Genomic DNA, 144,179 nt, shown 5'->3' with positions numbered 1-144,179 from the left:
AAGAAGAAAAATAACACAATAATATTCAAAAAAGTTTTAAGGTGGGCAATGTCAACGTTTCAGGGTAATAAAACCCTTTCTTCTGGCCCATTTCTACATGTAGAACATGTAGTACTTACCTTAAAAAGATCAGAGTGAGCTAACAAAATAATCTAACCAAGTTCCATCTGGAGCATCAAAGAGATATTGCTCATATTTAAGTTTTTAGAAGAGTCCCATTTTTGGTGCTGCTGTCAGAGGATAGCAAGAATGATAATGCTGCAGTGGCTTAGGCTGCTCGGCCGGGAGATTTGTGGCTGGCTAGGTGTGCATGTGGCGGGGGGGCGTGTTGGGGGGCGTGCCCATGGTGTCACAGAGCTGGTTCGCCCTGATTCGGCGAACCGCACACGTGATGCACCAGCGAGAGGCAAATTCAATTTTGCTTGCTTCAGCAAGCAGCTAAGCACCGAGCATGTCCTGGCGCTCGCTCACACTGGTCACACACATTGCTGCAATGTGTTTAATCGTGGCGGGCGTGAGTGTGAGCGCCCACTCAGCCTCACCCTGGCCGCAGACTAATATGCATAGGAAGGCAGTCTTGCTTATTTTTACAACCAGCAGTTTTATATGGAGCTTTAAAAGGAGAATGCTTAATTCATGTCTTCTTTTAGTCCAAAATCCATCAAACAAACTCATTCATTTGCCTGCACCTTGACAACTATGAATATAAATTAGATTCTACCTGTATTGATTACTGATAGTTATAGATAGTTATTGTAGATAGATAAATATTATTATTGTTTATTTGTAAAGCGCCAACATATTCCACCGCGACATTCCACAGAGCTCCGGTAACTCAGGGCTCATAATACAGCTTTATCTAAAGGTGGCATTGCTCCCGTCCAGACCCTGAAATATGGAGGGGGGAGGGAGTTCTTTTTTTCTTGAGTAGCCAGTGACTTAGAGTATATACCTCCTCAAATGATCCTTTATGCAAAACGTGAGAGATACCTGGGAACAAACTTGAGATACACCTAAAAGGCTAATTTGGAAATGCAAAGTATATTCAAATGTTTGAAATTAGTATATGGTATGACTTAACTAATGTTGCATTAACCTTGACGGAACTTTGTGGTTTGGCCTTGTTAGGGTGAATGACTCTTTTGCATATACTGTATTTCCTCGTTTCTAACACGCACTTTTTTTCACATTTTACCATTTCTGAAATCGGGATTCCTTACAATCGATGTAATTAAAAATGGGTATGGTTCCTGTACCAATATGGTCGCTAATGCGAGTCAACTAATAATCACGTGATCTCCTACGTTGCGGAATGACTTTCCTAGAGCACGTTGCTGCCAACCCTAGAGCACCACCCGTAGTGTTGATCAAGAGGTTTCTTTTGCCCTATGACAGGATGAAGGTGCCTTCATTTAAGTTGTTATTGTGTTAATGCCTGCGCATGTGCGAAATTGCTGTGCATAGAAGGTATCCCTAATTGTCACTTAAAATTTCATTAAAAAGGCTTCAGTATGATGCAGCATTGAAACAAAAAGTCATTATGTACTCAGAAGAGCACGGAAATAGAGCTGTGAGAGGTAAATTTACTACAGAATAAGTGAAGCAAATATTAGTTGCTGGAGCTACAGTATGACCGCACTGCCAGAATTTCTTGTAAAACACCAACCAAGTGCTTTACAGGACCAAAAAAGGGAAGATACCAACATGTAGATAAAGCTGTGCTTCGCTTTGTCATTGAGACACATGCAAAAGGATTGCCTGTCACACACCAGGCAATGCATTTAAAGGCAGTAGAAATTGCCAAATCTCTTGGAATAGATCATATTATTTTCAAAGCTAGGAGAGTTTGGTGTGACCGATTCATACATCGTGAAGGACTATCACTCAGGCGCCGAACATCTATCTATGAAAAACTTCCAGCTGACTTTCAAGAGAATCTGCTCAACTTCCAGTGCTACAGCCGCGGCCCCTTTTATTCTCCAACATCTCCGATTTTTGTCGGGGATTTTTTCCGAATGCCACGTACTTCACTGCGTTCATGCCGCATTCATGTTGCAGTCATGCCGGCGTCACCCGCGGTTGATGTGTTTATTGATGTGTTTATTGATAATGGTTCGGATTTAATTGGGTGCAATTCTTCGCGTATCCGCCAGGTGGCAGATATTCATGAGATGTAATGCGCATGCGCTTCAGTAATGTGTCGACTTGCAGGTGTTTAAAAAAAATACCACAGTGGCCCATTGTAAATTGACCTTGGTACTGAAGAAGTTACAATAATGTATCAATTTAGGAAGTTACAATAATGTATCAATGTAGGCTTTTCATATTAAAAAATACATGCACAGTGTCTGGTGATGTTTTATTGTCCTGCAAGTCCCGACATGAGTGCGCCACTGTGGTCCGTGTTCCAAAAACCCGACATAACGTATGCTTATTTAATATGGACCGCGATTAATGCAACAGATGATAAGATACAACAGTTGGTCAAATTTATCAGTATTTTATCGAAAACTTTGACTTTTACAAATTTTTACCAGATGCTCATGTGTGGAAGCGTGCAATAAGGAAAACGTTATGTATCGATCCGTGATTTTTTTCATATTGATCCCACACACGGTGTTAAAGGAGGGTATTGCTGTGTAGCACCAGATTTTTCCCGTATCTTTGATTATGGAGACTTCAAAAGGTGAAAGGTCATGTTAAAACCAACTAAGAAACGTCAGTCGCAGGCAAGCAATGCCAGCCAGCACCGGCAATGCGCCAGCACCGGCTTCCAATAACCGTCCGACCGTCAGTGAAAACCTGGTGACCGGCAACCCTTGCTGTCTGTCCCCACCTGGATACCTGCAGCCTGAGCAGGATTTCACGTACAGATTCCAGGAAGCTTGCATGTACAAAAGCGATTTCCAGCCTCATCAGCTGACTACAGGTGTAGTAGTCCCGCTGTCACCTGTCAACTACGTGTATAATCAAGAATACGGGACTGGCAGTGGCTCGACGCCAGCTGATTGGCAAAGTCTATGGTGAGTAATGTTGCCGTATTTTATTCTGTTTTTGAAATATCAATATCAATGCACAGTCAAGCGATTCTCCTGTAAGCAATATCATTGGCTGAGCAGCTTCTACAGTAGATACTGAACAATTGGTGGAAAGCTAGGCGCATGCGCATTGGAACCTTCTTGAAACGCATATGCGTGTCATCACATCGAAAGTAGGCGTGTGAACAGGAGACGCCCCCCCGAGAAAATTATTGGTGGGACTGACTGTGGGAACTTCTTTAGGGGACTGACTGACCATTACAGTAAAACTTGTACTTTTGTTTTTCCACAGAAAAGAAAACTTTGTAATCTCATGCGGAAAACGGCAAATGGAGGTATTCGATGGATAATATCGCTTTGTGTAAAACAAACCACATACTGGAGTCAACAGTTTAGTGGCCGTTGTTATTGATTAGGATAGAATACTGTAACTGAGAGCTTCATAGAAAACCTGAAACAGTATGCTGTTGTTTTCAGACCGTATATAATACTTTTTTTATATATATACTGTATAATAAACCTGAAAAATAAAAAGTATGCATTTATTTTACATGTATTCCAGTACATATGTGTATTCTATACCCGTACAGCATGTATTGGTTTTTTTTTTATAACTTAAATTTTTATTAGTTTTCACAATGTTACAATACATGCGTACATACAATATTTGTAATGATTTTCAACATTGAACACTGTGTAACTCCCATTTTCTAGTGGAATAATAATACATCATAACACTCCCTATGTGGGAGGGGGTTGGGGAGGGAGAGGGTTGTAGGGGGGGGGGGACACACCTCTTCTGCATGCTTCTTTTCCTTGGGTCACCGCCTCACCTTGTATCTCACCTTGTATACGACTCTCTGTATTCCTACTCGGGTCGCTTAGATTAACTACAATCTAACCCAAGCCCTCCTACATCAAAGGAGAACGCACTTGCCACTATTAGAGCCAGATTGTGGACCTGTCCACCCATGTGATGTCTGTTTGGTCTAGCCACGGTGTCCAGACTTTTAGGTAATTTTTGCCAGTATCGTCTAGGAGACTTGTCAATTCCTCCATCTGGTAGGTATGCCAAATTCTGTTCCGAATTTTGGGGATTACTGGGATTTCATTTTGTTTCCATAATGCTGCGATCTCTGCCCTCGTGGCCAATGCGAAATGTGCAATCAGTTTCATATCTGTTTTAGCTATCCCCGGGGTCTGCCTGTTCAACAGGAATAACAACGGGTCTAGTGGAATTGTGAGGTTAAGGATACTCTGTAGCCAATCTCTAATTTGCTCCCACAAGGGAGTTACCCGAGGGCAAGACCACAGCATATGTAACAGGTCGGCCGGGTCTCCACATTGTTTAGGGCACAATGGGGAGTATCCTGGGACAAATTTTGATAATCTAACTGGGGTGTGGTACCATCTCATTAATACTTTATATGCGTTCTCCTTTAATGTGGTGCACAATGAACTCTTGGAGGCTGCTGTAACCATCTGCGTCCACTCCTCCTCCTCCAATGTCTCTCCCAGGTCCTTTTCCCACATCAACATATATCCTATCTTTTTTTGTGACCGTGGGACTAGAACCGATCACTTCCTTATACATCTGCGATGTAAGTCCCTTCGTGTCCGTCTCAACCAGACTGAGCTTTTCAAAGTTTGTCAATGGGGGACGGGATTTGAATTTGTTGTAAAATGCTCTGATCTGGAGGTATCTAAAGAATTCTGATTGGGGGATCTCTTTTTCCGATTTAATTTGTTCAAATGTTTTAATTTTGTTATTGTCCTCCAAATCCCTAAGTCTATGTATACCTTTAGCTCGCCAAATCAAGGCGTCCGCCCTATTCAGACCCGGAGCGAAGTCTGAATTTCCCCATAATGGGGTCATTATGGATCCCCTACTAGTTAGGTTACATGACAGCTTGGTGGACTTCCAGATCATGAGTGAGTTGGTCATCGAGGAGAGCAGCTCGGATCCAGCTTTCTTTGCCGTGTTTGGGGACCAGATTAGGTTGTTTAACTCCAATGGGAAGCAACACTCTTTCTCCAATGCTACCCATCTTATCAATTCTGGGTTTGTTTGCCATTGGGAAATTTGACATAATTGTGCTGCCTTATAGTAGGATAACAAACAAGGTACTGCTAGTCCCCCCTCCAATTTTTGTTTTATTAGGGTTTGTTTTTTTACTCTCGCTTTTTTGCCTCCCCATATAAACTTAGAGATCGCGGATTGAAGGGAGAGTATTTCCTTCAATCCCAGTGGCACTGGGAGGGTCTGAAATAGGTACAAAATCCTTGGGAGGAGGTTCATTTTAACGCTGTATATTTTCCCTATCCATGATATTTTAAATTTGTCCCATTTTCTCATGTCTTCCTTTAATTCTTTGAATAATCTAGGATAATTTGCCTTATATATTGATTGATAGTCTTTGGTGATATTGACTCCTAGGTACTTAATCGCTGATTTTTGCCAATTGAAATTGAAATGAATTGAAAGTAATTTTTCCAGATTTTTCGGGAGATTAATGTTTAATGCTTTTGATTTGGCCTGGTTTATTTTGAACCCCGAAATCCTTTTAAATTTCCCTAGCAAGTCAAAGAGATTTGGGAGCGAGGTCAATGGCTTAGAGATGGTCAAAAAGACATCGTCGGCATATACAGCCACTTTATGGGATTGGTTGTTCACGTTTATTCTTGTGATGTCCGGGCTCTCACGAATCTGGGCCGCCAGAGGTTCCAGACAGAGAGCGAAAAGTAGAGGCGAGAGCGGGCAGCCCTGCCTCGTACCACTCCTGATCTTAAATAGATTGGATGGGAAACCTTGGTGTTGCACCCTAGCGGTTGGGTTGGTATAGAGGGTCAGTATTGCCCCTATCAGTTTGTCTACAAAGCTAAAGGCTCCAAGCGCAGCTCTTAGGTATGCCAGTCAATCCTGTCAAACGCCTTTTCCGCACCATAGTTTTTATCTGTTTATTATTGGCTATTTCTATCAGATCAATAATTCGTCGGGTATTGTGTGCCGCTTGACGATCTTTAATGAAGCCGACTTGATCTGGATGTATTACTCTCGGCAGGATATGACTCAATCTGTTGGCAATTAGTTTGGCGTATATTATGATGTCTGTGTTTATAAGGGAGATTGGTCGATAACTCTTACAATCGAGCGGATCTTTACCTGATTTATATATAAGGGATATGGACGATTGGAGCATTTGGTCCGGGAATGGTCTGCCCTCCAACACCTCATTGAACATGTTAAGCATGTATGGGGCAAGGGTTTTTACATTTTTTTTGTAGTAAAGGTTAGAGAAACCATCCGGGCCCGGAGCTTTTGCTGGCTTTAGTTCTTTAATCACCTGGGTAAGTTCCTCCAGGGTAAACTCCGTTCCTAAAGACTCTCGCTCCCCAACCTCCATCCTCGGCAGGTTGGAGCCCGCCAGGAAATCCCGCAGAGCTCTTTTTATGTTCAGATTGTGTGCCACTTTCTCTCCATTGTAGAGGTTTTCATAAAATTTCTTGAATTCCTCAACTATCCCCTTGGGGTTGGACGTGGATGCCCCCGTCTGTAAGCGGATGGCTTGGATATTATAATTTGGGGCCTTGTCCTTTAATTTGTTTGCTAGCATAGTATCTGGTTTGTTTGCTTTTGTAAAAAAACCTCCTCTTAGACCAGCTCAACGAGTTCTCCACCTGGGCAGTCAGTACTGCACCGACACACTTTATTCGAGCAAATACCCGGTATGTACCTGGCAGATACCTGGAATGCGCCGCTCCTCACCTCTGACAAGCCCCGTTGCGTTTGCCTTCCCAGCCTGGGTTCATGCCTGGCTGACGGGCGGCTGATTTGTTAAATGATAATGATTAGGATTTAATAGGCTGCAATGCTTCGCGTGTATACCAGATGGCATAAATTCATGAATTGTAATGCAGTATATATATATATATACTGTGCAGTATTGCAGCCAGCGGGAATAAAATGCTTCAATCCCTGCCTGGAAAATACCTCAATGCACTCGGGCAGAAAACAGTCACAAACCGCAGTGGTGGGGGGGAAAGGGGGCAGCGGTGGAGGGGGGAGGGGGGGCGGTGGAGGGGGGGAGGGGGCAGTGGAGGGGGATAGAGGGGGGGCAGTAGAGGGGGGAGGGGGGGCAGTGGAGGGGGGAGGGGGGGCAGTGGAGGGGGGGATAGAGAGGGGGGGAGTGGAGGGGGGAAATAGGGGGGCAGTAGAGGGGGGTAAGAGGGGGGGCAGTGGAGGGGGGGCAGTGGAGGGGGGAGAGGGGGCAGTGGGGCAGTGGAGGGGTGGGCAGTGGAGGGGGGGGCAGTGGAGGGGGGTAGAGGGGGCAGTGGGGCAGTGGAGGGGGGCAGTGGAGGGGGGAGGGTGGGGCAGTGGAGGGGGGGAGGGGGCAGTGGAGGGGGGGAGGGGGGCAGTGGAGGAGGGGAAAGAGGGAGGGGGGGTGGAGGGGGGGAAATAGGGGGGGCAGTGGAGGGGGGTAAGAGGGGGGCAGTGGAGGGGGGGCAGTGGAGGGGGAGAGGGGGCAGTGGGGCAGTGGAGTGGGGGCAGTGTAGGGGGGGGCAGTGGAGGGGGGGAGAGGGGGCAGTGGGGCAGTGGAGGGGGGAAGTTGAGGGGGGCAGTGGAGGGGGGGAGAGGGGGCAGTGGGGCAGTGGAGGGGGGAGAGGGGGCAGTGGAGGGGGGAGAGATGGGGCAGTGGAGGGGTGGAGAGGGGGCAGTGGAGGGGGGGAGAGGGAGCAGTGGAGGGGGGGGAGAGAAGGCAGTGGAGGGGGGAGAGGGGGCAATGGAGGGGGAGAGGGGGCAGTGGAGGGGGGGGAGAGGGGGCAGTGGGGCAGAGGAGGGGGGGAGGGGGGGCAGTGGGGGGGGGGGTTGAGAGGGGGCAGCGGAGGGGGGGGTGCAGTGGAGAGGAGGGGGGGCCTGTCAGGAGGACACACGGCAGAGCGAACCAACGGGGAGACAGAGGGACCGCATCTGGGATCCGATGGTGGATGGGAGGCCGCCCGTGGGAGGGCACCTGCCCGTGTTCGCTATCCGGCCAATCAATTTTTCTACCTTGGGTTCCTGCGCTGTGCTCGCCCCCTGCCGGTCCCCCGTGGCCTGTGACTCATGACCCGCAACGTGTCCCACTGCTGCTGGTGTTGCGGCGATGCAACCATGACCGGGGCTCTAACGAGACACCGCATCCGCCGCTCCTTTTTTCCCCCTCCATCTAGGGCTGTTTCAGTACCGTCAGGAGAGCGCCACCCCGGGCACACCAGGCACACCATCGCCGTTGCTTCTCTGGCCCTCCAGATGCTGATGCTACCCCTCCTGCCCAACAGCCCCAGGTCCGGCAACACAGCGTCACCCCAGTTGGGCAGCGCCATCCCACACTGGGCAGCGCCATCCCAGGTCGGGCAGCACCAACCCAGGACGGGCCGCGCTATCCCATGTCGGGCAGCGCCAACACAGGCCAGGCCGCGCCATCTCAGGTTGGGCATCTCCAACCCAGGCCGGGCAGTGCCATCCCAGGCCGGGCAGCGCCATCCCAGGCCAGGCAGCACCATCCCAGGCTGGGCAGCGCCATCCAGGCCGGGCAGCGCCATCCCAAGCTGACTTCACTTTTGCCGGCTTGTGGCAGGGACATGATCCTGCTGTTTCATCTGCCGGAGCCGGCGTGTGGATCTCGTGGGGCTGCTTCGTCTCGCCGGGCGCCATCCTCCATGATGGTCAGGTCCGGAACTGCAACTGGTGAACACAAAACGTCAGTGTAAGGACTTCAACTTTAAACACAACTGGCAGGGCTCCTTTAAAACTTTAATTGGTTCTCTAATGGTTCGAACTGTTGCCATTTGCAACCGTTGCTTTCGGAGAGCTGGAGGACGCCCGCACTTCTCTCCAGACGGGCTCAGGAGCGGGTTCTTCTCCAGCTGGCAGGTGAGTGGGATCTTCTGCTTCTTTGCGTATCCCTATTTTCTTCAGGAACCGGTCCCCGTCGTCTGGATGCTTTAGGGTGTGTGCCACTCCGTTCTTTAAGACTGACAGGTTGAATGGGAACACCCAGCGGTACCGCACTCCCCTCTCTCTTAATAGTTTGGTGATGGGGGCCATATCTTTCTTTTTATTAGAGTTGTGGGGGTTATATCTTGAAACACTAGGAGTACTGTACAGTATGCCTGGACAGTACTGTACTGTATGTTCTAGAAACATTGTATTTTGTTACAGTATAAAAGGAGACAATGGAACAATTTAAAACAAATCAACATTTTATTTTATTGGTGGAGTAAGTACAAAAACATTTAGGGAGTAAGTAAAACATTTATTTACAAATACAATTGAAAAACATTTAAAGTGTACAGCAATTCAAAACATTTACAGGTGTATGGTGTACTGCTAGTAAAAACATTTATGTACATAAAGTCAAAACATTTACAGTAGGATGGTGTACAGTACAGTAAATCAGGACTGCACAACTCCAGTCCTCGAGGGCCACAAACAGGCCCGGTTTTCAGGATATCCTGAAAACCGGGCCTGTTTGCGGCCCTCGAGGACTGGAGTTGTGCAGGTCTTGTGTAAGTAAAAAAAATTCTTTATTAATAAAATTTAAAACACGCAACATCTCCTTTATTAAAGTACAGAAAGTCAAAACTTTTACAGCACAACAGTTAGTAAAAAATTTTTTTTTGAACAATCACGCAAATTTGATCCCCACCAGATTGTCCTTCCAGGGCCGATGCCTTGTATGACGCAAAATGCCATTAACGGCGTCTCTCACGATTTTCATTACAGGATCTGTAATTGAAAAATAGCGCCGTAATTCCTCCACAATAGTCCTCCTTAAATTTTCAGGAAGCGCCCTTTTTTCACGATTTCCTTCGTAGTTTACTTTGTTGGCCCACCCGCAGTACACCAAGTAGGACACGTGCTGCTTCAAAATTAACATGGCATACTTCTGGGGTAAACCAGCACTCATCCCCCTATACTTCTCCCTGAGTGGATTGGGCAGCTCGCGCAGGATGATGTCGGGCACCGTATCGATGCAAGCGTATGTGGGTTGGATTCTGGGAGCGGGTGTTCTTCTGGGAGCCGGTGTGCTTGTGGCGGCGGGCGGGGGTAGGTTGTCTGGGAGGATGCTTTCCTCCTGTCTTGGTAACCGTGTTGTCTCCTGGCGTGGACTTGATGGGGTTGTCATGTCACCCTCGTCAACGGCATACATGTACACATATTCTTCTGGTGGAGGGGGTGCGCTTGGTGATGGAAGGCAGTCGAAGGTCCCATTCATCCCATACATGCCACCCTCCTGCTCCGGCATCGGAGATACAGGGGTATGAACTCTGAGCAAATTATGTATCCCCACTATCAGTCTCTATCTTCTCCATCCATTGATCTATCTTCTCTATCCGTTAATCCATCTTCTCCATCCGTTGATCCACCTTCTCCATCCGTTGATCCATATTTAGCATGGTCTCTAAAAGAAGATCTATATTTACCAGCATAGTAAAGTTCCTGGGGATATCGACACTTAACCCATTCAGCATGCGGTCTAACAAGCTGGATCTTGTGCATGGGGTGCTGTGGACATCTGGGTGGATGGGTGCTATGGAGGATGAGATGGGGGTTCCCTGGAGAGAAGCGTCAGCGTTGTCGAAGAAGGATGGAGGAGGTGACCTTTGGATTTCCGGGAGAGAAGTGGCAGCGTCGTCGAAGAGGGATGGAGAAATTGACCTGTGGATTTCCAGGAGACCAGCGGCAGCGGCGTCGTGGACGAGTAGTGGAGAAGATGGACTGTGGGTTTCCGGGAGAGCAGCTGCAGCGTCGTAGACGAGTAGTGGAGAAGATGGGCTGTGGATTTCCGGGAGAGCAGCGGCAGAGTTGTCGAAGCGTAATCGAGGAAGTGGCCTGCGGGTTCGATGGATGGCTGCCATTTGTTTTGCTTTGAGTGTACATCATCGAATTTCTTCTTGACATAATAAGGCTTACGTGTATTTAAACCCTTAGCCTTTGGGGTCAGCAGAAGGTTTTCTTTATTAGCCTTAGCCTTTCGCTTTGGCGTTGGCTTGGAAATGGCTCCCGCCTTTCACTTTTTCTGCATGACAGGCACGGCAGAAGAGAGTGGGTTCCTGAGTCCATAGAATCGGGGTTTATCCATGGAAGCAGATGGCACAATGCGTATCTGGACAAGGGAAAGTTCAGATACAGATCATCGAGTGGTGGGCTATGCAAAGTGTGTAACCTTTTATGCATGGCAACGAGGTGCAGGTGTTAAATGTGTTTGTACTCTAATGTGAGTCATTAATGTATAAATACACCGTGTACACTGTAGGGAGACAACTCTTCTGGTCGACAAAATGAGTGAAGAGAATGATGAGAAGAGTGCTTTAAGGGTCAAATATACTCTGCTGCAAAATCACAATCTCACTGTATCCGAGACTAGCATAAAGAAGATGAGATGCAGACTTGGATGGAAATATGGACGTGTGAGGTTAGTACTGGACAGTACAGGAGGTTAAAGTGTTGTTTAAGAAACTGTACGGTACCTATAAAATTATTCCTTGTCATTACAGAGCATACCCTATGATAAGGGACGTAAACAAGATCAAGAGAGTGGTCCAGGCACAGGCATGGATCGACAGTGGAGAAACTTTCCAGGATTGCATCTTCACTGACGAGTCTACTGTATCGCTGGAGTGATTTGCCACCTTTGCATTCCACAAAAACGGTCGCATATCTATGAAGCCACGTCCAAAACACCCAGTGAAGATGCATGTGTGGGGTGCCATCTCTAGGCGTGGACCAGGATGCATCATCATCTTTGAAGGTACAGTAAAATGTATGTCACACGCTTTTGCCTTATGCACTGTACTGTACTAGTGTGTAGTTTTTTGAGCACTTTTCTTTTCTTGTTATAGGAATCATGAATAAAGCTTTTTTTCCAAGAGTTCCCAGATGGTCACCGTTTCTACCAGGACAACGATCCGAAGCACACTGCTTCAACAGCGCATATTCTTGAGCGCGGTATCAACTGGGTGAAGACGCCAGCGGAGTAAGTGCGGTAACCGTGTCTCATTTTTTCCCACTGTTTTTACTGTGTATCTCTTTAACTAATTGTCCTTTTTTCCCCCCTCCAATGACAGATCGTCAGACTTCAATCCTATCGAAATGGTCTGGCATCAGCTGAAGGATCATATCCGAAAAGTCGTGAAACCCTCCAAAAAGGATGAGTTGGCGCAAGGCATAATGAGTTTTTTGGAACGATGTACTCACCGTGGAACGATGCAATAAATATATTGACCATATTGCGACTGTCTTGTCCATTGTGATCGAGCGTAATGGGCAAGCATCAGGAAGGTAGTATGGTATAGTACTGTACTATAGTATGGTAAGTACAGGCACACCAAGCACAGTATGATACAGGTAAGTATGGCACAGATTTTTTCTTTCCTGAGAGAGCATCACTAGCCACCTGGTTACAAAGTATTTAACAGTAGTTACAGTATACAGTAGTTCCAGTATAGACTAGTTTGACAGTATTATCTGCATACTGTAGTCCAATATTGAGTAGCTATACATTACACAATGCCATAATACAGTATGCACATAACTGCACTCATTTTTCCTTTTCTTGTCTTTTCAGAGAAAAAAGGATGGACATGGGCAGGGGGGTATCATGTGTAAATTTTGTGAACTGTGTGTACAGTAAAGTGTATCTAAAGTGCAGTCATGATTTACACAAAACCTCCCCTCTCAATGAACTACACAGAATGAGGAAGAAGATAAAGACGGAAAATTTGTATTACTGTTTTTATTATTATCAATGTACATTATTCATGATTATCCACCGGCCCTCAATTTTTAACTGTGCTGTACTATTTTGTTATTTCTCTTCTGCATACTTCAATAGTGTATCTACAGTCATGATTCCAACAAACCCCCCCCCTCTCTCAATGATTATTTGTATTTTTCTTTCCTGATAAAATAAAATACATATTTAATTACATCGAGATTTTATTTCTTTGAACTTTAAATTCACTGTGAATGTGTGCGGGGGGGATTCTTCAAGAAGACATACAGTTTTAATAATTGGTTACCTTTTTAATAATTGGTTACATAATCAGATTAACATAAGGGAAAGCCAACAATAGGAAAATTAACGAATGGTCTGAGAGAGGTTGAAAAGCACCAAGACAAGCTTTTGAAAATGAATGGTTTTGGAGAGGTGTCGATAAGAGGTTGAAATCCTTGAGCGAGCCTTGTGTGTGTCTGTGGGGGGGACGGGGGTAAAGCTGCATGAAGGATTAGCTGTACTGTAGTTCAAAGACATGACATATTTTCCACAGGCAGGTCATCATAATAATTTGATCCCCACACCCCCAAATACTGCACCGACACACTTTATTCGAGCAAATACCCAGTATGTACCTGGCAGATACCTGGAATGCGCCGCTCCTCACCTCTGACAAGCCCCGTTGCGTTTGCCTTCCCAGCCTGGGTTCATGCCTGGCTGACGGGCGGCTAATCTGTTAAATGATAATGATAAGGATTTAATAGGCTGCAATGCTTCGCGTGTCTACCAGATGGCATAAATTCATGAATTGTAATGCAGTATATATATATATACTGTGCAGTATTGCAGCCAGTGGGAATAAAATGCTTAAATCCCTGCATGGAAAATACCTCAATGCACTCGGGCAGAAAACAGTCACAAACCTCAATACACCCGGGTATACCCGAATTCGTGAGACTAGCCAAGCTCGAATAAAGTGTGTCGCCAGTGTACATAAAAATCATACAAGCTACAGAACCGATTGAATATCGTAATATCAAGATGATTTAGGCAGGCACATGTTGAGAAAATAAAAATAAAAAATGACGAGAAGGAAAAAAAAAAACATTTGGGGGTCAGTCTTGAACTTTTTTTTCCAACAATGAGCATTAATAATCAACACAGAAGAATAAATCAAACCAGGCTCTGCACTGCACTGCACTGCACGTTATACACGCAGGAATGTGATGACAGGAATGTGATTGAAGACAGAAATCCATCCATTCAAAGGAATGAGGTGTACTGTAGATAAGAAGTTGAAATACCCTGCAGTGCAGTAAATTATCATGTGTGTGTGTGGGGGCAAGCGAGGGGAGAGCGCTGCATACGCCGTAATGTGATACTGTTACAGTACACGCCTATACGTTTCAACAATGTTCAAATGAGACATACAGCACTGCACATGCATGTATAAATATGCAAATTTACAACTACTGCGCGCACACGCAGACTGTGTACTGACGTAGGTTGAACTGCTACAGTATTAGACTTTGAAGACAACAGCTCGCGAACGCCCACCTGAGTTTTTAGACGATATTGCAGTATTACAGACAGCGCTAATAATATGCTAATATTACGAGCGCCAAAATACCGGAACATATTCCGGAAAAAAAAATATATACTGCATATGCCCACGGTTATCAGAGTTGCGCCGCTACAGCCGCATTAGGATAAAGGCGGACGCAGCTTTACGTCATTCAATTAAGAAAAAAACAAAACTACGAGTTTAAGCAATTAGGAAAAGCAGACGAAACCCCGGTATACTTCGATATACCTCGAAATTATACTGTCAATCCTGAAGGTGCTAAAGAGGTCCAGATCACAAGCACCGGGTATGAAAAGCAGACATTGATGCTATGTATAACTGCTGATGGACGAAAGTTACCATCTTATATACTGTAATTTTAAAGCGCAAAATGATACTGTCACGGGAGACCAGGCATTTACACCTTTATACCGGTATCATATCGCTGAACAAAACCAAACAGTAAAACAAATTGTCATTTATTCCATTGAAACAGACGTACACAGAGTGAATTACAAAACACATGAGAAAACACTCTTACTGGGGGTCTGGGCTGCAAAACTAGCCTTTCCTAGGTGAAACAGTCCATAAAACAAAGTCTTTAGGTTGACCGGGACTTAGCCCGAAAAGTCCTGAAACTGAAATCGGCGTGAAGTTCCTGAAGCCACCGCTGTATCTCTTCCAGAGATGCCAAAATCCCTTGACTGGGAGATAGTACATTACCAAACGTCCTGGTACTCATTTCGGCTTGTAATTCCAGCCGCGACCGCTGCGTTCTCTTCTCAGAACTTGGCCACGAAAAGTGGGACTTAAAAAAATTCTCGCCTTGAAATTTCTGAAGCCGGCTTGCATCTATTTCTCCAAGAGTATCTTTTGGTGATTTCAAATTTGCCATTGCTGTCTAGGCGCTTAGAATCTCACGACTGGATTAGCTGCGTGCTTTCTTATAGTATGTCAGATTAATTCATGAAATACTCCAGCCAATTCGAGCCTGGGAAAAATCATACCAGCCAATCACAGCGTTGCCTGTCTATCTAAGCCGGGAAAGCACGGATTTGGATTCTGACAAAGGCATGCGCCAACTTGGCACCTCTTCCACTTGTCAGTCAGAAGCCCCCCGCTGAGGTAGGCTCCTCAAAGTCTGGCTTGGGGTAAATGGTGGTCCGGGACCACCATTCATCCCAGGACGTGTGTACTTGAGCTTAACTCTGGTGCCCAAATGGCTTTCACACCGTGGCAACCACTGAGGCTTTCATGTCCGGGACCTGAGAAGACTAACTGGCACCAAACTTAGTAGCCACGTGGTCTCTCGGCTTCCCAGGCTTGGAAGTCCCCAGATCATATTTTACAGCGCATAAGCATAATAGATTTTAACCATACCTGTTTAATAAAATATATTTTACACTTTTATTCTTTCTAAGTATTTTGGTTATGATTGGTAGAATGGGACTCTTTACTTTTATTCCCACTAGCCATATCCCTCATACACTGCAAACCTGACATACACTTTAAAATCCTCATTGCCCTATGGGCTATTAAACATTATGAAACATAAATATTCTCCCCATATTTCTTCTAAGTCCCAAAGTGGAATAAAAAGATGCTTAGGTTCATTCCCAGAGCTGTAGCTCACTCCCTTATGAAAAACCAAACTTAGTTAGAATGAAAAAATGCATAGGCTCATTCTCAGGGCTGTATCTCATTCCCTTTCTAAAAACAGGACTTAGGTTTCATAAAAACTCTCACAACCTCATATATGGTTGGAGTACCCCCAGAACCTTTATACTGGTTCTGGGGAATCGGCCATTGAACTGGGGAACCATTTGTTACTGGAGGGACCCTGGTACCATTCTGGGGATACCTTATACCCCTATGCCCTGCTAACCTTTCTGGTCTGTGCTGAAGCAGGGAGTCCTAGCGGTGAGTCGCGAAAGCATTTTCAAGGGGAGATTTTGCCAGAGCAATGTGTCTCAATGTATCCGAGAATCCGTCCTGATTCCCGGGTAAATTTTTGGGGTATCCTGCAATTACAGAGCCCCGCTACCTAGACACATGTGACAAAACTTCTCCGTACCCCCTCCCCCTTGAAACTCATAGCCTAGCAATCTCTGCTTGCTAGCACGCTAGGAAATGTAAAACATACATACATTCTTTATTGTTGCACAATCACATACATGGCATATACAACAGACAGGTTCAAGAGCTGACACTCTAAAACCCCAAATATGGATCAGAGGTAACCAGCCAGGCATAATACATTTATGAATGGCCTGGTTACCCCCTCACTGTCACAAATACCTAAGCATTAGATATTTCCCAAAGATGTAATTGTGCATGCACAAAAAAATGGATGGATGACGGCTGAGCTGACTGGGTAAAAATCGTCTGGAATACACGTCAAAGAGCTCTACGTAACACACAATGTATGTTAGTTCTTGATGTGATTCGTGGACATTTATCAGAACAGCTAAAGAATAAGTTCGCCAGAATGTGTTGTGACTTGGTTGTTATTCCTGGTGGCATGACTAGCCAACTTCAACCCCTCAATATTTCAGTGAACAAACCATTTAAAGAACATATAAGGAAACAATTTGAGGCATGGTTGCAAGAAAACCTTCCTTTGACCCTTCTGGTAAGATTAAGAGGGCATCTGCATCAAAACTTTCAGAATGGGTGTCAGCTGCTTGGAAGAAAATACCTGAAACAATAGTGTTCCAGCACTTCCTGGTTCTGCTGTTGCCCTGGAAACCTCCTCTTTTTTCTGAGTTGGGATGCACATCCTCCCCTTGCCTTTTGGTGCAGTCCTACCTCCTATTGCCTCTTTGTCTATGTAATGTCCTGTCCTTCTGGAGGGTGCCTCTCTGCAGCAAGGTTCTCCCACTGTTTCCTTTTGAGAAGCCTTTGTTTTTACCTATCCTTATCTCTAGTGCCATCACCCTTCCCATCATATGTTACCATCCTCTAGTGTGTATATCCTGAGTATTATTTTCAGCTTGTGTTGTTCCCCCAAATAATATTTCAGAATACTATAATCCTCCCTTTGTATTGTGTGGGGATTGAGTAGAGCTGTCTGGCTCTACTCACTAGCCACAGTGTGCATGAGTCAGAACAAATAGTAAAACACTCATTTAAGAAATGCTGCATTACAAATGCACTTGATGGTACAAAGGATGATCTTTGTGGGAAAACACTGACCTAAGCGGCACCAAAAGTGATTCAGAAGAATCTTTAGACTCAAACTTTGAATGTGATACTGAAGAAAAAAGTGATATGTAATTATATGGATAAATGTATGCAATGGTCTGCTAGTAAAAACATTTTTTTCTGTACATTCAATGTAGTGTTTCTATTTTTCCTGAAAATTGTTATTAAATCAATGGTGCGTCTTACAACCATGGTGTCTTAGAATCGAGGAAATATGGCAATGATCACTTACGTCCGTTATAGTTAACACAATGCCCTTTCCGGCCAAATAGAATAATTAACATTACGTTATTCAGCTTTGAAGATGCATGTCAAGGCATAATGGGACGTTAACTTAGATTAATTTCAAGTTAAATCACCTAACAGAGCTATGTGGATCTGGCCATATGTTTTCTCATTTAACAGGGTATCCTCAAAGCTTACTTTATGCAAAAGCAGTGGCTTGTTAGCATAGGATTAACATCACATTATTGTTGCGTTAACCAATAATGTGACATTAAGTACGTCTTACCATTGATGTCTCTCTCTCCCATTGCAGCGTCAGCAACCTACCTAGCTCCTCCTTTTGTTTTGAATTATGAAGTATGAGAACAGTATACATATGTATGTGAGGAAGCTTGCGCTGGAATTCAAAGCAATGGCAATTAAACTGGGCACGAGTACTGGAACGAGTTCAATTCTGGCAGAAGCAAGATCTGTGGGAATTATTTTTCTCTGCAGAGACTGCTGACGAGAGCCAGGATGCTTCACATGATGGAGCTATTGGTAAGTGCTGGATACAGGAAGTGGCATGAGCCCTGTGAACTATTGTTCCTTGTACAACCTGTTGATGGGAGGTAAAACTCTACAGAGCTGCACATTGGAAGTCAGATGTGGGGATCAGAGAATATCTGTCGTGACATGTAATAGGCATTATGTATTCTTTGTGAAGTGCTGAGTACACTTTTGGCGTTATATAAATAAAGACATACAATACAATGCAATACATTCTGTGATCTACAGTATACAAATCTCTCATACAGATAATAACAAAGATTAATAGGTATCACCCTAGCCTTGCTCTTGATTATGCCTTACTGATTATGCCTTACTGCACATTTGCACACTACCTCAATTTTCCTTATAATTATTTTTCTCATCCTGCACCAGACTGTGGGAGTGATTCAAGAATATACAGTGTAACGGGTATTCCCTGTGAATACAGATGCTACTACCTGCTGTGTATACCTGTGTGGCTCTCAGGAGCCTAAGCCTCCGCTCGGGGCCTGGGGTACATGCATATATACAATCTCGTGGTGCAACGCCTCCACCTGGGAGGGATCCCAACGGAGTAGGAGGAGGCCCTCACAGGAAACAATCACGGTAAGCAAACGGTTGTAAAATAGAACAGGCTTTACTGCATATATGAGCATAACATTTACTAAACACATTAAAGGTTAGCACTGCATAAGGATATCACATAATCCCATATCCACCACCGTGTACCCCCACACCGTGTCCACAGTATAACCCCCCTTGTCCCGTTGTCAGCGCTGCCACTATGTGAGAGTACTCTCGTGTGTGCACGTGCGTAACGTTACCTGCCCAGTGCGACGGCACCTGGGCGTTAAAGATTCTTCGCAAAGGATCAGACGAGCTTTCTGGCGATGTCTGGTTCCTCCGGTGAGACGATCTGTGAGGACGGTCCACCCTTGATACAGTTCCGCTCTCTCTGCTGAGCAGGCTTGATCCCAAGCCTCTGGATGGAAGCACAGCGTCCGCTGTGTCCCTAACTGGCTCTTGATAGTAAGGAGCAGGGTCCCTAACCTAGGGCCTGTCCCTGAAACAACTCAAACTACTGGGTGGCTCAGGGCTAGCTGGGGCCTAGGGGGCTGCTGGCCTAGTGCAGGGAGTCACTGACTCCTGCACCCTACCTCCTTCCCCTAGCTTCTCTTGGTGCCAACTGCCTTGCAGCAAAACCCCGCAAAATTTATCTAATGTCCTCTGCAGGGAGATGCTGCAGCCCTATTGGCTCCCTGGCATCATGTGGGATCCCCTAAGGCTCATGGGACCTGTAGTCCCTGCTGTGAGCCCTCCTCTGATTGGCCCGCATTCGCGCGACCTTCCCTGCTGGCCACCGCACCAATATCTCCACTGTGCATGCGCGCGAAATCCACAATGGCGGCGCCCTTGGCAGGGACCACCGGGCATCCCCGGCAACCGGCCACAAGCGTCCCCGGCAACTGACCGCATCTGCTCCTGACAGTCGCAGGGAGTACCCGGAGGGGGGTCCGCAAACAGAAAGGGGGGACCTGGCTACATCCTCCCCCTGGTAAAAACCCCAACGACCTCGCTTGGGACACATAACTTGATAACTATATACAGCAGTTATATAATGAAAATGGCACAACATCATTATATAATGAAAATGCAACAATCAAATGCGATCTTACACTTATCAGCTCTATATCAGTTTGTACATTTCATTGAACATCACAATGACGGACTGCACTCTGCTGCGAGCCCACTGCTGAGCCTCATAATGGGGTGCCCCAATTTGATCATAGGTTACACGGTTTGGAGGGTACTTCACTCTTTGGCTCCTACGGAGCTGTTCTTCAGCAACTCCCTCTGGGGAGTAATAAGTACAGTCCTGAGTCTCAGCCTCTTCCCTTGAGGGGAGAAATGTCTCTGAACAGTCTCTGTTTGGCACAAAGCACGGGCTCTGTGGATCCAAAGGCTGGCCTGTTGATGCCACCTCAGTAGGCATTGGCCTATGGGGCCCTTTACCCGTAGCACCTCTGGGAGATGCCCCTTCAGTGGAATAGTCCCTTTGAGAGGGTCCTTCCATAGGGTCTTCAAGAGTTTCAGAGTTGGGGTTATTAGTTACAGTCTCTTGACCAATCTCTGATAAATCGGACTCACCATTGAGTGGTGTGGCCAGTATTTCTGCTTCTTCGTCTCCCACTTCTGGGATGGGGAGAAGGTGATTGCGATGCCAAACCTTTACCCGGCCTTCAGTGTCTTTGATGCGATAGACTGGGAGGCCAGGCATATGGGACTCTTCCTCATATACGCCATCTCTCCATCGGTCCGCCAATTTATGTTTTCCGGGGACTCCCAGATTACGGAGCAACACAGCATCCCCAGGACGTAGCTCTCGATACTTGACTTTATTGTCATATCGTCTCTTGTTGCCAGCATTCAGTTTAGCTGTAGAATTCTCAGCCTGTTGGTAAGCTTGCTGCAAACTGTCCTTTAGTCTTTGCACATACTTGAAATGGGTAGCATTGTGTATCCCGTCCGTTGATACTCGAAGACGCACATCTACTGAGAGTCTTGCCTCCCGCCCAAACATGAGGAAGTATGGGGAGAATCCAGTGGACTCATGGCAGGTACAGTTGTACGCATGTACCAAAGCCTCTACGTGTCGACTCCATTCCGTTTTCTGCGCACCCTTCAGGGTTCCGAGCATGTCCAACAAGGTCCTGTTGAATCATTCTGGCAAAGCGTCTCCTTCGGGGTGGTACAGAGTCGTCCGTGATTTGGCAATGTTCAGCATTTTGAGTAATTCTCGGATCAGAGTGCTATCAAAATCTCGCCCTTGGTCTGAGTGAAGTCGGTTTGGTAGACCGTAGTGAACTATCTCCCATAGTATTTTTTCGACTGTGATGGCCTTCTGGTCTTTCGTGGGGAAGGCTTGAGCATACTGGGTGTAATGGTCCGTGATGACCAGCACGTTACAGATTCCTCGGGTATCGGGTTCAATACACAAAAAGTCCATACACACGAGGTCCATTGGGCCAGAACTCTTGAGATGGGCCATGGGTGCGGCTCTGGTAGGCAAAGTCTTGCGTTGTATACACCGGGAACAATGGCGGCAGTGTTGTTCCACCGCTTCCCGCATCTTGGGCCAGAAGAAGCGGTCTCGGACTAACCCAAAAGTCTTCTCTACACCGAGGTGTCCATGTTCATCATGTAGAGACTACAACACCATATATCTCAAGTTTTGGGGTAGAACCAGTTGTCGCCTATCAGGCTGGTTGTGATATTGGACTACCCTGTAGAGCAAGCAATTGTCAATCTCGAACTTGCATTAGCAACGCGATCAGGTTTCTGGGAGCACTTTTCAGTTGAGCTGGATTCTTTTTTTGAACAGCTTGCCGAATGATGCTGATTACTGGATCTCTCATTTGGTAGTCCATTAAGTCTTTCCATCTTATGACCTTGTCTTGGGTTATGTTCATTCCCTTTGGATCGCAGTAGGCGGCTGGGATAGCCTGCGACTGGCATTCTAACGAATCTGCAACTCGTAGTTTGGAGAAGGCCACCTGATCATTGATGATGGCCGCAATGCTACACATTGCTCGCATCCCTGGCCCTGGGATCTCTTCCCATTCATCATCATCGGAAGTAGCACTTAGTCCTGGTCGTCGTGATAGAGTGTCAGCCTCAATGTTCAAAGGCCCCGGCTTGTACTTCAGAGAGAATCTGTAGTTACATAGGGTTGCCAGCCATCGGTGCCCTGCTGCATCCAACTTGGCGGAAGTATTGATGTACGTTAGGGGATTGTTATCCGTCCTTACCTCAAACGTAATACCATAGAGGTAATCATGAAGTTTCTCTATGATCGCCCATTTGAGATCCAGGAACTCTAGCTTGTGTACAGGGTATTTCTGTTCAATGGGTGTCAGACTGCGACTGATGTAGGCTACAGGCCGAAGACCCTCTGGGTGCTTCTGATGTAAGACAGCGCCCAGTCCATTGAGACTGGCATCCACATGCAGAATGTATGGTTGTTCTGGATCAGCATACGCAAGCACTGGTGCTTCGGTCAGGCTTTTCTTCAAGTTCAGGAAGGCCCGTTCACACTCGGACGTCCACTTATCGCCAAACGGTTGACGGGCAGACGTGGCCTTCCTTCCGGTATCTTCGGGGTATATCTTCAAAAGATTATTCAGGGGTTTAGCTCGACTAGAGTACCCTTCCACGAAGCGACGGTAATACCCACAGAACCCCAGGAATGATCGCAGTTCCGTGACATTCTCGGGACGAGGCCAGTTCACTACCGCTTCTACTTTGGCCGGATCGGTAGCAATTCCTTGGGCAGACACGATGTAACCCACGTAAGTCACCGAGGTGTGACAGAACCGACACTTGTTGAGGGACAACTTCAATCCTTCTTTTCCAAGATGGTCTATCACCTTAAGCAGCCTCTCTTCGTGCTCCTCCAGGGTCTTTCCGATGACAATGATGTCGTCCAGGTAGACCAGACACTCCCGAGGATTCATGTCTCCGATGGTTTTCTCCATCAGTCGCTGGAAGGTAGCAAGAGCTCCGCATATACCTTGGGGCATACGCGTAAATTGGTAGAAACCCAGGGGGCAGACGAAGGCTGTCTTTTCCTGGTCCTCTGCACTCATAGGTACCTGGTAGTACCCAGATCGTAAGTTGAGCACACCAAACCATTGGCTCCCAGTTAGAGCATTCAGGATCTCTTCAATGCGAGGAAGGTTGTATTGGTCGGGTACCGTACGATTATTCAGAGTTCGATAATCGACGCACAATCTTACAGCCGTTCTTTTCCTTACCACCACTATGGGTGAGGCATAAGGACTCAGAGACTCCGTCAATATCCCAGCGGTCTCCATTTCTTTCAGGACATTCCTTACATCGTCCACATCCCTGGGGGCGATGCGACGAGAGCGTTCATGGAATGGAGTGGCGTCACTCAACATAATGGTGTGTTGGGCGCTGCGACTGCGGCCCACATCCATTTTGCTGGTGGAAAATACCGTCCTTCTTTCATTCAGCTTGGTCGTCAGTCGATCCTTCAACTCAGTTGGCAGCATCGAGTCTCCGAAGTTGAAATCCAGATCGACTAACTGCTCGTCCACTGCAGCGGCGTTCACCTGGGGCACTGTTTCCACCGGGCTGACGGGATATATGCTGCCCAAACTTTGTCCTGCATCAATGTCCATCGGGAATGGAGAGATATTTTGAACATGCACGTAGGTTCGTTGAGGAATTTTTGTCGTCCACTCTCTCACTTCGGGTATTACCCTATACCCTCTCTGAATCTCTTCCTCAGGAGTACTCTCCAGAGAGAAAACATGATCGGTCTCATCTCGATCGGGATAACAGCACCAGACGGCCATGTGTTGCACTCCCCTGGTAAAATGGTCGTCAGTCCGCGTTGACGATTGTAGAGGTCCCCATGACGCTCTAAGGCATATACTCTGTTGCACTCCTCTCTCAGTACAGGGTCAAGTAGTGGATTGGCCATTGGCAAATCATTGGTCTCCTTCAGGTAGGCTCTGATGATGGCTTGCACTATATCCGTATTTGTTCCCAAGATGACCGGATACTGACACTTGTGGAGGCTTCGGGCATACCATTGCCTCCACATGCATGGGATGTTTCTTGCCGGTATTCAATTGGAGTATCTCCAGTTGAACTCTCACAATTCCATCGATGGGGTAATCTTCATTACTCAACCCCCTCACCTTCATATGTTCCGCTGACCGCAGGGGACAGTGCTTGAGGTGTTGATCATAGAAAGGTTGGTATATTATGGTCACTTGGGACTCGGTGTCCAGTAAAGCAGAGGCATAGACTCCTTCTACTACCACGCGCACAATGGCAGAGGGGCCTACATGACAGTAACCATCCCCGGCCGGGGTTCCATCATCTGGGCTTAGGTTAGTAGGAGCTTCGGGAGGCACAGGGGTGGCCTCGGATGTCTTAGCTTCTGTGGTCTGTATCCTTTACTGGGCGTTTTCTTTTCTTGGGTGACTCCTTCAGGGCACTCTCTGGAGAAATGGCCTTTCTTTCCACAACCATAGCAGACGATATCTTTAGGATCAAGTCGTCTTGGGTAAGTGGGGGAGGATCTCCCCGAAGTTCGGCCTTTCATTGAGGGCGACTTGGGTGGCTCCTCTTCCTCTTTGACAGGTTTCTTGATCCGGCGAGCGGAGGCTCCCGGGATGTCACTCGCCTGTGAATCTTTGACCTTGGTGCCCGTATGCAGCTTGGTATAGGCTTCATGCCCCTTGACGATCCCCAAAATGTCCATGAATGTAGGGGGAGGGCCCTCCATTAGTGAGCACCTTATCATGATCACTATGTGATGCGTGGGAATGGCACCTCGGAGAAACTGCTTGCGCCGGTATTCGTCCATCTCTGAGGCTGGAATGAGGCCGCAAGTTCGCAATTTCCACAGGACCAGCTGAATTCGTTGAAGGAAATCTGACAGGTCTTCCTTCTCCTTCTGTCTGAGACCGTAATATTTGAACCACAGCTCACTCTCCTCTTCATCTTTGCCATAGATCTGGACTAACAAGTCTACCATCTGATGAGCAGAGAGATCAGGGTCTTGGTCGTGCTGTGCACTGACCATGGTGGCTGCCGGGGGTCGGAGGCTTTCCAGGATTCTCTGACGTCTTACCGCTTCAGAGCAGGGCCATTCATCGATCACCTTGAGGGTTTGTTCTTTCCAAGACTCGATGATTTCCTCGCCTGCGGGGACAGGAACCATTCCTGAAAACACCTTCAACTTCCTGTAATTCTGAGCTTGGGCTGACGTAGTTATAGCTTCCACAAGCTGCGGGAATGTCACTCCTAGCATGGAGCTGCCACTGTCTGAGGAACTTGTGATCCCAGCTCCCTGACTGTTAGGGGGTGGTGTGAAGCTGCTCATTAACCTGTTAGGGACCGGTGATGTTGGCGGTCTACCGGCCCAGCTGGTGGCCCCTTGCCTAGCATCAGAAGAGAAAGTCACTCGGGTAGGGATACGTCTTATCTGATTGGTGTACTGGCGGCCATATTTTTGCCTTCGCAACCCGCATGTCTGGTAAGAGAAGTTACGTGACTGGAAACGGTTCCAGGGTAAATGAGAGGGCAACCTTGCGGTAAAGTCTCTGGTAGATACTGCTGCGGCCGAGTTTATTCGAGCATTTGCCCGTTCTCGGCCGCAGCAGTTACCTGGCGTGCGCCGAAGCAGCGGAGGAGAGGCCCGCCGATCGCGGCTTCCCCCTCTCCTTTCCGGGTCCGCCGGGTCCCCCGGAACCCCCTGCCGCCGTCCCCCACATCGCGGGACACCAGGGCTCCCTCGGGGAGCCCTGGACGCGCGTGCAGGGGGCGCAGGCACCCGATGACGCGTGACCGCGCATCGGTGACGCGCGGCACGCCGAGGGGAAGCCACTTGCAAGCCAGGAAATCTCCCGGCTTGCGGAACTGGCCACACTTCAATAAAGTGTGTCGCCAGTGTACACTACTTGTGGGCCTCTATCAGCTTGTTCGGTGGCCAGCAGTAGGGTGTTCTCTTGCTGGTCAATGTTGTAGTGCTTGCTGATGAGGCGGGCTCCTTCCAGATCAGGTAATGTCCTTGCTGCGCTGCAGACAGTAAACATGGCTACATCGGCAGGTACCCCATCTACGGTGACTACGTGTCGCCTGAGCTCTCCTAGTTTTTTGGCCCAGTTGGCCACTTGTTTTTAGGCGTGAGCGCAGGCATGCTGACTGATAGGATACTACGTGAACTACTGAGTAGGGCACCCCAGGGCTGATCTCAGCAGCGCCTCCAAATGTAACGGGTATTTCCTGTGAATACAGTCGCTACTACCTGCTGTATATACCTGTGTGGCTCTCAGGAGCCTAAGACTCCACTCGGGGAGCCTGGGGTACATGCATATATACAATCTCATGGTGCAACGCCTCCACTGGGAGGGATCCCAACAGAGTGGGAGGAGGCCCTCACAGGATACAATCACGGTAAGCAAATGGTTGTAAAACAGAACAGGCTTTACTGCATATATGAGCATAACATTTACTAAACACATTAAATGTTAGCACTGCATAAGGATATCCCATAATCCCATACCCACCACCGTGTACCCCCACACCGTGTCCACAGTATAACCCCCCTTGTCCCGTGGTCAGCGCTGTCACTATGTGAAAGTACTCTCGTGTGTGCACGTGCGTAACGTTACCTGCCCAGTGCGAGGGCACCTGGGCATTAAAGATTCTTCGCAAAGGATCAGACGAGCTTTCTGGCGATGTCTGGTTCCTCCGGTGAGACGATCTGTGAGGGCGGTCCACCCTTGATACAGTTCCGATCTCTCTGCTGAGCAGGCTTTATCCCAAGCGTCTGGATGGAAGCACAGCGTCCGCTGTGTCCCTAACTGGCTGTTGATAGTAAGGGGCAGGGTCCCTAACCTGGGGCCTGTCCCTGAAACAACTCAAACTACTGGGTGGCTCAGGGCTAGCTGGGGCCTAGGGGGCTGCTGGCCTAGTGCAGGGAGTCACTGACTCCTGCACCCTACCTCCTTCCCCTAGCCCCAACTGCCTTGCTGCAAAACCCTGCGAAATGTATCTAATGTCCTCTGCAGGGAGATGCTGCAGCCCTATTGGCTCCCTGGCATCACGTGGGATCCCCTAAGGCTCATGGGACCTGTAGTCCCTGCTGTGAACCCTCCTCTGATTGGCCCGCGTTCGCGCGAACTTCATTGCTGGCCACCGCACTAATATCTCCACTGCACATGCGCACAAAATCCACAATGGCGGCGCCCTCGGCAGGGACCGCCGGACGTCCCCGGCAACCGGCCGCATTTGCTCCTGACCGCCGCAGTGAGTACCCGGAGGGGGGGTGGGGGGTCCGCAAACAGAAAGGGGACCTGGCTACATCAGTAACAACCTCCTACATGTATTTGTAACTAGTATGTATAATTGCAGAGTGATTTGTGCATAATTTGTCAACTTTTTCATAAGAGCTTGGGGCTAAATTGCTCATTTTCAGTTTCATATCTAGGAATTTTGACATTTTTTATGATTCTGAGAATTTACAGCAGGACTCCTTAACTAAGGGGGCTATGCACTAAGCTCTGATAAGTCACTTTTAGAGCGCAAAGTGCTCTTCGGTCGTGATTTTTGTCTCAACCCGATGTGCTAAGTTACGCAAACAGGCACTTTGCGCTCTAAAAATTACTTTTTTCAGGGATTTTTTCTAAGTCCAACTTTGCTCGATCGCAGCCCTGTTTGCGTGAAATTCTGCCCTTAAGCGGGATGCACTAAGCAACGCAACCTTAGCAAACGCGAAAGTTGCGTTGATTAGAACACGTCAGGTCAGAGCATGTGCAAAACCCATACAGCAGCCCGGCGGGTGTCCCCGGCTGACCCCACGGGGGTCCCCGGCTCACCAAGCGGGGGTCCCCGCGAGAGTGCGGGGTCCCTGCGGGAGTCCGGGGGTCCCGGCGGGAGTCCCGGGGTACCCACGGGCCTGCAGTACCAATATTGCACCTCCAAAAATAAAAAACAACCATTCTAACTAAATACACCCCCTAACACATACTATACAGTAATGGCCAAAATGACTACTATCCAAATATGGATAATAATGCATTTGGCCATTTTAAATACATATAAATTACAATAAATACAATAAAAAAAATGAACACTTACGTTTTACAGGCACCAACGATGAAGGCCGTCTTCATCCTCATCTTCATTCTGCCCATACCCTTACGGTGCTGCAAAACATGCACAACAATTACAATAGCCAATGTAATGTCCCCTAACCCCTTAATCACCATAGCGGTTATTAACCGCTACAGTCATTAAGGGGTTAACCCACCCTTACCCACCACTCGGGAGGCCTACATACCCTCCCACTCTAACCCCCCACCCCGTGAGGCCTAACCACCCTCACCCACTACCCACAAGGGAGGCCTACCCACATACCCTTGGGGCCAATACACCCCCCACCCCCAACAGCTACAGTACAATAATGTGCAAAATAACTATTATCCAAATATGAATAATATATTATTTGCCCATTATGAAACACATAAAAAATCCTTAACTCAAAACATGAATTTTTAATCTTAAAACCACCACATTGCATGTTAAAATAAATACAGCAGCCATTGCAAATATAAAAAAACCAAACAGCAGCTACACAAATGTCTATGAAATGTCACACGATTGCACTGTGTGTACATGATGCAATTAATCAGTGCATCTTATAACACTATGCAAAATATATGTAACAATAAAATACACTATCAACAATGTCCCCTAACCATCAATGCCATCCTGAAAATCAATTAGAAACTAACCAACATCAATACAATTAGCATCAGTCAATTAATCCATTTCCTCAAACAATTAAAATACAATACAAATCAATTATACAATTCCCTATTCAATTGCTAAAGCCAAACCATTGCCAAAACAATTCTAATTTAAAGTAACCACCATCATTCTAATCTTACTACCATAAAGAAGCCTTTAGCTAAATACAAACTACATTATTCACAACAATGACAAAATAAAGATGCTAAATACATTATCCATACATGAAAAGAACCTAAACATGAGCCAAACAATCAATTATTATCCCTGTATGTCTATCCATACAGATAGATAAACATAACATACAGTACAGGGGCAATAATACAGCATCAAATACAATGCATTTACATACAATACACCCATTCAGTGTCCGTGAATGTATTATATACATAGATAAATTAACGGGCATTAAATGGGAGTGAAAAAATAAAAGACATGCATGAAAAATCATTAAAACCTGTAAAGGTAAAAATAATAAACTTTTCTTTTGTTTACTCACCATTAGATGTCCACTCTTCGAAATCCAAGCGAGCCGGAAGCACAGGAACCAATCCACAGGTAAGCCATAAAATAAAAAACCATAACAAATCAACGTCTGTGTCTTCTTTCTTCTTTGGGGTCTTCTGGGGTCTTCTTCGATCTTCTTCCATCTTCTTCCATCTTCTTCCGTCTTCTTAGGCCACGCCCTTCTTCTTTTCTTAGGAGGGGAGATGTTCCCTCCTCGGCGACTAGCTTCAAAATGAGGCGACATAGGCTTTTATAGGCCTATGACGTCACATTTTGGTCAAATGTTTCACACGGTCCTGATTGGGCCGTGAAAAACATGTGATTTGGCCGATGGAAAAAAAAATGATGACGTAATTTAAAGGCAATGAAAGCACAGCCAATCAGAATGGCTTTGCTTCAATTGCCTTTAAGATTACGTCATTAAAATAAACATGGCAGGTCTCACATGGTACCGTAGCCAATCAGAGCGTGGGAACTCCATCCCATCTCTGATTGGCTCTAGTAGACCATGTGACAGGCTTTCAAAGACGTCACATCCGTTCTCCCCCAAGCCTCTGTCACAACAATCCCCCAAGCCTCTGTTTTTGATTTTAATTTTGTTTTCCAGAGCTGGCAACTCGCTATGATCTTTAAAAACCTCGAACTGTTCCTTTAAATGATTAATCTCACTATCCAGCGTCTGAAGCAGAATTTTGCGCTTGGATATGAGCAATCGAATAATATTCACTAAAGCACCAAATATAGGCCAAAGGTTGGCCCCTAGTTGTCCACTCAGATCTAACAGTCGATTTCAAACAAATACAAACAAAAAAGTTATAAAAGGGTATTATACATGTAATACATGCACAGCATGTAGATTCAGCTCCAAACAAACTACCTTTACATCTACTCAAACTTCTAAACAATATATCATACAACAACACATCACATGTAATAGCACAAATATTATTTATCTCCTTGAATGTCCTTGCGGTCTGCAGTATGTGGGTATGACCACTAGACCGATTAAACGTCGGTTCTATGAACATATTTACAACATTAGAAGAGGCCTGGATACACATAGCGTATCGAGCCATTTCCTCCAAGTGCATAACAAAAACCCCAAAGGTCTAAAATGTGTAGCGATAGAGGCAGTCACGACAAATTGGCGTGGTGGGAATAAAGGAGGGGCACTAGGTAAAACAGAATCCTTTTGGATTTACGAACTAAAAACACTCACCCCTCTCGGGCTCAATATTGAATTTGACCTGAAACCTTTCCTTCTGGACAGATAAAGTATCCATCTAATAAATAGATTATTCTATCTCCATTATACAGGGCTCTGGTATAGCACACTACTATATTTAAATTTATTGATTATCACAGGAGAACCACTCTATATATATATTTTGTAAATATCACATATAAGTTATATATGTAATAAGTTATATGACTGGTTTCTACTTGAAATCAATATTGTAGTAGTCATATATATTTTCACAGATCACAGCATACACAATTGTAAGCATTTTAATTAACTCACATATTTACTCGGTCACCATTGCACAATTGCTTCTCTTATTATATAAAATAATTTTTACAATAGACATACTTTATTAGGTTTATAATACCTCACACATATCACATATTCTATCCACTTCCATATTTACACAACATTATCACATTCTATTACCCAATGCATGGGAACATATATTTTTATACCACACAGCACCATCACATCTTTCACCCACTACAAGGGTACATATTTTTCTTCATTAATTACATGATCTATTGTTGAGGTTATTTTGAATTCTGCTCAACATGCTTCTTATATATGGTTCACAACTGTTGTTTGATAATATCAATAATGATTCTGAGATTAGGCTATATATTTCTTATGTTTCATTGTTATTATTTAAATTTTTAGACAGTGTAAATTTATTATCATTATTTTATATGTATCACTTGTTATCTTATGTTCCATGTTTGTTTTTGTGTATATGTTTTTGTTCGAGACGCTGAGAGTCCCAAAGTACACATCTGCGCATGAGCAAGTTTATTCTGATGTAGTACACCTTTAATCCGGGACTATATATATCGGGACATACAGGGACTACTTTTTTATACTACATTTACCCCTGAGGAAGAAAGCAAGACTTTCGAAATGCGTAGGGTGTCTCTGAGAGGTCCTCCAGACTCGGTGGTGAATCCTGTCCCCCTTGGAACTTGCTAGCAGATGTCCGTTGGCTGCCGAATCCGGGCGGATATCCATCCGCGTCCACAAACAGCTCCGTTTGGCGCGCTTCCAACAGCCGAGCAGGAAGGAACTACCATTCCCCGGCAGACACGAGAATCTTCCGTGTCTACGGCGCACAGAGGCGATTGCCACAAACAGAGGGAGCAAGCACCATCCACGGTAAACAACACACGTGTGAGCCCAGCAGTCCGGTGCAGCAGCAGCCATCCATAGAGGGGATACTCTTATATATCCACTGCCTGATACCTTCTTACTTTTGGTAAGCAGGTACCCCCACCTGAGTTGGAGTGTCCTAACAGTTTCTATTTTATGTATTTTATGTATTTTTAATGATATGCTTTATTAAATGTGTTTGTAATTGGTCACCTGTTGTTCTCAGCGTCCGTCTTATGTTATATGTTTGTATGTATGCCTAACAGTATTACACTATGTTGTGAATTTTTTTTCCCTTACATGTTTTCCCATCACATGTGGAACATCCATTCCCAGGAGAAACATCCACGCCACTGGTTGTATATTTCCATTACTATATATTATATGTTTACATTTTATTAGTGCAGAGCGCCATTGATATATTTTTTGTACTGCTCAAATACCTGACTGGGGTTCAGGGATATATCACAGGCTGCCTACACATTAGGATATAGCGCTACCTATTTGTTTTTTACCTGTGGATTGGTTCCTGTGCTTCCGGCTCGCTTGGATTTCGGAGAGTGGACATCTAATGGTGAGTAAACAAAAGAAAAGTTTATTATTTTTACTTTTACAGGTTTTTATAATTTTTCATGCATGTCTTTTATTTTTTCACTCCCATTTAATGCCCGTTAATTTATCTATGTATATAATACATTCACGGACACTGAATGGGTGTATTGTATGTAAATGCATTGTATTTGATGCTGTATTATTGCCCCTGTACTGTATGTTATGTTTATCTATCTGTATGGATAGACATACTGTACAGGGATAATAATTGATTGTTTGGCTCATGTTTAGGTTCTTTTCATGTATGGATAATGTATTTAGCATCTTTATTTTGACATTGTTGTGTAATATGTAGTTTGTATTTAGCTAAAGGCTTCTTTATGGTAGTAAGATTAGAATGATGGTGGTTACTTTAAATTAGAATTGTTTTGGCAATGGTTTGGCTTTAGCAATTGAATAGGGAATTGTATAATTGATTTGTATTGTATTTTAATTGTTTGAGGAAATGGATTAATTGACTGATGCTAATTGTATTGATGTTGGTTAGTTTCTAATTGATTTTCAGGATGGCATTGGTGGTTAGGGGACATTGTTGATAGTGTATTTTATTGTTACATATATTTTGCATAGTGTTATATGATGAACTGATTAATTGCAGCATGTACACACAATGCAATCGTGTGACATTTCATAGACATTTGTGTAGCTGCAGTTTTTTTTTTTATATTTGCAATGGCTGCTGTATTTATTTTAACATGCAATGTGGTGGTTTTAAGATTAAAAATTCATGTTTTGATTTGTGGATGTTTTATGTGTTTCATAATGGGCAAATAATATATTATCCATATCTGGATAATAGTTATTTTGCACATTATTGTACTGTAGCTGTTGGGGGTGGGGGGTGTATTGGCCCCAAGGGTATGTGGGTAGGCCTCCCTTGTGGGTAGTGGGTGAGGGTGGTTAGGCCTCACGGGGTGGGGGGTTAGAGTGGGAGGGTATGTAGGCCTCCCGAGTGGTGGGTAAGGGTGGGTTAACCCCTTAATGACTGTAGCGGTTAATAACCGCTATGGTGATTAAGGGGTTAGGGGACATTACATTGGCTATTGTAATTGTTGTGCATGTTTTGCAGCACCGTAGGGGCATGGGCAGAATGAAGATGAGGATGAAGACGGCCTTCATCGTGGGTGCCTGTAAAACGTAAGTGTTAAATTTTTTGTCTGTATTTATTGTAATTTAAATGTATTTAAAATGGGCAAATGCATTATTATCCATATGTGGATAATAGTAATTTTGCCCATTACAGTACTGTATGTGTTAGGGGGCGGGGGATGTGTGTTGTTTATTGGGGGCAATTGTCCCCAATAAACATGCTAATGTACTTAACCCCTTCATTGCCTTAGCGGCTATCCGCTAAGGTAATGAAGCTGCATTAATATATTTTAAATAATAGTGTGCGGGAGCAGGGGGCCCCCTGAGCTGAACCGCATTGATTTCTGCCTCAGAGACCCCCTGCTTCCCGAGTTACAGGCCCCGGTTTGGGGCATCGGTGCCAGTGCGGACGCCATCTTTATAGAGCCCACGTTGCGTCTTGACGCTATAAAGATGGCGGCGGCACTGGCACCCGATGCCCCATACCGGGGCCTGTAACTCGGGAAGCAGGGGGTCTCTGAGGCAGAAATCAATGCGGTTCAGCTCAGGGGACCCCCTGCTCCCGCACACTATTATTTAAAATACATTAATGCTGCTTCATTACCATAGCGGATAGCCGCTACGGTAATGAATTATTGTTTATTGTTATGTATGTTTAAATACTAGTATAGATGTGCAAGGGGTCTCCTGAGCTGAACCGCATTGGTTTCATCCTCGGGGACCGCCTACTTCAGGAGATACAGGCCCCTTTATGGGGTGCCGGTATCCCCTCAGAATGTAAATAACCCGGTCACGTGACGCGGGAGCTTTAAACTGCAGGGGATACCGGCACCCCATAACGGGGCCTGTAACTCCTGAAGTAGGGGGTCCTCAGACCTGAAACCAATGCGGTTCAGCTCGCGAGACCCCCTGCTCATGTACACTATTATTAAAATGTTTTTATTTAGTGTAGGATCGCCTGTAACAGTCTTGCATGGAGATAGCAAATCTCCATGCAAATGTTACAGGCGGCTTTTTTTTCTATCAGCTAGCGAACGGAGAGGTTCAGAACGCTAGCAGGGGGAAAAAAAGCAAACCGTACGCTGTGGCTGTTTTGAGCTATTTTGAGCAGGTACGTTAAAAAATGGCCTCAAGGCCTTAGTACATCGCGTCCCCGGCCTCACTTTTTAACGAACCTGCTTTTTGGCCAAATCAAAACGCAAAGCCATTGAGCTTAGTGCATAGCCCCCTTAGTCTTCAATGGGGCCAGATCACAAAACATTTAGGAGTAGAAGGGCACACGCTTAATTCATTTCAGATACATTTAAAGACTTCAAAATTATTATATTTCAACATTTTGCCAGCTTTTATAACATCTGTACCATATACATTTATATTAGCTTAACTTACAATTGAGTTGCACTGTGAAAAAAACTGCACTTACTGTATCTGCCTACGGAGCTAGTATGAAATTATAAGGAGATAAAAGCACAAGGGCCACATCAAGACCCTTCAAGTGCCACTGTTGTCCCAGAGACCAGCAGTTGAAGAGCATGTTTTAGCATGTTATGGTTTATAGAATCTAAGTCAGTCACTGGGTTTATTCTGAGAATATTATATTTAGTTAGTATATTTGTCTACCCTTTTGGGCATGATTTGTTTTTGAGATATTCATTTTAATATATTTCTATATGTGTATTTTGATTTGTCTACCTTAGATTTTGGTTTAATTAATTCATTTTCTTTAATATTGTACTGGTTGTTATTATAAAATTAGGGAGGTGAAGACTGCCTTTTATGTGGTTTCCTCTATTTTTCTTTATTAGTACGTCTTACCATTACTCTGAACTGGAACCTGTAATGGGTCTTTAGCTTGAGTTAAAAAAAGAAGAGGGAAATAAGGCAAGATATAATGCTATATTCATTCAATCATACCTAATTGTGGCGTTAGACCCATCCAAACCCTGTAAAAGCCTTATTTCATGGTGTGGATGTGAGTTACGCCAACTTTAGATATGACCTAATTAACGTACTGTAACTTTAAGTCCCTACATTAACCTTAAAGGAATATGCAATGGTACAATATCGCTGCAGTTGCATATAATCAGCATCACATCACTCTTATAGTTAACTCTATACTCTCTATGGGGGAAAACATATCTTAACGATATGTTATTGACCTTGGAAGATACACTGTTAGTCTTAAGGTGTCATTGAGGTAGGTTAATTTCCTGTTAAGTGACTTAACACACACACACACACACACACACACACACGATAATGTAACTAAACTTTTTTTAATGAACAGGTTAAGTATCCTCACTGGTATTTACCCGTTTTTAACTGCACTAGGTTATATAAACATATGCTTGGATATATTAACCCCTTTGGGGTTTATTTCACATAACATTAGTATGCATTTAGCATAGGGACTTGCTTTAGAGACTTACCTTGACGTGGTTAGCAGGCTTGGCATTATTTGATCAGAGGATGTAACCAAAAGTCTCCTTTATCTTATACATTTTGACACCATATTGTGACAGAAACCAGGGGTTGGTAATAAACTCCATATACAGGGCTCCCAGGATACTGAACAGTTTCTGTCCTGTCTAAGCTGAACAGGGCAGCCTCGTGGTACAGGCACTCCATTCCACAGTTTGTCTGCTGCCTGTTTTCTGTCACCTGTCATGCTGATTAGAGTTCAGGTATATAAGACCTGTTTCCTGTTTCCTCTGGGCCCCGCCCAAGAGCCTGGAAGGCTGCTGAACTGCAGAGGGGTGAGAAAGCCTCTTTCCCAAATCGCTTCATTCATTCTGTTAGTTTGTCTAAAGACTGCAAAGGTACTTATTTTGTTGGTGGAAGTGGACAAGCCACTTCCAACTCTGAGTCAGGGACATCTAAGTTTAAGTTATCGCTCAGACGAGCAGCTTTTTGTTTGGCTTTGTTTTCTGTTTAAACTGTGGCAGTCTCAGTGCCTGGGACTGAATAAACCAGGCATAGCCTGTTTAAAGGAACAGTACGTGACGTCTCATCATTTAACCTACCCTAAAAGACCGTGTTCTAACAGTCCCGGACAGACGGCGGAGCCCCGGAGTAAGCCGTTTGTCACATATGGTGGAGAATGCGGGCAGAACACTAAAAGGTCTGGGGGTTAAAGAACTTTAAAGAAAAAAAAAAAAAAAAAAAAAAAAAGGTTTTTTTTCTCTCTCTCCAAACAAGATGGAAGACGTGGTGAGTGCGCTGGTACGCAATGTCGCTGTCCAGAGAGACGCGAATGAAGCCCTGCAACAGGCGAATGCAAACCAGCAAGAGACAAACCGCTTGCTGAAAGAGGAGCAACAGCGGTTCGCTCAGGGCTTACAGCAGGAACTCGAGATCCTGAGGGAGACTATCAGTAACCTTCCACTGGCAGCGGCAGCCCCAGTTCCGAAAATGACCAGGGCAAGCCACTACCTTCAGAAGATGGGACCCTCGGATGATGTGGAAGCCTATCTTCTCACGTTTGAACGCACGGCACAGAGAGAGGGATGGCCAGAAGCTGAGTGGGCTGGTCTAATCGCACCCTTCCTAAGCGGCGAACCCCAGAAGGCTTACTTTGATCTAGAGCCAGCCGAAGCTAACGTCTATGCAAAATTGAAGTTCGAGATCCTCGCCCGCCTCGGCGTAACCACGGCTGTTCGCGCCCAAAGGTTTCACGCATGGTCCTTCACGATGGATAAAGCCACCCGAAGCCAGATGTATGACCTCATCCACCTCGCCCGGAAGTGGCTACAACCCGAGATCAACTCAGCAAGCCACATCGTGGAACGGTTGGTCATGGACCAGTTCTTGAGGAAACTTCCCTCTGCCTTACGCCATTGGGTCAGTCGGAGTGACCCCCACAATGCGGATGAGCTTGTGGCCCTCGTAGAAAGGTACAATGCAGCAGGAGAGCACCCGCAACCCACAGTCGTGGAGCAACCCCACTACCCGAGGTTCCAGGACTCTTCCAGAGACGGTAAAAGGGTACCGGGGTTAAGGGGAGCTGAAGAGCGGCGACCACCTTCACGCAGCACCAGCAACAGTGGTTCGCACACTAAGGGCAATAGCCAACATGGGGAGCCGGGAAAAGGCTCTAAGTGGGACACAGACTATGTACCTAAATGTGTAAATTGTCATGAGAGGGGCCACACAGAAAAAATCTGCCCACTAAATGATGAGCCCATGCAATGCAACAGCGTGGAACCTTATTCGCTGTTGTCCCAATGTATGGGCCCTAGCCCAGAGGACCCCTTGAATAACCATCTGTGGGCATTTGTAAAGGTTAATGGTAAGAGGGTTCGGGCACTTCTTGACTCTGGGAGTATGGTCACACTAGTGTCCGAATACCTATTGCCCATTAAGAAGAAACAGGTAAACAGTTCACAAAGAGTGGCAATTTGTTGTATACATGGGGATAATCATGAATATTCCACTGTTGATGTTTTTTTTTAAACAGAATTTGGTTCTTTAGATTTCAAGGTGGGTGTTGTACCCAAACTGGCACATGATGTGTTAATAGGGACCGACTTTCCCCATTTTCTAAAAATGTGGTCCCCAGCTCAGAATAGCGCCCAGAGTTCAATAGCAGACCATAACGAAGTGTTAGAAGAAACAAATCCTTTCCCTTTTTCAGAAATGGAGGTTGACGAGGGCCCAAATAAGAAAGGGGAAAAGGAGGAGTGCTGTGAAATTCCCTTCCCCATCACTACTTTGGTAGGGAATACCCCAAATCAAGATGTTGATCAGGCACTTACCACCCCAGTACAGGATAAGACCCTCGCTGACCTAGAGGTCAGTCCTGGGAGTTTTAAGAAGGCCCAGTGGGAGGACCCCACATTAGCGGTAGCAAGAGGAAATATACGGGACCAGAATAGTACTCATGGCCAACCAGATAGGTCACTTGCTTACCCCTACTTCGAGGTAGAGAACGACCTAGTATATCGGGTTGATAAAAGGAAATCAGTTACAACTAAACAATTGTTGGTACCACGGACATTCCGTAATGTAGTATTACACCTCGCACATAGTCATCCATTGGGGGGACACCTAGGGGTGGAAAAGACAAAAGAAAAGGTTCTCCGAAGCTTTTATTGGCCTGGGGTTCTGGCAGAAATTACAAACTATTGTTCCTCATGCCCAGAATGTCAGATCACCGCCCCGTTCAAAGCATAACGCAGCCCATTGGTACCCCTTCCCATAATAGAGGTACCATTTGACCGGATTGCTATGGATCTAGTAGGACCCCTAATAAAGTCTGCTAGGGGACATCAGCATATATTGGTAATATTAGATTATGCTACCCGATATCCGGAGGCAGTTCCCCTACGTAGCACCTCTGCTAAAAACATAGCAAAAGAGTTAGTACTTCTGTTTTCCCGGGTCGGAATTCCTAAAGAGATCTTATCTGACCAGGGAACACCATTTATGTCCCAAGTAACAAAAGAGCTATGTAAACTCCTAAAAATCAAGCATCTCAGAACCTCAGTCTATCATCCACAAACAGATGGTTTAGTGGAAAGGTTCAATAAAACCTTAAAGAGCATGTTACGCCGGGCGGTCGATAAGGATGGGAAAAACTGGGACTGTTTGTTACCATACCTGTTATTTGCCATTAGGGAAGTTCCCCAGTCACCCACAGGCTTCTCCCCGTTTGAACTATTGTATGGCCGACATCCAAGGGGCTTACTGGATATAGCCAAAGAAACTTGGGAACACGAGGTTACCCCTTACAGAAGTGTAATAGAGCATGTTGCCCAAATGCAGGACCGCATTGCTGCAGTCCTACCCATAGTGAGAGAACACATGGAGAAAGCTCAAGAAGCACAAAGGAATACGTATAATAAGGGTGCTAGGGTCAGAATTTTTTTTCCAGGTGATAGGGTACTAGTTCTGGTTCCCACCGTGGAGAGTAAATTCCTTGCTAAATGGCATGGGCCATATGAGGTCTTGGAAAGAGTGGGAGAAGTAAATTATAGGGTAAGGCAGACAGGTAGGAGGAAACCTGAGCAAATTTACCATATAAACCTACTCAAGCCCTGGAAAGATAGAGAGGTCTTGTTAACCCTAGTACCCCCAGGTCCGTCAGAGAATCAAGAAACTGACCCAGAGGTTAGCATAGCTGAAACACTGTCCGTGCATCAGAAACGAGAGGTCCAGAGTTTAGTGAGAAGGAACAAAGAAATCTTCTCTACACAGCCAGGTAAAACTAACGTAATTAAACATGACATAGTCTCTGAACCGGGGGTCCGAGTTAACCTTAAACCGTACCGAATCCCAGAGGCCAAGAGAGAGGCTATAAGTTTAGAGGTTAAAAAAATGCTAAAACTAGGCGTAATTGAGGAATCCCAAAGTGGGTGGAACAGCCCTATAGTTTTAGTCCCAAAGCCAGACGGTACAACAAGGTTTTGTAATGACTACCGGAAACTAAACGCGGTGTCAAAATTTGATACTTATCCTATGCCCAGGGTGGATGAACTTGTAGAGAGACTGGGAAAAGCCCGATATCTCACAACCCTAGACCTAACAAAAGGGTACTGGCAGGTTCCCCTCACAGAAAGGGCAAAAGAAAAAACAGCCTTCTCAACCCCAGACGGCCTCTTTCAATATAAGGTGCTGCCTTTTGGCTTACATGGAGCTCCCGCCACATTCCAAAGAATGATGGATAAAATTTTAAAACCACATGTTCGGTACGCTGCCGCCTACCTGGATGATGTGGTAATCCATAGTGAAGATTGGCAGTCCCACCTTCCAAAGGTCCAAGCTGTGCTCGACGCAGTTCGGTCTGCTGGACTAACTGCTAACCCCGCTAAATGCACTATTGGTCTGGAGGAGGCCAAGTATCTGGGGTATTCTATTGGTAGAGGGTTACTCAAACCACAAACACTCAAAGTAGAGGCGATACAAAATTGGCCAAGGCCAGTCACAAAAAAACAAGTAAGGACCTTTTTGGGGTTAATTGGCTACTATAGGAGGTTTATTCCCAATTTTGCAACTAAGGCAACCCCACTAACCGACCTCACAAAAGCAAGAGGACCGCTAATGGTAAAGTGGTCCCCCGAAGCCGAACAGGCCTTTAGAAGCCTGAAAGAAGCTCTCTGTGCCCAACCAGTGTTGGTCACACCTGACTTCTCCAAAGAGTTCGTAGTCCAAACCGACGCATCTGAGGTAGGGCTGGGGGCGGTACTCTCCCAGGAGTCTCAAGGGGAGGAGCACCCCATCCTTTATTTAAGTAGGAAACTAAATCCCCAGGAGAAAAATTACTCCATAGTCGAGAAAGAGTGTCTCGCAATAAAGTGGGCTGTAGAGACACTCAAGTATTATCTGTTGGGGAGAAAGTTCCGATTGGTCACAGATCATGCACCCCTTACCTGGATGTGTCAAAATAGGGAGAAGAACGCTAGGGTGACCAGGTGGTTCCTAAGCCTACAGCCCTTTAAATTTTCTGTGGAACACAGGTCGGGGCACAAACATGGCAATGCCGACGGGTTGTCAAGGATGCACTCCCTAATATCCATGGTCGCTCACCCCTCGAGGTCTGAGCTGGGGGGGAGGATATGTGACAGAAACCAGGGGTTGGTAATAAACTCCATATACAGGGCTCCCAGGATACTGAACAGTTTCTGTCCTGTCTAAGCTGAACAGGGCAGCCTCGTGGTACAGGCACTCCATTCCACAGTTTGTCTGCTGCCTGTTTTCTGTCACCTGTCATGCTGATTAGAGTTCAGGTATATAAGACCTGTTTCCTGTTTCCTCTGGGCCCCGCCCAAGAGCCTGGAAGGCTGCTGAACTGCAGAGGGGTGAGAAAGCCTCTTTCCCAAATCGCTTCATTCATTCTGTTAGTTTGTCTAAAGACTGCAAAGGTACTTATTTTGTTGGTGGAAGTGGACAAGCCACTTCCAACTCTGAGTCAGGGACATCTAAGTTTAAGTTATCGCTCAGACGAGCAGCTTTTTGTTTGGCTTTGTTTTCTGTTTAAACTGTGGCAGTCTCAGTGCCTGGGACTGAATAAACCAGGCATAGCCTGTTTAAAGGAACAGTACGTGACGTCTCATCATTTAACCTACCCTAAAAGACCGTGTTCTAACAGTCCCGGACAGACGGCGGAGCCCCGGAGTAAGCCGTTTGTCACAATATATATTTATTCCCCATTTATTGCTATCCCAAAGGGAGAAGCGCAGGGATTCACCTTCTGATTTTCACATTTGTATGGCCAATCCCTTCGCCAGCTGCATGCTCCTTACATGGAGAAGCGCGGTGATTATATATTTGTTATATATATATATTTGCGCCTGAATATATAGCTAAGAATATAGATAAATGTAGATAGACAGAGATAGGGATAGACAGATAGAGATATAAAGATTCTGATGTAGCAGGTGTTAGCACACACCACAGTGTGTACAATGTTACTTGCAGCTTAATATATAGACAATTTAGACAGACGACGCAAAAATAAGTATAATATAAAATAAGAGTACTAATTAGTACAGATATTGCTGATAAAGTCCTAATGTTGAAAATATCTCAATGAAGTATGATCCTGTGAAACAACAGAAAGAGACCACATATGGTGAATTACTGATATAAAAGGTTGTATTGCACAAGAGATGCAGACTCCTTACAGTGTAGCAGATCAAAATTGGCAGTGTGGGTGTTTATCACGGGAGACCAGGCATGTACACCTTTTTACCGGGATCATTACATTGAGCAAAACGAGATAAGTGAAATAAATTGTGACTTATTCGCATGAAAAGGCAAACAAACAGTGGAACACAAAATACATGAGAAAGACACACTTACTGGGGGTCTGGCTACAAAACTAGACTTTCCTATTAGAAATGAACGAAAAACTAAAGTCTTTAGTTGACCAGGATTTGGCTTAAAATGTCCTGGAACTCAAATCTGCATGAAGTTCCTGACACCACTGCATGATTTCCTCCAGAGATGGTGAAATCCCTTGACTGGGAGATAGCTCCAAACATCCTAGAGCTAAATTCGGTTTGCAATCCTAGCGGGGACCACTTCGTTCCTTTTGTAAAACTTGGTCACGAAAAGCTTCACTTAGAAAATATTTCGACACGAAATTTCTGAAGCCGGCTCGCTGTTATTTCTCCGCGAGCATCTTTTGGTACATTTAACTTTGACGCTGATGTTCTGGCACTTAGAATCTGCTCACCAGATTGGCTGAGGGATTTTTGTAGTATTTCAGAGTTCATTCATGAAATACTACAGCCAATCCGAGCATGGGAAATTTCCTACCAGCCAATTAGAGCGATGCCAGTCTTCTGAACCCGGGCAATTGGATCTTCTGAATCAGCCAAGGGCATGCACAAGATTGCCACCTCTGCCACATGGACTTGAGAAGCCACCTGCTGGTTTAGGCTCCTCACAGTCTGGGAAGGCAAATGGTAGTCCTGAGGACCTCCATTCATCCCAGGACGTGGGTGCTCAAGCCTAAACCTCCTGCCCAAATATTCTTCACACCTCTGGCATCCTCTGTGGCTTTCATGTCTGATGTCTGGGTAGACAAATTGGCACCAAGCTGGTAGCCCAGTGGCTCACCCAGAACATCGGTCTGGAAAGAGACATCTTATTATACCGTACACAAGCATATATGCATTTTAAACACACTATTTAATAAAAAAAATACATTTGATACTTTCTAAAGTCTTTTGGTTATGGGGAATAGAATAATGGGTTGTACTTTATTCATTACTAGCCATATTCCCCACACTATAACTAGACTTAGGGCCTCATGCAGTAAGCGCCGAAAAGCCATTTTTCACCATTTTTTTGCCAAAAATGCCACGGCGATTCAGTAAGCCCCAATAAACTGCTGATAACAGCAAAAATCGCTGGGTTTTTTTGCCGGAAATTTTTTTTCGGCAGCCGCGCAGTGAAAAGCAATTTTTCGGCACTGATCGCCAGTTTTTCAAACACGCTCAACTCTAGAAGCCCCGATCAGCTTATCGCCACTCCAGAATTGTGATTTCTGCGCCAATCAGTCCCGGCAAAAAAAGTTGTCAAGAAGGTGGGGAGAAGTATCGGCAAGGGCAGGGGGACAGCATTTAGAAAAAATGAAGGCCTTTCTCCTGCATGGGATTGATGCCGGGGGTCTCCGGAGCTGATATCCATTAATATCAGCATCGGAGACCCCCGGCATGCATCCGATGCCGTAAAAATGCTTTTACAGCCCACTTCATTACCTTAGCGGCTAACCGCTAAGGCAATGAAGGGGTTAACTCCCCATGCCAGGCTTATTGTGGGTAGGTGGGGGTGAGTGAAGGGGGTATTTGGCCCTTGGTAGGTGTTTAGGCCTTGCGGTTAATACCGCTATGGTAATGAGGGGGTTAACCCACCCGCAAGGCCTAAATACCCATCCTTGGTGCTAATACCCCCTTCACCCACCCCCGCTACCCACAGTAATACAAATACACACTACAGCCCCACTACCCACCTCCTAGGCCCTCAATAAACATTACTATATATAATACACTACCCACCCCCTGTGCCCCTAACAACCCCTATACCCGCCTAACATACAGTACATATTTTTTTTTGGATGCACAGGAATGATACTATAGGCTGGCTGTGGCCCTCGGGTGGTCCTCGCGGGTATCCGGGGGTTCCCGCTTGCCTGCAGTACCAATTCAGTGCCCCATAAAAATTATTTAAAAATTATTTAAAATAATTTAAAAATTATTAAAAACACTGCTGCGGTGTATTTTTTGCTACAATACAAGTGTCTCTGGATTACAACATGCAGTGTGCTGTCTGTTTTTTCTGGACTTTGGACTGGTATAAAAAAATATGGGCATGATTAACCAATATACTAAGAAATGGTTGAGGGTGAGGGTGGGTTAATGCCTTAATTACTATAGCGGTTAATAACCGTTAAGGTGATAAATGGGTTAGGGGACATTATATTGGTTCTTTTTATTCTTGTGTATGTTTTGCAGCACCGGAGGGGGACATGGACGGTGATGAGGATGAGGACAGCCTTCATCGTGGCAGCCGGGCAAGGGTGAGTGCGAGATGTATTTATTTTATTTATTCTGCTTAATGTTTTTGAAATGGGCAAATGCACTATTATCCATATTTGGATAATAGTAATTTTGACCATTACTGTACTTCATGTGTTAGGGGGCGGGAGGGAGGTTGTTTTTAATTTAAAGTATTGATGTATTTTTAAATTATTTTGGGGGGGCACAGAATTGGTACTACAGGCAATCAGGGACCCCCGAACACCTATTGGACCACCCGGGGTTCAGCTCCGGAGACACCCTGCACATCTAGACTATAAATAAAAATGTTATAAAAAATAAATAAAAATTCTGCCGAGATTTGCGCAGAGAGAGGCGAATCTCTCTCTGCTGCAGACAGATCTCGGCAGGGGAGCCCTTCTTGGCAGGCAGAGCGCATCGCCACCATCCACTCGCCATGTTTGGAAATGTTGCTGTCGCAGGGATTCGGATCATCCTGCATTCTGCGAGGGCAAAAAGCAAAAAACATGGCAATTTCAAACCCATGTGAAGAGTGCCTTTTCACCCTTTACTGCATGAGGGCCTTAGTCTTTAAAACTCCTCACAACCTTATCTATGGTAGGAGCACTTCTAGAACCCCTATACCGGGTTCTGGGTGAAGTGGACATTAACTGGGCATCACCCTTAACCTAGGGGGTCCCTTGACCATTCCAGGGACACCTCACATCCCTATTCCCATTTACCTTTCTGGTCTGTGCTGAAGCAGGGTATCCTAGCGGTGAGTTGCACAAGCGTTTTCAAGGGGAGATTTTGCCATAGCAATGTGCCTATATGTATCCAGGAATCCAACCTGACTAGCTAGGCACATTTTGACAACACTTTCTCCTAAACACCCCCCTCGAAACTCATAGCCTAGCAATCTCTGCTTGCTGGCCCTCCTGGAAAGGTAAAATCACATACATTCTTTGTCTCATAATTATTCACAATGCATATACAATCACTGGGCTCAAGAGCTGCCAGTCCCAAACCCCAAAACATGGATCAGAGGTAACCAAATGGGCTTAACCTTTATTAGTGAGCCTGGTTACCCCCTCACCATCACAGTGTTTTTCACCACATGGGTAATCAGAAAGACAAACACAGAGACACAGCATGATTCTCTTCTTCTCCGATGTGTTCTGGTGAGTAGTTAGACTCTCCGAGCTGAAATCTCATGATGTTACCTCTCCTTGTCCCGTTTTAATGCTGTCAGGCAGTGGAGGGGGATTAGATCAGTTGTTGAATGTCCATCACTGAATGGCACTATACGTCCAATATAATGCTACCGCAGCACTTGCAATGCTCAATACACATGCTGATCATAGGATTATACCTAAAAGTTTAACCCTACGCGTTTCGTTTCTCTTGGAAACTTCATGAGTGGTGATATCATGTTATGCATATACGCATTAAATAGATACAGATGTCATACTATTGGTTGATTGATCTCAGTGATTCTGCCAATCACATAGTTTCTTCTGAGAAAAACAATGCACACAAGCGCACCACGGATTAGTATAAAAATAAATCAATATTTATTATCTGTCATATAGACCACAGAAGAACAATAAATGACTAAAGCAGCACAGTGCTACACATATAACACAATTTACAAGCCATATAAAAAATACAAGATATGTATGGTTACTCCCATTGACGGGGTACTAACCCAGTAATAGCTTCAATGAAGCACAATAACCACAACAACAACAAATAAATAATAAAACTTTAAACCAGAAAGCCCACTAAACTTACACTGATGAAGTGTCAATAGCTAAAAAATGATCTAAAACCACAGTAAGGGGAGCAAGTACTAACCACAAGCGGCATCAGGTGCCATGTGTGAACGCGAAATGTCCAGACTACACGAACGCATGGCAGATGGTTCTCTCTGCTGGCACTTCCTGGTTGCTTTGCTCCAGCCAATGGGTAAATGCGCCCATAGCTCCCCTTCGTGACCTCTATGCGTTTCGCAACAACGTTCTTCATAAATATCCGTTACACTGGCGACACACTTTATTCGAGCTCGGCTAGTCCCACGAATTCGGGTATACCCGGGTGTATTGAGGTTTGTGACTGTTTTCTGCCCGAGTGCATTGAGTTATTTTCCGGCAGGGATTGAAGCATTTTATTCCCATTGGCTGCAATACTGCACACTACATATATATATACTGCATTACAATTCATGAATTTATGCCATCTGGTAGACACGCGAAGCATTGCAGCCTATTAAATCCTAATCATTATCATTTAACAGATCAGCCGCCCATCAGCCAGGCATGAACCCAGGCTGGGAAGGCAAATGCAACGGGGCTTGTCAGAGGTGAGGAGCGGCGCATTCCAGGTATCTGCCAGGTACATACCGGGTATTTGCTCGAATAAAGTGTGTCGGTGCAGTATGTCCCTCCAGGGAAGACCCATCATCTTGCGGGTCAAATCTATAATATCAAATCTGTCTGCTTATATTGACTTTTTTTTTGCAACGGCCAGTTAAAAAACTAAAATCTTATCTTAGAGAAACCACTCAAATACTCAATCTAATCAATAACATAATATATACAAATAAATACACTCTGGTCACGTGACGTAACGTCACTATATGCTGTCATAGAGCACAAACCAGGGTGTTTAGCAGCAAATTAATTTGTGGATCTTGAAGGCACTTTCATGGAAGCAAAAATTGATTTTTTAATTACCACTATTCAATTTGCACTTTATCACAATTATTTTTGGTTTAATGATGACATTTTTTTTACAAATTAAGAGCATTGCCATTGGCACCAGGTTTGCGCCAAGCTATGCACATCTCCTTATGGGAATGTGGGAACACCAATACATCTGGTTCAGCATGAGTTTGCTGCAAACCTGGTCCTCTGGAAATGTTATATAGACGATATATATTCTTTATTTGGCAGGTTGATCACTGTACACTATTATTATTTATAGATTATTTAAATTCAAACACTTTTAATTTGAAATTCACCCACAAATTTAGCACCACACAATTAGAATTTCTTGATTTGTCCATATATATACACACACAATATTATTTGTACCAAGACCTATATTAAACTGTCAGTTGTTTAAATTATATAGAAGCAGACAGTAACCACCATAACAAATAAAGGTTGTAAAATGTTCCATATGGGGAACAATATCGAATCAAGTAAAATTGTAGCAAAAATAATATATTTGAAGAACAAGCAGAGGAAACTTTAACAAAATTTAACAATAAGAACTATAGGGATCTAATCTCGGAGGAAGCATATACAAAAGTTAAAAATCTAGATAGAAAGGAAATACTATCCTATAATAAGAAGAAAGAATTGGGAGAAATAACATCATATGGACCCATTAGTGTCCCATTTGTAACACAGTTTAACCCATTAGCTCCCAAAATTAAAAAAAAGTAATTTAAAACACTGACATCTGATATTAAAAGATCAGATTCTGAAGCACATATTTCTAAGGTCCCAAAATCATTTTTTTCTAAAGCAGATACTCTCAAGAAGAAAATAGCCCTTAGCTGTATACATAGCTCCAAAAATAAAACAGCTGTACAAATATTTCTGGACATTACAGGTTTCCATAGATGCCTGAAATGCAAAACATGTAAAATTAATATTCTTCAAGTCAAACAGGTTAAAAAATTCTCTTCAACTAAAACTAATACTGAATATGTAATTAAGAAATTCATCAATTGTGATACAACAAATGTAATTTATTTAATTCAGTGTCCCTGTAACAAACTGTAGGTCGTACAACAAGGAAACTCAAATTGAGATTGTCAGGGTTCTGCTTGCCACAAACCAGGGTCGGACCGCGTGGCTGAGGTAGGGTTGTAAAAGCACCGACCTGAGACCGCGCAGGCTGATCCGGATTGCGCAGTTCGTTGTCATACGTAGCAGGATCAGGAAAGGAGAAGACAGCGTCGTCGTTGTACAAGCCAGGGTCAGGACAGGAGACATCAGGATAAACATTGTTCAGGCAAGAGTTCGGCAACAGGTAGTCAGGAGAGCCCCGCTTCAGCTTAGGAGCGCGGGGTTGGCCTCTGCGCGAGCGACGACCATGGCCCATGGTACTGGTCACAGGAGATGGTAGGCAGACCAGAGTAGCACACCGCTTTGCTGCACGGGTGCAACAGTGCTACAGCGCAAGAGTCCTGAGCGGCTGGGGAATCCTCTGTAACAGTGCAGGAACCAGGACACGGCCTCTCTAGATTAGGGAAAGAGTAGGCCCCAGAAACCAGGAAGCTGTAGATACACAGGGAAACCTCTGCTTCAGTGCAGGAAACCAGGAGGCTGAAGGACGCAGGGACGAAACCTCTGCTTCAGCACAGGAGAACAGGAAGCTGAAGGACGCAGGACGGAACCTCCGCTTCAGCACAGTAGAACAAGCGGGAGCTTGAAGGAAGCTGAAGGATGCAGGGCGGAACCTCCGTATCAGCATTGGAGAACAAGCGGCTTGAAGGAAGCTGAAGGATGCAGGGCGGAACCTGGTATCAGCATAGGAGAACAAGCGGCTTGAAGGAAGCTGAAGGACGCAGGGCGGAACCTGGTATCAGCATAGGAGAACAAGCGAGAGCTTGTGGCAAAACAGTAGTGACATCCAGTTAGGACTATGCTCGTCAAGGAGCATTATGGGAAAGCAATACTTAAAGGCCAGCGGGCCAATCCCTGGCGGGGGTGTGAAGGTACTGCTCCAATGAGTGAATGCAAGTATAGGTTGCAGTGATATGCTGCACAGCTGCAGTAGATACCAGAGGGAGTGTGTATTGCATTGGTGAGTGAATCCAGGCTGCAGCAAACATCAGGAGAGCTGTTCCAGAACTGCACCGGTCTGCAAGGTAAGGCAACCAGTAAACCGCGGAGCGGATTCCTTACAGTACCCCCCCCTTCACGCGAGACCTCCGGGCGAACATGAGCACTCATAGAGTTGGAGGACCGGGAATTGTTGCTGAACCGTCTAGGATTGGGGTTAGAGTCGTGCTCCCAAGACTCGTGGTTAGTCCTTAGTGTACCCCCACCCCCCGGTGAGAACTGTGGACAGACAGGACCATCCATGGGCCTTCGGGACATTGAGTTGTTCCTAAAATTCTTTAGGTAGAAAGGGCATCCGTAAACGAGCAGTTCTTTGGTGAGTACAGTTCTAGGATATGAGATTGATGGAAGAAACATCCTTGGTACATGGCTCGCCTCGCAAAATGTCTTGGAAATCCAGGGCTGTGAAGAACCAGAGAGTTCCAGAGCAGAAACGGCAGAAGAACCCCCACTGAAAACCCAGTCTTTAATAAAGGAACCTGAATCTAGGATCAGCAGCCCTGATAGTTGATCGAATACACCAGGAGGAACTTTGTAACAGAAAAACTCTTGGCTGACCACTGCATGTTGGAATCTGCGAGGAATTTTTCCTCTAGAAGGCTCCCAGGTAATGGTTAGTAAGGGTATAGGCTGGTTGGAAGCATCTCCCGGTATTGGTATGGAAGGTGACAAGGCAAGCAATAAACCAGGCATAGGGACCGAATTCTTGGGATACGTACAGAGTATTTCCAACTGAGAGGAAATAACAGGGGCAACCGAAAATTCCGAGGGACAAAACCATGGTTTAGCAGGAGCAGAGAAGCAAACAACAGTAGAGCTCTTCAATACTGGTAAATCTTCATTGGGAGATAGTATTGTCAGTGAATCAGGAATAGTCCTTGGGATTTTCAAATCAGTAGCTTGAGAAAAAGGCAGAGCCAGGGTAGTGGTGGGAGGGAAGCTAACATCAGAAGCTGAAGTCTGTACCTCAGTGACAGGGACCTGAGAATCAACCAGCAGCAAGTATGAACTATGAAAACTCTTAATGACAGGCACCTTAGGAGTACAAGAAGTCCTCTCTAAAACTGCAATGGCCCTAACCACAGGGGTACCTAACCTGAAAAAAACATGAATAGGTGTGTTTTCTAGTGCAAAATCTCTGATCACAGGACTCCTAACCGATAGTGAGGGTGTCTGGGTTTGATTAGAGAAAAAATCAGATGTATTGATAAGTGACTTAGAAACAATTACTGAGGTTCTAGATTTGCTGGACATGTGAGAAAAAATACCATTTAAGACAGGAGCTTTAATTTCTTCCCAGAGTAACCTCATGTTTGCTGGGGCATATTTAGACACAGTACTGAGGGACTGGGTTTCAGCAAAGGCAGGACAGCTAAAAAGCTCAGATTTAAACCCCAGGACTTGTAATATATGCATGGTGACCTCAGACAGTACACTGGCGACAAACTTAATTCGAGCTTGGCTAGTCCCACGAATTCGGGTATACCCGGGTGTATTGAGGTTTGTGACTGTTTTCTGCCCGAGTGCATTGAGTTATTTTCCAAGCAGGGATTGAAGCATTTTATTCCCGCTGGCTGCAATACTGCACAGTATATATATATATACTGCATTACAATTCATAAATTTATGTCATCTGGTAGACACGCGAAGCATTGCAGCCTATTAAATCCTATTCATTATCATTTAACAGATCAGCCGCCCATCAGCCAGGCATGAACCCAGGCTGGGAAGGCAAATGCAACGGGGCTTGTCAGAGGTGAGGAGCGGCGCATTCTAGGTATCTGCCAGGTACATACCGGGTATTTGCTCGAATAAAGTGTGTCGGTGCAGTACTAAGGAAGTGACCACAGATATGCTGATCCCTGGAGGATTAGCCTGGACAGAGAAATCAGGGAGACCCCCAGACAGGATACTCATTGTAGGAAGAGCTTCAGAATCAGAAGGAGAATCATTACCTCTCAGAGTCTCAAAACTAGTAAGACACAATTCAGCGAAAAGGGAAACCGTGTGCAAGCTTTTTACTAATCTATATGAAAAAGCGTCACTTTTGGGAGAAAACCGTGCGTCAGCAAACATTCCTGGGAACACAATATGAACCCCAGGAGGGACATACAGACTACTGTATGCTTTTAACCCTAAGCTTAAAGAGGAGGAGAACTCAGACAGTACACGGGGGTTAATCATAACTGTACTGGTCTCTGAAGTAGGTATTTGGTAAGGAATGTCTGGGAAACCAGAAATTACTGCAGACTCCATAATGTGGGAACTATGCGCTGAAGCAGGGATCACCGCTATGTGGGCGACAGGCTGGTTCAGTGAAATACCCGGGAGAATGAACTCTGCGACCAAGCTTAGGGAAAAACCTGACTCCTGAATACATTTATCAGGAACCAGAACTTTAGCCGAAGTCTCCGGAGACGAAACTGCGGAAACTTGAGCTGAAGCAGGGGATTTATAGCAAAGAATATCTAAGGACTCCGTACGGTTATGGGAATCCCTCAATGCAACCTCTGCTGTCTGACTTGTGGACTCATTCTCTGAGGCTAAAAGGAAGGCATTAACTTGGAGGCAGCAAGAATTTACAGGGGTTAATGCAGACAATGCCTGAGAGTAAAACATAGGTAATCTTCTCTCTGTATTAGGAGAGACCAGGAATCTCTCCTCTGGAGTAAGGGGCGTGACCATGACTGACAGAGAACAGGGATTTACCAAAGGAAACTCAGAGAGCTGCCCCACAGGGGTTAATACAGAAATGACCCTGGGAACAGAACTTAGGGATTCTCTCTCTGAAGGGGAAAGCGCACAGGACTGCCTAGCAGAGGTTAAAGCTGGAAAACCCTCAAGACCTAAAGAGAGAGATTCAGAGCTAGAAATAGGGGGACTAAGGGACTTATTCTCTGATACTAGAACCTTAGTGTTAGTTAGTGAAACATATGTGTTCTCCAGGGGAACCTCACAGGACTGATCGGCAGGGGTTAAAGCTGGAAAACCCTCAAGACCTAGAGAAAGGGCTTCTGAGCTAGAAATAGGAGAACTAAGGAACTTATTCTCTGATACTAGAACCTTAGTGTTGGGTAGAGAAACATATGTATCCTCCAGGGGGACCTCACAGGACTGATCGTCAGGGGTTAACGTAGACATATCATTGGTGTCAGGGAACCCGGGCATACAATCAGAGCTAGGGACTGTGGCAGTTACTACGTTAGGAGATATTGGTAATGGTTCCGTTGGGTCATCTCCTGGAGAGGGAGATACGTCTCCCGGTTTAGCGACAGGACTGGCAGCCGAGGGAAACCGCCAAAGGATGGCGTTAGAGGCCAAAAGACGATCCTGTTTTAACAAGCGATCATCCAATACGCAGGAAAGTATATGCAGCGTTTCGTGAGCGAATGCCACCATGACGGAAGGGTCCGGGAGTACTAAAGGAATGTCCAAAGATAAAGCCAGGGCATTGAGTGTATTACAGGCGTTGACCAGTTCCACAGGGCTCACCTCATCCCCAGCAAAAGGGGAATCAGGGGAGAAAGCACTGTTTGCAATGGCCAAAACACTGGCCAGATACTGTTTTAAGTCTCTGAGGCAGCAAGCCTTACCAACCAGATCATTACGGCATTTCTTTTGCAAGGGAGTTAAGCCCTCCGACATAAACGGATCTTCCATCAGGGGTATTATATCGCACAAAAAATAATCATTCTCAAACTGGGACTGGTCTACAGACCGGGACAGGTTTTCAAGAAAAAACTTACCAACCCACACCTCAGCGGGGTCCGAGTTTGTGAGGCCGAGCATACTGTCAGGGTTCTGCTCGCCACAAACCAGGGTCGGACCGCGTGGCTGAGGTAGGGTTGTAAAAGCACCGACCTGAGACCGCGCAGGCTGATCCGGATTGCGCAGTTCGTTGTCATACGTAGCAGGATCAGGAAAGGAGAAGACAGCGTCGTCGTTGTACAAGCCAGGGTCAGGACAGGTGACATCAGGATAAACATTGTTCAGGCAAGAGTTCGGCAACAGGTAGTCAGGAGAGCCCCGCTTCAGCTTACGAGCGCGGGGTTGGCCTCTGCGCGAGCGACGACCATGGCCCATGGTACTGGTCACAGGAGATGGTAGGCAGACCAGAGTAGCACACCGCTTTGCTGCACGGGTGCACCAGTGCTACAGCGCAAGAGTCCTGAGCGGCTGGGGAATCCTCTGTAACAGTGCAGGAACCAGGACACGGCCTCTCTAGATTAGGGAAAGAGTAGGCCCCAGGAACCAGGAAGCTGTAGATACACAGGGAAACCTCTGCTTCAGTGCAGGAAACCAGGAGGCTGAAGGACGCAGGGACGAAACCTCTGCTTCAGCACAGGAGAACAGGAAGCTGAAGGACGCAGGACGGAACCTCCGCTTCAGCACAGTAGAACAAGCGGGAGCTTGAAGGAAGCTGAAGGACGCAGGGCGGAACCTCCGTATACGCATAGGAGAACAAACGGCTTGAAGGAAGCTGAAGGATGCAGGGCGGAACCTGGTATCAGCATAGGAGAACAAGCGAGAGCTTGTGGCAAAACAGTAGTGACATCCAGTTAGGACTATGCTTGGCAAGGAGCATTATGGGAAAGCAATACTTAAAGGCCAGCGGGCCAATCCCCGGCGGGGGTGTGAAGGTACTGCTCCAATGAGTGAATGCAAGTATAGGTTGCAGTGATATGCTGCACAGCTGCAGTAGATACCAGAGGGAGTGTGTATTGCATTGGTGAGTGAATCCAGGCTGCAGCAAACATCAGGAGAGCTGTTCCAGAACTGCACCGGTCTGCAAGGTAAGGCAACCAGTAAACCGCGGAGCGGATTCCTTACAGAGATTTGCTGAGCATATAACTAATATCCAAAAGGGATTTACTCAACTTAGTCTGTCCAAACATTACAAAGAGTTCCTCAATCAAAATCCAGCAGGAACATTCTCTATAGGTATTGAAATACTTCCAAGTAATTGGAGAGGGGGTGATACTGTGAATGAAATCTCCAGATTAGAAACAAAATGGATACATAAAATGATAACCCTTATTCCATATGGTCTGAATATGGACATAGATCTGGGGGCATTTTTAGTAAATTAAATTTACCACCACCATCCAATATATCTATATAACCCTCTCATCAATTTCAATCATTCTAACAAGTGTAAAACATGTAGAATTTTTCCCTCCATTAAAATTATCATCAATGTTACGATTATTTATGTTATATGATGTTATGAATGTTATGATTTTCTTGATCAGTCTCCATTTTAGATATTTTACGAATATATATGTATGGAGAGATCATTTAAATATTCTCTTTTTTTCTTTATTTATACATATAAAATATTTTTATATTTAATTCAGTATTGTATTATTTGTATTCATTGTCATTTTATTAAAATTGTTTACAATCATGCTTGATTGATTGAACTCAGAAGAAACTATGTGATTGGCATAATCACTGAGATTAATCAACCAATAGTATGTATGTATGTATGTCTTTATTTGTATAGCGCCATAAAATGTACATAGCGCTTCACAGTAGTAATACATGTCATATAAATAACAAATATAAATAACAGATCATGGGAATAAGTGCTTCAGACATACTGTAAAAGTAACATTAAGGAAGGAGTCCCTGCTCCGAGGAGCTTACAATCTAATTGGTAGGTAGGGAGAACGTACAGAGACAGTAGGAGGGAATACTAGTAAGTGCGTCTGCAGGGGGCCAAGCTTTGTGTCATGTGTCCATGATTATCCAGTGCTACTCATATGCTTCTTTAAGCAGATGTGTCTTAAGGTGGGTCTTAAAGGTGGATAGCGAGGGGGCTAGTCGGGTATTGAGGGGAAGGGCATTCCAGAGGTGTGGGGCAGAAAGTGAGAAAGGTTTAAGGCGGGAGAGAGCTTTAGATACAAAGGGGGTAGAAAGAAGACATCCTTGAGAAGAACGCAAGAGTCGTGATGGTGCATAGCGAGAAATTAGGGCTGAGATGTAATGAGGGGCAGAAGAATGTAAAGCTTTAAAAGTGAGCAGTAGAATTGAGTGTGAGATACGCGATTTAATCGGAAGCCAGGAGAGGGATTTCAGCAGGGGAGTATGGCATCTGTATCTATTTAATGAGCATATGCATACCTTATGATATCACCCTGATGAAGTTTCCAAGAGAAACGAAACCCGTAGCGTTAAACTTGTAGGTATTATCTTATAATCAGTATGTGTATTGAGCATTGCTAGTGCTGCGGAGATATAGTGCCATTCAGTGACGGACATTCAACATCTGATATAATACCCTCCACTGCCTGACGTCACCAAAATGGGACAAGGAGAGGTAACATCATGAGATTTCAGCTCGGAGAGTCTAACTACTCACCGGAACACATCAGAGAAGAAGAAAATTACTCTGTGTCTCTGTGTCTGTCCTTCTGATTGCCTATGTGGTGACATACACTCACACTGCTGATTTTACTCTGCTACGCTGTAAGTAGCCTGCATCTCTTGTGCAATACAACCTTTTATATCAGTACTTCACTATATGTGGTGTCTTTTTGTTGTTTCACAGGATCATATTTCTTTGGGATATTTTCAACATCAGGACTTTATTAGCAATATCTGTACTAATTAGTACTCTTATTTTATATTACACTTATGTTTGCACCGTCTTTCTAAATTTGTTCATGTTCTATATTGTGTGGATCTTTGTGTGAGGTCGGAGACATTTGTGCAGCATTCTGAAGTATATTTACTCTGCTGTTTTTTGCGCACCAAAAATCATATATATATATATATATATATACCACCATATATACAGTGGTCAACAAATCACCAAAAAATCTACTCGCCGAACAAAAAAATCTACTCGCCACCTAGTACCACACGTGTGCTGCTTGGGCCAATAGGAGCTCGCCACGATGTTAAATTCACTCACCCGGGGCGTGCAAATGTATAGGTTTGTCAAACACTGTATATATATATTGTGACAAACAGCTTACTCCGGGGCTTCGCCGCTTGTCCGGGACGGTTAGAACACGGTCTTTTGGGGTAGGTTAAATGAGGAGGCGTCACGTACTGTTCTTTTAAATTGGCTGTGCCTGGTTTATTCAGTCCCTGGCACTGAGACTGCCACAGTGCATACAACAAAACACATCAAAACAAAAGCTGCTCACCTGAGCGATAACTTAACTTAGATTTCCCTAACTCAGGGTGGAAGTGGCTTTTCCACTTTCCAACAACAAAACAAGGTACTTTTGCAGACTTAGCCAAATGAATAGAACAATGGAACCTGTGTGGGGAAGGGCTTCTCCCCACTGTGTTCAGCAGCCTTCCAGGCTCTGGAGAAGAGACAAGAGCAAACAGGAAATCAGTCTTACATACCTGATTTCTAATTAGCATGACAGGTGACAGAAATCCCTCAGTTCCAGCGCTTGCCAAACTGTGGGATGGAGTGCATGTATTATAAGGCTGCACTCCCAGGCCAGACAGGATAGAAACTGTTCAGTATCCTTGGAGCCCTATATATGGAATTTATTACCATCCCCTGGTTTCTGTCACATATCCTCCCCCCCAGCTCAGACCCCGAGGGATGAGCGACCATGGATATTAGGGAGTGCATCCTTGACAACCCGTCAGCATTGCCATGTTTGTGCCCTGACCTGTGTTCCACAGAAAATTTAAAGGGTTGTAGGCTTAGGAACCACCTGGTCACTCTAGCATTCTTTTCCCTGTTTTGACACATCCAGGTAAGGGGTGCATGATCTGTGACCAACTGGAATTTTCTCCCCAACAGGTAGTATTTGAGCGTCTCTACAGCCCACTTTATTGCGAGACACTCTTTCTCTACTATGGAGTAATTTTTCTCCTGGGGATTTAGTTTCCTACTTAAATAAAGGATGGGGTGTTCCTCACCTTGAGACTCCTGGGAGAGTACCGCCCCCAGCCCTACCTCAGATGCGTCGGTTTGGACTACGAACTCTTTGGAGAAGTCAGGTGTGACCAACACTGGTTGGGCACAGAGAGCTTCTTTCAGGCTTCTAAAGGCCTGTTCGGTTTCGGGGGACCACTTTACCATAAGCGGTCCTCTTGCTTTTGTGAGGTCGGTTAGTGGGGTTGCCTTAGTCGCAAAATTGGGAATAAACCTTCTATAGTACCCAATTAACCCCAAAAAGGTCCTTACTTGTTTTTTTGTAACTGGCCTTGGCCAACCTTGTATCGCCTCCACTTTGAGTGTTTGGGGTTTGAGTAAACCTCTGCCAATAGAATACCCCAGATACTTGGCCTCCTCCAGACCAATGGTGCATTTAGCGGGGTTAGCAGTTAGTCCAGCAGACCGAACTGCGTCGAGCACAGCTTGGACCTTTGGAAGGTGGGATTGCCAATCTTCACTATGGATTACCACATCATCCAGGTAGGCAGCAGCATACCGAGCATGTGGTTTTAAAATTTTATCCATCATTCTTTGGAATGTGGCGGGAGCTCCATGTAAGCCAAAAGGCAGCACCCTATACTGAAAGAGGCCGTCTGGGGTTGAGAAGGCTGTCTTTTCTTTTGCCCTTTCTGTGAGGGGAACCTGCCAGTACCCTTTTGTTAGGTCTAGGGTTGTGAGATATCGGGCTTTGCCCAGTCTCTCTACAAGTTCATCTACCCTGGGCATAGGGTAAGTATCAAATTTTGACACCGCGTTTAGTTTCCGGTAGTCATTACAAAACCTTGTTGTCCCATCTGGCTTTGGGACTAAGACTATAGGGCTGTTCCACCCACTTTGGGATTCCTCAATTACGCCTAGTTTTAGCATTTTTTTAACCTCTAAACTTATAGCCTCTCTTTTGGCCTCTGGGATTCGGTACGGTTTAAGATTAACTCTGACCCCCGGTTCAGAGACTAGGTCATGTTCAATTACGCTAGTTCTACCTGGCTGTGTAGAGAAGATTTCTTTGTTTCTTCTCACTAAATTCTGAACCTCTTGTTTCTGATGAACGGACAGGGTTTCAGCTATGCTAACCTCTGGGTCAGTTTCTTGACTCTCTGACGGACCTGGGGTTACTAGGGTTGACAAGACTTCTCTATCTTTCCAGGGCTTGAGTAGGTTTATATGGTAAATTTGCTCAGGTTTCCTCCTACCTGGCTGTCTTACCTTATAATTTACTTCTCCCACTCTTTCCAAGACCTCATATGGCCCATGCCATTTAGCAAGGAATTTACTTTCCACGGTGGGAACCAGAACTAGTACCCTATCACCTGGAAAAAAATTCTGACCCTAGCACCCTTATTATACGTATTCCTCTGTGCTTCTTGAGCTTTCTCCATGTGTTCCCTCACTGTGGGTAGGACTGCAGCAATGCGGTCCTGCATCTGGGCAACATGCTCTATTACACTTCTGTAAGGGGTAACCTCCTGTTCCCAAGTCTCTTTGGCTATATCCAGTAAGCCCCTTGGGTGTCGACCATACAATAGTTCAAACGGGGAGAAGCCTGTGGATGATTGGGGAACCTCCCTAATGGCAAATAACAGGTACGGTAACAAACAATCCCAGTTTTTCCCATCTTTATCAACGCCCGCCGTAACATGCTCTTTAAGGTTTTATTGAACCTTTCCACTAAACCATCTGTTTGTGGATGATAGACTGAGGTTCTGAGATGCTTGATTTTTAGGAGTTTACATAGCTCTTTTGTTACTTGGGACATAAATGGTGTTCCCTGGTCAGATAGAATCTCTTTAGGAATTCCAACCCGGGAAAACAGAACTACTAACTCTTTTGCTATATTTTTGGCAGAGGTGCTACATAGGGGAACTGCCTCCGGATATCGGGTGGCATAATCTAATATTACCAATATATGCTGATGTCCCCTAGCAGACTTTATTAGGGGTCCTACTAGATCCATAGCAATCCGGTCAAATGGTACCTCTATTATGGGAAGGGGTACCAATGGGCTGCGGTACGCCTTGAACGGGGCGGTGATCTGACATGCTGGGCATGAGGAACAATAATTCGTAATTTCTGCCAGAACCCCAGGCCAATAGAAGCTTCGGAGAACCTTTTCTTTTGTCTTTTCCACCCCTAGGTGTCCCCCCAATGGATGACTATGTGCGAGGTGTAATACTACATTACGGAATGTCCGTGGTACCAACAATTGTTTAGTTGTAACTGATTTCCTTTTATCAACCCGATATACTAGGTCGTTCTCTACCTCGAAGTAGGGGTAAGCAAGCGACCTATCTGGTTGGCCAGGAGTACTATTCAGGTCCCGTATATTTCCCCTTGCTACCGCTAATGTGGGGTCCTCCCACTGGGCCTTCTTAAAACACCCAGGACTGACCTCTAGGTCAGCGAGGGTCTTATCCGGTTCTGGGGTGGTAAGTGTCTGATCAACATCCTGATTTGGGGTATTCCCTACCAAAGTAGTGATGGGGAAGGGAATTTTACAGCACTCCTCCTTTCCCCCCTTCTTATTTGGGCCCTCGTCAACCTCCATTTCTGAAAACGGGAAAGGATTTATTTCTTCTAATACTTTGTTATGGTCCGTTATTGAACTCTGGGCGCTATTCTGAGCGGGGGACCACATTTGTAGAAAATGGGGAAAGTCGGTCCCTATTAACACATCATGTGCCAGTTTGGGTACAATACCCACCTTGAAATCTAAAGAACCAAACTCTGTTTCAAAAAAAACATCAACAGTGGAATATTCATGATTATCCCCATGTATACAACAAATTGCCATTCTTTGTGACCTGTTTCCCTGTTTCTTCTTAATGGGCAAGAGGTATTCGGACACTAGTGTGACCATGCTCCCAGAGTCCAGAAGTGCCCGAACCCTCTTACCATTAACCTTTACAAATGCCCACAGATGGTTATTCAAGGGGTCCTCTGGGCTAGGGCGCATACATTGGGACAACAGCTAATAAGGTTCCACGCTGTTGCATTGCATGGGCTCATCATTTAGTGGGCAGATTTTTGCCGTGTGGCCCCTCTCATGACAATTTACTACACATTTAGGTACATAGTCTGTGTCCCACTTAGAGCCTTTTCCCGGCTCCCCATGTTGGCTATTGCCCTTAGTGTGCGAACCACTGTTGCTGGTGCTGCGTGAAGGTGGTCGCCGCTCTTCAGCTCCCCTTAACCCCGGTACCCTTTTACCGTCTCTGGAAGAGTCATGGAACCTCGGGTAGTGGGGTTGCTCCACGACTGTGGGTTGCGGGTGCTCTTCTGCTGCATTGTACCTTTCTACGAGGGCCACAAAATCATCCGCATTGTGGGGGTCACTCCGACTGACCCAACGGCGTAAGGCAGAGGGAAGTTTCCTCAAGAACTGGTCCATGACCAACCGTTCCACGATGTGGCTTGCTGAGTTGATCTCGGGTTGTAGCCACTTCCGGGCGAGGTGGATGAGGTCATACATCTGGCTTAGGGTGGCTTTATTCATCGTGAAGGACCATGCGTGAAACCTTTGGGCGCGAACAGCCGTGGTTACGCCGAGGCGGGCGAGGATCTCGAACTTCAATTTTGCATAGACGTTAGCTTCGGCTGGCTCTAGATCAAAGTAAGCCTTCTGGGGTTCGCCGCTTAGGAAGGGTGCGATTAGACCAGCCCACTCAGCTTCTGGCCATCCCTCTCTCTGTGCCGTGCGTTCAAACGTGAGAAGATAGGCTTCCACATCATCCGAGGGTCCCATCTTCTGAAGGTAGTGGCTTGCCCTGGTCATTTTCGGAATTGGGGCTGCCGCTGCCAGTGGAAGGTTACTGATAGTCCCCCTCAGGATCTCGAGTTCCTGCTGTAAGCCCTGAGCGAACCGCTGTTGCTCCTCTCTCAGCAAGCGATTTGTCTCTTGCTGGTTTGCATTCGCCTGTTGCTGGAGTGCATTAGTCTCTTGCTGGTTTGCATTAGTCTCTTGCTGGGCTATTAACAGCTGTCGCTGGGTTTCACTCGCCTGTTGCTGGGCTTCATTCGCGTCTTTCTGGACAGCGACATTGCGTACCAGCGCACTCACCACGTCTTCCATCTTGTTTGGAGAGAGAGAAAAAAAAACTTTTTTTTTTTTTTTTTCTTTAAAGTTCTTTAACCCCCAGACCTTTTAGTGTTCTGCCCGCATTCTCCACCATATGTGACAAACAATACTAATACACAAATTAATCGTTCCTGGCGCTGTGAATAAAGTCCAAAAATACCGTGAACCAACAAGGCAGTCTCTAGTATAGGCTTCCTTAGGCAGGTTGATGGTCTTGATAGTGATATTTCAGACAGGGGAGTTGTAGTCCTTATGAATGATGTTCAGCTGTTTCTGAAATAACAGAAAAGACAACAGGGCACACCAATTGCGTAGTGTGTTTCTTCAATTGTCTCCCTATCTACAATCCTAGAATCCTACTTACAGGATATGGGCTAGCAACATTCAGTTGAGAGAATCTGTGACATCCGTCCCTTTCCTTCAGATCATCTCACGGATCCCACGTGGTCTGGTCTGCTGGAATCTCCCTCACTCAGTGTCGATTTTTCACTCCAACACTCCCACAGGTTCAAGAGTGGGAGGGGGTGGAAATTAAACAATACTAGTGTGATATCGTACAGGATTTAATAGCTCAAGAAAAAATGTTAAAATCACACTTACATAAATACAGGGTATCAAATACCGCACAAACTGCCGTCCGCAACCTGCACTGCTCCTATAGACTGCCGAGGAGAGAATCGCCGCACGCTACACTCGATACCGGAACCTCGAGTGACGTCAGCGATGCCGCAAACCGGAAACTGGAAACCGGAACTCTCCTCGCGTCAGGAACTACGGGTGCTCAGACGTTCCAAATCACTAAGCTCCTCCTCCCTACGCGTTTCGTGACCCGTTGTCACTTTTTCAGGAGTATATGGAGCTTAGTGGATAGGTTATTTATATACAATCCTAAATGGAAGGACCTTCCTATAAAGGGATGGGCTAGGCATTTAAAGCTGTACACTATATGATTCTACAATTGATTGAAAAGTAAAACGGGATCAAATAATGGTGCCTACAACTACTATACCTAAAATTCATCAATAGTATAAACAAAAGGGGGGAGGAATATTAAGGAGGGATACCCTAAATTACTCCTGTGGCCTTAAAATGAATAAATAATTAAAAAGTTACACTTAATTTGGACAAATATATCAACTAAATTAAAACATTACATATATATAGAAAAATTAAAAATTAATTGATAATATTGAATGTAGATATGGAGAATTGTACATTACTGTCAATAACATTTAAACAATTCAAAAACAGTTATATGGAATTGCACACTATTACCTATATACTAAGACATTTATAAAGGTTATTAAAAAAGGTTAAAAAACACCAGTAAATCGCTAAAACATTATTAATGGCCTGTTTTTAGGAATCTTTTAAAAAGGCCGCTAAGTCAAAATCGATATTCAGGCCGTGGGGGGACAATGTTTTAAGGACATAAATCCAATAACTTTCTTTTTTGGATACCAGATTTAGTCTGTCTCCCCCACGCCAGCTACCTTTAGGATTGTCGATTCCTACACATACCAGACCTTCTGGATTCTGACCATGGTGTATTTTAAAATGATTGGAGACACTGTGGGTCTCGAGGCCCCTCTTGATGTTATAGACGTGTTCTGCGAACCGTCTTTTGAGGGGTCTCCCTGTCCGGCCTACATATTGCAGGCCGCATGGACATTCTAATAAATACACACAAAAATTGGTCCTACAATTAATAAATGTTCTAATATCAAAACTGACCCCTGTTACATTGGATTTTAAATTTTTGTTTTTTTTACTATGTTTACATCCAATGCAATTTGTGCACGTGTAATAGCCCTTAAGACCATTCAACCATGTCACATGGCGATCTCTAAGGCCATCAATGGGACAACTAGGAGAAAGGGTGGATTTTAAATTCCTGGCCCTCTTGTAAACAATTTTAGGTTTGCTTGGGAGAATGGTTTTCAAAATGGGATCTCTATGGAGAATACCCCAATGCTTATTTAACGTTTTTGTTATGACCGGGGCCAGGCCACTATATTGAAGCTCTATCTATGACATTAACCTCTGAAATTGCCCTGTCTAATTCCTGATTTTTATATCCTCTTTCTATAAACTTTGTTTTTAACTCCTTGACCTGCTGCTGATACATAACATCTTCTGAGCAGTTTCTCTTTATTCTCAGTGCCTGACCTTTAGGAATATTGCGCAGCCACTGAGAATGGTGGTGACTAAATGCCAAAAGGTATGTGTTGGCATCCACTTCTTTATGGAAAGTCTTAGTATGGACCGTATTATTCACCACATACAGAGATAGGTCAAGGAAATTAATGTTAGTTTTATTATGGTTAAACGTGAATTTTAGATTCCTTGTGTTTGTATTCAGATAGATTTTAAATTGTTCTAATTGATCAATAGACCCTCTCCAGACACACAGCACATCATCGATATATCTCTTCCAGAGCACCAGGCTTGCCCCAAATTGGTTGGAGGACCATATATAGTCCTCCTCCCATGCGGACATGAATATGTTCGCGTAACTAGGGGCAAACCTGGTGCCCATTGCGGTGCCGCATGTCTGGAGAAAAAACTCTTGTTAATAACTAAAAAAGTTATGGGTCAAAATAAAATTGATTCCATCCAGAATGAAATTCCTCAATCTGTCATCTATCCCAACATCACGTTCTAAAACCCTCCTGATAGCGTCTAAACCCATCTTATGGTCAATTATTGTGTACAGGGACACTACGTCACATGTCACCCAACACATATCTTCTGTCCATACCAAATCTTGTATAAGGGTTAGCACCTGAGACGTGTCCCTTAGATAAGATGGGACCTGCACAACATATTTTTGAAGAAGATAATCTAAAAACTGGGACAGGTTAGAGGTGAGGGAACGGATCCCAGATATTATCGGGCGGCCCGAGGGTCTAGTGAGGCTTTTATGTAATTTCGGGATGAAATAAAACATCGGGATTCTGGGCTGTTAAATGGCTATAAATTCCATTTCCCTAGTAGTGATAATCTCATCCCGGATGCCTTGATCCAAAAGCGCCATCAGTTCTTCTCTAAATGGAATGGTCGGATTTGTGTCTAGCTTTAAGTAAGTACTACTATCACCCAGAATTCTGAGTGATTCTTCCTCATAATAAGAAGAGTTCATAACGACCACCCCCCCCCCCCTTTATCTGCCGCCTTGATCACTATGTTAGCATTTGATTCTAGGGATTTAACTGCCTCTTTCTCTTCCTGACTAAGATTTTGTTTTGGGCATTTAAAATCTACACTTGCTGCTTCTAAATCCGAGATCACCATCTCGGCGAATGTGTCAACAAAATTCCCTTCATTCCTTTTGGGTAGAAAGTGGAGGGTTTTTTAAAAGGTGTTAAGGGAGGCTTGTTGGCCACAGGGTTGAGATTGGGTGAAATGACCGCTCTGCTAACTGCATCCCTGATGTAATATTTTTTAAGAGAATTTTTTCTCAAAAAACGATGGACATCCACAAATGTATTAAACATATTGGGTCCACTAACAGGGGCAAAATTTAAACCTCGTGATAAAACATCTAACTCTGCTTTTTTGAGGGGTACATCACTAATGTTGAACACATTGCTTTTTACCAATCTCTCCCTTGGTCTAACCTTCTTCTTTCTCTTTCTCTTCCTTGTCCCTCCTCTTTTTCCTCTGTATCTTCCAATCTCGATCTTTTCTTTTCTACCCTTATTGGATCTTGTCTGGCTGGGTGAGCCCTTTCTCCTCTCCATCTTTCCTGTAATGGTGCTCTGCCCTGGCGCTGGTCCAAAAAAGAAGTTCGGTTAGAATTATCAGTCTCATGACGGCCCCCATAAGACCTATCAACTGGGGATCAACTGGGCCCTTATTACTTTGAGTTCCTTAAAGGACCAATATAAGAGTCATTCCCACAGACATCCCCCTATTCATTAAGGTATGGAACGCCTGAAGTTCACCTAGCGTTCAGATTTTTCGGATTGAATTGTATAATTTGTTTGTTGACATACTACCATCTATGAATAGATTCTATAATTACATGCCCCATTGGAATGTAACACACACTCTATACAGGATGCAAACCATCCATTTTTATTACTACATTTTTATTATCATTGTATGGACATAGCCCTGGATCATTGTACATGACGGAGTATTTGTCATCCAACTCTTAACCCCATTATGGGGGATACAGGATTGTGTTTATAAATTTGGGAGCTGCTCCAGGCTATCAATTGAAATATATATACAGATAATACACCTACCACCACCCATCACTCGTGAGAGTAGATAAACCACCCCTCCTTTAATAAACATTTGTATATATATATACATATATTTTATATATATATTTTTTATATATATTTTTTTTAATAATATACACCTTTTATATCAATTAATTTGTCCATCAAGTGATTAAGACCCCCATCACTGACTTACGACCTTGTACATTCCCCTTTTTCATATATATATATACCCTTCATACACAAAAAAGTTTTTTTATATTGAATAATAACAAACATCCACGTTATCATCTCCTAATCATCCCCTCTGAAACCGGCTGAATGCTCCCTTGTGTATACTGATGGATTCCTCGTTAGTGACAAGTGCAGATCGTGTAGTAACAGATGTTTTAAATTAGATTTCATTATGTGCGCTATATAAGGATGTAGACTAGCAGGGGGCGGTACACTCCTGACAAAGCCACGCACTCTTTGGCGAAACGCGTAGAGTGGTATCCGCCTACTGGGAGAGAGGAGCAGGGACGAAGATCGGGAGCTCACCGCCGGAAGTGACGTATCGGGACTGCACCGGAAGTGACACACTGGAGTCCATTGGACGCGATCTGACGGCGCGCCTCAGAGGGGATACACCGCAACCAACGTGCAGCGCAGGGATTGGAGTCTCCAACGTCTGAGTACCCGGGAGGGGGCTGAGAGGGATTACCCAGCGTAGCAGTATCCCACGCATCGTATGCGCACTGGAGGTGGCGGGTGAGCCCTAAGATCCACAGTCTACCCTCTTCCATCACAATCAATGTGATACATGCCTGATTATATTGTTTTTATTGTAAGTGTGCATTTTAAAGTTTCATAAAGTAAAACCATTTTATATTACTGGTCTGCACTATGTATACTCTTTTTCCCTCCATACATATGCTGTCCTGCTGAGAGTGGGGTCTGCACCACATCTAGAATCTACAGATCCAGTTCACTGGGACCATTGTGTCACACTGCCCGTTTTTTGTCTGAATCCTGTGAGTAGGCAACACTTATGAGCCAAGATACACGATTGCTTTAACCCACTCAGTATCAAACTTTAACCCACTCAGTATCAAACAAACTGAAAGTGATTAGCCATGGCATTTAAAGACTTATATTGTGTTTCTTTTATATTTTCATTTTCCTGCCATTCTTCCCCTGGATCACGTACGAATGTGCACAACTTGAGGGACAAGTGGATCCAGTCCCTAACCAGCTTGGTTGAGCAGGGTTTTTTTATACACTTTTATATATTCATTCACGAATTCATCACGTGTGCACCATTTTTATATGTAAATGAGCACAGAGTGCCACTTTTTGCTTCAAAAACCATTTTTAACATGGTTCCCTGTAGGCTTAAGCTTGCTGCATGGTCACAGCTTTGAGCACAGCCAGGGTTAAGGTGCATACCCAGAAAACCACATAGATAGATAGATAGATAGATAGATAGAAAGATAGATAGATAGATAGATACAGCTTAACCCCACTGTAACGTGGTGCTCGGGGTCCACCCGATGCGATCACGCTATAAACGGATCGCGGGAAAAAAATGGCCACGATCAGAGGTTCCATGTCCGCCAGAGGGGGAAAGCTGTGATAATTCTCCCAGCTGTCCCAGACCCGGTGGTGCGGCAGCACCACCACGCAGGACATACCCAGCATCAGCTCTGTGTGTGTGTGTTTATTTATTTTTTATTATTTATTTTGAAGTAATGACAACACTTCTGAGATCTTGTGGGGTTCTCAGCGATGGGGGGTTCCCTCGTGTGTAAGAGCAGGTCCATCTGCAGAGTTCTGGGTGGTCTTCTTGGGAGTAACCCGTCTTGCAGTCCTGAATGGTGGTGCGTATTGGAGTCCCTGGCAGTCAAGTGCTATCCTGGCTGGTAGGGTCTTTTAAGAGCATGGGCAGGGTCACTCTGTTCCATAACCAAATCCAGAGAGAGATTGTATATATGAATGCACACACAGCTGTCTCTTACACATACACACGTACAATGTAATTCTATCCCCATATACCAATAGGGACCACATAGTATCTTCACACATTAATAGTAATGCAACCCCCTCTTACATTTCTACACCTACCCACATCATTGTTATACACTCCCACACACACCTTCTGTAAAGCGCTGTATACACTGTGGGCACTTTATAAATTTATATTTACACACATACACACACATACATACACATACACATACACACATATACACATACACTCTTACATCACTAACATTCAGGGACCATTTAACATCTTAAGTCATAAATCGCATACTGCACAGGCGGGAGGGATAAGCTTTAGTCAGATACATTCCAAGATGCACTGTTTTTAAGTAAAACCATTTCTTGCTTTATCCATTGTAACATCGTCGGAAGAGATCAGTGTATTTCGAAAGCTCGCACAAATAAAAGCATTTCGTTATCCACAGAATGGTATTGTCTATTTGTTTTTGATTATTAAGCTCGGCCAACATGGTACAGATACCTCTACATACATACACACATATATATGTGTGTGTTTTATGTTATTGCCACAGCCTATAGAGCTTATAACCGTGTGTGGCCGGTGGCCCTTGTTAGATGGAGGGGGATAAGCTGTGTTCAGATGTGTGTAGCGGTGTAGCGGGAGTAGGTGATGGGAATAGGTGTCCCTGGGTCGGGATAGTATGCCCCTGGAGGGAGGTGGGATGCCATAGTGATTTGTAAAACAATGCATGGCAATGACCTACTCGCCTCTATGGTGGGCAATGGGTAGATAGGTATATAGTTAGGATTATTAACTCTTTAGATATCATAATGGACATGAATTTCATGATTTCGATTTGGCCAGGTATATGTCCCAAAAATACATCTGGAACCTTTAATAGTGACGATTTTTAATAAAAGCAAGCCTGTTGACATTTATTAGCATGTTGTTTCAGTTTCAGACATTTCTTTGCTGCCTGTACTTCCTCTCCCCCACCCCCGCATCACATATTTAGCTACTAAATTATTTTTACAGGTTTTTTTATGTAATTAGGGGAAAAGTATAAAAGTATAAAAAGTATAAAAAGTTTGTGCAAAAGCTGCTATGGACAGGAGTCTCTAAAATGTATTTTTAACTCATTGTCAATGTATTGCTTTTAATTCCCTTCATTTATGTATGTTGTGTTCTTTTATACTTGTTCTGTGAGTGCAGGAAGTCTATCCAGCAGAAATCGTATCACTATTGTTGACAAAAGTGTATGCAGACTTATTAGCTGGGCCTTGAATGGCTTAAATATGAAACCCTTAACTCAAGCATTTGCAATACATACAAAGAACATTTACAACAGGATTTTTCTGTGATCAATAATCCCTGAAATGATGTTTTGAACAAACCTCATTTTAAATCTATGTCTAAGGTAGAAAAGTGATTGGATAAAGGACCATTATGACTGATGTAATTTATTCTACAGATAGTTGAAACAACCAATTATCTTGCATGAATGACACCACTTATATTTTACCAGTACAAAGGTGCAGTATCTATTTTCTGAGATCTAATTTAGCCTATCTACCTAAAACTATATAAAGCAACCTGCTGCCTCTCAATAAGAAATTGTAATAATTAGCGATGCGACTGTGTAAAAAGGCAACTTGTAATGTTTGCAGTTAAATGCAGCTTTTTAGATTGCAGGCAAATGTTTAGTTACAGTATAAACAAAACTTTCAACAATGTGTCTGACCATTATAAAAGCCATATCCACCATCAATATGACTTCTTTTGTCCAGGTCTTACATAGTACGTCATTTTTTTTTTGTACGGTTAGGCTAGTCTATACAGAAAAATCTGACCTTACTCACTTAAGTCTCACTTTTCTTTCTATGGGCATTTATGAGCTGAAAGTAATCATGATATTGCAAATGGAAAGCTGCAGAGTACCTGAATATAACACAAACCCACTATTTGTATTTCAATGTTTTTCTCTCTGCACTCTTAGGAACATACTTCAAATAAGATATATAATTCAATGTAAATGTCTCAGTGAATCTGGCAAAATATTTCAAAATAATTAAATGCAATTTTAACATGTACAGATTTCACTAAGCCAGATGCTCGTTATAATTTATCGCTGGTTAGTTTGGAATATATTCTTTATCCTCTTTAGTATTGTGAAGGTTTGCAATGAACTGGTTCGGTTTTAGTCTGTATTGCAGAGTAGATCCCAAGAGGATCAAGAAAGGCTCCCTCATATATTGAGCACTCAATGTTAGGATACTATAGTGAGACTTACAGTAGTCTATTGGTATCAATACCTTTAAGTGGGACAGAGTATGGCCCTTCTCAACCGGATAAGCTCAGAAAAAATAATAAAATTTTATTAAGTAATTACAATTGATCAGGATTAAAAACACATATAAAACATTCAAAAATTAAAAAACCCCATACTGAAGTGGTTAGGTGAGCTAGCAATGAATCAATATGGTTTTAGTCTGACCATATGTCTTCTGGTTATCATGGACAACTTCAGTCAACTTTTCTAACTCACATCCAAACAATTTTTTGGAGGTGAGGAAAAATAATTAGTTCTTGTGAGGATAAAAAAAAATGCAAAACAAGAATCTAGAGTTAGCCAGGATATAGAACAAACATGATTATAGTTTCACCAAGTTATTTTGGATTTGGCTACTGTATCTAGAGCTTGTTTTAATACTACAGTCACTACATAAAATACTAATTCATAAATTCAAACAGTTTTTATTAACTGCCTTAGCTCATTTAATGCAGTTCAGCAAAAGGTTATTATTGCAATAGCACAAGTAAAACAATTCCTGACATATAATTTTATTATTTTGGAGTTGAGGAATTAACAAGAGAACTGAAGCTAGATGTGCTCACTCTCATTCATAACTCCAAAAAACGGATGTTTTGAGATTTCAGGCAAACCATTTTTTAGAGGTGAGACATATGCTGGTGATGATGGATGTCCAAAAACATGACTTCCAGACAGGCCAAAAATGTCCCTTACCCTCCCAAAAATATGTTTCAGACTGATTTAGTATGCCTCAATGTACTGACTGTGACGGTGAGGAGGTAACCAGGCTCTTAATAAAGTTCAAGCCCTGTTTTGGTTACCTCTGATCCAAGTATTAAAATCAAGAGTTTCAGCTCTTGAGCCAAGTAACTGTAAATGCATAATCTGTAAAATGTGTTAACAAAGAATCTATATGTTTTTGCCTTTCCAGGGATGCCAGCAAGCAGGGATTGTCAGAATGTGCCTAGGTAGTTGAGGTTCGGAGTTGTCGGTTCCCCTAAAAATGTACCCGAGAATCATGCTTGGTTCTCGAATACATGTAGGCACATTGTCCTGGCAATATCTCCCCTTGAAAATGCTTGCTCGACTCACCACTTGGGTTCCCTGCTTCAGCGCAGACCATAAAGGTAAATGGGGCAAAGGGATGCAAAGTGTCCCTGTAACTATGAGGGGTCCATAGGTTAAGGGGGATACCCAGTTAATGTCCAGTTAGTCCTGAACCTGTATTGGGGTTCATAGGCACTCCAACCATAAGTATAAGGTTGGGAGGGGACTCTTAGAGTCCAGTCAAAGTCTCTTAGATAGTGTGTGTGGAATAAAGGCTAGAAGAAAATAAAGTGCAACTTTCTGTTCTATTCCCCATACCCATAGACTTAGGATATATAAAAGTATATTTTTATTAACATTGTTTTGAATATGGTATATAATGTTGTGCACAGTAAATCAGCTGGGACTTTCAGAACCAATGTTCCGACAGGCTACCAGGGCATCCAAGTTGGTGCCAGTAAGTCTGCAGGACATCGGAGATGAAAGCCACCAGAGGATTCCTGAGGTGTGAAGACCATTTGGGTAGCAGGGAAGGGCTCAAGTACCCACGTCCTGGGATGAATGACAGTCGTCCAGGCTGCCATTTGTCTCACCAGACTTGGAGGAGCCTGACCCAGCGGGTCGCATCTGAATAGCAAGGGACTAAGGTGGAAAACTTGTGCATGTCCCTTGGCAGATTCAGATTCCCTGCTTACCAAGCTTTCCAGACCGCATCTCTCTGATTGGCTGTTGAAAAAGTTCTCACGCTCTGATTGGCTGTAGTATTTTGTGAAAGAACTCCAACATACTATAAGAAACCCCTAAGCCAATCACCAGGGAGATTCTGAGCGCCGGAAGTCGGGCGTGCTTTTTGAAAGTGCTCTTGCGTGAATAGCAGTGCACCGGCTTCAGAAAAGTCTGCCCGGAAAATATTCTAAGTCCAGCTTTTTGCCACCAAGTTCTTAGAAAGGAACGTAGCAGTCATGGTTGGGATTTCAAGACGATTTTAGTTCCAGGACATTTTGTGCTATAGTAAGTCCCGGTCAAGAAAAAACTCTGTTTTAGAGTGCACAGTAGCTAGGAAAGTCTAGTTTTTGACCGCAGTCCCCAAGTAAGTGTGCCTTTTCGTCTGTATTTTGTGTATCATTTTGTGTATGCCTATTTCTGTGAATAAATCTCAATTTATTTTATTATCTTGTTTTACTCAATATATGATCTTGGTAAAAGGTGTACAATACACCTGGTCTCCCGTGATACTGACCGGGGCCGGCTTGCTGATAGTGCCGTTGGTACATGTGTACCGAGACCTGTGCTTACAGAGGCCCTGCGCTCACAACAATTAAACAGATTGCCAGGGGAGAGCATGAGGACTCTGTAACTCTCTTACCTTCTCTGGCGGCCTCTCCTCATGCAGGGTCCCATAATCATGGCTCAGCAACATCAAATGGTGTTGCAATGCCATGACGACATAACATCACGTTACGTCGTGACACCATGCAACATCACAATGTTATGACAACGGGACACCCTGTGGTGCCACGTTGCCATAACAACGTGATGCCGCATGACAGTGCGATGTCACGTGAAGGAGTAGCACAGTGAGAGAAAACACAGGCAAAAACAATGACATTAAGTGAATCATGCAGTAAAGGCCGAAAAAAATAATCACCAGGATTTTTAAATTGACATTTTTAGCAGTGTTGCTATCACGGTATGCAGAAAGGCTCGAATTCCAGTGATGAGGACATTTTCAGAAATGTCGAGAACCCGCCGGTGATAGGATCTGCCCTCCGAAAAGGCCTTACCCGAATCTGCTGCAGAGAGAGAGAGCTGTCTCTCCCTGTGCAAATCTCGCTGGGAATTTTTAATTTTTTCATTACAATTTTAATTATAGTGTAGATCAGCAGGGGGTCTCAGGTCTGGGACCCCCTGCTTCCCGAGATACAGGCTCCGTTATGGGGTGCCGGTATCTACTATGCTTTGGATTCCCACAGTCACACGACACAGGACATTTAAATGCATAGGAGATACCGGCACCCCATAACAGGGTCTGTATCTCTGTAAGCAGGGGGTCCCCGGACCTCAAATCAATGCGGTTCTGCTCTGGAGACTCCCTGCTCATCTACAATAGTACTAAAACACAAATTTAAACAATTAAAAAATTCATTACCATAGCGGCTATCTGCTATTGTAATGAAGCAGCTTTAATGTAATTTTTATTTTGTGTGGGAGCAGGGGGTCTCTTGAGCTGAACTGCTTTGATTTCATCCTCGGGGAACCCCTGCTTCCCGAGTTACAGGCCCTGGTATTTGAATCCCCTGGTTATTTCTCGTGGACGCTTTAAAAATGGTGGCGGTAGCGGCCCCCGGTGCCCCATACCAGGGCCTGTAACTCGGGAATCAGGGGGTCCCTGAGGCTGAAACATACAGGACACCTGCAAGCTCATATTAAACCCCCCCAAAAAACACAACATATATATATAAGCATATAGGTCCCTGAGGCTGAAATCAAAGTGGTTCAGCTCAGGACCCCCTACTTCCCGAGTTACAGGCCCTGTTATGGGGCATCGGGTGCCGTACTACCGCCATTTTTAAAGGATCCGTGTGACGTAACCAGGTGATTAAAATAACAGGGACAGTAACTCAGGAAGCAAGGGGTCCCTGAGGCTGAAATCAAACCCCCTGCTCCCACACACAATTAATAAAAATGACATTAAAGCAGCTTCATTACCTTAGCAGAAATCAACTCCGTAAAGTGGCTTTAAGAGTGCAAAGTGCTTTTAGAACGTGATATTGCGCTCAGCACGATTCACAGAGCAGGGCTAACAGGCACTTTACGCTCTTAAAGAGGCTTTATTGCAGAAATTTTTCTAAGTCCCACCAAACACGTACGATCAGATAAATACGCTGATTTCTGCCAGTCTGCGGGATTCTCTAAGCTACGCTAAGAGGTCGTTCTTTAAAAACGCGCTGAAAAAAACACGCCAGCTCAAGGCAGGCGCAAAAGGATCAGGACTTAGAAAAATGTCTTTGTTTACATTTTTGCAGGCACACCATCCATACAACAGGCCGGCGGGTGTCCCGGGCTGACCCCATGGGTGATCCCTGCGGGAGTCCCTGCGGGAGTCCCCGCGGGAGTCCTCGCGGGAGTCTCGGGGTCCCCGCGGGCCTGCGGTACCAATGGTGTGCCTCAAAAAAATAAACAATATTTCTAACTAAATACACCCCCCCCCCCCGCCCCCTAACACATACAATACAGTAATGGGCAAAATTACTATTATCCACATATGGATAATAGTGCATTTGCCCATTTTAAATACATGAATCACAATAAATACATATTACACTTACCTTTTCCAGGCACCCACGATGAAGGCCATTCTCATCTATATCTGCCCATGTCCCTGCGGTGCTGCAAAAAATACAAAACAATCAAAATAGCCAATGTAATGTCCCCTTACCCCTTAATCACCTTAGCATTCATTAACCGCTATAGTCATTAAGAGATTAACCCACCCTCACCCACCACTCGGGAGGCATAAACACCGTCCCCTACTACCTACCCCGTGAGGCCTAACCACCTCAACCACTACCCACAGGGAGGCCTACCCTCCCTGGCTTGGGGACAATACCCACTTCCCCCACCCCCATTAACCACAATAAACATCACTATTAGACTAATTAGATTGTAAGCTCCTCGGGGCAGGGACTCCTCTTCCTTAATGTTATGTTTATGTCTAAAGCACTTATTCCCATGATCTGTTATTTATATTATCTGTTATTTATTCGATTACCACATGTATTACTACTGTGAAGTGCTATGTACATTAATGCGCTATATAAATAAAGACATACAATACAATACTATATTTAATAAACAATACATAACCCACCCCCTCTGCCCCCCCATAAATACCTGATTTATTCTTTTACATACAGGGTTAATACCCCCGGCCCACGGGAGTCCCCAGTTGTCCTGACAGGTGTCCACAGGCCCCACAGTGTCCCAGCAAAGTGCTGCACACAGGGTCTGGAGGCCTACGGGTGGTCCCCGCCTGGCGCCTTGGTCCACCAGGGGGACTCCGCTGTTCACCATGGGCCTCAAATCGGGTCTCCACGGGTAGGCCCGCAGGTGTCTGGGGGCCCTTGGGTGGTCCCTATGGGTCCTTGGGGCCCCAACAGATGTGGGGCCCCCGGTTCTTCCCCGCAGGTGTCCCCTGTGAGTCTGCCACTTGTACCCGTGGGCATCCGAGGAGACCTCCAAAGGTCCAATCAGACCTAAGGAACCAACCCTGTATGTAAAAAAAATAAACCTGTCCTATACATTTAAATAAATAAATAAACCCCCCGCCCCCCCCAAACACATACACAACAGTAATGTGCAAAATAACTATTAGCCAGATATGGATAATAGATTATTTTCCCATTATTAAACACATAAAACAGCATCAATAATGTAAAGAAATAGAGTTATACTTACCTCCTGGCAACGTGATGGGCATCCGGTCATCAAACGGCCTCCGTTGGGAAAAAAATACATTGCAAATACTTTCAAATCTCAGTTAACCCCTTAATCACCTTAGCGGTTAATAACTGCGAAAGTAATTAAGGGGTTAACTCACCCTGCCCGGATACCAACCCTTCATTTGTACAGTGGGTTATACATACATATATATATATATATATATATATATATATATATATATATATATATATATTATATACACACACACACACACAACACCGATATACAAATAAATGGTTAATGATTACATAAACATGTATAAATAAATACATGAAATCTTAATCTCAAAATCAGCACATTGCATAATAAAATTAAACCAGCAGCACATTGCATAATAAAATTAAACCAGCAGCACATTGCATCATAAAATTAAACCAGCAACAGCACTTTGAAAAATAAATTATAGCTCATCTCCCAACAAACCAGCACCTACACAAATATATATCAAATGTCTATGAAACAATTGTATTTTAGTGTGTACATGATGCAATTAATCTGTGCATCATGTAACAGTATGCAAAATCTATGTTCAAAATAAAATAAACTATGAACCACAACCTACAATGCCATCCACAAAATCAAATACAAATTAAGCAAGTAAGCATAAATAAATTTAACATCAATTAATTAATCAATTAGAATACAAATCAATTATACAATTCACTATTTAATTCCTAAATCAAAACCATTGAGAGCAAAATTCTACTTCAAAGTAACCACCATCATACAAATCTAACTTCCAAAAATATGCCATTATTAAAAAGCAAGCCCCTGAAATAAACTATAGCAAAACCATGAAAAACTACATGTAAATAAATATCAATTACATTACACACACCAATTCCTAACCAAATCTGCAAAATACATGTTAGAAACATCAAAAGGACATAAATAAACATTTGCAATACAATCATTTATTATAACTGTATGTTTACAAAATATAGCAAAACATTACATACAGGGGCAATAAATGAGCATAAAAAACAATGACATTACATCCAAAAATACAATACAATACAATACAAACATTCAGTGTCCCTGTATGTATGTATATCCATAGGGACATAAAGAAATTCAGGGGCATTACATGGACATAAAAAAAAAACACATTAAAAAATAAATTTTAAAAACTGTAAAAGTTTAAAATATATACTTTTGTTTAATTACCATTAGATGGCCCACTCACCGAAATCCAGGGGAACCGGAAGCTCTCGAACCAATCCACAGGTAACCATAAAATAAAAAACCCTTACAATCCACAACTGTGTCTTCTTTCTTCTATTTGGAATCCTTTTCGTCAGTCTTGGGGTCTTCTTTCTCTTCTCCGGGGTCTTCTTCCATCTTCTTCCGCCACGCCCTGGTCCTTTTCTTCCTCGAGGAGGTCCTTCCTCCTCGGCGACTGGCTTCAAAATGAGACGACATAGGCTTTTATAGGCCTATGACGTCACATTTTCGTCAAATGGTTCACACGGCCCTGATTGGGCAGTGTAAACCATGTGATTTAGTAAAAAAAAAATTACAAATGATGACGTCATTTAAAGGGAATGAAGCCAGCCAATCAGAATGGTATTAAAATGTATATTGTTATTGCACGATAGCCTGTAACAGCCGTGCATGGAGATGCAGAATCTCCATGCAAATGTTACAGGCGTCTTTTTTTCCCTATCTGCTATCGTACGTGAACTTTAAGCACAATAGCAGGGGGGAAAAATACAACACGCACGATATTACAAATTTGAGCACGTACGATACAAAATGGGCTGATCTTCTTAGTGAATCGCGCCTCCGGCTTCATTTTTTAGCGGACGTATTATTTTTTTTCAGGCCAGCGCAATAGCTCGGAGCTTAGTGCATAACCCACTTTATTTGTATGTAAAATGGCTGCAAAATTGTTCTATATTTCTACATATCTGCTTCTGGAAGACTGTTTCATTGACCTAGTGTTAATGAGCCCACTGTTTTCTCACCTTAGTAAAATGTCAAACTTTTGTACCTCAACTATTCAATTTTCTTTTTTTAATGATCCTCTCCCAAAAATAAATATTTTTATTGTATTATTCCATAGATAATTATAGAAGTTTTGAACTAAGGGCTGATTACAATAAGTCTGTCCATAAGTAATATAAAACAATATGAGCATCCTACTGTCCCCTGGGCTAAAATGTACTATTTCAAGTTATGCTTTAAAAATATAAAAACACACAAAAGAGTGGTCCCAACTAAAAAAAAAATTTATGAAAATAAAGCCGATGTTTTCCAATATATTGTCTCTACCTACAGATAAAATGTTAAATACTTGTTTTCTATTTGTATCATGTACAAATCCTTTTCTTGATATGTTGAGGGGTCAAAATCAGGTCACAAACACAAAGTGTGACAACTGCAACCAATCACTGTAAATCATTCCTGACGGTGATTAAGCCCCCACTAGGCTGGCCTAAGATCTGCCTTTACAGATCTCACTTTCACTGCTGTTAATGGCATTGGGATGATGATCAAGCAAGAAATGGGTGTTATTTTTTCCACATCTACTGAGTGCTTCAGACTGGAATAAGCCTAAAGCTTAAAGGAATGGATTTGTAATTCCACATCCAGTTCTACTCTATAGATCACCAACAGCATTGTGTGTTCTTGTCCTTTCACAACCCTACAGATAGCGTATCAGTATGGGAATGTAATTATAGTTAGTAAAGAGGACATCTATAAAGATATAAATGTACAGTCTGTTCAGTGGACATTTGCTGGTAAAATGTAGTGGCATTGTGTGTAATTCTATTAGAGAATAATCCTTATAAACATTTTAAAACAATTCTGCTATGTTTCTACTATTACAACATAAGGGAACATTGAACACAGTTCCCCTCTTTTTTTTTTTTAAGTATGAAAATAGAAGTACTGTAGCCTGACACAGTATAAACAAGTAACACAGAGCATCCAAAACTGAGTATACTATACGTCTTGCTATCTTTTTACAGTGTTAAAGATGTTTGAAACCACAAAAGTATTTACTGCTCTTTAATAAAAATGAATAAACAGCAGAATTGCATAACTTCTACAATCCTCAATGCTTTAATTTGTATTCACATTTCTCCTTTGAAAAATATAGTCAATATTTAGAATATTCATTAAAACATCCAAAGAGTTGTTGTCTTTTTGACTATCATAAGATCATTTTCTGATCAGAAGTTCCCCCCATGCCAACAGACAGAGGTGTAACTACCGCCAGGGATGCCCGGGCATGTACAGGGGGAAAGGGAGGGGGTTGAAGGGTGTCGGGACCCTCCCACCCGATTCGTGTTGTGCCCCCCGAGTGGTTACAGATGCCCTACCTCTTTCCCACAGCAATGAAAATGATTGCCGTGGGAGAGAGTCAGGCCTCTGTAAGAGAGCATCCCTCCTCCATGAAAGTTGTGGCGGCATGTTACGCTGTGTCCTCATGGCGACGCTACTTCATATGGTCATGTGTTGCCATGACAATGCACTGTCACGTGATGCTGCGACATCATGATGCCGCAACGTTGTGAGACGAGGGTCGGTAGGTAAGTGAAATATCGGTGGGGGCCCTTACACTGTAGTAATGCTACTGCCAACAGGGCTTATTCAATATAGTCCAAAGTGGCCAATCAGACAATTTTCAGCAAAAACAATCTATTGCTGTCAGGAGGGATTTTAGCCAAAAAGGAGAGAATGGCATCTTCAGACTAAACTGAATAATCCCTTAAATTGCTCAAATTCTCCTGGCTTGGTATTCTTGTTTTATAGTTACAATGTGGCCATTACATCAGCCTCACTCCCCAACATTATTGGAATATTTTTTTAGTTTAAATATCGCAGCAACTGGGATGCTACAGAGCTGAAAAAAGTGTGGGTAGGAATTTTAAAAATAACATGGGTTTCACTTCATGGGGCTTATTCTATATGTGCCAAAGAATATAGAATAAGTAAAATTTCTGGTAAGAAATATAAAATGACTAACAGTGCAAACACATTAGAATTCTTTAGGAAATTGGATAGCCTTCCTGGATTGGATAACATTGCAGCACTACACCTAACCAAATAGGATAACACTTAAACAATTTGTATACGGCCCAATGTATATGTAACGGGTTTCTCCCCCCCAATCTCACATAGGCCCGGGTACGTAGTTTAACCAACCCCCCCATTACGTGTTTGTGTCTGGTGGTGCACCTGCAGGCAACAGGACTCCTGAGTCTCCCGCTTGATGGTGTTAGGGGATGCGTTCAGGACAGGTAGCTGAGGTAGTGGTGCGAGTTCAACTTACATCATGTGCAGCGCCTCTACCTAATCAGGATCTGTGCTTCCGCAGGGAGATGGTCCTGGTGAGGAACTCCTTCTTGGTGGTGACTGCCACTGTTGAGTAATTTCACACTCACACAGTGGGGGTTTCGTTAACAAGGTCATCTTTATTGTAGATTGGGATGTAGCAGACTGCCCCATGCAGCTGCCGGCTCTAGCCGCACATCTCTTGGTGCTGTCCCTTTGCCAGGTACGCCCTCCCGTATTGAAGTGGGATTCCCTCGTCTCCTAGGGAGATCCTCTCTGTGCCAGGTCCCTGGACATAGAGTGGCTTAGACAGGCCGATTGGTCAACCTGGACCGCTAGTTACTGCACTAGGGTCACAAAGTGTTCCTACAATCCCTTATGCAGGAAAATACAACTTCCCAACAACTTCCCACAGCTGCTGGAACCAACTCTAACTAACTGTGTTGTGCCTTATATACTTCAGGAGGCAGGCGCATCCCTGATGTCACTTATCCAGGGACTCAGAGCATACAGCCACTCCCCTCCATACATAGGGCACCTCACCATGGTGTGAGGGAAAACCTCCATAACTACTGCTGGCATACCCGTACTTATCAGGACTTACTGCCAACAGAGAGGAAAGTAGTATACCATTATTATGCATGGCTATATATATAATAACCCTAGAAATCAGGGTACATTTGTGCATGCTGCCTGATATTAGTCAGTCACTTTTACTCTGCAGCACAGGGCAGGTACTGTATATCCAGCACAGAATGCAGTTTTGCAGTATGGTAGTTATTTTGTTTACTCCTATATCGAGCAAAGAGTCAAAGCTGCAGGTTTTTGTGCAAATAAGAATACAACAATCATTGTAAATACATACAAATAAATGGTTTGAAATCTACAAATATATGAAAAAGCCAGTTATCTAAATCAGAGCAATGGGTGACATAACAAGAGACTTTATTTTGTATAGCAGAGTAAATGCTCTGGATGTTGCACACAAGATAACATCCTTGATCTCTTGACATTCTAACAAGACAGGGGTGCCCAATGCTACATCCAATTGACAAAACATATAAAGTAATAAGTATAAAGTGTAAATACTTCAATAATAATAATATTTACTTGGTTATTTAGTTAAAACCTTTGGCCAAAGCATCATAAGCCTGCATACCACGTCAAGGTATAACCAAATTAATGCAGGTCCTAACACTAAACTGTGAACCCTTCCTTTCACCTCTGTATGAGGGGAAACAACCACAGTGAGGCCTGTCCATTCAGCAAAATGCTAGACCTCCCAAGTTAAAAAGGTGGGGAGGGGTGAGCTCAGGGGGGGGGGTGGCACTTACCTCCAAACAACTGTTACCAGTCAGGAACTAAATTAACACACACACTCCCAGCACGCTCTAACTCCAACACCCACCACATTATATATATATATATATATATATATAAATATATATATACACATACAGAAAAAAGAGTAGCGCTATCAGTGTGTGGGTGTTGGTGTGTTCTAAAATGGTGCAATAACAATTGTGTTATAAAAATGGTATAATGGTGTAAAATAAACTTTGAAAATGAATATGATAATATATATATATATAACAAAAATAAGTTATATATATAAAAATAAACACAAAAGGAAAAAAATGTGATATATCAATGAAACAGTGTCCAGTGAAAAATAGAACAAACCAGTCCAATGAAATGGATGAAAACAAGTCCAGAAAGGTGTTCCAGTCACTGTATGGGGAGGCAAGCTTCTATATGATCTAGCCAGATCAACGAAATCTACAAGAACAAGAGAAAAAGAAGCGCCAGATCCATAGCATAATACTGTTGTAAAAAACACAAATGTATTCAAATTTAAGAGAGGCTGCCAGGACATGCACTCACTTCAAATATAGAAAAAACATTCATGGGAGACAATCTGTAAGCTTCCAGGATGTGGAAAGGGGAAGGTGCAGCCAGGATGTAGTCAAAGCAATATGTTGAGCTGTGGTATACAAGGCAGATACTTAACAGTATAAGATGTCATCGGGGCAGATGAGGGGAGGGATGATGTTATCCACTTCAGTGGTGGTGAAGCTGGATCCAGAGGTCTGGTACTCGTGGCGCTTGAATGGGACCCTCAGCATCACAGAGGGAATGTCCACATAGCACAATGTAGGAGCGCCACCCCAGCAGTGTAATGAAAAATGCCTCTCTCCTCTAACTCAATGTCCGACAAAAACGCCGATTTTAAACCACATGTAGCTGCTGCAGAATCCACATACACACTTTCTGGTTAGCGGATGACGTCAGTGCATCATGCATCACGACGTCCGACGCGGTTCGTCACGTGAGTGACTTCTTCAAGGGTTCATTGGCTGACAGCCTGCCTGTCTATATATACCTAACCACTGATAATGCCAGATTGAATCTGGCTGTGACAGGGAGGTTGCAGACAATCATGTCGTGAACATGCTCAGCCAATCAATACAATTATTTATTTATTTATTTATTTATTTATAAAATATTTTACCAGGAAGTAATACATTGAGAGTTACCTCTCGTACAATGGTTACATAATACACATTAATGAGAGTAAAAAATGCACATCATTAGCTGAACATAATACAATTGTCAATATTGACAGTAAAAACATATAACACCATACTGTGTCTATCTAAGGGGATATAAAACAAAATGATGCAAAACTTAATATAGAAATAATAAATAATTAATAATGCAGACAAATGTAAACAATAAATAAATAAATATGATCTATCCATACAACTAAAGATATTATAAATTAACCCAAATTAAAGTATAGTATGGTGATGTTTGTCTTGCTGAATATAAAATAAAATAAAAATTATTAATTAAAATTATTATAAATATTAAGAAAATTAATAATAATACAAAACTATTTTAATAAAAACAATAATAATATAATATAAATATCCCAATAGGAATAGAACATTTAAATTTGATGGTCTAGAGTGTGACAGAGGAGACATATAATGAATAAACATTAGATGTAGACACCAATCAAAAAAGAGGTAGAATGAGAGTGTTATGAAGTTGTGGAAGGATATGTAACATGGTTAAACTACCATCTATTATTAGATGCAGGCAGAAAATGAAAAGGCAAGGAAGTGGAGATTATCCTAATCTTAATAGAACTGAAAAGATAGACTACACCAGAGTACTGGTATCTATGCATTCGTTTAACCCCTGAGGTGCCAACGTGTCTAACTGGTAAATCCAGTAGGATTCACGCGTGCATAGATGTTTGAATCTATCTCCCCCCAGTTTCGAGCTGGAGATACTTTCGATTCCAATGATCCTTAGACTCGCTGGATCTTTTGAATGTACACTTAAAAAGTGTCGTGGAACGCTTAGATTTAGAACTCCTTTAATGATCGCACATCTGTGTTCTAAGAATCTAAGACAGAGGGATCGCTTGATACGTCCAACGTATTGAACATTGCAAGGGCAAGACAGGACATAAACCACATGAGTGGTTAAGCAGTGAATGGAACATTTAATAGGGTATATAGACCCACTGGAGGAGGACTGGACAGATGAGGACACAATAAGGTGTCTACACATAGTGCACCTGGATCTGCCGCATTTTTGATTACCAATATGGCCTTTATCTAGATCCATAGTGGGAACTAGTTCTCGTAACCTACTGGGGGCCAATCAATTTTTTATGTTGGTTGCTTTGCGAAAGATTACAGGTACCCTAGGTGTTAACTGTTTATTGAGATGTAGATCGCACATAACTATATTCCAGTGTCGGTTCAGCACTTCAGTAATTTGTCTGGAATACCCACTGTATTTAGTGATGAATTTAACATCCCCATATTTGGCTAGCTGATGTTGATTCTCAGTGCAGGTTGCTTGATCTAACAATCTATTTTTGGATTTGTTGAGGAGGACGTTTCTGTCCATCCTGTCCATCCTTCTCACCATATATATATAATACGATAACTTGGTGAGACGAAATCAGAGGCAGCACTCCAATGGTAGTCAAAAAATATATTGTGGTTAACAAGACACCATTCCGACGTTTTGGTCCACAAGCTGGACCTTTCTCAAGATGATGAGAAAGGTCCCGCTTGCGGACTGAAACGTCGGTATGGTGTCTTGTTAACCACAATATATTTTTGGACTACCATTTGGAGTGCTGCCTCTGATTTCGTCTCACCACGGTATCGTATTGCCTATTTTACCATATAGGATCTGCACCCACCTTATTGACTTACTAGACGGAGTGCCTACTGTTCCATGTAATATGATATATGATATATATATGTGTGTGTGTGTGTGTGTGTGTGTGTGTGTGTGTGTGTGTGTGTGTGTGTGTGTGTGTGTGTGTGTGTGTGTGTGTGTGTGTGTGTGTGTGTGTGTGTGTGTGTGTGTGTGTGTGTGTGTGTGTGTGTCAATAAGAGTGCTACTGAGTGTGGCCAATGTATACAAACAAAAGACAGGGGTGCCCAATGCTACATCCAATTGACAAAACATATAAAGTAATAAGTATATTTAAATAAATAAGTAAATATACTTATTACTTTATATGTTTTGTCAATTGGATGTAGCATTGGGCACCCCTGTCTTTTGTTTGTATACATTGGCCACGCTCAGCAGCACTCTTTTTGACTTAAATATATATATTTTTAAGTCAAAAAGAGTGCTGCTGAGCGTGGCCAATGTATTCAAACAAATGACAGGTGCCCAATGCTATATTCAATTGACAAAACATATAAAGTAATAAGTATATTTAAATAAATAAGTAAATATACTTATTACTTTATATGTTTTGTCAATTGGATGTAGCATTGGGCACCCCTGTCTTTTGTTTGTATACATTGGCCATTGGCCACGCTCAGCAGCACTCTTTTTGACATAAATATATATATATATATATATATATATATATATATATATATATATATATATATATAATGCGGTGGGTGTTGGAGTTAGAGCGTGCTGGGAATGTGTGTGTTAATTTCTCTTGAAATCTTACCTGAAAAATATAAGGCATATTTTCTGTACATTGTTGTATTTTAAAAAGTCTACTATAAATAACATTCTTGGAGTCCACAGGAGTTTCCTTCAATACAAAGTATGACGATGACACACAATGTTTTCATTGATCCTGTTTCACTCATTATTCTACATGTCTTGGGTGCTACAGTCAAGTCGTTACGGCTATCTACCATTCAACCCACGTCTCTTTTAAATCAATAAAGGCTGCAGAGAATATAATAGGTAAGAAATGATAAGAACTTAACTTATGAACCTTAGTAGCACAATTTATAGACTGCAGATTGTCAGGGAGTAGAATAGTAGACTTTGAAACACATATAATTATAAGAAAATTCTGTATATACAGCATATTTTCCACATCGTGCATTATTCTAAATTTCTGGTTCATATAATAAATACACACTTGTCCAGTCCTGTTTTCGTACATACTACTAAAGGGTTTCAAATATAATAGCTGCATTAAAACATGTTTATTTTACATTTTTCAAAGGTTTCTTCACTATACTGTGCAGTTGAGTGTATGTTTCACCTCTGAAGATTGTGTAATGTAGCTGCTAACTCTCTCCATGTGTGGGGGACTCCAAGGAGTTGGGGGTCCTATAGGGACATGACACTCCTTGTCGGTCTCTGGTGTGGGTCTTTCCATGGTTTATCTCAGGACATACCTCTCTATGCGCTGAGGGTGGGTTGGAGGCTTACACACTGGGGCACATAAGGAAGGAGAGAGTGAAGGGTAAATATCAATACAACAGGGACACAGGCACGCTGCTGAATGCACACCAATGTTATAGAATAACAAGGAACCTACTATTAGAGGGTTTTTGAATGGAGAAAGTTGAGACACGAGATCTTAGGGGTACGATGAAGGGACAGGACAGAAAAGATCAGAGCCGCAGTTGAAACATAGACAAAACAGTAAAAATAAAATAATTATAAACAGAAATACATAGTAAGGAAGAGTGCAAAGGAGATGGAATGACTGAGTGACAGAGTACAGGATAGTGACTTTATATGGGGTATAAATGGGTGAAAGAAAGTGAAACAAAGAGTTAAAGCCATTAAGAAAGAGAGAAAAATAAAGAAAACGAATCGACATATAATAATAGATAAATAGATACAGGTAAATAATTAACTAAATAAAGAATCAGAATACAGATAAAATGACACATATATGTAGATGGATAGAAGAACATATGACAGGATGGTCATGGTTAGTTGGGAGGCGACATAAAACTTGTGGTGAAATATTATTTTGGTGGTTTATTTCTCCACAAAAATAACAGAATATTTTACACACTGTCCCTTTAAGGAAAAAAAGCATAAAACAAATGCCAACTCCATGTTAGGGTGACTGTCTAAACATATTTGACCCTAACTAACTGACTGGATAGCTAGGCTAGTTCCAGTCCAACACGATGTGGAAGTACCCATCAGCTCCTAACCATGGAGACCGGTTTCTCTTTCCTTTTTAAAGCAGGTAAGCTGAATTAAATAGGTTAACCTATGTATTGCTTAGCCAGTGGAGTTAACGGCCCGCATTCTGGAAAGCAGGCATAGTGCAACGTCCTACTAACTCTGTCACAATGCATATAGATACAGATGTAGCAAGAATTGCTGTCCTCAGCATTGCGGATGAAAAAGCAAATGTCTGTGGTGCCAGGGAGGTCCATGTTTCTGTATTGGACCCCCTGTAGCATTAATCCTTCATGTGCCGCAATTGCTGCCGCCGTTTAACCGAACGTGGAGTAGCACAGAAGACATTAAGCTTTGCTACATCTGTAAATAGCAGGATACATATTACAGACAGATATAAAACAACAATATTATGCACTATATATCAATGTTAAGGAGCCCATGTGAGGTAAAAAAGCAAATAACAAATACTTTTACTGAATTTACTTAAAATAGTAAAAGTCGCTCATTGGGGTGGGTTTAGAGAGTTGCTTTCATGGTAAATACACTAGTCACCCATTGCACAAGAAGAGTTATTAAGGTATAAGTTATGTATATTGTCATTTATATCGGTTAATTATTTTCGAAAAAGGTAACATTAGTAAATATTGTATGTGTTTTTGTTTTAAAGACATAGGGGCCTATTACCGAAACTATGATAAAATCAGTGCATTGCCGAATTACTTTTCATTGTTTTATCGCGCAAAAAACATGTTGGTCAAAATGGTAATCGCTAAGAAAAATTCCAAGTTTTTTAAAGTTCGATAGTGCGATCGTTCTATAATCCTTGCATTTGGCAATTGGCAACTGATAGTTGAAACTGCAGCCTGGAAGAGCTGCATGGAGACACTGTGTCTCCATGCAAGGCTCTTACAGGTGATATTGCAGATTCAATATTAATTTTAATATTAGTGTGCAAAAGCAGGGGGTCTCCTGAACTGAACTGCATTGATTTCAGCCTCAGGTATCCCCCAAACGACAGAGAGTGTGTTGTGTTGGTATCCCCGCCATGTTTAAACCCTCCATGTCACGGCCCATGTGATCCTAGGATGGGGTACCGGTATCCCCTGTGCTATTAAATCTTCCACGTCACGTGACATGGGAGAATTTAAACATTGCAGAGATACCAGCACCCCATACCAGGGCCTGTATCTCGGGAAGTAGGGGGCCCCCGAGGCTGAAATCAATGCGGTTCAGCTCAGCAGACCCCCTGCTTCCACACACTATTAGTCAAAACTACATTAAAGCAGCTTCATAACCTTAGCAGCTACCTGCTTAGACAACTAAGGGGTTAATATTGTGTTCCCTGAGGTTCCTGGTTTTATATGTGTGTCCCCTGAGGTCCCTGGGGGTATGTGGGAAAGCACATGGGAGGAGTTAACCCCTTCCCTATGATAGTGATGGTAATTGCTATGGTAATGAAGAGGTTAAGCACTTCCGCTACCCACCCAGGAGGCCTAAACACCCACCCTGGCCCAAGTACCACCTCCCCTTCTACACACTGATTGTCACTGTGGTAAAACATACCCACAATATGTGCATGGATTGCCACTATGACAATGAATGGGCAACCCAAATAAAATATTGTTAATTTAAAAAAAAAAAGACATTTCACTAAATCAAGCATTTCACAATAAAGCCATTATTTGTGACAGTGATAATCCATGTCTATAGTATGCCATGGATTGCCAGAATGATCATTAATGGGCAACCTCCAAAAATAAGCTTAACTAAAAATATTATACTTTACAATGTCAAAATACTAATCGAAATTAGAAAAATGCATAGAAAATGTAGGAATAACACGCTTTCGCGAGACTTTTCATTGTATCCCCTACAGTATATAAAGCGTCCATTTGCTTCAGTGTGTGTCAGTGATGTTGGGAGTGAGGGTGAGATAGACTGGGTTTGTTGGTTATAGGTATTTAGTGATTTGTGAGCGATTTGTTGGTGATTAGTGAATGATTTGTCTTTTGTTATTCTATCTTTTTTTCATATTTTATGGTCTTGTGAGTCTGAAAGTTGTTTGTTAGTGTGTCATTTATTTTCTATTTGTTTTTTTGTGAGTGTTTTTTGAGATACTGAGTGAAATGGAGGGGAGGAATGGACGTGTGAGTGTGAGGAATGAAGGAGTGCTGGTGCGTGGAAGAGGAGTGGTGGTGCATGGAAGAGGGGTGGTGGTGAATGGAAGAGGAGTGGTGGTGCGTGGAAGAGGAGTGGTGGTGCGTGGAAGAGGAGTGGTGGTGCATGGAAGAGGAGTGGTGGGCATGGAAGAGGAGTGGTGGGCATGGAAGAGGAGTAGTGGAGGAGTGTTGGGGTGTGGAAGAGTGTTGGGGCGTGGAAGAAGCGTGGTGGTGCATGGTGGAGGAGTGTTGGGGTGTGTAAGAGGAGTGGTGGTGTGTGAGGGTAGAGGGGTGGGGCGTGGAAGAGGAGTGGTAGTGCCGGGAGGAGTGGTGGGGTGTGGAAGAGGAGTGGTGGTGCGTGGAATAGGAGTGGTGATGCATGGAAGAGGAGTGGTGGTGCGTGGAGGAGTGGTGGTGCCTGGAGGAGTGATGGGGCATGGAAGAGGAGTGAGGGGAAGTCTGTCGACTGAAGGTGTGGCCCGTGCGGTACGTGCAGTTATGTTGACTTTAGGTGCGGCCCGTGCGGATGCGGGGCGTGCAGGTGTTAGAGTAGAGTTGGAGAAGTCCAGCAGGAGCATCAGGGCTCATGGACAGCTAGAGGGCTTCGGGAGGAGTGGACAGGGAGATACTACAGCAAATACTAGAAGCAGCCATAAAAACTAGATGTGGGGTGATATTTGTAATGCTGTGTGTGCATGTGGCCAGCAAAGAAGAACAGTAGAAAACAGTCAAAAAAACGCTACGCTGATATAAAGCGCAAACTTAAATCGAAATTGGCTTACGGAAGAAAGCAGGCATTTAAAACAAGAGGTCCTCCAGCATCTGTCCAGCTCACATCCTTTGAGGAGCAGGTGACCAGTATCATAATACAAGAAGTTGTATATGGCGTGGGGGGACGGGGACAGGAATATCGGCCCTAGTGAATCAGAGCCTGAAGCAGGTGAGTACTAAGACATGAAAGAACGTTGTAATTTGTAAGGCCTAAATATTGTGATTTGAAGTCTACAATTAATACATTGTTCAAAGATTCCCAGTAGTTTCTCTTCTGCTCTAAACTCATAACAAAATTTAAAATTTTGTTATGTAAACTATTAAACATCCCTGCTTGTTATTTCAATTATAGGGAAACAGAGGAGCACAAAATTGTTTGTGCTCCAAAAAGAAAATTCACTTATGTGCACACTATGTATATATATAAAATGTAACTTTTATTAGGTATACTTAAAACATATATTACCGTAACACTAAATGTAATAAACCTTAAACATAAATTAAATAATATGCACACATGCACCAGAGTTAGCCTCACATATATATGAATTCCAGTATATAATTATAACTGAAACCTAGGAGGCTAAACAGGGTGCAACCAGGTAAGGTGAGTCAAAATACCCATCAATTATGATCACCAGCACAGTAGGTATACAGCCAAGACACTGTGGCAGACATGCGGCTACAATATATCGATAGATTAATAGTATCAGATAGAGCCAGCTCTGCCAGTTGTACTGTTGTTATATATTGGCTATGCTCGTGATAGTGAAATGACCCACGCTTGCATTCACCAGCACAGTGAGTACAGAATCAGTTGTTGCAGCAGGGATACGGCTACAGTATGTCCATAGATAGTAATAGTACCCATAAAGCCCCCCTGCTAGCTACACTGTTTTTATATATATTGGCTATGCTGGTGAAAAAACTGGTTCCTAAAGCACTATATTAAAAACAACCCCATAACAGGGGCTGATAACATAATAACGCGTCCAACGCGCATTTCCCTCCTACTATGGAGCTTCGTCAGGGATAATTTTGTAGGCAAGTAGGCATTTTGGGTATTTTGACTCACCTTACCTGGTTGCACCCTGTTTAGCCTCCTAGGTTTCAGTTATAATTATATACTGGAATTCATATATATGTGAGGCTAACTCTGGTGCATGTGTGCATATTATTTAATTTATTTTTAAGGTTTATTACATTTAGTGTTACGGTAATATATGTTTTAAGTATACCTAATAAAAGTTAAATTTTATATATATACATAGTGTGCACATAAGTGAATTTTCTTTTTGGAGCACAAACGATTTTGTGCTCCTCTGTTTCCCTGATTCACTTCAATTCACAGTCGCACCTATTGTTCCTTACAATTATCGATATTTATCACGCACTTACATCACAATCAGTATAATTTAGTTGATCACTCCCCATCCCTCCCCCCTTTCTTTGTTATTTCAATTATATACTTATGCAATTGCTGCAACATTCATACATATGGTCTATTACACTGGACCTAGTGTTGTAGCTATATATGTGGGTACATGAATACTTAGAAATGTGCAATACGGTAATGTCTTGCACAGTGCAGGTTTATATACAAACCTATTTTCAGAGACTGATGGTGAAATCCCTCATCCAAACAAACTAATTAAATTATATACAAATATATGTATTGCTGGCATGATTTTACGTCATGTTATATGTTGTTGATGGGAAGGTGTAAGGAATCCGCTCCGCGGTTTAATGGTTGCCTTACCTTGCAGACCGGTGCAGTTCTGGAACAGCTCTCCTGATGTTTGCTGCAGCCTGGATTCATTCACCAAAGCTATACACACTCCCTCTGGTATCTACTGCAGCTGTGCAGCCTATCACTGCAACCTAGACTTGCATTCACTCATTGGAGCAGTACCTTCACACCCCCGCTGGGGATTGGCCCGCTGGCCTTTAAGTACTGCTTTCCCACAATGCTCCTTGCCGAGCATAGTCCTTACTGGATGTCACTATCGTTCTGCCACAAGCCCTCGCTTGTTCTCTTATGCTGATACCAGGTTCCGCCCTGCGTCCTTCAGCTTCCTTCAAGCCGCTTGTTCTCCTATGCTGATACCAGGTTCCGCCCTGCGTCCTTCAGCTCCCTTCAAGCCCGCTTGTTCTCCTATGCTGATACGGAGGTTCCGCCCTGCGTCCTTCAGCTTCCTTCAAGCTCCCGCTTGTTCTCCTGTGCTGAAGCGGATGTTTCGTCCCTGCGTCCTTCAGCCTCCTGGATTCCTGCACTGAAGCGGATGTTTCGTCCCTGCGTCCTTCAGCCTCCTGGATTCCTGCACTGAAGCGGAGGTTTCGCCCTGCATCCTTCAGTCTCCTGGCTTCCTGCTCTGAAGCGGAGGTTTCCATGTGTATCTCCAGCTTCCTGGTTCCTGGGGCCTACTCTTTCCCTAATCTAGAGAGGCCGTGTCCTGGTTCCTGCGCTGAAACAGAGGATTCCCCAGTCCGCTCAGGACTCTTGCGCTGTGCACTGGTTTACCCGTGCAGCTAGGCGGTGTGCTACGCTGGTCTGCTTACCATCTCCTGTAACCAGCACCATGGGCCATGGTCGTCGCACGCGCAGAGGCCAACCCCGCGCTCCTAAGCTGAAGCGGGGCTCTCCTGACTACATGTTGCCGAACTATTGCTTGAACAATGTTTATCCTGATGTCTCCTGTCCTGACCCTGGCTTGTACAACGACGACGCTGTCTTCTCCTTTCCTGATCCTGCTACGTATGACAACGAACTGCGCAATCCGGATCAGCCTGCGCGGTCTCAGGTCGGTGCTTTTACAACCCCACCTCAGCCTCGCGGTCCGACCCTGGTTTGTGGCGAGCACAACCGTGACAGTATGCTCGGCCTCACAAACTTGGACCCCGCTGAGGTGCGGGTTGGTAAGTTTTTTCCTAAAAACCTGTCCCTGTCTGTAGACCAGTCCCAGTTTGAGAATGATTATTTGTGCGATATAATACCCCTGATGGAAGATCCGTTTATGTCAGAGGGCTTAACTCCCTTGCAAAAGAAATGCCGTAATGATCTGGTTTGTAAGGCTTACTGCCTCAGAGACTTAAAACAGTATCTGGCCTGTGTTCTGGCCAGTGAAAACAGTGTTTTCTCACCTGATTCCCCTTTAACTGGGGATAAGGTGAGTCCTGTGGAACTGGTCAACGCCTGTAGTACACTCAATGCCCTGGCTTTATCATTGGACATTCCTTTAGTACTCCCGGACCCTTCCGTCATGGTGGCTCTCGCTCACGACACACTGCATGTACTTTCCGTGGTATTGGATGATTGCTTGTTAAAACAGGATCGCCCCCTGGCCGCTAACGCCGTCCACTGGCGATTTTTCTCTGCTGCCAGTCCTGTCGCTAAACCGGGGGACGTATCTCCCTCTCCGGGAGAGGACCAAACGAACCCATTAGCAATATCTCCTAACGTAGTAACTGCCACAGTCCCTAGCTCTGATTGTATGCCCGGGTTCCCTGACACCAATAATATGTCTACGTTAACCCCTGCCGATCAGTCCTGTGAGGTCCCCCTGGAGGATACATATGTTTCTCTACCCAACATTAAGGTTCTAGTATCAGAGAATAAGTTCCTTAGTTCTCCTATTTCTAGCTCAGAAGCCCTTTCTCTAGATCTTGACGGTTTTCCAGCTTTAACCCCTGCCGATCAGTCCTGTGAGGTTCCCCTGGAGAATACATATGTTTCACTAACTAACACTAAGGTTCTAGTATCAGAGAATAAGTCCCTTAGTCCCCCTATTTCTAGCTCTGAATCCCTCTCTTTAGGTCTTGAGGGTTTTCCAGCTTTAACCTCTGCTAGGCAGTCCTGTGCGCTTTCCCCTTCAGAGAAAGAATTCCTAAGTTCTGTTCCCAGGGTCATTTCTGTATTAACCCCTGTGGGGCAGCTCTCTGAGTTTCCTTTGGTAAATCCCTGTTCTCTGTCAGCCATGGTCATGCCCCTAGCTCCAGAGGAGAGATTCCTGGTCTCTCCTAATACAGAGAGAAGATTACCTATGTTTTACTCTCAGGCATTGTCTGCATTAACCCCTGTAAATTCTTGCTGCCTCCAAGTTCATGCCTTCGTTTTTGCCTCAGAGAATGAGTCCACAAGTCAGACAGCAGAGGTTGCATTGAGGGATTCCCATAACCGTACGGAGTCCTTAGATATTCTTTGCTATAAATCCCCTGCTTCAGCTCAAGTTTCCGCAGTTTCGCCTCCGGAGACTTCGGCTAAAGTTCTGGTTCCTGATAAATGTAGTCAGGAGTCAGGTTTTTCCCTAAGCTTGGTCGCAGAGTTCCTTCTCCCGGGTATTTCACTGAACCAGCCTGTCGCCCACATAGCGGTGATCCCTGCTTCAGCGCATAGTTCCCACATTATGGAGTCTGCAGTAATTTCTGGTTTTCAAGACATTCCTTACCAAATACCTACTTCAGAGACCAGTACAGTTATGATTAATCCCCGTATACGGTCTAAGTTCTCCTCCTCTTTAAGCTTAGGGTTAAAAGCATACAGTAGTCTGTATGTCCCTCCTGGGGTTCATATTGTGTTCCCAGGAATGTTTGCTGACGCACGGTTTTCTCCCAAAAGTGACGCTTTTTCATATAGATTAGTAAAAAGTCTGCCCACTGTTTCCCTTTTCGCTGAATTGTGTCTTACTAGTTTTGAGACTCTGAGAGGTAATGATTCTCCTCCTGATTCTGAAGCTCTTCCTACAATGAGTATCCTGACTGGGGTCCCCCTGATTTCTCTGTCCAGGCTAATTCTCCAGGGATTAGCATATCTGTGGTCACTCCCTTAGTACTGTCTGAGGTCACCATGCATATATTACAAGTCTTGGGGTTTAAATCTGAGCTATTTAGCTGTCCTGCCTTTGCTGAAACCCAGTTCCTCAGTACTGTGTCTAAATATGCCCCAGCAAACATGGGGTTACTCTGGGAAGAAATTAAAGCTCCTGTCTTAAAGGGTATTTTTTCTCACATGTCCAGCAAATCTAGAACCTCAGTAATTGTTTCTAAGTCACTTATCAATACATCTGATTTTTTCTCTAATCAAACCCAGACACCCTCACTATCGGTTAGGAGTCCTGTGATCAGAGATTTTGCACTAGAAAACACACCTATTCATGTTTTTGTCAGGTTAGGTACCCCTGTGGTTAGGGCCATTGCAGTTTCGGAAAAGACTCCTTCTACTCCTCAGGTCCCTGTCACTGAGGTACAGACTTTAGCTTCTGATGTTAGCTTCCCTCCCACCACTACCCTGGATCTGCCTTTTTCTCAAGCTACTGATATGAAAATTCCAAGGTCTATTCCTGATTCACTGACAATACTATCTTCCAATGAAGATTTCCCAGTATTGGAGAGCTCTACTGTTGTTTGCTTCTCTGCTCCTGCTAAACCATGGTTTTGTCCCTCGGAATTTTCGGTTGCCCCTGTTATTTCCTCTCAGTTGGAAATACTCTATTCGTATCCCAAGATTTCGGTCCCTATACCTGGTTTACTGCTTGCCTTGTCACCTTCCATACCAATACCGGGAGATGCTTCCAACCAGCCTATACCCTTACTAACCATTACCTGGGAGCCTTCTAGAGGAAAAATTCCTCGCAAATTCCAACATGCAGTGGTCAGCCAAGACTTTTTCTGTTACAAAGTTCCTTCTGGTGTATTCGATCAACTATCAGGGCCGCTGATCCTAGATTCCGGTTCCTTTATTAAAGACTGGGCTTTCAGTGGGGGTTCTTCTGCCGTTTCTGCTCTGGAACTCTCTGGTTCTTCACAGCCCTGGATTTCCAAGACATTTTGCGAGGCGAGCCATGTACCAAAGAAGTTTCTTCCATCAATCTCATATCCTAGAACTGTACTCACCAAAGAACTGCTCGTTTACGGATGCCCTTTCCACCTAAAGAATTTTAGGAACAACTCAATGTCCCCAAGACCCATGGATGGTCTTGTCTGGCCGCAGTTCTCACCGGGGGGTGGGGGTACACTAAGGACTAACCACGAGTCTCTGGACCACGACTCTAACCCCAATCCTAGACGGTTCAGCAACAATTCCCGGTCCTCCAACTCTATGAGTGCTCATGTTCACCCGGAGGTCTCGCGTGAAGGGGGGGGGGTACTGTAAGGAATCCGCTCCGCGGTTTACTGGTTGCCTTACCTTGCAGACCGGTGCAGTTCTGGAACAGCTCTCCTGATTTTTGCTGCAGCCTGGATTCACTCACCAAAGCTATACACACTCCCTCTGGTATCTACTGCAGCTGTGCAGCCTATCACTGCAACCTAGACTTGCATTCACTCATTGGAGCAGTACCTTCACACCCCCGCTGGGGATTGGCCCGCTGGCCTTTAAGTACTGCTTTCCCATAATGCTCCTTACCGAGCATAGTCCTTACTGGATGTCACTATCGTTCTGCCACAAGCCCTCGCTTGTTCTCCTATGCTGATACCAGGTTCCGCCCTGCGTCCTTCAGCTTCCTTCAAGCCGCTTGTTCTCCTATGCTGATACCAGGTTCCGCCCTGCGTCCTTCAGCTCCCTTCAAGCCCGCTTGTTCTCCTATGCTGATACGGAGGTTCTGCCCTGCGTCCTTCAGCTTCCTTCAAGCTCCCGCTTGTTCTCCTGTGCTGAAGCGGATGTTTCGTCCCTGCGTCCTTCAGCCTCCTGGATTCCTGCACTGAAGCGGATGCTTCGTCCCTGCGTCCTTCAGCCTCCTGGATTCCTGCACTGAAGCGGAGGTTTCGCCCTGCATCCTTCAGTCTCCTGGCTTCCTGCTCTGAAGCGGAGGTTTCCCTGTGTATCTCCAGCTTCCTGGTTACTGGGGCCTACTCTTTCCCTAATCTAGAGAGGCCGTGTCCTGGTTCCTGCGCTGAAACAGAGGATTCCCCAGTCCGCTCAGGACTCTTGCGCTGTGCACTGGTTTACCCGTGCAGCTAGGCGGTGTGCTACGCTGGTCTGCTTACCATCTCCTGTAACCAGCACCATGGGCCATGGTCGTCGCACGCGCAGAGGCCAACCCCGCGCTCCTAAGCTGAAGCGGGGCTCTCCTGACTACATGTTGCCGAACTATTGCTTGAACAATGTTTATCCTGATGTCTCCTGTCCTGACCCTGGCTTGTACAACGACGACGCTGTCTTCTCCTTTCCTGATCCTGCTACGTATGACAACGAACTGCGCAATCCGGATCAGCCTGCGCGGTCTCAGGTCGGTGCTTTTACAACCCCACCTCAGCCTCGCGGTCCGACCCTGGTTTGTGGCGAGCACAACCGTGACAGAAGGCATCTTTATATTTCTTAGTACTAAAAATTGAACGTGTGTCTGTGTTTTTCATAGACAAACTAACCTTACTATGTCACAGACTAAGATATCTAGCATTGCATCTGAAGTTAAAAGGGCCCTATATTAAACAGGAATATGGCGTATGCAGTTTGAAATGAAGTTGTTCATAATGTTAAGTAACAAAAGTCTTCTGTTCTATCTTAATTGTACACATCAGCCTCCCATGATCAAGGTGAGATCATAAACATCACTGAATATTCCCTGGCACATACTGTAATGACCCCAGGCTCACCTAGGCAAATCAGCTGTTGCACACAATGCTTCCCTTCATAGCCGTGGAGGTAAGTGGTTGGCACTTACCATCGGAGGTCTCAGCAACATTCACAGAACTGTTATCTCAGCAAGAAACTGTACAAAATTTCCTACAGTGAAATAACATAAATGAGGGGGTGGTGGCGCACTATGATAAACCTTATGAGAAGTTATTCATTCAAAATTGTATTCAAAATGGTCTTTGCCTAGCATACTAGTCAAAAATGCATCCTGCCAACACCATATCTGTGGCCTGTTTCATTTACTCTCAATTGGCCAGTGAACTTTGTACTCTTGTGTTTCCGCTAAGTGGAATAGAATGGCAGCATTTTATGCAGCATTCATGTGTGTATTATAATATGAATTTGTTTTAGAATCCAAAATTTGGCCAAAAATCGATTTGTAGCTGGTTGAGTGATGCTAGCGTTAATGGCATCTTAACCTGTTCACTAAAATACGCTTAGTTACATTACCATATATATCTATATATATAAAACTCAAAATCTGTTTGTCTGTGGATTTGTGTGCGCTCCCATTGGCTGACTGTGGAGCGGGGCTTGGCTCTCATTGGCTGACTACGGGGCGTCATGCCCCTCCCTCCCATTAGCCCCCACAGTGACCTGCCACGAGCAACACTCCTGCCCGCCCCCCCAGTGAGCGGCCGCCAAGCAACCCTCCCATCCGCCCCAACAGTGGGCCGTCGAGCAACCCTCCCGACCGCCGAGTGAGGAGTACTTCTATAGACACAGGGGGGGCCGGAGCTGTGAATGGGAAGGGACCGAAGCTGTGAACAGGGGGGGAACGGAGCGAGGGAGGGAACGGAGCGAGAGGGGGGAGCGGAGAGAGTGGGGGGAGCAGTCAGAGAGGGGGAGCGGAGAGAGAGAGGGGGGAGCGGATATTTATAAACATATATGAACAAATAGTTAAAGAGTGGCGCTTAAATCTAATTATAGTGACTTCAATAAGTGCACGTGAATAATTATAGCAGTGTATCAATGTGAAAACATCAGTGAATGTGACACAATAAAATACTAGTAAATGCAGCTTCAACCCTTCGTGTAGATTGTTTTTCTTCAATCCAAGAGATGTCTGGTAGCAGGATACTGGGGAGCGCATGTATATATTAAAAAAAGCAAACACAAGCATATAGTGCAAATATGTCTGTTCAAGTGGTAGGGTTCTTAGAACAAAATAGCCCAATGAGATTTCAACTTACAGATTTCTCAAAGGACTCGTGTATGTACAGTGGCGGCCGTCTTTATCCTCCTGCGGCCGCCACTGCTGGATTTTTAAAAACGCGGCGGCACGCAGCGTTTTTTCATCAGTTTTCCCGCGCCGCGGGCGCTTTCAATGATAAGCGCCGTTAGCGCTTGTCTGATGATGCGGCCCCCGCGGGAAACTCCGTGAGAAACAGAGAACATCCCCGCATTTTTCCGGGTAAATCAGAGAGGATAGGAGGGGCCACAGCAGTAAAGGTATCTTTGTGAGATATGTGGTTAACATCCAAATCTCCCCGGAATCGATATGATGGGACCTTAGCAGGATGAAAGAGAGGCACAGAACATAGTGCACACTGTTTCAACTTTTCCAGTATGTATAAAATCAATATAAAAATTTGCACTCACATTTTGCAAATAAAAACAAGCAGATTGGGATAATATCCCCGCCAAGATGTATGTCCATTCCCGTAGGTGAGCTAATAGGCTGCGCCCATAGTAACGAGGATACGGACGGACCCCTCTGAGGCTGGAAAGGACGCTGTCGGTCAGCTGTCGGCTCTACGCGTGTCTTCCCACTGCCTAACTCTAGGTCCTTACGTCTCGCGTCTCTCGTGTTTGGCGTCACTGGAGGCGGAAGCGGAAAAGTAGGCGGGCTGGAGTCTTCCAGTGGATCCTTCTGCTGTCTACAATCAGCTACCACTCTACGCGTTTCACCGTAAAGGTTTCATCAGGAGCTACCCTGCTACCATTTATAAACATATAAAACATGAAATCCCCTGCAACGCCGGGTATATAAGCTAGTATATATATATGCAAAGAAAGAGATGTAAAAAGTAGCGCCACTCGTGAAACTAGTGCAAAATATTGTGATCCTACAAAGTGCAAAAATACAAATTACAAACAATCCTAAAATAAGTGATTACTATGAAATATAAAAAATAAAATTAATAACAAGCTAGATAAGATAATACACTCTAATGCATGAATTAATGATATATATGCACATACAAAATGAAATTAAATAAATAATAAAAAGTCCAAGTGTAAATGTCCAAACCCTTGAATGAGTCCTGATGGGTAAAACAGGATAATGTACAAAATCCAGGGGTCCACGGCTGCTCTCAATTGGAATAACCAATTCCAATAGGGGATCTATAAGAACAAAAAGAAGACAGAGAGCGCACGCCCCATAGTGTATTATTGTACATTTAATATAAGGAAGGGGATGGAGGAGGGATTAAAAACACTCACAAAGTTGATATGAAAAACAAGCAAATTGTGATATAAATCACCACCAAGGCAGGCACCGTCTCGTAACACGTTAGCAGTCCAACAGGATTACTCCGAACGATTTACCCGATAACGTTCATCCTCTGAATGGTCAATGGAAGTCCTCCACGCAATGTGGTATTGGAGTGGGCCTCAATGCAGCATCATACACGCTCCGGCCGTAAAGCGTGCATGCGACGTGATGACGTAATGTCATAATGTACGTCCCTGATGCATTTCGTCACAATAATGCAACTTTATCAAAGGGAATCAATTCAAACAGACGAAGTGGTGGAGGATCCTGAAACAATTGAAGGTGTCAAGGATTCCGAACATCCTCAATATGGGGTGTATGCTGAAGTACTCAAAGAACTTGATGTTCCTGACCCTGTCGAAGATGAGGATTATCCTGCAGTAGAAGAGGATGTTGTTGACCCTGTCGACTATGAGCATCCTGAAGTACACGTACAACAGGATGTTCTTGAGCTTTCACAATATGAGCTGTATTCTGTAACACAGAGGAAGAAGAGGTAAATGACCCTCTACAATATGTGGAATATCCACAACCAGGACAAGAAGAGTACAATCCTAAAGATGTGACAGAAGAATACGACGCATATGAAGCAGATTTATCTGCCATGGAAAGATCCGAACAATTATTTCTGAGACATCAACGGCTGTAGCTGAGTAACAGTTAAAATGTCAACAAGAAATGTGTCAAGAAATGCATGAGATAAGAATGCTCTTACAGCAACAGGTTCATGTGCAGCAAGCTATAGCTAATAGCCTACAAATTTTATGTCAATCCAGAACACAGGCAACAACTGAGCCACAAGCAAGTACGAGCCAAAATCCGAGTACTATTGCTGTGGGCCCAGCAAAAACTGCATGCCTGCCATCAATTTCTGAATCAGAAACTACAACACCTACCACAAGATCTACCAAAAAGCCTAAAATAAAAATGAACAACGATGTGATAGCACTTGAGAATATATATATTATTAATCCCTGCAAATAAACACCATATAGAGAAATACTACGTTTCCTGTCTTAATCTGGGACTAAAATATGCTACAACTATATATAGTGATGCCCACACCCCGTTGTAGCATCTTTTAGTCCCAGATTAAGGCAGGAAACGTAGTATTTCTCTATATGGGGTTTATTTGCAGGGATTAATAATACACGAACAGGCCCACTGTCCGTTTAAGTAAAAACAAAATCATAAAATAATCTCCTACTCCTTTTAGGAGGCTAACTACACATTCAGCTCCAACCCTTACTAACTGTATGGGCAGCTAATCTGGCTACCACCCAAAACAGGGACTATTATAGCTGAATATATGGGGGCGTATGCAGTAAAGGTTCATAAAAAAATCTGCCCGAGGCTGAAATTAAAGCGGTTCAGCTCAAGAGACCCCCTGCTCCCACACACGATTAATAAAAATTACATTAAAGCAGCTTCATTAACTTATCGGATATCCGCTAAGGCAATGAAGGGGTTAAACATCAGTGCCATGTTTATGTTTTGTAGCGGCGTGGCGCGGGGGTGGGTGAAGGTGTTATTTTGTCCTTGATGGTTGTTTAGGCCTTGCGGGGGCTTTGCGGGTGGAGTTAACACATTCATAACCTTAGCGGTTAATACTGCTAAGGTAATGAAGGCGTTAACCCCACCCGGTAGGCCTAAACATACATCCTTGGAGCTACTACCCCCTTCACCCACCACCGCTACCCACAATAAAACAAAATACTCACAACAGGCCCACTACCCACCTCCTAGGCCCCCAATAAACCATTACAATATCTAATAAACATCAAGACACAACCCACCCTGTGCCCACACATAAAACCATTCTTTATTATTTTACACACAGGATTAATACCACATGCCAGCGGGGGTCCCTGGGTGGTCCCCATGGGTGTCCGCAGGCCCCAGAGTGCACCCCAGGGGGTACCCATGGGTGTCTGGGGGCCTCCAGGTGGTCCCTGCAAGTCCTGGTGGGTCCCAATTGGGTCCATGGGTGGTCCCTGCTTGTGTCTTGGGTTCCCCAGGTTGTCCCCACAGGTGTTTGGGGGCCCCTTGGGTGGTTCCCATGGGAGTCTGTGGGCACTTAGGCGGTTCCCACTGGGGTCTGGGGGCCCTCGGGTGGTCGCCGTGGGTCCCCGGTTCCTCCCCACAGGTGTCCGTGAGTCCTCAGGTGGTCCCTGTGGGTGTCCGTGGGTCCTCGGTTGGTACCCATGGGCGCCTGGGGGTCTTTGGGTTGTCCCCGTGTGTCCCTACGGTACATTCCTGTATGTAAAAGAACAAAAACATGGCCTACATTTCAATAAATACACCTCCCCCTCCAACCAAATACATACAGTACAGTAATGGGCAAAATAACTATTATTATCTTTATTTATGAGAATTACGTTTGCTCATAGTATATTTTACACATTTTTTTGCAGCTATGCAGCACATATAATTTTTCATACCGTGCTACAGAACATAAGTTTTATAGTGCATATTTTAATCTGGTTTTATTTTTACACTGCATGATGGCTCCACCCACTCCCTTTTGGGTGTTGCGCGAAGTGCAGCGGAGGAGGTGATGTGAGGGACGAGGTACAGTACAAGTGGGGGGTGGGGGTGGTGAGATACAAGGGGGTATGTGAGGTATAAGTGGGGGATGTGAACCCCTCCTCCGGGCCCTGCTACCAGCAAACACAGGTTACTGGCTGTGGCGCCTTCCCACGTGCAATGCCAAAGGCATGAGCTCCCAGCCCTACCTTCCCGGTTCCTCCTCTGCTGCCGCCTGGTACAGCAGGCTGCAGGCCCCCACATGCTTTCCCTCCCCCCTCCAAAGCCTCCTGCCCAGGCCCTAACAAAGTGGACCATCCAACTCCCCCCACCTCTACTACCGGAAACTGTAGTTAGAGTCTGCGCCCCCGCCCCCACGTGTTATACCAGAGGCATCAGCCCCCCATATTCATCACCCCCCCACCAGGCCCTAACTGAGCCTCTGACTCTGGACTGGCAGACAATCCCCCACCCCACCACCACCTTTCCGGTTCCTCCTATGCTGTCTCGCCCGATACAGCATGCTGCAGGCCCCCCACATGCCTTCAATATCCCTTCTGAACCAGCCCCACTGCCTGCCAATTGAAAGCCTCCCCTCTGGCAGTTGAAGGCTCCACCCCCCCTGGCCGGTTTAAGCGCGGGCTTGTTGAAGGTTCCCCCGGCTGGTTGAAGCGCGGGTCGATTGAAGGCCGCCCAGCGGGCCGGTTTAAAGGTTCCCCCCTCCGGGCTGGTTGAAGCCTCCCCCGTGGGCCGGTTGAAAGCCCCCTAACTGACCTATCGAAGGCCCCCACCACGGACCAGTTGAAGAGAGGTACTGTAATTCATTTTAGTCCCATACTATACTTTACCCCTTAGGTCCATACTTAACTCCCGTAGGCTCATACTTAATCCCCCCCAGGCCCATACTTAACCCTCCCACCCCCAGGCCCATACTGAATCCCCCCACTCCCAGATACATACTGAATCCCCCACCCAGGCACATACTGATCCCCCCCCTCCCAGACACATACTGAATCCCCCCCTCCCAGACCCATACTGAATCCTCCCCAGGCCTTTTGACACAATGGATGTAGCATTGGGTATCTTTGTCTTTTGTTGAAAATATTAAAATAAACAGATTGCATTGTAACGCTTTTTTCCATATTACAATAACAAGATAACAGTTAAGTAAAAGTTGCGCGCAAATTAATTTTTTTGGTGTGGTAGGTGCGGTATGGGTTGGGGGGGCCTGCTCCTTTCATTTGTTCTGGGCCCCATGATTTCTGTTTGTGGCCGTGTGTGATAATCATATAAATAAATAATAAACAAAAAATACAAATACTACTGCGGCCCCGTTTATTCTAACACATTGCCGCTTTTTCCTGGCTTTTTTCTCGAATGCGACGCACTTCACCGGGAGCATGCCGCATTCATTTTGCGTTCTCAGTCACGGGTCATGCGCGGGTCATGCGCGGTTGACGCGCGGTTGATGCGTTTATTGAGAATGGTTCGGATGTAATAGGTTGCAATTCTTCGCGTGTCTGCCAGATGGCAGATATTCATGAATTGTAATGCGCATGCGCTTCAGTAATGTGTCAACTTGCAGGTGTTTCGTTTAAAAAAGATACCACAGTTTGCTATTGTAAATTGGCCTTGAGACTGAAGGAAGAGGTTACAATAATTTATCAATTTAGGCTTTTCATATTAAAGAAAGACAAAGACCAGTTTCAGTTATTCTCCAGAGACCCGCCGCCATGAGTGTTCAAGTGCAGCCCGTTTTCCAAAAACACGACAGAACTTACGCGTATTTGATATGGGCCGCGATTAATGCAACAGATGATAAGATGGCAACAGTTGTTCAAATGTATCAGTATTTTATCGAAAACTATGACTTTTACAAATTTTCGCAGCTCCTGATGTGTGGAAGCGTGCAATAAGGAAAAGGTTATGTAGCGATCCATGTTTTTATCGTATTAATCCACAATTTATTGGAGGGTATTGGTGTGTATCACTGGCTTTTTCCTGTATCTATGATCATGCAGATGGCAAAAGGCGAAAGGTCGTGTTAAAACCAACTAAGAAACGACAGTCGCTGCCAAGCAATGCGCCAGCACCAGCACCGGCTTCCAATAACGGTCCCACCGTCAGTGACAACCCTTGCTGTCTGTCCAGCAAGCCTGAGCCGGATTTCGCGTGCAGTTTAGAGCAAGCTTGCATGTACCTAAGCGATTTCCAGCCTCATCAGCTGACTACAGGTGTAGTAGTCCCGCTGCCAACTATCAACGTGTATGATCAAGAAAACTGGACTGGCAGTGGCCCGGCGCCGGTGCCAGCTGAATGGGAAATTCTATGGTGAGTAATGTTGCCGTATTTATTTTTGTTTTGTTTTTTTATTTTGAAAATATCAATATCATTGCGATTCAAAAGTCAAGCGATTCTCCTGTAAGCAATATCATTGGCTGAGCGGCTTCTACAGTTCTGCAGATACTGAACAATTGGTGGAACGCTAGGTGCATGCGCATAGGAACCTTCTTGAAACGCATATGCGTGTCATCACATCGACGGTAGGCGCATGCGCATGTGAACAGTAGACGCCCCCCCGAGAAAATTATTGGTGGGACTGGCTGGGAACTTCTTTAGGGGACTGACCATTACAGTAAAACTTTTCTTTTTGTTTTTCCTCAGAAAAGAAAACGGCTAATGGAGGGATTCTGATGGATAATATCGCTTTGTGTAACAATGCCTGCACATTGCTGAATCGGAGTCTACGTACCGGAGTCTACAGTTTAGTGGCCGTTGTTATTGATTAGGATAGAATACTGTACCTGAAACAGTATGCTGATGTTTTCCGACCGTACAGTATACAATACTTTTTTATATACAGTATACTGTGTAATAAACCCAAAAAAATAAAAGTATGCATTTATTCTACATGTATTACAGTACATACAGTATGTGTCTTCTATACAGTACCAGTACATACAGTACAGTATGTGTCTTCTATTTTTTTGAAATACTCTTGTACTGAGCATGCCTATAGTATACAGTACAGTATGCCTGGACAGTAGTGTACATTCTAGAAACACTGTAATTTGTTACAGTATCAAAGGAGCCAATGGAACAATTTAAAACAAATCAACGTGTTCTTTAATTGGTGGAGTAAGTACAAAAACATTTAATACAAATACTGTACAATGTAAAAACATTAAGTGCACAGCAATTCAAAACATCAACAGGTGTATGCTTTACTGCTAGTAAAAACATTTATTTACAAATACTGTACAATGTAAAAACATTAAGTGCACAGCAATTCAAAACATCAACAGGTGTATGGTTTACTGCTAGTAAAAACATTTATTTACAAATACTGTACAATGTAAAAACATTAAGTGCACAGCAATTCAAAACATCAACAGGTGTATGGTTTACTGCTAGTGAAAACATTTATTTACAGAAAGTAAAAACATTTACAGTCAGTCAGAATGGTTTACATTCACATGTTATAAAAAAAATTCTTTATTCATAAAATATACAAAATGCAACATCTCCTTTACACAAGAACGGCAAGTCAAAACATTTACAGTAGGATGGTGTGCAGAACAGTCAGTCAGGCCTGCACAACTCCAGTCCTCGAGGGCCACAAACAGGCCCGGTTTTCAGGATAACCTTTGAAAACCGGGCCTGTTTGCTGCCCTTGGGAACTGGAATTGTGCAGGTCTTGTGTACAGTAAATACAAACATTTCTGTATAAATACAAGTTAAAACACACAACAACATCTCCTTTATTTAAGTACAGCAGGTGTAAAACATGTACAGTACAGCACAACAGTATGGTCTTACCTGTTTTAAAAAAAAATCTTTATTCATTAAATATACAAAACGGAACATCTCCTTTACACAAGAACGGCAAGTCAAAACATTTGCAGTGGGATGGTGTGCAGAACAGTCAGTCAGGCCTGCACCACTGCAGTCCTCGAGGGCCGCAAACAGGCCCGGTTTTCAGGACAACCTTGAAAACCGGGCCTGTTTGCGGCCCTCTGGGACTGGAAAAAAACATTTACCAAACATTTTCAACAGTTGAACACTCACTCAAATGCGTACCCCACCAGATTGTCCTTCCATGGCCGATGCCTTGCATGGCACAAAACGCCATTAATGCAGTCTCGAATGCCTTTCATTACAGGATCTGTAATTGAATAAAAGCGCCGTATTTCCTCCAGAATGGTCTTTCTTAAATTGTCAGGAAGCGCCTTTTTTACGCGATTTCCTTCATAGTTCACTCTGAAGGCCCAGTCGCAGTACAACGAGTAGGACACATGGTGCTTAAAAATTAACAAGGCATACTTGTGGGGTGCACCAGCACTCATCACCCTATACTTCTCCCTGAGTGCCGGTGGCAGATCGCGCAGGGTGATGTTGGGCACCGTATCGATGCTAGCGAATGTAGGTCTTCTGTGAGCGGGTGTGCTTATGGCGATGGGCGAGGGTAGGTTGTCTTGGAGGAAGCTTTCCTCCGGTCTTGGTTGCCGTGTTGTCTCCTGGCGTGGTCTTGACGGGGTTGTCATGTCCTCCTCAACGGCATACATGTACACTAAATCTTCTGGTTGAGGGGGTGCGCTTGGTGATGGAAGGGTGTCAATGCTCCCATTCATCACATCCATGCCACCCTCCTGCTCCAGCGTTGGGGAAACAGGGGCATGAACACCGAGCAAATGATGTAACCCCGCTATGTCAGCCTCTATCTTCTCCATCCGTCAATCCATCCGTTGATCCATATGTAGCATCCGTTGCTCCATATTTAGCATGGTCTCCAGAAGCATATCTATCTTTGTCAGCATAATGGAGTCCACGGGGATGTGCACACTTATCTCATTCAGCAACCGGTCTAACGAGCTGCTTCTTGTGCATGGCATGTGGACATCTGGGTGGATTGGTGCTACGAAGGATGAGATGGGGGTTCCATGGAGAGGAGCAGCAGCGTCGTCGAAGAAGGGTGAAGGAGGGGTAAAGGAAAAGCGGCAGCGTCGTCGAAGAGGGATGGAGAAAGAGACCTCTGGATTTCCGGGCGAGAAGCGGCAGAGTCATCTAAGCGCAAAGGAGAAAGTGACCCGTGGATTTCAGAGGCACCAGCGGCCACATCGTCGAATAGAACTGGAGAAGATGGCCTGTGGGTTTCCGGGAGGGCGGTGGCAGCGTCAAGGACAAGGAGTGGAGAAGACGGGCTGAAGATTTCAGGGACAGCGGCAGCAGAGTCGTCGAAGCGTATGGGAGGAAGTGGTCTGCGGGTTCGATGGGTTGGCTGCCATTTGTTTTGCGTTGAGTGTACATCACCGTATTTCTTCTTGACATAATAAGACTGACGTATATTAAAACCCTTAGCCTTTGGGATCAGCAGAAGGTTTTCTTTATTGGCCTTAGCCTGTCGCTTTGGCCTTGGCGTGGAAACGGCTGCCGCCTTTCGCTTTTTCTGTGTGACAGGCACGGCAGAGGCGAGTGGCTTCCTGCGTCCATAGAATCGGGGTTGATCCATGGAAGCAGATGGCATAATGCAGTATCTGGACAAGGGCAAGTTCAGAAAAAGATCATCAAGTGGTGGGCTTTGCAAAGTGTGTAACCTTTTATGCATGGCGGCGAGGTACAGGTGTTGAAAGTGGGCATACTCTAATGTGAGTCATTACCATATAAATACACCATCCATTTTGTGGATTCACTGCACATTGAATACACATCGACTAAACATCGAATATACATTCTTGTGTTTGTATTTCTTTCTACTCGCATCAATGCCTGTTAAAAAGATTTCAAAGGATCTCAGAAAGCGAATTAAGGAGATGTACACGAGCGGACACCGAATTGCTGCTATCCAATGCTGTTAGCTACTTCTGGCCTCGTTGTGCCAGCAGCCACCGTGTGCTATCATGCACACGGAAAAAACAGAGAACGCAAAAGGGCACCAAGGGTAACTAACGCGTAAGTATTGATAGTAAATTCAAACCGCGCTCTTGCTTCCTAGCAGGATCTTGAAGTAGATCAACTCTTCCCTCTTGCAGCTGATGTGATGTGAAGGCATCCCTCCTCCTCCGATACCGTCGTAGGATGGCTCCAAACATCAGGTGTCAATGAAAAATTAAACACAAAAGCGCACCAAGGGTCAAGATTTAATAAAACAATGTAATAAAATAATAAGTAAAAACTTACATATAGGGATATATAAGTCCAGTAGAGCAGTGCAGGGGCAACAGTCCTGGTGGAATCCTAGGCGCAGGGGGTAGGTGCTGAGGCTTACGGATCAGTCCCGCACGCTGGGGCTGGCTGGCTCGGCACCACGTTGTTGTCACTTCCGGGTTGCGGCTTCTCGCAGGACCCGTGTTTAGTAGCCCACCACAATCGCCGGTTCTCCAGCATGAAACTCACTCCGGCAAACCGAAAGAGTCTCTGGCTGTTTGTAGGAGTGCTGGGGCTTATTCCACCAATTAGCTTTTTATTCTCCTGCTTTAATAGTATGATGCCCTCCTTCTCTAAATCAGAGACATCAAGGCCACGCCTGTCTTCCTCAGAGGTATTTTTTTTTTCATAAAAAGGTATCATGCCAAGCATACCTCTGAGGAAGACAGGCGTGGCCATGTAGTAGACCATGTGACAGAGGCTTGGGGAAGAACGGATGTGATGTCTTTGAAAGCCTGTCACATGGTACTAGAGCCAATCAGAGTTGGGATGTATTTCCCACGCTCTGATTGGCTACCGTATCATGTGAGACCGGCCATGTTTCTTTTAATGACGTCATCTTAAAGGCAATTGAAGCAAAGCCATTCTGATTGGCAGCCATTCTGATTGGCTGTGCTTTCATTGCCTTTAAATGACGTCATCATTTTTTTTTCCATCGGCCAAATCACATGTTTTTCATGGCCCAATCAGGACCGTGTGAAACATTTGACCAAAATGTGACGTCATAGGCCTATAAAAGCCTATGTCGCCTCATTTTGAAGCTAGTCGCCGAGGAGGGAACATCTCCCCTCCTAAGAAGAGAAGAAGGGCGTGGCCTAAGAAGACGGAAGAAGATGGAAGAAGATGGAAAAAGATGGAAGAAGATGGAAGAAGACCCCAGAAGACCCCAAAGAAGAAAGAAGACACAGACATTGATTTGTTATGGTTTTTTATTTTATGGCTTACCTGTGGATTGGTTCCTGTGCTTCCGGCTCGCTTGGATTTCGGAGAGTGGACATCTAATGGTGAGTAAACAAAAGAAAAGTTTATTATTTTTACTTTTACAGGTTTTTATGATTTTTCATGCATGTCTTTTATTTTTTCACTCCCATTTAATGCCCGTTAATTTATCTATGTATATAATACATTCACGGACACTGAATGGGTGTAATGTATGTAAATGCATTGTATTCGATGCTGTATTATTGCCCCTGTATGTTATGTTTATCTATCTGTATGGATAGACATACAGGGATAATAATTGATTGTTTGGCTCATGTTTAGGTTCTTTTCATGTATGGATAATGTATTTAGCATCTTTATTTGGTCATTGTTGTGAATAATGTAGTTTGTATTTAGCTAAAGGCTTCTTTATGGTAGTAAGATTAGAATGATGGTGGTTACTTTAAATTAGAATTGTTTTGGCAATGGTTTGGCTTTAGCAATTGAATAGGGAATTGTATAATTGATTTGGATTGTATTTTAATTGTTTGAGGAAATGGATTAATTGACTGATGCTAATTGTATTGATGTTGGTTAGTTTCTAATTGATTTTCAGGATGGCATTGGTCGTTAGGGGACATTGTTGATAGTGTATTTTATTGTTACATATATTTTGCATAGTGTTATATTATGCACTGAATAATTGCATCATGTACACACTCAATGCAATTGTGTGACATTTCATAGACATTTGTGTAGCTGCAGTTTGTTTTTTTGATATTTGCAATGGCTGCTGTATTTATTTTAACATGCAATGTGGTGGTTTTAAGATTAAAAATTCATGTTTTGATTTGTGGATGTTTTATGTGTTTCATAATGGGAAAATAATATATTATCCATATCTGGATAATAGTTATTTTGCACATTAATGTACTGTATGTGTTGGGGGGGGGGGGGTGTATTGGCCCCAAGGGTATGTGGGTAGGCCTTCCTTGTGGGTAGTGGGTGAGGGTGGTTAGGCCTCACGGGGTGGGGGGTTAGAGTTGGAGGGTATGTAGGCCTCCCTACAGGTAGGTGGGTGAGGGTGGGTTAGCCCCTTAATGACTGTAGCGGTTAATAACCGCTATGGTGATTAAGGGGTTAGGGGACATTACATTGGCTATTGTAATTGTTATGCATGTTTTGCAGCACCGTAGGGGCATGGGCAGAATGAAGATGAGGATGAAGATGGCCTTCATCGTGGGTGCCTGTAAAACGTAAGTGTTAATTGTATTTATTGTCATTTATATGTATTTTAAATGGGCAAATGCATTATTATCCATATGTGGATAATAGTAATTTTGCCCATTACAGTACTGTATGTGTTAGGGGGCGGGGGGATGTGTGTTATTTATTGGGGACAATTGTCCCCAATAAACATGCTAATGTGCCTTAACGCCTTCATTGCCTTAGCGGCTATCCGCTAAGGTAATGAAGCTGAATTAATGTATTTTAAATAATAGTGTGCGGGAGCAGGGGGTCCCCTGAGCTGAACCACATTTATTTCTGCCTCAGAGACCCCTTGCTTCCTGAGTTACAGGCCCCGGTTTGGGGCATCGGTGCCAGTGCGGACGCAATCTTTATAGAGCCCACGTCGCGTCTTGGACGCTATAAAGATGGCAGCGGCACTGGCACCCGATGCCCCATACCGGGGCCTGTAACTCGGGAAACAGGGGGTCTCTGAGGCAGAAATCAATGCGGTTCAGCTCAGGGGACCCCCTGCTCCCGCACACTATTATTTAAAATACATTAAAGCAGCTTCATTACCATAGCGGATAGCCGCTACGGTAATGAATTATTGTTTATTGTTATGTATGTTTTAATACTAGTGTAGATGTGCAGGGGGTCTCCTGAGCTGAACCGCATTGGTTTCAGGTCCGAGGACCCCCTAGTTCAGGAGATACAGGACCCTTTATGGGGTGCCGGTATCCCCTGCAGAATGTAAATAACCCGGTCACGTGACGCGGGAGCTTTAAACTTCAGGGGATACCGGCACCCCATAACGGGGCCTGTATCTCCTGAAGTAGGGGGTCCTCAGACCTGAAACCAATGCGGTTCAGCTTGGAAGACCCCCTGCTCATGTACACTAATATTAAAATGTATTTATTTAGTGTACGATCGCGGCTTTTTTTCCCTATCAGCTAGCGAACGGAGAGGTTCAGAACGCTAGCAGGGGGAAAAAAAGCAAACCGTATGCTGTGGCTGTTTTGAGCTATTTTGAGCAGGTACGTTAAAAAATGGCCTCACGGCCTCAGTGCATCGCGTCCCCGGCCTCACTTTTTAACGAATCTGCATTTTGGTCAAATCAAAACGCAAATCCATTGAGCTTAGTGCATAGCCCCCACAGTCCTCATATCTCCTACTAACACAAAGCTTTTATACTGGTTCCTCTTTTCCCATGCAGGGTCCTCTGTGACCACTTTGTATTAAGCAACAGACAACTACTTGCTGTTGCCATGTTTATGCTGCAGGTAGCTGGATATATTTATATATATATCACTAGGGAATTGCTAACTATATACTATTCTAACCCTATGTACTATCAGTGAGTACTGTCTGGGAAACTAGCCACTACGTTGTCTATACAAAGAGAATGTACTTCCAAAATAGAAACAATGTATACTACCTCTGTCATTATGTATCTTTACATCAGTTTATACACCTATTAACATTTTGTTACTTTATCACAACTTGTTATTTTGTCTTGGTGTTTTTACACATTACTCTGATACTGAGAGAGAATGGCAAGAAATTAAATACCTTGCAGACAGACTGTATTGATTTTTATGTGTGACAAGCCACTATTTATATAATAGGACTTTAACTGGTTAATATTGAGATATTCATTTTCCAACTATTATTATACCAATAGTTGTGTCTATACTATCCTATATACTAAAGTGTCTCCGCACCACTATGGGGATTTTAACATATCACTGTATGTATTTATCACACTGTAATATTGCATTTATGTAATAAAATCGTATTATTTTATTTTAAATGCTGATCCATTAGTCAGTAGACTTGCCTCTATGAGAAATTACATCTCATGGATATTTTGAATCCCTATTTCATACAATATATACACTGGCATGAGTGCAACTGTTGGGGTCCTTTCTGATCCTTTTTTAATCAACCTAATTTATGAATTTCAACAACTACAGTAGTAACTGTGATATGACTTTATTTATTTGGTGTTGAACTAACTCCAGAAGATCTAGTTTGCCTGGTTTCATTCTCTTCTCAAACATTTGCACCTTGTTTAGAATTGGGGGAAATTATTCCACAACAAAAAGAAACCCATTCCACAACAAAAAGAAACCCATTCCACAGGTGCCTTTGATTTCTATCAGCAAAGTTAAAAACCTGGAATGCCTTTGAGAGCTTTGATTACATGTACACAGGTGGGAGTTGTAAGAGGGAGGTGTGATAGCAATACTTTGGCTTTCCAAGGTTAACACTTGCTTGTGTAAATGGAGCCTTGGTTTAAATACTAACACACACATTCCCAGTAAGTTTAAACCCCAACACCCACCACACACACACACACACACACACACACACACACACACACACACACACACACACACACACACACACACACACACACACACACACACACACACACACACACACACACACATATATATATACACATATATACACACATATATAATAATAGCATGTCATTGTATAGTGCTGCTAGTTTTACGCAGCGCTTTACAGAGACATTTTTGCAGACACAGTCCCTGCCCCATGGAGCTTACAATCTATGTTTTTGGTGCCCGAGGCACAGGGAGATTAAGGGCCTCATGCAGTAAGCGGCGCAAAGTCACTTTTCGCCCGTTTTGCGCCAAAAATGCATACCTCGATTCAGTAAGGGCCGAAAACTTGTCGAAAAGCAAAAAAAACGCCAAGTTTGTTGACGGGTTTTTTTCCCCGCCATCGGCACGGCGAAAAGGCACTTTGCGCCGCAACTAGCCATGTTTTGAAACCCGCTCAATTCTAGAATTGAGATTTTCACGGCAATCCGTCTCGCCCCAAAAAGTTGACAAGTTGCTGGGGAGAGGCTGCGGATGAGCGGCGGAACGGCACGTAGAAAAAATCAGGCCTTTTTCCTGCCTGGGATTGATGCCGGAGGTCTCCAGAGCTGATACCATTAAAACCAGCAACGGAGCCCCCCGGCATGCATCCGAGGCAGGAAAAATGCATTTAAAGGCCACTTCATTACCTTAGCGGCTAACCGCGAAGGCAATGAAGGGGTTAACCAGCCGTGCCAGGTTTATTGTGGGTAGCGGGGGTGGGTGAAGGGGGTATTTGGCCCTTGGTGGTTGTTTAGGGCTTGCGGGGGGGGGGTTGCAGGTGCACTTAACCCCTTCATGACCTTAGCGGTTAATACCGCTACGGTCATGAAGGGGTTAAGCCCTCCCGCTACCCACCCGCAAGCCCTAAACAAACCACCATTGGGGCTAAGACCCACTTCGGCCACACCCGCTACCCACAATAAAAAAAATACACACACAACAGCCCACACTAAATAAATAAATAAATAAATATATATTAAAAAAAAAAAATATATATATATATATATTTATATTTATATATGTATTTGTCAGGGTTCTGCTCGCCACAAACCAGGGTCGGACCGCGAGGCTGAGGTGGGGTTGTAAAAGCACCGACCTGAGACCGCGCAGGCTGATCCGGATTGCGCAGTTCGTAGTCATATGTCGCAGGATCAGGATTGGAGAAGACAGCGTCGTCGTTGTACAAGCCAGGGTCAGAACAGGAGACGTCAGGATAAACATTGTCCATGCAGGAGTTCGGCAATAAGGAGATAGGAGAGACCCGCTTCAGCTTAGGAGCGCGGGGTTGGCCTTTGCGCGAGCGACGACCATGGCCCATGGTGCTGGTCACAGGAGATGGTAGGCAGACCAGAATAGCACACCGTCTTGCTGCACGGGTGCACCAGTGCTACAACGCAAAAGTCCTGAGCGGGCAAGGGAATCCACTGTTTCAGCGCAGGAACCAGGACACGGCCTCTCTATATTAGGGAAAGAGTAGGCCCCAGGAACCAGGAAGCTGTAGATACAGGGAAACCTCCGCTTCAGTGCAGGAATCCAGGAGACTGCAGAACGCAGGGACGAACCTCTACTTTAATGCAGGAATCCAGGAGGCTGAAGGACGCAGGGACGAAACCTCTGCTTCAGCACAGGGGAACAGAAGCTGAAGGACGCAGGGAATACCTCCGTATCAGCATAAGGGAACAAGCGGCTTGAAGGGAGCTGAAGGATGCAGGACGTAACCTGGAATCAGCATTGGAGAACAAACGGCTTGAAGGAAGCTGAAGGACGCAGGGCGTGACCTGGTATCAGCAAAGGGGAACAAGCGAGAGCTTGTGGCAAAACAGTTGACATCCAGTAAGGACTATGCTCGGCCAGGAGCATTATGGGCAAGCAATACTTAAAGGCCAGCGGGCCAATCCCCGGCGGGGGTGTGAAGGTCCTGCCCCTAATGAGTGAATGCAAGTATAGTTTGCAATGAAAGGCTGCACAGCTGCAGTAGATACCAGAGGGAGTGTGTATTGCTTTGAGTGAATCCAGGCTGCAGCAAACCTCAGGGAAGCTGTTCCAGAACTGCACCGGTCTGCAAGGTAAGGTAACCAGTAAACCGTGGAGCGGATTCCTTACAGTATTACACCAACAACCCCTATACCCCCCTAACATACACATATATGCACATCAATGATACTATAGGCCGGCGGGGGCCCTCGGTTGTTACCCGCGGGCCTGCAGTACCAATTCTGTGCCCCCCAAATTAATGTCAAAACACATACATACTTATAAAGAAATAACCCCCCCCCCCTAACACATACAGTATAGTAATGGGCACAATTACTATTATCCACAAATGGATAATAGTGCATTTGCCATTTAAAATACATAAAGAACAATAAATACATTAAATACATATTGCACTCACCCTTGTCCGGCTGCCACGATGAAGGCCATCCTCATCTTCATCACCGTCCATGCCCCCTCCGATACTGCAAAACATAAACATGAATAAAAGTGATGTCTCAAGGGGTCCAAGAAACGGAGCACAACGGTGTAGAAGATGGGGGCTACAAACCAGCAAAAACGGTTACAAGATTTTATTGAGTGATACAGTAAGTAAGGGGTACAGGGCTACTCTGACGTGTTTTGGGAACAAGTCCATTTGTCAAAGAGTTAGTTTGCGTCTGTATACCCTCCTGTATTAATATGTTATCCCCCGCCCCCAACATTGACGTCACGGAGTGGAAATCTCGCGTGAGCAACAGCCCTGACGTCTCCCATTGGTGGAAACTGATCACCAATGGGATGCCACGCTGAATGCTCACCTCTCATGAAAGCTGGGGCTGCGGGAGAACGCATAATGGAGAGTATACATTGAAGAGATACAAAACACAAAGTGAATGTAAAAAAAATGCAGCGCAGTGCTAAAAACAGCGCAATGCTGATGAAAATAAAAATAAAAACACAAACTGAGACCATATAATAGCAATGGAAGAACACATATACAATACATAATTAGTACAATGTTAATTATCCATAAATTCAATTATTTCATTTTTGGATAAACATATACGGCTGTATATTTAAGGATTGACATATTCAGCTATGTAGTATATAGACCAGATATATAAAGGTATAAAAACTAATACATGGATAGAATATCCAAAGTCAACCTTGTGGACTAATATATGTATAAGATATAGCCAGCTACATGAATTAATTCTGCAATGTAGCAAACATGTATACATACTATGATGAAAAAACAACCTCATTCTCTGCAATGCTGACGTGATGCACGCACTACTTAAGGGTGAGCTGCTACATGAGTGAGTACTTACCTGTTTACTCCAGTATGGTGTCTTTATTTATGCAGGTTTTTTCAATGAGAGGGTAGGCATGACTGTTATGATATATATATATATATATATATATGTCTGTCACCACCTCGAAGAGACTTATATACTGCTTAATTCATATACTACATAGGAGTTGTCTATACAGGTGTTCATCAAGTCTCACGTAGCTTTTATTATAGCTCTGTTTCCCTTATTTGTGATCTCTATTATTGGATTATATATATATATACATGTCCTGCTTGCTGCTGAGCCCTGATTACTGGGACTAGTTCCCTTGAACTATATAAATATGAATAAAAACAGCCAATGTAATGTCCCCTAACCCCTTAATCACCATGGCGGTTATTAACCGCTACAGTCATTAACGGGTTAACCCACCCTCACCCACCACTCGGTAGGCCTACATACCCTCCCCCAGTACCCCACCCCGTGAGGCCTAACCACCCTCACTCACCCAATACCTAGCCAGGAGGCCTACCCACATACCCTTGGGGCCAATACCCCCTTCCCCCACCCCCAGTACCCACAATAAAAACAATACACAGCCCCACAATAAACATCATTATATTTATTAAATACATAACCCACCCCCTGTTCCCCCCCATAAATACATGATTTATTATTTTACATACAGGGTTAATACCCCAGGCCCACGGGAGTCCCCAGTGGGCCTGACGGGTCACCTCACAGACCTACAGTAGCCCAGCACCATGTTTCAAACAGGGTCTGGAGGCCTACGGGTGGTCCCCGCCAGGCGCCATGGTCCACCAGGTGGTCTCCGCGGGTCAACTTGGGCCACAATGGGGTCCCCATGTGTAGGACCGCGGCTGTCTGGGGGGCCATGGGTCAGACCCACATGTGTCTGAGGGGCCTCGGGTGGTTCCCACGGGGGTCTGGGGGCCCAGATGTGGGGCCACCGGTTCTTCCCCGCAGGTGTCCCCCGTGGACCCGGCAGCCATTTACCTGTGAGAAGCCCGAGGAGACCGCAGGTTGTCTCCATAGGTCCCCCGCAGACCTGAGGAAACAACCCTGTATGTAAAAAAAAAAAAACATGTCCTATACATTAAATACATCAATCCCCCCCCAACACATACAGTACAATAATATGCAAAATAACTATTATCCAGATATTTGCCCATTATTAAACACATTAAGTAGCATAATAAAATAAATAAAGTTCTACTGACCTCATCAATAAGAAGCCCCCTCGCCAGCAAAATCTGTGTCCTCCGTTGCCAACAAAATACATAGCCAATACATTGCAATTACATTCTGATATCAATTAACCCCTTAATCACCTTATCGGATAATAACCGCAAAGGTAATTAAGGGGTTAAGCCACCCTGGCCCGATAGCCTTTAAGATGACGTCATGAAAAGAAAGATGGCCGGCCTCACATGGTACGGTAGCCAATCAGAGCGTGGGAACTACATCCCTACTCTGATTGGCTCTAGTAGACCATGTGATAGAGGCTTTGGGGAGAACGGAGGTAACGTCATTTAAAGCCTGTGACATGGTACTAGAGCCAATCAGAGTTGGGATGTATTTCCCATGCTCTGATTGGCTACCATACCATGTGAGGCCGGCCATCTTTCTTTTCATGACGTCATGTTAAAGGTAATTGAAGCACAGCTATTCTGATTGGCTGGCGTCATTGCCTTTAAATACCGTCATCAAAATTATTTTTTCCCCCAAAATCACATGCTTTTCACAGCCCAATCAGGGCCGTGGGAACCATATGACGATAATGTGACATCATAGGCCTATAAAAGCCTATGTCGTCACATTTTGAAGGCAGACGCCGAGGAGGACGGACCTGCAGAAGAAAGAAGAGAAGAGGGCGTGGCAGCAGACGGTAAGAAGACCCCCAGAAGTCCCCAAGAAGAAGCCGGAAGATGTAAGAACACAGATGAAGACGGTGACGGAATGGATTACAAATAAAAGACAAGCTTCGTTTTATTATTTTATGGTTTATTATTTTATGGTTTTTTATTTTATGGGTTCCTGTTGCTGTGCTTGGATTTGTTCGAGAGCTTGGTGTTCAACAGGAGTCGGAGAGTGGGGCAGCTAATGGTAACTTAACAAAAGAAATGTATTTTTTTTAAACTTTAACTGTTTTTTGTAATTTTTTATGTTATACAATTTTTTTCCATTCTCATTTCTTGCCACTGTATGTATGTATGTATGTCTCTATCGATATATACATACAGGGTAAGAAATTATTTGGTTGGGAATGCTTGTTTTGCACTATGTAAATGTATTTTGATATGCTGCTATTCTTAAATGTGTGTAATGTTATTATTAATTAGATAGATGTCATTTTTGGTGTTGTATGCTGTACTTTAGGACAGGGTGGGGCTTGCTTTTTATAGTGGGTTTTTTTGGTACTACTATTTTGTCAGATGTTAACTTTGTTGGATAATGGGTTTGTTTAACGATTAAAATAATTAATTGTGTAATTGATTTGGATGGTATTTTAATTGTTTTGGGATTTGATTCATTAAGGATAATTTATTTTGGTTGCCTTGCTTGGTTTAAATAGTATACTTGTTTGGATTTCAGTGTATTGTCTTTTGAATATTTTATTGTTAACATTGATTGGCAGAGTGTACATGGTGCACAGATTTTATGCATCATGTATACAATGTAAATTCAATGTTTTGATTGGCATTTGATGCTTTTGATTGGCAGATGATAATGATTTTATTAGGAAATAGGATTTTGTTAGACTGTGGCTGATATGGAGAAGTGTTTTTTTTATTTGTGCATGTTTTTGTTAACCCTTAAACATTTCTTTGTATATTGGTTCATCATGTGTATATAAATATATATATATATATGTATGTATATATAATATATATATATATATACAGCTGAACCCCGTTATAGCGTGACCCGTTATAACGTGAATTTGGTTATAACGCAATTTTCACGTGGCTCCCGTTTAAAATTTTATTTTTATTTTTTAACATTTTTTTTGCACACTGCACACTGCCACACTGCACACACTCTCACTGCACACACTCTCACTGCACACACTCTCACTGCACACAATCTCACTGCACACTGCACACACTCCCAGCACTCACTCCCAGCACTCACTCTCACTGTACACTGCACACACTCTCACTGCACACTGCACACACTCTCTCTGCACACTGCACACACTCTCACTGCACACTGCACACACCACACACCACACACCACACTGCACACACTCCCAGCACTCACTGCTCACTGCACACTGCTCACTGCACACACTCTCACTGCAAACACTCTCACTTCACACACTCTCACTGCACACACTCTCACTGCACACATTCTCACTGCACACACTCTCACTGCACACACTGCACACTGCACACACTCTCACTGCACACTGCTCACAGCACACAGCACTCACAGCACACTCTCAGAGCACACTCTCACAGCACACAGCACTCACAGCACACAGCACTCACAACACACTCTCACAGCACACAGCACTCATAGCACACTCTCACAGCACACAGCACTCACAGCATACTCTCACAGCACACAGCACTCATAGCACACTCTTACAGCACACAGCACTCACAGCACACTCTCACAGCACTCAGCTCTCACAGCACACAGCACTCACAGCACACTCTCACAGCACACAGCACTCACAGCACACAGCTCTCACAGCACACAGCACTCACAGCACACAGCACTCACAGCACACAGCACTCACAGAACACTCTCACAGCACACAGCTCTCACAGCACACTGCACTCACAGCACATAGTTCTCACAGCACACAGCACTCACAGCACACTCTCACAGCACATAGCACTCACAGCACACGGCACTCACAGCACACTCTCACAGCACACAGCTCTCACAGCACACAGCACTCACAGCACACTCTCACAGCACTCACAGCACACTACACAACACCTCCCCCTCCCTACCTTTGGTGTCGGCTGCTGCGATCGGAGCGGAGCTGGCATCGGGAGGAGGGGGGTGGTGTCGGGAGGAAGGGGGGGTGTCGGGAAGAGGGGGGGTGAGTGAGGAGCAGGCTGGGACTCGGAGGGCCGCGTGGGCTATGCCGCGGAGGGCCGGTAGGTGTGGGGGCCTGCGGGGGGAGGAAATGGATGCCGGTGGTGGGAGGTAAGGAGCAGGTTGCGGCTAGACTCGCCATTGCTAGGGGACGTGTAGGGCTTCCGGCCACCTCTTCCTTCCTTCCTTCCCTCCTCACTCCCTCCCGATAAGGCGCGCGGCAGCCATTATAAAAAAAAATTAGCGCGACCCCGGTTCTAGCGCGGTCGGATCGGGTGGCCCCCGAGGACCGCGCTATAACAGGGTTTAGCTGCATATATATATATATATATATATATATATATATATATATATATATATATATATATATATATATATATATATATATGAACAACAAGAAAAGAAAGCGCCCGATCATAGTGCAGCATGAAAAAATACAATTTAATAAAAATGAATAAAACCAATATATATGTATATGTATATGTATATGTATATATATATATATATATATATATATATATATATATATATATATATATATATATATATATATATATATACACATATATATGTGTGTATATATAATTGCATGGTGAAGCCACTGTACAAATGAATGGGTGAAGGGTGGGTATCGGGCCAGGGTTGCTTAACCCCTTAATTACTTTTGTGGTTATTATCCGATAAGGTGCTTAAGGGGTTAATTGATAGCAGAATGTAATTGCAATGTATTGGCTATGTATTTTGTTGGCAATGGAGGACACAGATTATGCTGGCGAGGGGGCTTTTTATTGATGAGGTCAGTAGAACTTTATTTATTTTATTATGCTACTTAATGTGTTTAATAATGGGCAAATAATCTATTATCCCTATCTCGATAATAGTTATTTTGCACATTATTGTACTGTATGTGTTGGAGGGGGGGGGGATGTATTTAATGTATAGGACATGTTTATTTTTTTTACATACATGGTTGTTTCCTCAGGTCTGCAGGGGACCTATCGAGACCACCTGCGGTCTCCTCGGGCTTCTCACGGGTAAACGGTTGCAGGGTCCATGGGGGACACCTGCGGGGAAGAACCGGTTGCCCCACATCTGTGAGGGCACCACGGACCCGTAGGGACCACCTGAGGGCCCCCAGACCCCCGTGGGAACCACCCGAGGCCCCTCAGACACCTGTGGGTCTGACCCGGGGCACCCCAGACAGCCGCGAGCCTACCCGTGGGGACCCAATTGTGGCCCACGGTGACCCGCGGAGATCACCTGGTGGACCACGGAGCCTGGTGGGAACCACCCGTAGGCCTCCAGACCCTGTGTGAAACATGGTGCTGGGCTACTGTAGGTTTGTGAGGTGACCCGTCAGGCCCACCGGGGACTCCCGTGGGCCTGAGGTATTAACCCTGTATGTAAAACAATAAATCATATATTTATGGGGGGTAACAGGGGCTGGTTTATGTATTTAATAAATATAATGATGTTTATTGTGGGACTGTGTATTGTTTTTATTGTGGGTACTGGGGGTGGGGGAAGGGGGGTAGGCCTCCCGGCTGGTTATTGGGTGAGTGAAGGTGGTTAGGCCTCACGGGGTGGGGGGGTAGTGGGGGAGGGTATGTAGGCCTCCCGAGTGGTGGGTGAGGGTGGGTTAACCCCTTAATGAGTGGTTAATTACCGCTATGGTGATTAAGGGGTTAGGGGACATTACATTGGCTGTTTTTATTCTTGTTCATGTTTTGCAGCATCGGAGTGGGCATGGACGGTGATGAAAATGAGGATGGCCTTCATCGTGGCAGCCGGACATGGGTGAGTGCTTTATGTATTTATTGTATTTATTGTTCTTTATGTATTTTAAATGGGCAAATTCACTATTATCCATATGTGGATAATATTAATTTTGCATTACTATACTGTATGTGTTAAGGGTGGTGTATTTATGTGTTGTAATTTTTTTTAAGGGGGGCACTGAATTGGTACTGCAGGCCTGCAGGGAACACCTGAGGGCCACCGCAGCCTATAGTATCATTGCTGTGCATCCCAAAAATGTGATATATGTAATGCGGATATAGGGTTTGTTGGTTGCACAGGGGGTGTATGTTGTTTATTGCAATGTTTATTGGGGGCAATTGTCCCCAATAAACATGCTATTATGCCTTAACCCCTTCATTGCCTTAGCGGCTATCCGCTATGGTAATGAAGGAGCAGTAATGTATTTAATATTGTGCAGGAGCAGGGGGTCCCCTGAGCTGAACCGCAATGATTTGTGGCTCAGGGACCCCCTGCTTCCCGAGTTACAGGGCCCGGTTTGGGGCATCGGTGCCAGTGTCGTCGCCATCTTTATAGCGGGCACGTCGCTTATGGGACGCTATAAAGATGGCGGCGACACTGGCACCCGATGACACAAACTGGGGCCTGTAACTCGGGAAGCAGGGGGTCCCTGATCCACAAATCAATGTGGTTCAGCTCAGGGGACCCCCTGCTCACAGTACACTATTATTAAATATATATTCATGCTCCTTCGTTACCATAGCACCTAGCTGCAAATTTAAGGAATGATTGTTTATTGATATGGGTGTTTTATTCATAGTGTAGATGTGAAGAGGGTCTCCGGAGCTGAACCGTTTTGGTTTTAGGTCCGGGAGCCCCCTGCTTCCCGAGATACAGGCCCCTTTATGGGGTGCCGGTATCCCTCTGCTTTGTTTACATTCCGCGGTCACGTGATCGGGACATTAAATGCAGAGGGATACCGGCACCTCATAACGGGGCCTGTATCTCAGGAAGCAGGGGGTCCCTGGACCTGAAACCAATGCGGTTCAGCTCCGGAGACCCCCTGCACATGTACACTATGAATAAAATTGTATTTAAAAGATTTTTTAATGTGCCGATGTTTGCGTAGAGAGAGCGCCGGATCTCTCTTTCCTGCAGACACATCTCGGCAGGGGACGGCTTCTCGGCAGCTTCTCGCCAGGCAGACTGTCTCGCCACCGGTTACTCGCCATGTTTGGCAATGTTGCTCTCGCTGTGATTCGCCAGGGCTTCGGCCCTTCCTGCATACAGTGAGGGCAACACGCCAAAAACATGGAGAATTCAAACCCCTGGTGAATGCAATTTTCTGCTGCTTAGTGCATGACCACCTAAGTAAAATATATATAAAAAAGTGCCCAATCCTATTGTGATATCTGAGTATAAATGTTTAATTATGTGGACTTTTACAATTATAAACTCACAATGTACTGTAGCCAGGAAATAAAAGGTTGGTATGAGTGAACTCATGCGCCAATGTGGATCTCCAAACCGCTGTTCTGTTAGCTCTGTCGTGGGATACTTTCCTTTGAACTCCACTGCTGGTGTCACTGTCTGTATGGTCCTCCGGCAACCCGAACGTGCAGTAAAATGTTCCCAATCCACGAGGGTAAATCACAGCAGCCTTGTTCTCCGGCGTCAGGATTGGCACTCGCTCAGCAACTGTAGCCTACTCACACCACGTGACCATACGTGTTTCTTCCGTCAAAGTGGATTTTATCAGGGGATGGACATTACTGGCAATCACATGATATAAATAGTACCAGAGTCCAATCAAAAGAGAACTATACTGATTATATACTTTGGAAATCTCTGTTTAGCCACCACTTAGACACTAATCTTAATAATGGAAATTAGTTCATTGATAAATTTCGGAATCTTACATAGAGAACATAATAAATAGAATTAAAATAACACAATTTTAACACATATATTGTTTAAACGGAAAATTAATGTGATTATAGCCTAGACGACATAGGTATTTATACAAAAGACATAAAAAATACTAATATACCAGAAAAATAAATAATAAACAATATTAATGAACCCTATTATCACACTAATATATATGCTTGACTTGTTTTTGGCTTATTTTTACAAGAAGACAGCAAAGAATTAAATTACTGTAGATTGCCCGTGATGATTTAAAGAGCAATCTAACATGTCATAAATAACAATAAGAGAAAATGTAAATATTCCCACATATATATATATATATATATATATATATATATAAAACGGTAGTCAACTCAACAAGAGTAAACAAAGGACAGCACTCAGTGGTAGATGAAAAAACCTGTATTCAAAGTAGACAGCAATACAGGTTTTTTCATCTACTACTGAGTGCTGTTCTTTGTTTACTCTTGTTGAGTTGACTACCGTTTTCTATTTTATCCCTATGGGACATGCACCGCAACTATTGTTTTGTATTTGGAGTGCCAACTGTTTCCCTAATATATATATATTAGCTTTAGCTTCTTTGCATACCCAGTTAATCAACCCCACACTGATGAGACCCATTAAGGTCGAAACAGCTGTCTGTGGGTGGTTTTCTGGGTATGCACCTTAACCCTGGCTGTGTTCAAAGCTGTGACAATGCAGCAAGCTTAAGCCTATAGGGAACCATGTTAAAAATGGTTTTTGAAGCAAAAAGTGGCACTGTGTGCTCATTTGCATGTCATTTCCCAGAATCCCTTGCTGCAGTGGAAGTGCTGTGTGCTGGGTGATAATGGGGAAAGGCGGGGTTGCAGACCTGCCTAAGACATGTAGATGATCATACAGTTTTATTTACATATATATATATATATATATATATATATATATATATATATATATATACTGAGTTAAGTTATGGTGAGTAAAAAAAGTGACAAAAACCCTCCACAGGAAAGCAAATATGCAAATATAGCTGTGTGCTCATCTGCATGTCTTAGGCAGGTCTGCAACCCCGCCTTTCCCCATTATCACCCAGCATACAGCACTTCCACTGCAGCAAGGGATTCTGGGAAATGACATGCAAATGAGCACACAGTGTCACTTTTTGCCTCAATGGTTATTGGTTCTCCTGATGAAATCACTTTATGTGAAGAAACGCGTAGAGAAGAGCGTTTTTTAGCTGCTGTCACACTGTGATATATATTTTGACTCTATCCTCACTGCCCACCTCATTACGGACTGCCTTTGGGAGTGCAGAGAGACTTCTCTGATCAGCCCCTGCATCGCGGGGTCACGGACTACAGACCTCATATCCGGATACACTAACATTGTGGAGGACTTCCGGGTCACATTGTGGTGAGCTTTTTCCTGTATCCCCTGCTGGATGTCGGTTCAGCAGAGCTGAGAAAACCCAGACAGAGAGAGGGCGCGCCATCCAAGGCACAACGTGGGTGGTTGGCGAATGAGTATACTCATTATATGCATTTATTTATCCTGTGTTTGTGAGTTCGCATTTGTTGGTTTTATTCATATTCATTTTTATTAAATTGTATTTTTTCATGCTGCACTAGGATCGGGCGCTTTCTTTTCTTGTTGTTCACAGATTTCTGGGAGTTCGTTGGTCCTTGATGAGAGCAGCCAGATCCTAGCATGGACCCTTGGTTTGGTTGATATATTTTTACATTTTTCACATTTTTTATTTTTATTTTTATCTTTGACACACTTAGTGTCATTTTTTCTGTATTTTTCCATTCATCATTCATTTAGTATCATTCAGGAGGGATTCATTAGTGCAGTAGTCATAACTACCAACACATGCCATTTTATTATATTTGTATTGTTCACTGGCATATATTTGTGTTTACAGCAGCTTTTTAAACATTGGCACTCAGCATTTTATTATAACATATTGCATGTATTTTTATTAGTGTGAGTCAATCATCCATAATACTGTTGCATTCACTTTTGCCATTCACCTTTGCTATATCCATTTAATAAAATCATTTGGTAATTAGTCTGATTTTACACCTGAGGAGCGCAGTCTATTCTTTGTTTGTTATATATATATATATATATATATATATATATATATATATATATATATATATATATATATATCAACAACAAAAGAAAAGCGTAACCCTCACAAAAAGCACTCAGACATCATGTACCAAAAATATACTGAAAAAATACTTTAATTGCGTAAATTGAATCAAGAACACCAAACACACATCAACACATCAAACACACAATAAAAAACATCAACTGGATGAGATTTAATTCAGCATGCCACCAGTCCACCGTGAACTCCCCAGGAAAGAGAGTGGGCTACAGCAGGGAACCGGCAGTGGATGGATAAACCCAAATGAGAGAGATTACCGGATCAAGGAGACTCCCATCCCCCACCCTCCCTCCCACCCTCCCCCCCACCCTCCCCCTGCCTTTTTTGGATAACTTATAATTACTCAAAAACAGCAAGCTTGACCCTACCTGTCTTTCTAACTATCGACCTGTCTCCCTCCTGCCTTTTGCCTCTAAACTCCTTGAACGTCTTGTATTCTCTCGCTTGCTCCATTTTCTCAACACCTATTCTCTCCTAGACCCTCTACAATCTGGCTTCCGCACTGTTCACTCCACGGAAACAGCCCTCACTAAAATAACTGACGACCTCCATGCTGCCAAAGACAGAGGTCATTACACTCTGCTCATATTACTCGACCTCTCTGCAGCATTTGATACTGTGGATCACCCTCTTCTCCTTCACATTCTCCATACTCTTGGTATTCGGAACAAAGCTCTATCCTGGATCTCATCCTACCTCTCCCATCGTACTTTCAGTGTCTCTTCTGCTAACACCTCCTCCTCCTCTATTGATCTCTCTGTGGGGGTAACCCAGGGCTCTGTCCTGGGACCTCTTCTCTTTTCTCTGTACACACTCTCTCTAGGTGACCTAAAAACATCTTTTGGGTTTAAATATCACCTCTATGCTGACGACACACAAATATACTTTTCAACACCTGACCTTACACCTGCTATACAGACCAAAGTTTCTGAATGTCTCTCTGCTATATCATCCTGGATGGCCCTCCGTCGCCTTAAACTCAACATGGCTAAAACAGAGCTCCTCATACTTCCTCCCAAATCTGGCCCTACTACCTCCTTCCACATTACTGTTGGAACTACGATCATCCACCCAGTAGCCCAAGCACGCTGCCTAGGGGTCACACTTGACTCCTCTCTCACATTCGCCCCTCACATTCAAAACATTTCTAAAACTTGTCGCTTTTTCCTCCGCAATATAACTAAGATACACCCTTTCCTCTGTTGCTCGACTGCTAAAACTCTAACTCAGGCCCTCATTCTCTCCCGTCTTGGTCACTGTAACCTCCTGCTGTCCGGCCTTCCTGCCTCTCACCTGTCTCCCCTACAATCTATCCTAAATGCTGCTGCCAGAATCACTCTACTCTTTCCTAGATCTGTCTCAGCATCTCCCCTCCTGAAATCCCTCTCCTGGCTTCCAATCAAATCACGCATCTCACACTCTATTCTTCTCCTCACTTTTAAAGCTTTACACTCTTCTGCTCCTCCTTACATCTCAGCCCTAATTTCTCGCTATGCACCATCCCGACTCTTGCGTTCTGCTCAAGGATGTCTTCTTTCTACCCCCTTTTTATCTAAAGCCCTCTCCCGCCTTAAACCTTTTTCACTGACTGCCCCACACCTCTGGAATGCCCTTCCCCTCAGTACCCGACTAGCACCCTCTCTATCCACCTTTAAGACCCACCTTAAGACACACTTGCTTAAAGAAGCATACGAATAGCACTGTGAACATTCTGAACACATGATACATAAAGCTTGGCCCCCTGCAGACTCACTTACCAGAACTCCCTCCTACTGTCTCTGTACGTTCTCCCTACCTACCAATTACATTGTAAGCTCCTCGGGGCAGGGACTCCTCTTCCTTAATGTTATGTTTGTCTAACGCACTTATTCCCATGATCTGTCATTTATATTATCTGTTATTTATTCGATTACCACATGTATTACTACTGTGAAGCACTATGTACATTAATGGCGCTATATAAATAAAGACATACAATACAATACAATACAATTTTGTGTTAATTTATCCAAGCAGTCTATGGTACACTGTATGCAATAATGGAAACTAAGGAAAATAATGTTAGTAAGAACCTATTGTATTACTAAGAAAACTAAACAAAGTTACAAAAAAAACCAACATCAACTGACTAGAAAAAACCTCCCAACTGAACTCTAAATGAAAAGGACAGAATAACAGAAACTAACTCATCGCCAAAGGACAAGGGCACATAAATGAATAAAAACCTCTAAGAGAAAGGACCCAAACAAAAAAAGGGGGAAAAGTACCAAAAGAAGGTTATAATAACCCCATACTTAAAGACCTGCACTCTGATGGCTCAAAATAGAACCATGAAACATAATTAAAAAAGGACACCCACCAATACACATACATGCAAACAGAATAGTAGGTCAAAAAAACCTCATGAGCACATATCTACTGTATGAACTGTCAAACCTGCCTGGACATATAGAGGCTGCAAACATTGCCTACAAGGGTAAAAAGCAATGAATACCCAAAAACCCAGATCGGGATGAACAAAACACAGAGACACCAAAATTAGATGTCAGTGCAGTGAGTAAGGCTATACATAGATAGCCAACAGTGTACAAATATACTCAGCTGAGGCAAATAGATGACCATGCATGAATGAAGTGTCCTTCTAGTGGTCACCAAGTCCCAGGTGCAGAAAATAAAGTGTCCAGCAGCGGAGTCCTAGTAATTTCAAACGTCCATGAGAGAATCAGTGGCACAGTAGTCAGATAACACGCACTGACGCGTCTTCTATAAATCATCGTTATTCTCTCTCAATTGGAGACTTATATATATATATATATATAAAATGTGGTGGGTGTTGGAGTTAGAGCGTGCTTGGAGTGTGTATTAATTTAATTCCTGACTGGTAACAGTTGCTTGGAGGTAAGTGGATAACATATACACATCAATTACCTAAGTAGAAATCTATCTGTCCCTCAAAAATACACATAAAATTATATTTTAATTATATAATCAACATGTAGAGTGTAAATTCAGAATGATGTTTCTCATATTAACCTATTGTATACTGGATGTTGTTATCGTGGGTGAAAACTGTGATACCTTTTACACGTTCACCCTATCAGTTGTATACAAGTCTTAATTGCTCAGATCAGTGTTTATTGTGCATCTATTAAACATTAATAAGATGAGGTATATATAGAGGACATGTCCATGTTAACATACACACTCCTGATGAAGCCGGAACAGTTTCACTGGGCGAAACGTTTTGAGTGGCTTTTTGGACCTCAAGGAGATCCGTATCCAACCATCCCCATGGTGAAGGTGGCGTCAGACGCTCCGACGAGTGCGACGGAACAGAGACGGTCCCTGCAAGCATCCCACGAGCAGTGGAAGAAAGCATACTGAAGGGAGGCGGTGAGCTGTGCGGTGATCCATCTATTCACTATTGAAGTGATATATGCCTGTATTTATCTGCACATTTTAAGTGCGCATTTTTATATTTTTTATGTAAGGGGCTCACCTCCGGTTCCCCTGATCTTCCTTTGCCCCCTGCCTTACCCCTGTGGCAGTGGGGGAAGGGGACGGCGACTTCTCCCGGTTGGTGCCGCCATCTGGGCCGGCGCCGTCGGGGTCCTGATGCTCGCGCATGCATGAAGGGTTGCGCATGCGCAGATAGCCGTGGTAGCCATGTTGTGGGTGGCGCAAGGTTCGCGCAATGCGCAGAGGTTGGAAAGTGTAGCGGTGGCCATTACAAGTGTGCAGTAGCTCTGGCAGGTTGCGCAGGCGCAGTTAAGCGTAGCAGTTAACATTACAGCTTTGCACATGCGCAGTAGAGATCGCGCACGCGGTCCCCATAGGAAAGAGGTCCTGAGTGGACTACATCTCCCAGCAGCCTCTGGGGAATGCCCTATGATCCCTGTCACCTGCAGCCAGCCAGCCACTGAGACTTGCAGATTCTCTGCAGTAGGGAATTGGAAACATTGTTGTGTGCAGAGTCAGGAAGCAGACTGTGAAACACATGAGGCAGTGAGACGTAGGAGACAGAGGGGGAAAAAGGGGGGCAGAGAGCTGCGAGCTTGTGCCCTAGGCCAGAAATCCCCAGGCTAGAGTTGAGGCCCTGACTCCCCACTAGTGAGGGTGGATGGTCACAGGGACAGGCCCTTAGGTAAGGACCCTGTGCCCCTTCAGCTGTGTGCTAGGCAGGGACCTAGTGACAGACCCTGTGCAGTTCCTTAGTGCAGGGAGAGAGAGAGAGACCCTGTGCAGTTCCTTAGTGTATGGAGAGGGAGAGACTTTGTGCAGTTCTTTGGTACGGGGACCTAGTATAGTGTATGCTGCATGTTCCTGTATGCTGTGCTGCTGATCCAGAGACTGTCCTTACGGTGGGACGTCCGGCGGGACCCCATCCCAAGCGGAGGTACAGATCAGCGCTGGACCAAGTGGCGCCGGTAGACCCTTTGCGAAGACACCCAGGTGTAGAGACACCTGGGCAGGCATTTACAACCTTCCACCGTGCACCAACTTTAACTTGCTCCTCACATGTGACAGGGCTGTTCACACACTTGGGTGGGCTTGGACTCTTTGGACAAGGGGTTGGGAAGGGGGTATAAGGGTATAGCCCAGTTAGGGGCTAGGTTATAGCTGCCAGCTACTGGCAGAGGGTGGCCTATATACTGTTGTGTATTGCTGATGTATGTGTTAAGTTATATTCTGCATATAGTAAAGACTGTTGCTATTTTACATCCAGTGTATGTGTTCATTTGAATGTGTCCTGCGCGGAACAACTCCCGCACTGCACCATATAGTATTGTTCAAGAGGATACACCCAGGCTCTCATTGGCGGAGGCTCAGGCCTCCTGTGAGCCTAACAGGTAAAGCACCACACTGGGTAATATATATAGATTCTCCTCACATGCACCCTATCTGCGATTGGGTGGGGGAATATGGGTTACATTTACATAAAGACACAGTTTATCATACTGATCTGTACTATGTAGTTTTTCCATCTCTTCCTACATTCCTCTCCACCAACGCCTGTGCCATTGATGGGAACCCATGTCAGCACTTATCCACCACACCGCACGGGTAGCTGCCCTTCTTGCAAGTGCCTTTAATTCATCTGTATCCTGTGAGTAGGCTGCACATACGAGCCAAGAATATATAGAGTGTCTTATCTCATATATACTTAAATCTGCACTTATATTGGTTGCTTTGTTTGTCTTTTTTTCCTTTTATGCTCCCCCTTGATTGTTTGAGAGATATCCATACACCTTGGAACCCGTGAAGACATGTCCCACCAGAGGGTTTGAGCAGGGATATCAGACTTTTACATATATATTTTTATATTTTATTTTGTACACTTGTCACCATTTGGATTATTTTTTCATATACATTGTAATACAATTATTGTTTTATATGCACTTATATTTGTTTGTACCTTAATATTCACCTTCACGTAATCACTTTATACTTATTACCATATATGTTTTGTCAATTGGATGTAGCATTGGGCTCCCCTGTCTTTTGTTGTTTAAATACCAACAGCAAGACACACACTGTTTAACATAGTTACATAGTTGCATCATAGATGAGGTTGCAAGAAGATATGTCCTTCGAGTTCAACCTAGGTTCAATTTAGACTACAGATACGTATCCTATATTAGTATTTACAGTATTTTGATTCCCAATAAAGGCAAACAAAAAAATCCCAGTGAAACATCATCCAATAATGTCTCATAAGGGGAAAATATAAATTCCTTCCTGACTCCAATAATGGCAATCAAATTTCTCCCTGGTTTTCATACTGTAGTCTATGGCCCCAGTTAGTGCGAGCACGCTCGTTGGAGCGCCTGGAGGCGTGTCCACCCATTTCTGAAGCGGTCAGTGGACTTCTGATTGCTTGTGATGGGTAGGGAGCGGCAGGGGCACGGCCATCATGTCACACAGCTAGTTCACCCTCATTGGCTGAACTGCTGCCGTGACGTAGCCATCACTCGGCCGACATGCCAAAATACACATTTCTTGTCTTTTGTCAATGTTGTCGCGCCATCGCGCTTTGAGCATGCATGGACTGACTGGGGCCAGCCCCATAGAGGGCTGTCTCTTGTTCACGCCGCACACGTGATTGTGATCACTGGGACCGAAGCCATAGACATGATACTGTACATCAATGCTTTCAAATCAAAGTGCACAATGATTGACTTTCTTGCTATTTGCCCGGTGCTGGGAACAGTAGTTTTGCAAAATCGAAACAATGAAAATGTATTAATGCCATGTCCAAATTACACAAAGTGGTCTGTGTATGAAGCTTCAGGCAAGTCTGTCTAGAGGGCATATTAAAAGTGTATTTTCCTTTCACCCTACATATCAAATGTAACCAACTTCCCCATCAAGATCGGTTGGGAGATATGCATGTTCAAAATGTGTTTCAATGTACTTGTTACTAAAGACGCTATTGAAGTATCAACCATGTATTTTTATTATTTAGCCCAGTCAGTGCTGTTCAACCCTCTTGCACTGAATGAGTTAATGATTTGTGGACATGACAGACTATGAAAAGTTTGCAGACCCAAGGAATTATTGCACTGAAGCATCATTATTCCTAAATCACCAATTCTCACCAAAAAATACTTCTACAAAGAGGAATAACAAGTCTGTTTGAATTAGTAGTCAATATAGACACTGTACAGCTAGTGTATGTGATTCCATTGGCTCCTTTTTTTTTTTTAAATAAATCTATTTATTTTTACCACTTTAACATTATCAATTGAATCTGTAGAAAATGCGATGCAAAACCAGAAATATTGTGTCTATCCCTAGAAATATGGAACCATTTTTGTTACCCTAGTTAAAAGTTATTTTTTTTTTTTTTTTTATAACTTGTATTTTATTATACATAAATGCATGATATACATAAAAAAAAAGACATCAGGTGCATATTTAGCATATCATATACAATAACAAAAGCATAATAAACTCACGTAGTTTTTCGATCCCTACTTAACCACGTGAGTGGGAATCGTCATGTGTAAGGTACTGGGGTAAATAATAATAATATATAAACAACAAAAAAAAAAAAAAAAAAAAAGGGGGGTGGGGGGGAGGAGGTAAAGGAGGGGGTGGGGGGGAAGGAGAGGGGGAAGGTGTATTCAAGGACAAGAATATATCTGGGGAACACCAGGACAGCGTGAGGATTATGTATCAACTAGTGAGGCCTTTCTGTAGAATAAGTGATTGGGCGTAAGGAGTATGAGGTTCTAGGTGTGGGGTTGGTTCTCATGCCCCCAAAGGAGAACGCATTTATTACTATTATAGCCAAATTGTGTTACGCTCTACCCCAGGGATGTCTGTTTGGGCAAGCCAGGGGGCCCAAACTTTTAGATAATTGTCGCCAGTGTCATTAACTAAGCTCGTTAGCTTTTCCATCTGGCAGATAAACCAAATACGATTCCGAATCTTTGGGATAATTGGAATATCGGGGCGTTTCCATAGTGCTGCGATCTCGCACCGCGTAGCTAGAGCAAAATGTGCAATTAGTTTATTGTGTGATTTTGATAGGCCCTTTAGGGGTCTGTTCATGAGAAACAGCCACGGGTCTGGGGGAATAGTGAGATCAAATACTCTCTGGATCCAATTTCTGATCTTTTCCCATAGCGGGTATATCAGCGGGCAAGACCACAGCATATGTAACAGGTCAGCTGTTCCTCCACATTGTTTAGGGCACAATGGGGAGGACCCTGGTACAAACTTAGATAATTTGAGTGGGGTGAGGTACCATCTCATAAGAACTTTATATGCGTTCTCCTTCAGTGTGGTGCATATAGAACTTTTTGCGGCTCCTAGGAATATAGCATTCCACTCTTCGTCGTCCAAGGTCTCCCCCAGGTCCCTTTCCCATTGGGTACGGAATGTAGGTGATTGGTGCTTTGAGATTGCAGGTTCGACTACCTCTCTGTATATCGTAGATATGAGTCCCTTAGTGTCGGTTTCTGCCCGACAGAGCTTTTCAAAATTCGTCAATGGGGGGTATGGGGCAAATTTATTATAAAATGATCTGAGCTGGAGGTATTTATGAAATTCAGCGTGGGGAATGTCTTTTTATAGTCTGAGATGGTCAAAAGATTTAATTTTTAGATCATGGCCCTCCAGATCTTTGAGTCTAGTATAGCCTTTTTGTTTCCAAATTGAGTGATTATGACCAATAAGACCCGGTGCAAAGCTAGGATTATTCCAAATGGGTGACATCAGGGAATTTGCTGAAGTAAGTGAGTTTTTTAATCTTGATGCTTCCCAAACAGATAAGGAGTTAGCCATTGAGGTGAGCGGTAAAATAGTGTTTTTCCTTGATGTTTTAGGTAGCCAAATCAAATTGTTAAGCTCTAAAGGGGAGCAAGCCGCATGTTCGAGCTCAACCCATCTTTTTAATTTGGGGTCGGAATGCCATTGTATGACCTGGCTTAATTGAGCCGCTTTAAAATATGACAACAGGCAGGGTACCGCTATGCCACCCGCTAAGATAGGTCTCTTCATAGATAATTTATTTACTCTCGGTTTTTTACCTCCCCAGATAAAATTAGATATTCCAGACTGAAGTGAGAGTATGTCCTTCAGTTTGAGTGGCACAGGTAGTGTCTGGAAGAGGTATAGGATACGGGGAAGTAGATTCATCTTAACGCTGTGAATCCTTCCGATCCAAGAAATCTTCTTGGAAGACCATCTGATTAGGTCTTGTTTTAGAGTCCAGATCAGTTTGGGATAATTTGCTTTATAGATGCTTTTTGCATCTTTGGTGATATAGGTCCCCAAATATTTTATCGAGTTCTTTTGCCAGTTAAAATTGAAATTTAGTTTCAGTAATTTCTCTGTATGTCTAGGGAGGTTGATATTCAGAGCTTCAGATTTGGTTTGGTTAATCTTGAAACCTGAGACCTTGCAGAATTTATCTAGTAGGTCAAACAGGTTAGGTAATGACGTAAGGGGTTTGGAGATGATTAATAGGATATCATCAGCATACCCGGCCGCTTTATGTGATTGGGAGTAAACGTTTAACCCTGAGATATCCGGGCTATCTCGAATTCGTGCCGCGAGGGGTTCAATACATAGGGCGAACAGGAGGGGAGATAAAGGGCATCCCTGTCTTGTGCCACTCTGGATTTGAAATGGGACCGAGGGGAAGCCCTGATGTATGACCCTGGCGGTTGGGCCTGAGTATAGTGACATAATCGCTCTACTCACCCGATTTCCGAAGCCAAATGCCGCGAGCGTCTCTTTTAAGTATGGCCAGTCTATCCTATCAAAAGCTTTTTCTGCATCCAGACTTAATAGCATGCTTTGTGTGTTATTTTTGTTAGCCAATTCCAACAGATCAATAAATCGTCGCGTGTTATCCGCTGCCTGCCTCCCCTTAACAAAACCGACCTGATCTGGGTGTATTAGTCTGGGAAGGATATGACTTAATCTGTTGGCCAATAATTTCGCATATATTTTGATATCGGTATTAATTAGAGATATTGGCCTATAGCTTTTACAATTTAGCGGATCCTTGCCAGGTTTATGTATAAGTGATATAGACGCCCGCAGCATGTCCCCAGGAATAGGGGCTCCTGCTAAGATAGCATTAAACATTTGGAGCAGCCTCGGAGCAAGTGATTCGGAAAATTTCTTATAATAAAGCCCCGAAAAGCCATCAGGGCCTGGTGCCTTTGATGGCTTAAGCTCCTTGATGGCCTACGACACTTCTTCCAATGTGAAGTCAGCGCCCATAGCTTCTCTGTCTAGCTCTGTCAATCTCTCCAGTTTTGAGCTGGCTAAGAAATCTCTTAGTGCGCTGCTCGTGTTGTTATTGTGTGCCACCTTCTTACCGTCGTATAGGGAGCCATAAAATGAACCGAATTCTTCCACTATTTTTTTAGGATTGGCCGTAAGTACACCCGATTTTAAGCGTATAGCTTGGATATTAAACTTAGATTGCCTATCTTTCAGTGCGCGCGCCAGCATCGTATCCGGCCTGTTAGCTTTTTCATAAAACTTCCTCTTAGACCAACATAGGGAGTTATCTGCCCGGGAAGTCAATAACATATTTAATTCAATTTTTGTATCTTTAAGTTCCTGTGTCGTAAGTGGATCGGGATTGGTCTTATGACTCGATGAAAGGGAATACAATTTGGATTGGAACGTCCGAATTTTGGAATCCCTCACTCGTTTTCTTTTAGCAGTGAGATTAATTATTATGCCCCTTAGCGTTGCTTTATGAGCCTCCCATAAAGTCATATGGGACTCCACAGAGCCTGTGTTTATCTCAAAGAATTTAGTTATTTCTTGACCTATCATTTCGCAGGTTTCGGGTATTTTAAGAATAGATTCATTAAGTTTCCAGTTTGCGCCTGGTCTATTGGTCTGAATATTGTTGCACCTGAGCTCAATTGGTGCATGGTCAGACCATGAAATATCATGAATCTTTCTATGATTGACCTTAGGGACCAGGTGGCACGAAACGAAGAGATAATCGATTCTGCTATATGAGGTGTGTGGGTGGGAATAGAAAGTGTAGTCCCTTGTCGTAGGGTGGAGCTCTCTCTATATGTCTACTAATTGATTATCTTTCAGGGCATTGTGCAGGGAATTTTGAGCTTTTTTATTATCGGAGTCATTTCCCCCTGATCTGTCTATTGAAGATTGCATTGTGATGTTAAAATCTCCTGCTATTATAGTGTATCCCTTAGCTGCTGAGTTTAGCAGGCGGAAGAATCTGTCAAAAAAGGACGCATCCTGTGTACAGGGCGCGTAGAAGGAGGCCAACGTAATAGGCTGCTCATGTATGGTCCCTGTTAAAATGATATAACGACCATCTACATCTTTTTTGATTGTCTGGAGAATAAATGGGATCGAGTTGTTAAATACGATGGCTACCCCACTTTTTTGACCGATGCTGATGCTGTATAAAATTGGGAGAAGCCCCTATCTAGGAACTTGGGGGAGCTATTATTACTAAAGTGCGTTTCTTGTAGAAATAGCACATCCGCTTGTTTTCTCTTGTAATCTGTAAATGCAAGCTTTCTTTTGATTGGGCTATTAAAGCCCTTCACATTGTGAGAGATTAATGTTAACGCCATGTATTACGAAGCAGGGAATGATATATATAGTGATCTGCATACTTACTTGTGAGATTATATCTGAGGTTACTGGCGGATGTGTCCCAAACTATCGTGTCGGCTAGATGCTCTGGGTGGAATCTATGCTCCCTGGGAAGGGAAGGGAAAGGGAGAGGGCAGGGAAAGGTAGACAAGACAGGGGAAGCGACAAGAGGGCTAAAACGGGAAAAAGAAAAAAATAATAAAATTGTAAAAAGGGATAAACAAAAAACAAGGGCGTATCTCGGGAGCCCCCGAGAGTAGCTCCTGTGCCCAAAGGGTGGGTCTTCTGACTTCATCTTAAAGATGGGCCAGTCTCCTGTGTTGAAGACATCCCACCCTGGGTCTTGGAATCGGTCCCTCATATTTGGGGACCGATGAAGGGGACACATGCTCGAAGGGGAGTATCTCCCCCGGCACTTTTCAAAAAGGAAAAAGCAAAGCATATTTTGTGAACTGCAACATAAAATGATAGTGACATCAACTCAGTGACACTAACAGTGACCTTAATGACCATGAACCTTGAATCCCGATTGTAATCTAGATAGTGCTATTACTGGCAATGGGGTTAGCGGGGTTAACCTTGGCAAAATAACAGTAACCTTAGGCCGTTGAGCCCTTATGTTTGTAATCTTATCTAATGTGAACAGCTTCTAAACAGCTTTTATTAAGCTAACTTATGAAATTTTAAACATGTATATATATGCATATGTCAGTGGGAATATATTTTGTATTGCCTATTATGTTAGACTAAACTACTTTGTTGTCATTATTTAAACTTTATTTAGACACATTTCAGTTTTTTTTTTTTTCTCTCTCTCATTGTAATACTGAAAGTGTTTGATTAGTAGTCCTCTCTTTATATTTTTGATACATATATATTTTCATAGGCTGTCTTTAGTATTTTTATGTTTTTAAGTTAGTGTGTCTTGTGGTTTAATCAATAAAATCTTGTTCATTTTTTCTGAATTGGCGGAGCATCTGTTTCTTTTTAACCATCTTTATTTTATAGATTAGTTTAGGTGTAATTTAGAGTGCTACTAAGGGGATTGTCTATGTTCTTTTCATCTGTGTGTCTTATATAGTTTTCACTATCCCCTAGCACCATCAGGTCCTATTTAATTTATATACTGACTTTAATTGGGGTATATATTTTATTTTACCCTTATAGTTAGTTTTATTAAAGGGCTTGAGTTAACCTTATATATTATGTGTTGAGCAACTTCTCCTTTTGTGTGTTCTATGTATATATATGTGTCTGCACATCATCTTCCCGAACATATAAGGCAGATATGACACGAGAAACATTAGCATATGGATACAATACGTGCGGTAATTTCAATCCGTAGTGACAAATAATATGTCAATTGTATTGTATGTATCCTCCATATAACCCGCTTCTTCATATAGAGATATCTAAATATATTTATATCGAACGAATCCGCATGTGCTGAAAAGTCTCCATCACTGATGTAGTCCTTATGACGTGACATAATAGACCTTCTCGTAGCACACCGTATACAGCCAAACCGAAATAGCAGATATTTATCATAGCGGAATCTTATATAGCGTATATAGTAATATGTAATAACACAAATATACACAAACATATGTACACCTACACATACATATATATATATATATATATATATATATACACATGTACTCAACATAACAATAATATACCTCTAACCCATATAACATATCTTCTCCATATATACTACTATTTTTTAATAAAATGTTAATCATCTCTGTTATATGGGATCATATGGGTTTAACTTCTTTCTTGTGTGATTCCCAGACCCTGTGTCACCCTATGTGGGGCAATATTTAACATGGAGATGATCTTTATTTATTTATTGTTTTATGTTTGTTGGGTGTTGTGTATTGTGTGGGGGGCAGGGACATGCTTGGTGGTAACTAGACCCATACATATCCTCCAGGTACCCCAGATGAGCGGGCCGAGACCCGTGGGGAGGGAGAGGGGCTCGACTTCCATGTCTCCCCCTCTTATTCCATCTGGGGCTGTGGAGGAACCGCTTATTGTAGAGAAGCCCCGGCTGCACTGACGTCACTGGGAGCTTGTGGATGCACCGCGCGGAGGGCAACGATCTGGGCGGTAATGCTGGGATGTGTGTGTAATGCTGGGCTGTGCAGGTGGTGCTGGGCTGGGCTGCACAGGTGATGCTGAGCTGTGCTGTGCAGGTGATGCTGGGCTGTGTGTGTAATGCTGGGCTGTGCAGGTGGTGCTGGGCTGTGCAGGTGGTGCTGGGGTGTGCTGTGCAGATGATGGTAATGCTATGCACGTGGTGCTGAGCATTGCACGTGATGCTGAGCTGGGCAGGTGATGCTGGGCGGCGACGCTGGGCTATGTGACCCCCCAGGAAAGCGGGCCGAGACCCGACAGCAGGGAGAGGGGCTCGATCTCCCAGTCTCCCTCCCACTCCATGCGGGGCCGCGGGGGGACCGCCTCATGCAGAGAAGTCCCGGTCGCTCTGACGTCACTAGTCCGCGACCGAGATCTCGCGAGAAGGCGGGGAGTGCAGATTATGTGGGGAAAGGCTATGGGTGATGATGCTGGGGCACGCAGACACTGGGGCACGGGCACGCAGACGCTGGGGCACGAGCGCGTAGACGCTGGGGCACGGGCGCACAGATGCTGGGGCACGGGCGCGCAGACGCTGGGGCACGGGCGCGCAGACGTTGGGGCACGGCGGCCCCCCGCCACCAAAGGCGAGCAGGCCAAGAATTGAGAGCAGGGAGAGAGGCTCGAACGCCGAGACTCCCCCTCCCCCTCCTACCCCACTGGCAATGGAGGGGCCGTCTCGTGTCCCATAGTCCCGGTCTCCCCGACGTCATGAGTCTGCGGCTGATATCTCGCGTGAAGAAGGAACCTCCGGATGACGTCAGCGATTCCTTCGCGCCAAAACCCCCGCTACTCCCGCCTCACACAGAGGAGGATGGGGCCAAGATGGCTGCCGCTCCAAAACTGCAAACGGATCTGCTCCGGGGTATAGCTGACATCTGGCAGAGGAGGTAAGTCTGGGTGATATCTGGTACTGGTGGGACAGTGGGCTTGAACAGGGATTCATTCCTTGAGGTCTGGGAGGTTGTAAACTTGTGTTGTTGTGCTGATTAAGATCAGTTGGAGCCTGAAGCCTCCCGCACCACATGCTGTTTAGCACGGGGGGTCCCTGATTTGTTCCAGGAGGGAGTGAGGGGGTTGGCGATGACGGATGGTGGCTGTGCTGGGTTAAGTATGGCTCCAGTGACCCCGAGTTTTGGCGAGGAAGCCCTCTCCGTTTTCTGGGTTTTTTAAAGTGTGAGCAACACCATTTTTAATTGAAAGGAGGGCACAGGGAAACAGCCATCTGTATCTGATGTTATGCTCTCTGAGAACTTTTGTAATTGGAGTCAGAGCCTTTCTTTTAATCAAGGTGGCAGGGGCTAAGTCCTGGTATATCTGGAGCTTGACCTCCTCGAACTCAAGGGTCTTAGCTTCACGGGAGATCCTGCACACCTCTTCTTTGGTGCGAAAATGGTGGAATCGCGCCACAATATCTCTGGGGGGGTCACCACTCTGGGGTTTCCCGCGCAAAGCTCTATGGCACCTGTCCAGCCGTATCTCAGAGTCTGGTTTATCCGGAAAAAGGTGCTCCAGCCACCTATTGGTAAAATCTTCAGGGTCATTTATATTTTCAGGGACCCCCCGTAGCCTGATGTTGAACCGCCGGTCGCGGTTTTCGGCGTCCTCTGCCTTATCTTCTAAAAATCTGACTCTGTCATTTAAAGCAGTGACCTGGTCGTGTGTTTCAGCTATGGCGGTGGTTGTCTCGTCCATTTTAGTTTCAATGGAGTCAGTACGCTCTCCGAGAGCATCTAGGTCTTTTCTAAGCGCCCAAAGTTCTGTCATGAAGAATTTCTTCATATCTGCGCAAAATGCTTTTAGGTCTTTGCGCCGGACTATATCTTCATCCCCCTCCTCCTCCACAAGAGTATCCACAGCAGGGGCCTTGTCTGATGTCTGCCCAGGGATCTCTTTATTTTCGGGTGGGGGCGCTCCGTTTTTCTTGAAAAAAGTGGTAACCAGTTGGCCTTTGGATCGAGCTGTTTTGCTAATCGGCATCTCTGGATGTTTATAAAAGATGTGCTGTGTAGTAATCAGGTAGAATCACGTTTTGCCGCTTGTAATTGCTTTAATAGTGCCGGTGGGAGAGGAGCTCTGAAATCAAGTCTCCATTCCCTCCAACAGCCAGCAGGTGTCTCTAAAAAGTTTGTTTTAATGGTCAGATTTCGATTTTTTGCTTCACCAGATTCACTAAACTCTCAAATTGTCCTTTTTTATTGAAATGTTTATTCATTAACTAAAAGGAAACACTGAGATTTGTGCTGCATGACTGCGAGGCCATGCCCCCACACATTTACAAGGGAGGCCAAGGGTTAAATTATGTTGGTGTAGTGTCCTCAGGCAAGGCCTAACCACCTTGTCTTCAAGTAAAACTGTCTCCCCTTCTCTCTTGTTGTATGGTGTAACTTTTTGCACCAAAAAAAAAATACATGAATGAAAAAAAGATGTATTGCAAAAATAATTTTAAGTATAAAAGCATATAACAAAATATGGAAAACATGTAAAAATGGAACCCTCAAAACGAAATTTTTGGAATTATTTTGTGACGACACTCCCAGCTATTTTCCAGAGACCCCTGTGGTTGTGCATATATGGAAAGGTCTGTATGGAAGACGCAGTTGCTAAAGATCCCCTAGTAGTATAGTTTGTTCACAACAAGCAAGGTGGACTAGAGACTCCTCAGGTAGATGCTGTATGATTAATACTATTTATATTTAAGACCTGTGCTAGTGATTTCCCTGATTGGATTTGAACCCTGGTCAGTCTGTCATCCCAGGTTAGAGCTTGGGTAGTCTGCCATTGTGGCTGTTGCTGATCTCTGCAGAGAACTCTCTGAAAATTGCTGATTGCCTTATTTCCATTATCTGTCCCTGTTAGTAACCACCTCTATATAAACCTCCTCTTTCTGTGCTTCCCTGTCAGTTTATTGAGATTTCCCCAATGCTCAAGCTCGCAGCCACTTTGCTGTAACTAAATACTATTGCTGTGCTCTAGACCCTGTTTAGACTTCACTTTATTTGCCTCTGTCCAGTCCTGACCTCTGCCTGTTTATGGACCACTGCTCTTTGTCTGCTACCAGCCCTGAAACCTGCTTTTTTACTATCCATCCTTTGCTTGCTGCCAACCCTAACCTCTGCTTGTTTACCGACCACCACTATGTGGCTGCTGGTCTGTCCCAGCCACTGGATTCCAGCCCTGCAGTCTCTCGCTGTGACAACCTGTTACGAGGTGATAAATCTTCATCCTAGTTGTTCTGTTGAGAAATTCCTTAACCTAGAGTGCTATTTTCACACACACACACACACACACACACACACACACACACACACACACACACACACACACACACACACACACACACACACACACACACACACACACACACACACACACACACACACACACACACACACACACACACACACACACACATATCATTTTGTTACTTATATAATAAGTCAATCAACCCTAATTGTCCATACATTTTTTTTTAAGAACATACAGTAGCTTGACTATTGGTTCCCAAATTAATTGTAAAATAACGTATTTAAATTAGGGTAGAAGCTTCAGAGGATTCTGATGGCTTAGGCCTCGTCCCCACTGTTCGTGGCTGTGTGTGCTACATTGTGCGCGGCGCGAACAAGATACAGCTCTCCATGGGGCCGGCCCCAGTCACTGCCTGCGTGCGCCTGCAGAAAGCAAGAAATTTGTCTTTTGGCACGGCGGCCGAGCACTGGCTACGTCATGGCGGCGGTTCAGCCAATGAGAGCGAACCAGCTACGTGATGTCATGGCTTCCCCCCTCCCCCCCCCACACTAAAAATCTTGTCTTTGCTCCCCTGCTCTTCTCTGGACACTCATCCCATCGCAGCCCTAGGACAACAGATCACGGCTTAAACTTATGCAATGCCGCCAGCCGCTCCGACACGCAGGTGCACGCAGTGACTGGGGTTGTAGCCTTGAGAAGACCATAGATAGCAATTATTTGGTGAATGTGAGCTTGCCACATCAACAAAGGCAGGCAATTCTGACCTTATGGGAATTCTGTAATACCTGTAATACAACTAAAGTGCAAAGCTATTTAATTATTTTCTTGATTGCATAGAAACAAAGTTCCAATAGCAGTGCTCAGGATTGCAGGTACATATATATTTATAATTGCTTGTAAATTGCACACATATTGCACACATATGCATGTGAAAGAGGAGCAAAATAAAGCTGTGTAGGTGAATTACTGGACCCAGTGTAAATAAGTGCAGTGATAGAATGCAATTATAGGCGTCCTTGAGGTGGATATATATCCTCCTGTGAGTGTATCAACTTTCTGACATGTTTCACCAAGCAGGACTTGAATAAGCAACACTGTTGCTGGTCAGAAACTCCGGCGTGAGGGGGATACACAGACAGCTGCTCCTAGTTGGTGCGTGCATCACGCCGATCATAGCAGAAAAGACAGTCCAGTGTTGGAGAGAAGGGCACAGCTGAAGAGAAGGGGCCAGCAGCCAAAATTCAGAGGTTAAAAAACATTTATTAAAGCAACATAGTAACGGGGAAACTCACTCACCTGTAATACAACTAAAGTGCAAAGCTATTTAATTATTTTCATCTATCTGGTAATGAGTCATGATGACAGGAATAATGTGATAACCATTCCTAATATTGAATCTTGTTCTCAACAGAAATTTTTTGTGTGCGTTACAATCTTTTCACATTTTATAATAAAGAAAAAACATAATGTCCTGTGCTCAAGGGGAAAGTGTTTGTTCAGCCCTTTCCGGACTCAAATATATAGTATTATATACAATCAGTCGTATTGCACTATACCCTGGCGACACACTTTATTCGAGCTCGGCTAGTCCCACGAATTCGGGTATACCCGGGTGTATTGAGGTTTGTGACTGTTTTCTGCCCGAGTGCATTGAGTTATTTTCCAGCAGGGATTGAAGCATTTTATTCCCACTGGCTGCAATACTGCACAGTACATATATATATACTGCATTACAATTCATGAATTTATGCCATCTGGTAGACACGTGAAGCATTGCAGCCTATTAAATCCTAATCATTATCATTTAACAGATCAGCCGCCCATCAGCCAGGCATGAACCCAGGCTGGGAAGGCAAATGCAACGGGGCTTGTCAGAGGGGAGGAGCGGCGCATTCCAGGTATCTGCCAGGTACATACCGGGTATTTGCTCGAATAAAGTGTGTCGGTGCAGTATATGGTTTTTATTTATGTTGCAAATCATTTAATATTTGCACAAGGAGCCTCGGGTGATTATTTGTTTGCTAACATACAGTATATGTTTTTGATTATGGAGAACATCGTATACAGGTGTGTTATCTAAATGTGACATCACAGAAAGGAGGAATATTAACTGCCTTCTAATTATCATCCACCACTCCTTGAAAAAGCGCCCAAGTGGCGTGAAATGCATGGGAGATTCAAGATCTTTTTCTTCTGTTTTAATTTTTTGTTATATGATTTAATAAAA

This window comes from Ascaphus truei, chromosome 3 (genome assembly GCF_040206685.1).
Source record: "Ascaphus truei isolate aAscTru1 chromosome 3, aAscTru1.hap1, whole genome shotgun sequence".
NCBI classification, from domain to species: Eukaryota; Metazoa; Chordata; class Amphibia; order Anura; family Ascaphidae; genus Ascaphus; species Ascaphus truei.
The sequence above is the reverse complement of the archived record's forward strand: the minus strand, read 5'-3'. Positions refer to the sequence as shown.